We start from the raw sequence: 136,909 nt of genomic DNA on the forward strand, positions 1-136,909 counted from the left end.
AGTGTTAGGGCTTCCACTGTTGTTGGCGAAGTCATGGTCCAATCTTGGATCCGACAGGGTCATGGTAGGGTTATTACTCCTGTGGTGCAAAGAAGGAGCTGATGACGTCACTGGACTCTCTACCCACCAAGGATTCGCCATTGTTTTACTCTTTTTTTTTTCTCTTCTTCTCTACAAGTGAAAATAAATATAAAAAACTTTATTTATTTTTTCCTGCTACGCTCCGACAAGAAACTATTACTAGAGAGGGAAAAAATCCGAAAACCTTATCCTAAACTCTAGATTAAATGTTTTGTAACCAAATCCAAACCAACATGTTGCATGAAGCAGACAGAGAAGACATGGAACATCATCTGTTTTCTAATAGATACCTGAAGGAAAAAAAAAAGACAAGGAAAATAATCAGATCTAGCAAGAAAATCTAAAACATAAAATAATCTAAACTTTTATTTACCAATCAAAATAAAAATCTAAACTTTTATGCGATTTGATTAAAAGGAAGACCGTACCCAGAGAGAGAGAGAGAGAGAGAGCCAAAGATTTGTTTCAGGGGGCAAAGCTTTGTACTTGTAGGATTTGTAAGAACTCTCTCCTACGGTCTCTCTCTATCTGTCTATCTTGCCACTAGAGCCGTCCTTTTGGACCATTGAACTTTTAGGTGTTGGTGCAAAAGTTTGAGCGAGCTTCTCTAGACACGCCTTGTCTCTTCTACACACTATCCCTGGTTGTGGACCCATTTCAAAATTACTATAATTACCCTTGGCCTCAATTGTCAATTCAAAGATCCATATTTGGTAACGAGTCTTCTGGTTTGACAGTGAAAAATCATCTGTAGAAAAGGAGAAAAAGTTGACTTGACCTTGAACTATACTATATTTTAAGTTTTTGATGATTTTTATTTGATTTTCTTCTTTTTTTGTCAAACTTTTTCTCAGTCTAAAAGGTAATAAGCTTACAAAATTAGAGCCGAAATATTTGCTTTTATAGTTTATTCTCTCTATAATTTGGGGTTCTTATGTAATTTTGTCAGATAGAACTTAGAAATTTGAATAAGAACCAAGTAAGATGTGTAGTGAGAATATAAATATAGCGATCGTAAGATGAAAGTATGAAACTTCCACGTGACTACGTGAGGTCTGATATATATATTGACTTTCGCTTAAGTTTGGAAATAATGCAGACGAGGGTGTGTACTGTATTTGACTCTATATTAAATGCTAAAGGATAAACCAGTTACCAGAAAAATGTAAATGCTAAAGGATTTAGAGACATTGATCTGAGAAAGGATGATGACTATTTGTTTTAAATTCATATACCACGGTTCGGAAAAAAAAATTTAACAGACCACGGTTCAGGAACTAGAATTTGAATTCCTTGAATATCTTGTTTGACCCACATATTAGAGTTTTTTTTTATTTTTTTTTGCCATCTAAAGTTTATTAAAGGACAAGATCCAAAGAACTAAGCCCAAAACGTAAACAAGGATACAACCATGAAGTTCAAACACACTAGGGCTAACCAAACCGTATACCTATTGGGCCCTAAGCCCATCGTCCTAACCCAGAAAGGCGTCTCTTCCTTCCCGCGAGATGCGTGAACATGACACGTGTCGTAATCCTCGTTGCGAGAGACACGCGTCACCAGGCCGCCACGTCTTGACCGAAACACCATCAGAGGGGCACGTGTCCTAAGATCAAAGCCCCACCCCTTCATCGGCATGCAAACTCCGTCGCCGCAATAATCAGACCTCCACCGGAAGAGTACAACAGCTTCCGCCGGGGTCAGAGCAGAAGCGCGACCCAACTCCACCTTGGAGCCCAAAACCGATGAAAACCTGTAGATCTCAAACACCATCGATCCACGCTTTGAAGAACAACAATCATCTTCGATCGATCCAAAAAATCCATACAGATTTTCAGATCGAGAGTCGATTGAACAGAGGAAGAGCAAGAGCGTAGATCGAGAACTTGATTTCAGATCAAACCGGAGAAGGAGCCGGCAAAAGAACGGTGCTATCAGAGCCACCGCTTTCCTGGAGACGAAAGCCGGCGAAATCGGTGCTGTCAGAGCCACCGTTCCCCGGAAAGAGAAGCTGGCGATAGCGGTATAAAGAGAAACACCGCTTCCCAGAAACAAGCTTACTAACCGGAGATGAGACTATTGGAAACCTCGGTAGAGGTCTCCTCTCAATCCTTCCTCTGTGTCAGATTTAGAGAGATGACAGAGCAAAAGGAGAGAGAAATTCTTTATTTTGGATATACGAGTCTTTACCCACATATTCGAGTATATATCCAACAAAAATAAATAAACTAGGTCTCATGTCAAAAAGAAAAATAAAAATTATAAAAGTTTTTGTTTGATCCTATATTTTTATACATTGATATTTATTTTTCATAATTAATGTTATATATTTTACATGTGTCGTAATATAACTAATTGTATTCAAAAGATTTGAACCGAATCGGGTAATATGATTATTTTTCGTACAAATATCCGAACTCGTTTTAAACACATTTATCATTTAGAAATTTTTAATTCAAAAGATCTGAACCGAATCGGGTAATATGATTATTTTTCGTACAAATATCCGAACTCGTTTTAAATACATTTATCATTTAGAAATTTTTAAGTTCTTATACATCAGACTCATCCAGACCCATAAGAAACCAACTCAAAATTCATACATAAATTTATAATATTCAAGCATGACTTAGTTTCAAAAAAAAACACGATACCCGAAAAGAATAATCCGTACCTAAATAGATAGCTAATGTTCATGTCTAACTGATTTTATAAACTAATAAAAAACAATTCTATGTGTTTGGCTAAATTTAGTGAAATAAATAGAGTTTATTAGTAAAATAATTATATGGAATGAAAATTAAGTGAAAATAAATGTAATATATTTTTATTATTTTGATTTAAGTTATTATTTTATTCACAAAAATATGTCTTTGAGTTATGTTTTTGGCTATGTAATTTTCTACCGATTGAAAGTAAAATAATTTTTTTTTAGTAAAACAAACTAAACCGAACGGTTAACCATATGCAAAACCCAGTTATTTTACATTTTTGATTTTATAATTGACACAAAGTTAATGTTGAAACCTAATAAATAAAAATCTGCACTATTATTATTGTGGTAATATAATGGAGAAATTTCATGTTTACCACTTTCATGGTATCAGTTTTCATCTTTACCACCACTAAATGGACATTTTCAAAAATATCTTTTTCGTTAAGTAGCAAAAGTCATTGTTATCTATATATATAATAAATCATTATTTAAATAAATGAAAAATAAGCTTTTTTATGTTTTCAAATTATACTTTTTCAAATTCGAACTTTTTTATAATTTTTTTTTCTTTTTTCGAAATTTTTTTTTATTTTTTTCAAAATTTATTTTTGAAAATCAAAAATTATGTTTGAAATTATTTTTAAAATTTTTTTATATATTTTTTAAGTATTTATTTATATATTTATTATAATCATAAATTTCACATTCCAAAAAACCTACCACACCCCTCAACTCTAAACTCTAAATCTAGATTAGTTAACCCTAGGAGGTATAAGTGTCTTTTACCCTTTATTAAAAGTTAGGGTAAAAGTGATTAATGTAAACATGAAAAGTAGTCATATGAATGTGGTATTTTTGGCATTAATTTTCCTAATATAATTAATTAATGATGTGATATATAGGTAAGGTAATATAATTAATGAAATTGTTAAATTGAATGAAATATAGAATAAAAATAATGTAATTATATTAATGAAATTACTAAAAGAACACGATACTTATTTTTGTATACTACTATCTATATTTTCAAACATTTCCATTTATACTGCTATTTATATTTTCAAATATTACTTTAATTTTAATAATATAAACTATATACACTTGAAATGATGAATTATGTTTTAATTTATAAACGAAGTGAATAAAATGGAGGCCACCATTGGCCTCAATGGGCAATGGCCACTGCTCACTAGAACTCAGAACGGAACGTTACGTTAAATAAATATACCTCCCATAATGTTTTTTTTTTTTTTGTTGACAATATTTCATTAAAACTAGCCCAATGGGCTCTTTTGCAAGGTTTGGCTTATTACAAACGGGTCAAATAACATAGAACCAGAGAAACCCTACATATGTAATCGGTTTGTGATTGTTGTCCTTCCACGTGCCGCCGGAAGAAGAAACTGAGGACACAGGTGATGCTACGTGTCCTTCATGCGAAGAGTCCATTGGGAATTTGGGACGCTTCAGAGTGATCCACGCTTGAACTCTCGTAATATCACCTTCTTGAATCAACTAAGAAAACAAAGAAGCATAACAAGATCTAATCATCCAAACATAGCTTTACAACCAAAGCTACCAGCTTTTAAAATTAAAAACGTTACCAGCTTTTCTCAAACTTCAACTCCAGACAGATACAAAAAATCATATTATCTCATAAAAAGATGAAATCATTTAAAATGTCACAAAAAGAGTTTTCCAAATCTACACAACTCTCTTGTGTCAGAAAGAACATAACATTAGATTTGTGGGTTACTAAGATGATGTTACTGATCAATCCAAAGAGATTTAAAATAACAGAATGAGAGTGTGATTATGCTTACACAATTAACACTATATGGTTGAAGATTAAGCCTATACATTTAATTGATATCGTAGAGCTACTTCTCATTCTCTTTCGAGCATTTAATTGATAAAGAGCATATCATTTAGAACAGCTTTTCTTCTCGATCTTGTTGAATTTGTGTTGTTCATGGGTGCAATATGTGTGATATTTATACTCGCAGCTTCAGTCTGTTGGCTTGGAATGCAAAGAGGTCGATTGAATGCTCCAGAGTGAGTGTAGTGGGTGTTGGATATGGGCCTCGCTAAGTACCAAGGCCCATGAGCTAACTCAGCCCGGTCCCAAAACTGAGCCCAAGACAGGAGCAACGCGACGAAGCCCAGAAAAGGAAGCAAGGCTCGCGCCGAATGCCATCATCACATCGAGGTAAGCGGTTCACCAACTCCCTGAGACGACCTGACAACACGCCACCAAACGACAGGAAGGAATAGGCCGAGACTCCTACCACAGCGCCGAACCTACTTACTGACAACCCGCCGATCACTGTAGCGGGTCAGAAAGTAATCATAACGGATCCACAAAACCACACAACTAAAGTCTATAAAAGGAGGAAAAAGGATTATGAAGAAGGGGCAGCGAAATAGAGAAGGAAAGACTAGAGAGATAAAGTAGAGAGAATCCCGAGTTTGTCTTTACGACTACGAGTTCTTCTTTTATCCTTCGCTTTGGCTTTTTGTAAACACTTCATTAAACGAAACCTTTGGCCCCATTAATCATACTTATATCTATGTTTAGTCTATAAATCCCTTGTTACTGGATTTATGATTCCACGGTGGGGTAATCACCTTAAAGATCAAATTTAAGGGAATTTTAATGGAAGATGGAGACGACTTTATGAGTTGATGAATGCTTTAGTTTTCTGAGTAAATCGGCAAAAGGAAGGTGAGAAGACGACTAAGAGAAAATCTAAAGTACTTAATTGGTTTAAACATGATAGCAAGATGAGAATGAGTAACGATAAAAGCCCATATAATTCTAGAATAAATGAAACGATGAGTTTTGCTCGTCTGGGACACGTATCATGCCCACAAAGCTCGACTTTCTCACTTGTCTGTTGAAGTGGCGCGTCTAGAAGAGAGATACCATCTTTTTATATATATAGATAAATAGAAGTTAGAATCTTGAAATAAAAAAAATGGGAGATTGATCAAAAAAAAAGAAAGAAATGGGAGAAAACATCAAATTTCACCGGTGGCATTTAATATTTATGTTAATTGTTTAGGTAATTTTTGGGGAACAATTACTTAGACCACCATTATCCATGGTTGTTTAAGGAGTGGTTAACAATTTTTTAATTAAAAAAAAGAAAGAGAAGAAGAATCAGAAGCAGCGGTGCTTCTGATGCTTCTTTAAGCGTCGTTGTTTTGTTCTGTTTGCGGGCTCTACCGACACGTGGCGGTCCGCGATTGGTTATTTTCTAATTCTTTTTTTATTAGTCAGAAAAGAAAAAAATTAAAAATAAAATAAAATTAAGCACCCCTAATGAGTTGCTAAGGTCAATGATGCTCTTAGTTCTTCCTGTCAAATCATAATGACATTTGTACAATTTAAACAGAAAATAAATACAAGTATCTTTTTGGAATAATTTTGGGATCTACAAGACCAGCAGACAAATATCAAAATTGACCAGAAACATCGAAAAATCTTATGTTAATTATTTGGTAACTTAGGACAAAAAATATTAGGTAATTAAAACATGATTAACTCGGGGTTTTAAGGATGTGGTTATTACCGGAAGTTAAGAAACAGTTTTTTAATTTCCGTTAAAAACCCCACTCTAAAAACTCCGGGTTAATCATGGTCAAACATCTGCTTCTAAGGCAAATATCTTATATTTATAAATTTGCTTCCTCTTTTTTTCTTGCAACAACTAACCCCCTCACCCCACCCCAGTCCCTAAAACAATGGTGAAGGCAAGCTTGTTTCTAGTTGCAATACTTTCTAGCTTCATGGTCATTGCATCTATTGCACGGCCAGACCCGACTCTTGATGCACAGGTTTTAATTTTATGGTGGAGTTAATTCTTAATAGACTTGGAAACTGATTTAACCTACCATGTAGACCATTTTACACGCTCTTTCCATTTTCTTTTAATTAACGTTTTAGAATCGTTGTTTCAATATATTTGACGTTTACAAAAAAACTATGCAAAAAATAATGACCAATGACTTTTATTTACCCTTCCGTCATTAACAAATTCAAGTTTCGAAGTGGAATACGAGAGATGATATTAAATTTATTAAGAATGGTAAAAATGATATTGTATTAATGCCTTAATCTGGGTAAAAATCATACAACGTCATGTAAAAGAAAACAGAGAGAGTGCCTATCTTTTGTATAAAAAGACTATATAAGTAGAATTCAGTTATGTATTTATATTATATCTTTTTATTAAAATTACTAATTTTATTTTAATTTTCAAATGTTTAAAAGGGATTAGAAATGAAGGGTACATGTGAAACAGGTGACTGTATAATAAATGCTTTGTGGTATGGTCATCTGGATTACAATGATCCACACCATAGGTCGCCAGTTCATTGGGGGAGACCACCACCAGTGATGGTAGATGGCATAGATACTCATGCGACTAGGCCAATTTTTTTCAAAATCAATTTGCTTCTAAACTTATGATGTGTTAATATAATAAATAAAATTTGATAAAGATCATGGTATTCATTTCTTATAACTAATACTAATTCATGCATAACAACAATTAATATATAACATAAATAATGCTTTCATAAGGCTGGTACAATATGTTCAAATGTTCAATCTTAAAACTTAAGTACCAAGTAACTGTGTTGTTCAAACAATGATATATAGCCTAGGTTCAGAATTAAGAGTATCGGCTCTAGTCCGTAAACAATGGTTTCTAAGTTCTTTTGCATTAGTGGGATGTGGTGGACTATGTTCAGCTTATTGAGCCTTTAGTTTTGTATGGCCTCAAACCCAAAATTAATGTTTATCCTGACGCTTGTTTTAACTGCTTCCATAATGGTATAAGAAACTCCTGATTTACATGTTTCTGTATTACTCAACATCATTTTTTGAATAACTAGGAAGTTTGAAGCCCGTACATCATTTATCGGTTACATAGCATAAACTTAGTAATTGACTAATTTCAAAACCTTGTGCAATAGCTCATTTTATATATTTCTTCAGTCTGTTGGCGATGACTTGTCTTGATAAAGCTTTGCATTGTGAGTTGAAATCCAAAGGAAAGCTCCTATAGCAAAGTCTCGCTTGTCTATGTAATCTGATAAATTTCTGTCCAGTTTCCACTCTGGCATGTCTAGGTAATCTTCTTTTAGAGTATCTTGGGTAGTGAAGAGGCATCCGAAACACACTTGCTTCATCGTTCTTGCGATTTCCAACATCCATTCTTTTCCTTTTTATGTTTTGCTTCTGATGTGCCAATATGCATGTGTTACGTTTATGTTCTTCTGAGGATTGTAACTATATAAGGATATTGGAAGTGGTTATTTACGTGTGAGTTTTTGTCGCACAGATTGGTTTGTTTCCCTTCTCATTGCCTTTGTTAAACGCATGAACATGTGAATAGACAGATTACTACTGGATTGCTCGGATGAGTCTTGGTCATTGGCATTTACTGAACAAGTTTGTTTAAAACAAAAATTGGATTGTCGATATATATTATACGTTCTTTCCAGATTCATTTTTTTTACTTTGTAATCAATATCTATAATATATTAAAGAATACACAATCTAATATCTCCTCTTATTCTGTTATTTATTAATTTTATCATAAAACTCCATGTCATACATGCATGGTATGTTTTCTAAAATCAAGTAGCTCCTGCGTCTTCAGGCTATGCCAAGATGATTGTGTACATCAATTAAAGAATGCATGAGCCACTTGAAGGTTAGGGTTAGAGTCTGTTTACTCAGATCATCCATCAAACACTTTTCTTATCTTTTTATCTGTTGTAAGCTGAACCGGCCGACCCCTTAAAAAGATCAAAGATCCAAATAAAAAAAAATAATTATTATTATTATTATCTGCCGAAGAGAAATCCAGCAAAGAATAAGCTGAAGAGTAATCCAGCCGGGGTGGTAAAGCAGTTTGGTGCCTAAAATTCTTGCAATCTTTCTATATGTACACTTTTGGGGTTAAGGTTGTAAGTCTTAGGTGATTGAACTTTGTCTTGAACTGAGCTTGTGGGAAGAGCAGGGACATTGGACGAGTAAAACTGAGTGAGAGAGAGATTTAATAAGCTAACTTGTGATAAGAACTTGTTGTAGGTACCATGGCTGACGCAAGAAGAGATGGGGAGAATGTAGACGAACCACCAGTGCAACGCATTGCTCTTGATCAAGTGCAATTTCAGGCCATGCTCGCGGATGTTACACGCCAATTAAGAGGACATGTCGAACAGATTTATGCGCAAGCTAACCCTCGTGAAGTTGATCCTGCATGTATAGCTGGAAAAGTTCGAGGAGCCTTGGCACGACAACCCATACGTGCTAGGAGAGGGGAACAAGCTGAGGAGGATGAGGAACGAGAAGAACTTGCTGATGAGGAAGACGGTAGAGGACCTCATAGGTTCAACAACAACAACAACAACAACAACAACAACAACAACAACCACAACCACAGACGTCAGCATGATGATAGCTTTGGCAATCTTAAGCTTAAGATTCCACCCTTCCAGGGAAAGGCTGATCCAGACGCATACATTGAGTGGGAACAGTAGATGGATGCTTTATTCAAGCTTCAAAGGTTCAGTGAGGAGAGGAAAGTCCGGCTAGCCGCAACGGAGTTCGAGGGATATGCTATTATGTGGTGGTAAAATCTCTCCAGCATCAGGAGACGCAATGATGAATCAATAACTTCATGGCATGAGATGAAGGAGGTTATGAGAAACAGATTTGCTCCCATCCACTATGGGCGCGATCTCCACAAGAAACTCAGGAAACTATCTCAAGGAACCATGAGCGTAGAAGAGTATCATCTTGAGATGGAAACCCTCATGATCAAGGCTAAAGTTGAGGAGAAAGTGAGAGCTATCAGGGAATGGCCGACGCCTAAGACCGTTGGAGAGGTCCGGAGCTTTCATGGATTGGCTGGTTTCTACTGAAGGTTTGTAAAAGACTTCATTACTATTGCTGCCCCACTCACTGAGGTTATAAAGAAGAGTGTGGGATTCTTATGGGGTCACGCCCAAGATAAGGCATTCCAATTGTTGAAAGAAAGATTATCTAATGCCCCATTACTTGTGTTACCTAACTTTCTTAAAAATTTTGAGATATAATGTGATGCCTCAGGAGTAGGTATTGGAGTTGTGTTGATGCAAGAGAAGAGACCTATAGCTTATTTCAGTGAAAAGCTAGGAGGTGCTGCTCTGAGCTGCCCTACCTATGACAAGGAGTTGTACGCACTGGTGAGAGCCCTTCAGACGTGGCAGCACTATCTTTGGCCTAAAGAATTTGTGATCCATACAGATCATGAATCTCTTAAACATCTCAAAGGACAACAGAAGCTGAACATGAGACATGCAAGGTGGGTAGAGTTCATAGAAACATTTCTTTATGTCATCAACTACAAACAAGGTAAGGAGAATGTAGTAGCAGATGCACTATATATGTAAGGCCTAAACTATGAGAAACAAAAAGTATATATAGAAGGCGAATGACACATAAGAATAATATAGTAATATATTGTACCTTTGATTAGATATGTTTCTGCTCTTGAATGATAAATTATAATTGATGATAACAAAAATTGTTATAATTATACTTTTCAACAGTAAATAACACTATACCTTTTTTTTTGCCATCTAATTTTATTTAATAAAGAGCCAAAAGCCCAAAAACCAAAAAACAATAAAAAAAAACACACACCAAAGCCCGAAACAAAGGGCAAACATAAAACCTGGGCCTAAAAGCCCAAACCCACACTCGTGTTCATCCACGCGTTGAATCCATCATCACGCGACACATGCGTCTGGTCAACTCGCATGGACGCCACGTATTGAACCCACCGAAAGCACGCAACACGCATCATACGATCACACTCCGTGATCCAAAGGCCGAGATTTTCGCCTAAGAAAAACGAAACGCCGAATGTTTCGCCGAATCACGCCGGAGACAAACCACCGCGCCCAACTTCGTCACCCACTCTTTCACCGGAGAGCTTCAGCAAGCCATCTCCGAGATCTCATCCTTCCCGTTCTCTTACATCCTCATCATCACAAACTCAACGCCAGAGAGCTTCCATCGGAATCATCACGAGATCTCATCCGCCGAGAGCAAAGTCAGAGAACGCTTCCAAATAAAACCGCCGTCGACTGCGAAGGATCAGACGACGCAGATCTTAAAGCCGACCGTTCACCTTAAAGCCATGTACAACACCAGAGTCAAAAAGCCAGCCGTCCACCGTGAGAAAGGTGCGACGCCGGAGTCAGAGCCGGCCACACCACGTCGAGGAGACCACCGTGTGCCAGAGTCAGTACCGTCGTGAGGAACCACCACGAAGACTCTCTCTCTCTTAATCTTAGAGAGAAGGTAGAGCTTCTACCATTCCTCTTTTTCCAACAAATAACACTGTACCTAAATCTTGAACCTGCGCAAATAATTCAAGAAGTTAAAGTTTGGCTTATCTCAAAACCAATTAGGAACTGGTTGATATATTTAGGTTATTATACTAGTGTCGATTTTCTAAGCTATCAATGTGAGGTTTTAACCAATTTTTTTTGAAACAATGACTTTATCATTCAACCGAATCACATCTATAGGACCGATAATCAAACTAATTCTGATTCTATTCTAAATTTGCTTTCATCCTCAATTTTCAACTTGGTTGGTTCATCTAAACAACCGACATAGGATGTAAGAAAAAAAAATTATTGACTTCTTGGCAAATTCTGTTCTATTTACAAAACAAAACAAATCATGATGCGACAAAAGCTGTGATAGCTAGCTCAGGTTCTTGTGTGCCCTACAAGATGAGTCACTTTGTCTCATGGCGTGCAACGTGTAATTATAAATCATTGAAGCAACCCTACTGGCTAATTTCGCCGACGTACCTATGGACCATAACTACACTTCTTTTGCTTCCAGAAACTTCTTCACAAACTCTTGGCTTAGGTTTCGTCAGAAAATTAGCGGTACATATTGCGCCACGTATAGGGCCACCACACGTGATTTATCCTACGTGGCTACTCTCGGTTTCCAAATAATGATATGTTCCCGCGTTTTTTGGAAAATTTCTACACAACCCCAAACTTATTGCTACTTTTGTATCTCGCCCCCTATTATTTCATCCACTTACTCTCCTTGCTAATCACTCGTCGGTGTAAACACGGTCGTGTCTAAAAACGCTTTCTAAAGGGAAATCTATATTGAGAAAGATTACAAAATTTCATTTCAAGTAAAAGTTTTGGTCCACATACTCCAAAATAAATGTTTACTTGGCTATCGTATCTCTACCGATCTAATCTATTAGTAGGAGTTATTGGTTGTTGTATTTTAATGGATTTGAAAATCTGAACTAAATCTAGTGTTATTGGTTATATGATTTTCAAATCTGTATTAAAATCATGTGTTATTGGTTTAATGATTCATAAATTCTATATCAAATCAAGTGTTATTCAATCGTACGGATTTACTAATATATTTGATTTAATAATGGATTTGAATGGATTTGTTTGGATTTTTTAGTTAAAAATACAAACACTCAAATCCGAGGGAAAACCTCCGGATTTACATATTTTACATGGATTTATAAATACTATATAGATTTCTAAATCAATCAAAACATATAAACCAATAACACATCAGTACAAAATTAGACTAACCCTTAGACTTACACAATATTTACAATAGAATGCCATTGGAATAATTAATAAATAAATTTAATTTTAAATAATTTTTGTTTTTTCCAAAATTGATATTTACTTCCTAAAAACATGGATACACAATAAATTCAGTTACTTTTTAAGACTTATGTCTATATCTATCCATTTATAAGTTATCTCGACCACTAGAACAACAAAATATAAATTGGTGACAAAAAAAACACAACAAAATATAAATCATTGAAGCTAAAACTTATATGGTGTTTTCTCACCAATAAAACGTATTTTAACATTAAAACTATCGTACTAGGTGAAATACCTTCTTCCTAACACCAACATACTATAAACCTTGCTTTTCAGAACATGCTTAACATAACTGTGTTCTTAGGAAAGGTCCATCCACGTAATTTTTCATCCTCACCCATATTGATTTTACCTGCACCAATATAAATGGGTCGTGTTAATTTGTATGTTAAGTTTTCATCATCTAATATCCACATTTTTCATATAATATACATAAATACTAAATCAAACCGATTAGAATTTGATTTTTTTGGTCAGCATTTGATTATCGTTTTTCATATAATATACATAAAATACAAATGTAAACCGGTTATCATTTGGTTATCATGTTTGATATAACATACATAAATACTAACACAAAACGAATTATGTCTTGATTTAAATCACAATATAATAAAATAAACTAATGATATTGAACACACACATTCTTTAAAAATATTCACTATTTATTAAAACCTCAAACAATAATTCAAAAATCGTTATATTTTCATTTTGGGTCCAAACTTCTTCCTATAATTTAGATAACCAATAAATCAATAAGAATATTCTATGTTTATATCAAAATCACATAAAAATAATTTAGAAATCGCAATCTTTCTTTTTTGACAAAAAAAACTTTCTAAATTTTAGATTACCAATAAATGATACTATTTGAATCCAACTTACTTATTAAATTATAGATTACCAATAAATAATATTCTCTATTTATTAAAATAATATCTATCTTATTAAAACTCAAGTACAAATTAGATTTTTTTTTGGAAACATGGATAACAATTTAAAAAAAAATTGTTTGGAAACATGGATTGCAGTTTTAAAAAAAAGTTTGTTTGAAAATATGGATTGCAATTTAAAAAAAGATGTTTGTTTGGAAACATAGATTGCAGTTTAAAAAAGATGTTTGTTTGGAAACATAGATTGCAGCATATTAAAAAAAAAAGTAATGGACTTATATTTTTAAGAAAAATTGAAAATCTATTATATTATAAAAACTATCTACCTGGTACCTAATCATGTTCGGTTCAGGTCCGTTTGGGTTTCGGGTTTCCGGGGTCAAAGATTTCAGCCTCATTGAAATATTTCTAAATTTCAGTTCGTGTTCACTTTGAATTTTTGCGGGTTCAGTTCGAGTTCGGATAACTCATTTAAATTATTTTTAAAATTTTAAAATTCATTATATTCTTTAAATTTCTCAAAAACTATAAACAAAATTATATAATAAATATAAATTTGAATAACATATGTCAGAATACCTAAACTTAACATATAAATTTGTTTAGTTCAAATATTTGGATAGAAAATCAATAATTATTTTAAATATTTTTGATATTTACAATTGATTATTTGTATATATTTTCAAGTATTTAAACAAGCTTTAAAGTTTAATATATATTCTAGATGTTTTTATATACATTACATCTAGAAATAATTAATATATAAGTATATAAATCTATTTCGGATACATTCGAGTATCCAAAATACTTCAGTTTGGATCGGATTCGGTTTCGGTTTCGGTTCTCCAAAAACTAAAATTTTGAATAATTCAGATATTTAATCAATTTTGGTTCAGGTTTAGTGCTATTTTTTCGGATCGAGATCGGTTCTTCAGATTCTGGTATTTTGCCCAGCCCAAATATTATTGACATGAAAAGCAAATAGAAACATATTTTTTTAAAAATACATCCGCGCGGGCGCGCGAATCAAAATCTAGTATATATTATATTCTCAAGAGATATTTACTTGGCGCACATATTTCTCAAGATATTCCATATGTTTCTCTATCAAAACCCAGCAACTCTGTGATAATTGCATTAAAAGTAATCAAGATAGACAAGTCTTTTTTGGTAAATCTTACCTTTCATTTTAATTGTTACTCATGAACAAAAGTAACCATCATGAACAAGATAGACATATCTTCCCTTTCATTTTAATCGTTACTTAAGAACAAAAGTAACCATCATACCTTATCTTATGATCATTATAATTATGCGTAAACCCTCAATCTTATTATGTTAAACTTAAATTGTAGTTTACAATACATATTTATCTTGACCGTGAACTAATTTTTGCCAAATCTATATGCTTATGAAGTTACAAGTTATGACATGAGTATTTTTGGGATCAATTTTTATGTTTCTTACATGTCCTATCGACTGATCAGGTCACCATCAGAAAAAATACACTTAATACTACCGAACGAATTAGATACCACACTGTCTAATTCAAATATAAATATCTTCCCACTAATGTTAGTGGTAGCCAAATCGTCTGTTAATGTACAGCTTTGTAAAATACTTGGAACTAATCCCAAACTGACTAAACAATATCAACTTAATAATATAATATCAAAGCAGCAACCTAGTGTATGTTAATGCTAAATGAAACACATTTAAGCATAGTGAGTAACTATTAAAGACAGTTTAATATATGAAAAAAGTCATGAAAGTTAATCAAACCCTCTTCGATCACATGTGTAGGTGTCATTGATCTTCAAAATCTATTTTTCTTTACTGACGGAGGGGTCATTTATTTGAACAAAAGAAATATAGGGGCTAAATCAGAATATTCTCAAATTATAAAGGTTTACTTTAAAATAAAAAGGCCCATCAGCTTCTCCCGTCTATACATATACACGTCAACCTCTCTGAAAACTCCTTTAATTATTTTCCAATTCCTTACTTCCTCAAACTGAAATGAACGGCGACGGAAAATCGGAGACCGGACCTAGCGCCGCCGCAGCGGAGGAAGACGAGGAGCTAGTGAGTCGGAAAATGGTGTATATGTGGGGTTACCTCCCCGGAGCCTCGCCGCAGCGCTCGCCTCTGCTGTCACCGGCCGTGGTGAAGATTTCGCCGGCTGTCGAAAGCTCCTGGAAAGACGTCTCCGGCGGAGGATGCGGCTTCGCAATGGCTACCTCAGGTTCGCTCTCAGTCTATCGGGGATTCGTAAATTCGGAAACTGTGTGCTCTCACTCAGCTCTCGCAATGTATTTATCTGATTGTAGAATAGTTCAATCGAGAATCATAGGTTTTTGTGTATTTGATTACTTTGAGTTGTTTTTGTTTGGTTTGTGTTGATCAGAGTCAGGGAAGCTGATTACGTGGGGCTCGACTGATGATCTAGGTCAAAGCTATGTCACATCAGGGAAGCACGGGGTGAGCAAGCTTCACTAAACTGAGACGACGAAACTAATATTACATGATGTGCTATTGGGCCTGGGGGATTAGGGCTTCGGCCCCGAACCTCCTGGTATTCAAAAAAAGAAAAAAAGAAAAAAACATTTCTTCTTATCATTGTGTTTGAAATTGATTGTTCCCTCTTTTATAGGAGACTCCGGAGCCTTTTCCTCTGCCTCCTGAGGTTTGTGTAGAGAAAGCTGAAGCTGGATGGGCTCACTGTGTGGCGGTAACAGGTGACTTTCTTGATGTTTAGTTAGTTTGACCACATTTGTGTAATAATTGTTTGCTTTGGATTGGATATAGAGAGCCATGAAGTTTATACATGGGGATGGAAGGAATGTATACCCACAGGGAGAGTGTTTGGACAGGTAGAAGGAGATTCCTGTGAAATGAACATTTCCTTCTCTGCAGAGCAAGGTGAATAATCTACATTGCCTGTTTTTCTTTTCATTGCGAAAGCTCTAGATTTGAAGGATGGTGCGTCTTTTTATAGTGAGCCCTAGTTCTCAAGGAAGAAAAGCTGGCGGTGGAACGTCTTCTCAAACTGAGGTTAGAGGTAGACCGGAACCCACAAAGAAAAGGAGGATTTCACCGGGCAAGCAAGCTGCTGAAAACTCATCGCAGTCCGAGAACAACGACCTCTCGGCATTGCCTTGTCTTGTATCGTTGGCTCCAGGAGTTCGGATTGTCAGTGTTGCTGCTGGTGGACGTCATACGTTAGCATTATCAGGTGAAATTTTCTAGCTTCTCATGCCAGTTGGTTACTGTATTTACAGTAAGCTGTAAGAGCTTCTGGTATGCTATGATAAACACTCGGATGTATCCTAATTTTTCTGTGAAGTCCAGATATTGGACAGGTGTGGGGTTGGGGTTATGGAGGAGAAGGACAGCTTGGATCGGGCTCCCGTGTACGATTAGTCTCCTCTCCTCATCCTATTCCGTGCATTGAGCCTTCTTCTTATGGACAAGTCAGCTCATCTATGAGTTCAGAAGTACAATGCGGCCGTGTTCTTGGAAGTTACGTAAAGAAAATTGCATGTGGAGGGCGACACAGTGCTGTGATCACAGGTATTCTTCTCACTATATTGCTTTCTGACTAGATAGGTATATGATAAGTGAATATAAGTGTTTAATCCATCACTGAAAACAATACGCGTCAACCTTAAATGAATCTGTAACCAGGATTTTGAAATTTGATCTCCTTTCTTCACTATGCCTTAGTAAAGGCTCACTTCGGACCCTTAGACCTGGAAAATATTTGAGGTTTTTTTTTTCCAGGAGAAGAATAATTATATTGCCTTAAAAATGAATGAGTTGTAACTAATCTTTTGTGGACAGATACTGGAGCGCTCCTTACCTTTGGTTGGGGGCTTTATGGACAGGTGACCACCGACAGATCCTTGGCTTTCTGTACTGAACATATTAATATTATGCTTAAAATTTTGAATAAGTTTGAGATTCTTGCTTTAAGCTCTGTATGTGCTTTTATGCTTTGGCAACAATAAGGTAAGGAAAGCTAATCATCGTTGTGCTGAACTAGTCAAGAAAGATATAAAACGATGAAAACGTTGACTCGTACTAGATTTGTGTTTGATAATTCATTTAGTTAGAAAAATTCCACTCTGCATTGATGATAAGGCTGCGAACGATAACTCGACAATCTCTCTTGCTTGACTTCTGCAGCTAAGTTCTGCACTTTGTTTTGCTATATGTGCCTGTGGAATTAACTAAATATTATTCTTCGTACTTTTTTGCTCTGTGAAGTGTGGTCAAGGGAGCACAGATGATGAACTAAGTCCTACATGCGTATCATCTTTGTTGGGAATCCGGATAGAAGGAGTAGCCGCAGGTCTATGGCACACAGTCTGCGTTTCATCTGATGGTGATGTGTATTCATTTGGCGGAAACCAATTTGGCCAGTTAGGTACTGGTTGTGATCAAGCTGAGGTATCATAATCTTCAACTACATTGTTTCCCTCAGCTCTAGTAAAGCAACGCTAGCTTTGATTGATTGTGTGAAGAAGCCTTCCATTAAACTTGAAAGCCGTTTGTTGTTTCAGACTCTTCCTAAATTATTGGAGGCTCCAAATCTGGAAAACGTGAACGTCAAAACCGTCTCATGCGGCGCTCGTCACACCGCTGTAATCGCAGGTACTCATTTATGATAACCAAGTTAATAAACCTTTTAGCTGAGAAAGACGTTCATCTTAGCACTAAGAACTGCTCTGCGTTTTTGTTTGGTTGCAGATGAAGGGAAAGTATTTTGCTGGGGATGGAACAAGTATGGTCAGGTAAAAAAAAGCAAACTGTTGTTTTTGTTAAATTTCTATACGTGTGTTACTTATTGAAACAGAGTGTTCTGTTGGGTCTGAAACAGTTGGGACTAGGAGATGTGATTGATAGGAATGCACCTTCAGAGGTTAGAATAAAAGATTGCGTCCCCAAAAACATTGCGTGTGGTTGGTGGCATACTCTGCTTCTTGGCCAGTCCTCTCTCTGAATGTGTCACACACAACAAAAACACAAAGCACACGCCAATTTTGTTAGGGTTTTAGAGCAAAGTTCTGAGTTCCATAGACAGTATTTGTACATACACGAGCAGCATATTATATACAATGCAATGATGTGTTTGTTCTGATTAGCTTAACTTTTCAAACATTTGTTTAGTTTTCAGGTGAAGTTTCTTTGTTTTAACTTTAAAACTTGTGCTAATAAATAAAACCTTTTCATCTCCAATCCACTCAGAGAAAAATTGGGTTCCTGATTCAAAATGATTTTGTGCTTGAATTGGGAGAATGTAACTTAAGCTAATAATTAAACAACAAATTTACTCAAATGTAACAAAACTAGACACTAATAAGTAAATACGTACAAGTTAATCGAGTCTCTCTCTGCCTCCGCCAATCATCATCCGGTTCTTTTGTTTTATTTTTTGCTTACAAAGATATATAGAAAGTAAAAAACAGCTTATTTATGAATTTTGCTTCGAGTAACAATTATAGGAATTGACTAATATTCGATAGGTTTTTGGTTTCAGTTTGGTTTTATTTTTCGCTTAGTTTCAAACAATTCAGATAAAAGTCAGAATTTTCAGTTTTTAGAGTAAATATCGGGTAATTCGAATAAATTTAAGCATTTCAGATAAAAAAATATTTGGGTATTTTGGTTTATAATTAGTATTTAAAAAAAAAATTAGTTTAGAACTACATTATGTATTTAAGATATGTGAGTACCGATTCGATTTTTTATTCGGTTTCAGTTTTTCGGTATTTTTAGAACTGTTTGGTTATTTTGGAACTTTGATTCGGTTTCGAGTTTAATTTTTTTCATTTTAGTTTGGGTTCAGCTGTTGGTTCTGAGTTTATATATGCATGCCTAAATCTCAGACATCACACTCTGCTGAAGTGCCTTGTCTGACATCGGGCAAAAAATTCTATCATTAAAGATGGTGAAAATGTCAGGCCTTGCATTAGCCCGCCAGCAATCTTCTTTTTTTTTTGTTTTTCAGTCTTCGTGGAAAAGGTTATACGACAGCTTGTTGTTCTTTTTTTGGTTTAGTCGATTGGTTTGGCTTATCAAACCAAACTTAAAAGCCAATAACCGGTGTTTTTAGTTTACTAGATCGAGTTCGAGAGTTCATTGGTGTTTTGACGAAACATTCATAAAAAAATCCCTTCTCCGACGATCTTCTGAACAAAAGGTCTGAGCTTTATCCTTTTGAGATTTCTTGAAATCAGATCACTCGATTCGATTCGAGACTTTTTTGGATTGATTTGGTTGGATCCGAACGAATGTGTGCAGGTATCATTCTGATGATGGGAATGAGCAAAACAGAGATCAATCTGCGGAGATTGCTTTCCGCTGCACCGAACCAGCAAAATCAGTCGAAGCTTATGCATGTACGTCTCTCTCTCTTAAGTATTTTTTTTTTTTTTTTTTTTTTTTGGTAATGAAGATGATGTTGATGTAATGTATAGTATGTAGCTACTCTGAGGGAGCAATTGGAACAACTCTCTGAAGAGAAGACCCCTGATGGTCTTCCCAGGTATTCTTCTTTCACAAGATTGTTTTGTTGATGAATCAATTTTTTTTTCCTTTTTGCTCAAAAGATTTCTTGGAATTAGAATGTTGTTAAGAAGAAGACAAAGAGATTTTCTATGATCTCAAGGGTTTTAGATTCCGAATTGAATTGCTTTGGTTGTTTATAAGAGTTTCCAAGTACATGTTTATTGGCTAAAAGCCTAAAGCTTTTTTTTTTTTTTATGAAATATGCTCAATTGATATGGAGGATGGGGTTTGGTTTCTTGAGTTTGTTTTTTTTACATTGCGAGGATGCATGCGCTTATCCTCTCTTCTCTTTTCCAGAGTTACAAAGGCAAAGGTGAATGAGTACTACGAGAAGATTGAAGCTGTTGCTTCTAAGATAGCTGCTCATGTGGTAATTTCACCTGAAACTAGTTTGGGACTCTTCTTTTTTTCTATTCATTTGTAATAATCCTAGCGTAGCTAGATGCCTTCCTGTTTACCTCCTTCGTCTGATGAATTTTGTTTTGACTTTCTTTCTTTTCTTACTTCCTTTTCCATGGGTTTAGTTTCAGGAATCCACATTTTAACCTCTGTTCTGTCATCTTACTCCGGTAGAACCCGTTTATAGTTAGAAGATTTGGAAGCTTTACTTGTGTAACTAATACCAAGTTATTGAACTTTTTCCCCCAAATTTACAGCCTGACACAGAGGTATCTGATGAAACTTATCCAAAGGATTCTTCTACCAGCGGAAGCGGAAGCTCTCCTAAAATAGAAGACGAGCCTCGAAGCCCCACTTCTCCACAGCTGAGAAGAAGAATTGTGTAAGTTTGAATCACTTGATTGCCATGCTTCTCTACTTGTACTTATTTTGTTCTTACAAGCTTCCTTATACAGGTCTACAAGCTCCAAGGAGCAAAATGTTGATGCTGGTCCGTCAAAGGCAGTAAAACTAGACACTGCAGCTAAAGAACACATTGATAAGCACAGGTACTTTCTTACAACTCACTGAGAAAAACTTTTATAATTTTTTTGTAGCAATGAGTAAAACATGAGTTGAATATTTCTGTTTCGATGACAGAAAGCTTCAGGAGGATCTCACTGATGAAATGGTGGGACTTGCGAGACAACTCAAGGAGCGTAGTCTGATGATAAGCCAATCTGTGGAAAATACTGATAAGGTTAGATGCTAACCTTTTTTTTAACCCTTCCCTTGTTACTGCTAACAATGGGAGATAAGAGAAGAATCTATGTAGGTTCTGTCATATATTGGTTTTCATGGCTTCACTGTTCTTAGCTTGTTTTCTTTGTTTTGTTGTGGGATTCATCAAATAAAGATACTTGGCTCTACGGAGGAGGCTATTGAGCAGAGCTTAGCGAGTACTGGACACGCAAATGTAAGGGCGTCAAAGATATATTCAGAGAGTTCAAAGACGAGTTGCTTCCAGTGGCTCTTGATCTTGGCCATGATCTGTGTCTTCATTATGGTTGTCTTGTTGATCCGTGTCACATAGGACATATGCTTCCGAGTGTAAACCAAGATTTCACATAACATTTTGAGTCTCTTTATTTTAATATAGTATAGAACTTAGGTTCACCCCCTAGACTGAACTTTTAAATTCACTAGTACCAATCAAAATAACACATAGATTATTAATTAAAAAATATTAAATTAAATAGAAAATAGTTACAAAAAATAAAACGCTAATTTTAACAACGCTAATGCTTCCAGCTAAACTCTAAACCCTAAATCTTTCTTAAATTCTAAACCCTAAATCTTTCTTAAATTCTAAACCATATACCCTAAATTCTAAACCTAAATGCAAATTCCTAAATTCAAACCCTATACCCTAAACCCCAAACCCAAATTATATACTCTAAACCCAAAAACTAGACTATAAACCTAAACTTTATATCTTAAACCCAAATTCTAGACCCTAAACTAAAACTGTAAACTTTAAACCCAAATTATATACCGTAAACCCAAAATCTTAACCATAAATCCAAACGGTAAATCCTAAACCCAAACCTTAAATCTTAAACCCAAAACCTATACCCTAAACCCAAATCCTAGATCCAAAACCTAAACGGTAAACCCTAAACCCAAACCCCAAACTTAGATACTATAGGGTTTGGGTTAAGATTTACGGTTTGGATTTAAGGTTTAGGGTTTAAGACTTGGGTTTAGGGTATAGAGTTTAGGTTTATAGTCAATTTTTTGGGTTTAAGGTATATAATTTGGGTTTAGGATCTAGGATTAGGGTTTAGGGTATATGGTTTGGATTTATGGGTTTGGATTTGAGTTTAGAATTTAGGGTATATGGTTTAAAATTTAAGATTTAGGGTTTCACTAGCGTCGTTAGCGTCGTTAAAATTAACATTTTTATTTTTTAGCTATTTTTATTTAATTTAATATTTTTTTAATTAATAATCTATGTGACATTTTAATTGGTTTTTAAGAATGAGGTGAATTTAAAGGTTCATCCTATGGGGTGTACCTAAGTTTTGTTCTTGGTAGAAACTATAAAGTAATATTAGTTTATTAGTTATGGTCATCCAAATTTTAAATTACATGTAAATTTTTTTTTGGGTCAAAAAATTACGTGTATGTATAGTTAGTTATTTTATATGTTCAACGATTAGTTTACTCAAAACTGATTAAGCACGTTTGATGTCTAGGCACTGGCCAGTAGATATTAGAACACCACCACACTATTGTCGAGAATTTTAAAACATTTATAAACAAGAAATATCAATATAAACAATGGATTGATCTTTCTAGCAAAAATTTATCGAGACCAATAAGATACGACTAAGACCAATGTTTAAATTCAAAGCTTTTAAAAATAAGAAATATGCATATAGACAACCAAGACCAAGGTGTAAAATTATACTCGGTGTCATTTCAGCATATTACTCGTACGTAGCTCACGTTAAGGTAAGAGTGAGAAACTAGAAAGACACTGATCCATAGACAAAGGTTAAAACATAGAAGTCCAATCGAGGGAAGAAGTTCACGTGCCTGGTTACTCAAAGCACATATAAATGAGTGACACAGTCGGTAGATATCTATATAACCCTAGAATTCAACCGTTTTCACAACAACATAAAAACCTTTTGATATAAATAAATCGAAAGCATCATTCAAGCTTGATGTCCAACAAGAAGATAGAAACATTCACAATTGTATTCTATCTTCTCCAGAACTCACATCACTGTTCTTGGTTCACATATCCTCAGAATCGTTCCAGTTTTCATTTAGTGAAGTCACTGTATATATACAAGAAAAAAACAAAGATACAAATAATAAATTATTCTAGTCTCGTAGAAATAACCGGAAGCATACGTAAATAGAAAAATGTAGGGGTAGAAGGAGACAATGGTATTTTCAAATCTCTGCATATGAATAAATTACATCGTCCCTTCTTCCATATTTGTTGGTCCACCGAAATCTTTTTGCACCTAAACAACAACATCAAATTCAATGCCATTATTCTGTTTCTTTTTTCGATGTTTATTTAATTTGATTTCCTTACATTTTGATTTGCTCTTTTCGTGTTTTCCACAAACTAAGTACCTTTTTGTATTGATGTTTCATTATACCGGGGAGAAAAATGATTGTAGTAACGAAATAATAATAACGATATGCATATTGTATGTACGATATGCGTATCCATGCTTGAAGGTCAACCATGGAACCATAATGATGTTCGGACTTTCTTTAGAAGAAAAATAATTCCTTACTTTGAAGTTTCAGTTATTACCAAATGTTGAGTTTATTAATATGGTTCAATGCTTATTTTCGTTTTCTTTGGATTCGTCGTTTATTACATTTATTTATTCTTCAATTTGAAATTCTATTAAGTTGTGGTAAGAGTTCAAATGGTCGTCAAAATATATATGTCCTTTTGTGAACAACTTCTTCCATCATTATATTACATGTATTCCTCTAATCCAAGTCCTGTGTAATGACAAATTTAATGGGAACCAACGACTTTGGGACTTGGGGTTTCAAACTAGTAAGCATGAGTACAAAGTGTCCTCGAATGGATATAAAGTTATACCATATGGTTTGGTAAATAGTTGATATGAAAGATGCACTAACATATATACACCAATAAACACCAATATATATGCACTATATATAAACATACACATATAATAGAAAGAAAGAAAAAACTAAAGATTTCAGAAATGGCAATGGAGGTATTTTCAGGGAAATTTTAACCAATTAAAAGTAATGGATTCCGAGTGACGTCTTTCATAGATATCTAGTAATCCTAATATATTTCATAACTAATCGAGTAACCTTTTCCCCTAAGTTGGAGATTCAATAGCAAAATTTCGTTAATAAGAAAACAAAAAGAAGAGAGTTCATATATATTTGTTGGCTTGACCTCGCTTGGTCAAGAGTCTTTGAAACTTACTTGTAAGAAGAGAGTTTATATATATATGTTGTTGGCTCGAGACCAAAGCGTCGGAGAATCAATAAGCCAACAAGATTTTCGTTGAAGAATCTGGTCGAAGAGGGAAGCTACCGAAGGATGAATTCAAAGGGATAGCATGATCCAAAATTAACCAATAATTTTGTTGGTATTTCTTTTGCCAATAACCAAGAAAATAATCGGGAAAATTCACCTTAATTAGGATCAATGCGATCCCTTTGGATCCTTCCTCTAGTTGCTATGAAGAATTTTGTTATCTCTCTCTCTAGAAGTTTGAGAGCAATATATATTTTTTTTTTTTAGTTTGAGAGCAATGTGTTTCTTCAATGCTTTGTTATCCTTTTATCTTTACTAGGGGTTTGTCCGCGCTTCGCGCGGAAATATTATTAATTTGTTAATTTAAAATTGAGCTTTTTTTTAAGTTGTGTGTCAAACATTTTGGTTACTTTTAAATTATTTGATCTTAATTGTTTAGATGCGGTTATTGAGCGTGAATACGTGATGAACATAACCATTATAATGATTGCATTCATCTAATACTTATTTTAAAGCATAATTTCATTTTGCTTTTCTTGTTTTGTCTTATTATGTATTACATTTGATATCATGTATTTATTTTTATGTTACTATTTTTCTTTAAAAAATCAGTGGTCAAATACATGAATTGTTTGATTACGATGTAATTAGCTAATGTTTAAAAGATAACTTATGTTTTTTATTTTTTATTTCTTTTTATTTTGTTTTTCAAACTGGTTTTTAAAACCTCTTGATAAAATATTTTTATGTGGTTGTTCATTTCGTCAAATCTTCTAAGCTTGATGACTAAGAAATTCAGAAATTTAAAGATTCACTTATTTTTATTCTTGGTTGACATTATTTGATGAAACATGAGTAATATCGTGAATAGAGTATAATATTTTATATTATCACAAATCTTCAATATGTTTGTTTTAATTTTCTGTTTTGTGAGTTATATTACTATATTTTCAATTTATATTTACGGGAATATAGATATTTAAATTTTGATTTAGTTTGAAATGCACTACTATTAAAAATAGCTATGAAATATAGAATATTATTTTAATAGATTTGATTCAAATATAAGAATATGAAAAAATATATATGATTCTATAAATATTAAAAATGTGCTGATACTGGTCCTATCATTCCTCGGTTGCTGGCGTGGCACAAAAGAAAAAAAATCTTATTTTTGTTTACATTTGCTGCATATAATTTTGTTATTGGTTTATTTATTTTTTCTGAAATGCCGATGGTGAAAATTTTGAATTATTTGATTAAGTTGTAAATAGTTCATGGTTAAATAAAAATATGTGTATTCTTATGTTGTTATATTTTTTTTTCAAACTGACTTTTAAGATTATATATAATTCGTTACTGTGGTTGTTCTTCATTTCTTGTAAATATTTTGATTTGAGTCTGATTACCAAAAAATGGGAATTTGTGCACACTAACTCTTTTTTTTTAAGTGTTTCAAAAAAAAAAGTAAATCTTTTTTTTTATTTCTATGGTAACAAAAAAAAATTACATTGTTTAGCAAAAACAGAGGAATAAAACAAAAAGTTATACTATCAGAGTATTAGTGAGCAAATTAAATGTAAATATAACGATCAATTGTGAGGAACAATGATTGTCATTCGGTTTAGAATCGGCCACCAACTCTACAAATGAAATATGAACATGCTACACACACTTATACACACATATATATATATACTTGATTTATGTAGAAGACCCATTACGTAGGTGTTTGTAACCAACCTTAGGCTACAATAAAAGATCAAGCACAATATTCTATGCATTAAGTATGCATACTGGAGGCCACATTTTTCTCCATTTGCCTGTCCAATTCGAAATGGATTAGTTTTTTTTCGTCAGCATGAATTGAATTTGAAGTGCCTTTATATCGTTTCTAGTAGCTGAAACCTCAAATGAACTATTTCCTTCATGAAATTTTCAAGTTTACAATAGCAAAATTACACACACTTCTCCCTCCTTCCTTTGCAACAGACCTGCTTCCGTTCTGGTTTGCATTCAAAGACAGACGCCGGTTTGGTGTTCCATTGGCTCCTCCGTTGCTAGCTCGTGCCCCCACCGGTTTCTTTGCACTCACCGGTCTCGCAGGGCTTGGCCTGGTGCTGAAGGCAGTGTCTTGCTCCACGTGTGGCTGTTCTTGAACCTTCTTTTGTTCCTGTTTGTTAAGACAAAACATGGGTTTATTGCATGTCATGTTCACTTTATATAGAGTAGAAGTGATGAACTTTACCCTCAGCCTCCGTTTCTCATCTTCTCGTTCTTGACTAAGCAGTAAGCGTACCGTACTCATCTAACATAGCTAGCAGAGGAACCATCGTATGCAAAAGACATGTTGTGTTCCTCTTCCCAAGCTCTGGTCTTAGCAACCAATGTGTCCACCATGGCTTTTCCACAAACACAAAAGATCCGTTAGGACAAAAAAGAATCTTCAAGTGTAATCTTTAACTTCTTCTACGCTTACCAGTAATCTTGCTAACCAGAACACGTGCTTTCTCAGCTCACTTGAGATTCAAATGAGCTCCTCTACTTGCACTGTACCTGTTCTGATCCTGTTTCACTAAGTAATGAACATTACGGCCAGAGAAAATAGAATTATGATTCTAAGCTCAATTAATCTGACAAAAAAAAAAAAAAATTACTATTCCTCACAAGGTCTAAGAGGAGAATAAATATGCAACAAAAATAGGAGCCTCACCCCCACATCGTTAAACCAAACCCAGCAAAGACTTACATAACCTCAACCCTTACCAGGAAGCTAGGCTGCAAGAAAAGTGCTCCCAAAATCAACCCCTGGTGTGGAAAAAATAAGAGAAAACCAAATCAGAATTGATGAAGCATAAAATCAGTGGAAGCCATCGCAAGAGCAATAGCAAACAATGGCTTCTGCGATCAACATAGCAGTTTAATTGAAACTGGCACTATTTTGGTTAATTGAATAACAAACAAAGCACAGTAAGAGATACTTTTTAATATCACTTAAGGATTACCATCTAAAAGCACATATAAACATAAACGTAAATCTAACTAATACTGTCCCTAATTGTTCTTTAACAAAAATATTTCCTTGAGGCTATTTTCTGTTAACATATATGATTGGAACTATTTTAGCAAATTTAAGTATGAGAATTGAGAAATGTTATGTTTTGTAAGTCCCCTAGCAACAAATTATAAACGGACGGTGGTTTTTGGTGGTGTAGTGATGTATACCAAAAAAATCAGAGTTGGTGGAGTGAGGATTTCTTTGGCAGAAGGAAGCAACCATGCTGCAGTAAGTTAAGTCTATGGTAAGTTTTTAAAATTTGGGATTGATTGTTAGAGACTGTTACGTTGGTCAAGGGTTTTCATTATAATATTTTGACTGCAAATATCTAACTATAGATGTATAAATGTGACTCTTAAGAAAGTTAAAATCACATATTATTGCCTTAAGGAAAAAACATATCAAAAAAAAAAAATTGGCTTTAACATTTTTAAAATTCTCTTAGATTAATTTGTGAAATATTTTAGCTGATTGGATAAAATCATAAAAGAATCACTTTTAACGTTTTTAACCCAAAAAAAAAAACAATGAAACAACTAAAATCTTTAAAAATTTATATCCAGAATATGTGCTTTTGGTGAAACAAAGTAAGAGATTTACCTGAGAAATTAACTACCCAAACAAAGAATCACTTTAACGTTTTAAACCCAAAAAAATAATAAAGCTACTAAAATCTTTAAAATTTTATATCCAAAAATATGTGCTTTTGGTGAAACAAATCAAGAGATTTACTTGAGAAATTAACTACCCAAACAAAGAATAACTTTAACGTTTTAAACCCAAAAAATAATGAAGCTACTAAAATCTTCAAAATTTTATATCCAAAAATATGTGATTTTGGTGACACAAAACACGGTCGGAGGTTATCGTTCGTGTATAATGTGCTCGTAGACACAGACATGCAGATAAGGCATGCAAATTGGTAGGGTAAATTGGGCATGCGTGGTCTGTCGATATGTATAACTGAAAATGAGATGGGATAGAATAAAGAATCAGAAACAAAAGTGAGTCATTTGGAAATATGTTAGTGTACTGCGGAGGACATACTTATAAATGTCGGCTCTTCATAGGACAAAAACTCCAGTTTCACTGTACTGCTCTTGCCGCTCACTACCTCTATTTCCACCTTAAGAAGGGTACCACATCACGTATAGTTCAACTTTTTTATTTACGTCGGTATTCAAGTCTTTTCCGACGTATGAACAAACTCCACTCCTTCACTAGCTTGAAAAACATATGTATGTCAAGTAATATGTGATAAACTCATATTATTTCTTATTGTATTTGTGGTCCAGAAGATTTTGAATTTTTCTCTATGTTAATGGTTTTATAGATCTGTTACCTTACAACAAAAATGTGACCTTGAAATTGATAAAAGTAATTTGGTGGTTTACGACATGGCTGAGTCAGCTTGTCCTTTGGACTAATTAAGCCTGCCAGGTTAATGTTCAAAGCATAGTATGGTTCACAAGCAGGTCAGATCATTTCTATAATTTTTATTGACACTAGCTTGTCACACGTTTCTAGAATTTATTACACAATCCAAAAAACTCATTATCTTTTCTCTATGGGTTTCATTCACTTACAAACTAAATAAAACTATATTGCTAAACCACTTTTATAAGTGATGGCTGAATACAAGACTCATCACATTTTTCTTATACCTAGTAGACTAGTAGTTTATTTCCGCTAACCCTGGCCAACTATCCAAATGAAGATATTGGTAGATATATATTTTCAAATCTCTTCCAATAATATATATTTTTTTAATATACTTTTAAAATCTAGTAAACGTTTAATTTCTTGTTGAATACATTTTTTCTAATTTAGTATCTCTTCTCTAAAGTGAATATTATGATTCTCGGCAATTAGGCCTGCGATTTTGACCCGGTACCGAATACCCGAAGCCGGATCCGACCCGAAATAAACCGGTTCGGTTCGGTTTCGGTCATAGGCTAATTATCCGATGGGTATTGGAGTTGATTATCCACGGGTATCGGTTCGGTTATTACCCGAAACCGATCGGATACCCGTTTAAACCGAATTCTATACTTAAAAATATAAAATTGTATCCGCCAAAGATCGAATCCAGGTCGTATGAGTGATACTTCAAGGACAATATCACTAGACTAGCTCAACTTCACTGTACTTAAATACATATTACTAATATATATGATTTCAATTTATTTTTCATTAAAAATAATAAATAAAATAATCAAATAAAAAAATTTCGGGTATCGAGTATGGTTTCGGCTAAAATTTAACCGAACCGAATGTTACCGAATTGTTTCGGGTTATATATGGTTACTTTCATCAAAAATCTGAACCGACCCGGAACCGGTCGGAACCGATCCGAAACCAAACTGTAAGTCCACCAAGTACTATTTGGATACAGCTTTCAAATAACCTAACTACCCGGAACCGAATGGATCTTATCCGAAACAGAACCGAATACCTGAAATCCCAGCCCTATCAGCAATCTTCACACGACATCCAACAAATCCCTATCTCATATCTCGAGTTCAGCACTCCAAACTCCAATTTGGATCTCGTTGCAGTACTTCTGTAGCACTTTGGTAAAAGCTGGACATCATGATACTATTTCTTCAAACTCCCCCTTTTTAGATTTGTGTAATTCCCAAGCATTGTAAGAGTCAATCAACCAATACACACAAAAACAAACACCGTACGACTCCAGCAAGCAATGCACACCCATTATGCAATAATGTCTGAAAACAAGAAGACATGGAGTTAGAGAGAACAATACAAAAAAAAATCTTAAAATCCAAAACACTTTCCCATTATCCCAGAAATCTAGTCATAGTAAACCGAATGACAAACAAAAGCAGATACCCTATTATCAATCACTCTCGTCATTAATGTCGGGCAAAATATTTGTAAATTTTAATTCGATTCGTTATATGTTTCGATTCGAACCAAAAAATCTGGATATTCATAACTTTACGAAGCAAATCAAATACAAATATGCAATATCCGTAAGAAACGAAACAAACCACAAATACTAATATTTTAGGAACGGATATTTGTTTTGATCTGTTATATGCATATATATACATATATTTAAAAAATTACATATAAGTTATTTAAATGTTATATTTTATATAAATTTTATTGTATTTTTTATTTGCTAAATTTATTATATTAGTTATTAGAATTTTAAAATTAAATAAATTTTTATTCTTGTAATAAAATATTATTAGTTTATCTTATTTTTTTAAAAAATATGTATTTTTACGGATCTAATCGGATATCCGGTAAAAATCTAAAATTTTCCGGATATCCAGGACACTGAATATCCGTGTGGCTACGGATTGAATCGAATCAGATAATTGATTATTTGGACAAAACATATTGAATCACGAATATCTCCAAAAACTCGGATATATGATTCTTGCCCACCACTATTCATCATGATGCTCTTATTCTCCTCTTACTCCGGATCAAAGGAAAAGTTTTCTTTTATCTCAAGCGGTTATTCTACTACTAAAAGTAATTTGAATAACTAAATCGGAAATAACATAACATATATCCACCAAATTTTAGCAAAAAAAAAAAAAAAACATATATCCTTACGAGGAAAGATCTACCACTCTTAGCTAAAAGAAATTATGTTGTAGAATTTTGTGCACAAGTTAAAAACAAAAATAGAGTCCGCTATATTACTAGTATTATCTGCCGGGGCATACCAAGAAAATAAATTAGCATGTGGTACAATATATATTAATTACAAAATTTTAAATATAATTTAACGAATAAATTGTATAATAGTTTTAAAATAAATGACATTAATCATTAATTTTTACATTTTATTTAATGAAGTACTTAAAATAAATAAAAAGATAAGCATTTTATAATATTAAGTATTTATTTTGAGTAATATTAAGATAAATATATATATTATGCATATAGTTTCATTATAAACACTTATTCAATACAATTGTTATTTTAATCAAAGTATTATCATTAATGAATGCTAAATTAATACAAATAAATAACAAAACAAAGTGAAAAATTTTGTATTTAAAAAAAAAATTAGATACTAAAGAAAAGAAAATCAATCATAAATAAAATTAGCAATACAATACAAATTTTTTTTTATGAAAAGTGATTAAAATAAAATAAAATGTATAAAAAAAATTATTTTGTTAACATCAGCTTTGCTCTTGGTTTGGCCTTGAGAATTGAGTTAAACTAAAACACTACATTATTTATCAATTATTTATCTTTAACCTAATTATAAAAAAAAAACTGAAAAATATTGGCCAAGGTTCGAGCTCGTGAAGCGTGGGGCATTATTGTGAGTATTATAATAAGAAGAGCTAATAACATCAATCTGTTAAATGTATGTACAAAAAATATATATTATTAGGGATTTAGGGCGTGACACGTGCAACACCCCAATCTGTCCTGGATCCGCTCCTGATCCCTGGTGCTACGCACCTACAATTTTTATGTTTTCTAAACTATATGATCATAAAATTGTAATGACTATCAAAACAAATTATTATTTTATTTATATATTTTCTTAACCTAGATAATACATCTCTATAATATTAGTTGAAAAGTCTGAGTTCTATGTGTCGCTCTCACGTTAACTCTCACGATGGTTGATTACACTGATACCTTTAATGAATTAAAAATATTACATTTAAAATATTATTATATTGTTATTTTTTAGTTTCCTTTTTAAAATTTTCCAAAAAAACATATACATATAATAAAAAAAGGAAATTTTTTATAACGCTAGAAAAAAAATGAATTGAAAAACGAAAATATATATATGTCTATATAATATGATTTCATAAAAAAAGAAAATTCACAAAATTGTAATATTAAATTCAAAAATATTTTTAAATAACATAAAATATAATTTTGAAGTAATAAAATACTTTCTTTATATCTATATTTTCTTAGATGAAAAATATAAATTTGTATATAGTGTGATTTCATTAAAAACAATTTACACAGATAATCTTGATATTAGAAAAATAAATATTATTTCTTTTAAAACATAATTTTAAACAATACAAAAAAAATTCAAAGTAATAGAAATATTTTTATATATCTATCTATTTTCTTAGATGATTACATAAAATAATTAAGTAACATAAACTGATATATTTTAAATTGACTAAAAATAGTTTTTAATTAGTATTATTTAGATGTTTTATTTATTTTTCATATATTTAGTTGACTATAATATCTTTCAATTACAGCAAAAGAATATCGATAAATTATATTTTACTTATGTATAAACACAGTTTTGTTTACTACTTATTTTTAAGAAATACTAAAAAAAAACTAAAAATAAATTTTAAAAATAACATCGTTTGATCAAATAGTTACAAAATAGTTTAATTAGGTAGAAATATTATACTTTATCATTATTAAAGTTATTTATTTTCTTAATATTAAATTTACTTTTAAATTTCATGTTTTTATGTTTGTGGAACTTAATATAACCATAATAAAATACCAGAGAAAATCTGAATTCTTACTTGTAAGATTATTTAAAATAAATTTCAGTTTTCAATCAATAAAAAAAGGCATAAAGTTATTTAGAATTTGTAATTATTTTAATTATTTTAAATATTGATATGTATTGATGAGCTTCTAAAAATGTATCAGCTACTTATGCATGTAAATTCCTATTGAACATCACTTTGTTTTCTAATATTGTTTTAAAAAACATCAACATATAATTTGATAAATATTATGAAAATACATGCACATTTAAATGATAAATAAAACTGATTTGATTTGATTTAATTATAATAAAAAAATAATTATACTTCATTTTGAATTTGAAAGAATATATGTAACTCGACAAATCCAATTTATATCTAAAATCATAGATTTAACTACGATAAGAATATATAATTTTATAAGAATAGTAATTAATTTATTTTATAAATATAAATCATAGGACAACTCAAAACATATTAAAATGAAAATAAAATATTAACCAACTGTTACAATTTAGTTCTTTTGTAAAATTTATATGCATGAGACTTCAAAATATTATCGTTATATTAATTTATATAATTTGGAATTAGACATTTTTAGTTTTTTTTTCATTTTAAGCACAATATATCTTAAGTTATACATAATCTTCATAAAATATATTACATATCTAAGACAACAACCACCTAAATGAAAATAAACAATTAATCAAAATTTTAATATATAGAATAAAAAATATTACAGTTGAATTTAAAGATGCAATCCAATTTACCCAAATGATAATTAAATAAACTGTAAAAATAACAAAACCAATTAGATATAACATATATAAAATTATATGTATAGTTAAAGTAATATAATATTATTAATATAAATGATGCATACAAATTATAAATTAATTTAAAATTAAAAGAAATATCAATCAATTATTATAATACATTTACTTTAGAAATATTTATACTCGTGCATGAGCCCAGGAAAATCACCTAGTTAATACATAAATTAGAAATACTGAACCAATTTCTATGATGTTAGTTTTGAGAAATATATACACCACATGTTTTTGTAATCCAATTGAATTTTAAGATGCAATCCAATTTACCCAAATGATAATTAAATAAACTGTAAAAATAACAAAACCAATTAGATATAACATATATAAAATCATATGTATAGTTAAAGTAATATAATATTATTAATATAAATGATGTATACAAATTATAAATTAATTTAAAATTAAAAGAAATAACAATCAATTATTATAATACATTTACTTTAGAAATATTTATACTCGTGCATGAGCCCGGGAAAATCACCTAGTTAATACATAAATTTAGAAATACTGAACCAATTTCTATGATGTTAGTTTTGAGAAATATATACACCACATGTTTTTGAAAGCTTGTTTCTATACAAAAATTAAGATATATTCTAACACATAAAAGTATACATTTTGCTACGTATGGGCATTATTATATAAAAGAAGACTACTAAACATACTTAAACATAGCTAAGTTTGGTTTATTTAAACAGATTTTTAGATATGATAACTAAAAATGTAGATGTGTTTATCTTTGTCCATAAGAAAGCTTTCCATACTTAGAATAATTTCATGCTTCTGATAGTAATATTTTGTGAAACAAAACTTAGATTTTTCATCATTTGTGAAAGTTTAAGCTACAAAATAGAAGAATAAAATCTTCAACATTGAATCATGCAGAAAAATATAGGGGTAATATAAATGTGTTTAGGAAAAGAGAATAAATGATTTAAATAATCAATTTTTGCCACATTCAAAACTAAAATAAAACCCTAAAAAGATGATTGTCCAGGAGGGCAAGAAAAAGAAAGATTCTCATTTCTTCTTAATATTCTTTTTACACCAAACAAAGAGTAAGAAATATATAGTTTTTTTTAAAAAAATGGAGAGATGAAGCAGTTTACATATTGAAAGAGTTACTAAAGTCATTTTTGTACGTGTGTGAGAGAAAAATAAGAATTTTTGTGGTTAACCAAATATTTGAAGTCAATAGAACGTGGTATGATTTTGATTTACTTGAATTTTGTAAAACAATTACACATGTCAAAATTTTATTGCTGTGATTTGTGCTTTGGAATATAATATAAAGAGTTATTTTTGGGTTCACTTCATACAGTGAACATGTAAGTTCACCAACAAATAGGAATTGGTTATTTTATATTCTGTATCTTTTAAAAAAAATAAACAAAATATTATTAATTTATATCATGATTTTAAAATTAAAAATAAATAAAAATTAGTACTAGTCTCAAAAAAAAATTAAAATATTTTTAACGCCGTCAGCAAAACCCTAAATCTTAAACCGTAAACCCTTAGCTAAATCTTAAATCATTGGGTAAACCATAAACCGTTGGATAAACTCTAAACTCTAAATCAAAAACACTAAACACTAAATCTTAAAAACATTAAACCCCTAAACCTTTGGATTTAGTATTTTTAAGATTTAGTGTTTTTGATTTAGAGTTTAGTATTTATCCAACAGTTTATGATTTACCCAAGGGTTTCGGATTTATGATTTAGGATTTAGGGTTTACTGTTTTGCTGACGGCGTTAAAAGTATTTTTTAAATTTTTTTTTTGCGACTAGTACTATTTTTTTTTGCCTATTTTTATTTTAAAATCATGATATAAATTAATAGTATTTTGTTTCCTTCTTAAAAAATACTGAATATGAAATAACTAATTTCTTAGTTATTTAAGAGTTGATTCTTAGTTTTTTTAGTTAAAAGTTAAGAGACGATTTCTTATATTTCGCTAAGAACCTCAACCTAAGAACCCCCATTAATCATGTTCTTAGACCATGTTTAACGCGGAACCTTAAGAGGGTTTTTAAAGATAAAAACTGATTTAATTAATGAAAATAGACAATTACCGATCTTGAGAGGTTTTTGGTAACCGTTTTTAACGAGGTTTTTCGAACACTTGTATGCACATGGAATTTTCTTCTTTTTTTTCCTCTTTTCTTTTCTCTCTTTTCTTTTCTCTATGTTCTTTCTTTCTTGACTTCTCATCATTCGGAGATTGAAACAGTTATTTGTTTTCAATGAAGTTGAATTTTTTCGACAAAAGAAAGATGCTCTCGGAAGGCTTAGTCTCTCTCCACTTCAAAAGTGTACAGCAACCATTAGTGTCTTGGCATATGGTAATGCGGCTGATGCTGTTGACGAATACCTCCGACTCGGTGCAACTACTACTTGGTCATGTGTGGAAAGTTTTGTGGAGGGAATAATATATTTATTTGGCGATGAGTACCTAAGAAGACCAACACCGGATTATCTTCAACGTCTACTTGATATTGGTGAGCATAGTGGATTTTCTGGGATAATAGGAACCATCGATTGTATGCATTGGGAGTCGAAGAATTGTCCCACCGCTTGGAAAGGTCAATATTCACGTGGTTCGGGAAAACCCACAATCGTTTTAGAGGCGGTTGCTTCGTATGATCTATGGATATGACATACGTTTTTTGGACCTCCAGGTACCTTAAATGATATCAATGTTCTTGATCGCTCACCTATTTTTGATAACATAATAAAAGGTCAAGCTCCGCAAGTCACTTTCTCTGTCAATGGGAGAGAGTATCATTTGGCTTACTATCTTACCGACGATATTTATCCGAAATGGACAAATTTTATCCAATCTATTCCAATACCACAAGGGCCAAACGCGGTTTCATTTGCTCAACATCAAGAAGCTGTCCGAAAATATGTCGAGCGTGTTTTTGGAGTCTTTCAAGCACGCTTTGCCATTGTTAAAAACCTTGCACTTTTTTGGGATAAAGCCAAAATTGGGAAGATTATGAGAGCATGTATCATATTCCATAATATAATAATAGAAGACGAACGAGATGGATATACTCAATTTGAATGTTTCAGAGTTCCAACAAGGAGAAGACACCGGAAGTTCACATGTCGATCTCGATTTTTCTACAGATATGCCTACAAATATCGCCAATATGATGGGTGTTCGAACTAGAATTCGTGATATACAAATGCATCAACAACTCAAAGCTGATTTGGTCGAACATTTATGGAGTAAATTTGGACGTGATGAAGACAACAACTGAACTCGGATGTTTGTTTCCAATTTTTTTTCATTTATTTTATTAGTCCTTGTTTTTATGTTTTAATTTTAGAATCTATGTTTAAAATTTTATATTTATTATGTTTTATTTAATAAAAAAAATTTATATTTAATAAAAAAATTAATTTTTTTTAAGAAACTCAAATTAAGAAACTACCATTATAGCACAAAAATTAGATGAATTAAAATTTATTACTTAAATATTCATTAAAGCGTACTTAAAAAACCTCATTGGTTTTTAGGGATAATCATGCTCTTAGTGCCATACGACACAGAACCGTTGAGTAGCGAGAAGGGTAAGACCGTAAATTCCAATTACGAAAAACGAACCCCACTCAGACACCTTTGCAGTTAGGCTGGTACACCTCTTTTTTCTTTTTTGAAATATCAATTTATTTTTCCGGCGAACAAAAAAAAATATCTGTTTAGCTTCCGATGAACTCCAAAATAGTTGACCAGATGCCGTCGGCGACTCCATCCACGCCTTTCGATGACTCCTCGGAGGACGCAATAAACGCCGCAGTTGACTTAGAGCTCGCGGCGGCAGTAGGAGGAGTAAGAGGTGACTCAAACGGCGGCAGAAGGAGCAAAGCGAAGGGACCTTGGTCGACGAAGCAGGACGCTGTTCTGACGAGGCTTGTGAACAAGCTGGGGCCGATGAACTGGAATCTGATAGCCCGCGGAATCAGTGGCGTATCTAGAAACTATATGTATTAGGGGCAGAAATAAAAAAACTACTAGATAAAATATATAAAAAACATTGTCATAAAACCGTACAAATCCTTACAAATGTATCCTACGCTCTCTCATGGATTGAAATCGGTTCATCACTGTTTCGTTTGTAACAGGTTCAAACAACTCATTTTCAATATAACATACTAAACAATCACTTAGAAACTCGTCTCCAATTCGGTTGCGTGTGGCTGTCTTCACTAATTTCATTGCAGAAAAGCACCTTTCAACACTTGCAGTAGCAACATGCAATGTTAAAACCAACTTCAAGAGCCTATAAACTAAATGATGTACAAGGTGCTTTTTTGTTTCCACCATCAGACGAGAAAGATCTCCAAGATTCTTCAAATTTTTAAACCGTTCATCGTTTCTTATATTGTCAATATAGATTCCAAGTTGGTGTTCCATAGATAGACGCTCTCCAAAGCTAAAATCATCTGGATAGAACTTAACCAATCTCAACAGCTTTGACTTATCAAACTCACCGAAGGAACTGGCAGGACTTAAAGAAGCCATGCAAATAAGCAAATCAGTGTTTACCTCAGTAAATCGATCATTAAGCTCTTGAAGTTGCAAATCCATAACAGTGTAGAATCAATTAACCTTGTAATGATGCAGATTAGTTACACCTGTTTTTTTTTCCTTGGCCTCCTTAAATCCACAAATTCTTCATCCATCACAAGAATATTAGTATTATTCTTTTCGCAGAATGATGAAACTTTACCCATTAGCAAATCTCATCCATCTTCTCGAAAGTTTTGCAGCTCCCGTTTAGTTGAATCTACAAGTGACATGGCATTTGAAATATCTTGATTCTTCATTTGCAAAGCCATTGACAGATTCTCAGTTACTCCCAAAATAAACAGCATCAACTGCAAATAGAACACACAATCGAATGTGTGAAAATACTTGAGAAGACCATATGCGTGACATCAATTTGAGTCATCAGCGCCTTCGTCTTGAACACTTTCAAGGATTTCAATGACTGAAGGAAACAACTCAACCAGACGCAGCAAAGTTATATAGTGAGAACCCCAACGAGTATTTCCAGGCCTTGGAAGAGAAATCTCTTGATTTTGTCTCGTTCCAGTGTTAATGTCACCACTGTCAATCCCTTCCTCCACCCTCTTTCGATTCATATCAAGAAGCATATCTTTCCTCTTGAAATAAGCCACAACCACATTCAGCAAAGTCGAAACCATGTCAAAAAAATTACTAACTTCAAAGCTCTTTTTCGCAACTGCCATCACAACTAGCTGAAGTTGATGAGCAAAACAATGTACATAATAGGCTGAACTATTTTCTCTAGCAACCAATGCTCTCAGCCCATTAAACTGTCCCTTCATATTGCTTGCTCCATCATAACCTTGTCCTCTCAATTGTTTCAGGCTCAACCAATGTTTTGCAAACAAGTCATCAACTGCAGATTTCAGAGATAAAGAAGACGTTTCTTTTACATGAGTAACTCCCACAAATCTCTCTTTTACTAATCCACTTTTATCAACAAACCGAAAGACAACAGCCATTTGCTCTTTGTTAGAAACATCTGCAGACTCATCGACCATCAAACCGAGCACTCCATGATCGATTTCTTCCATGATAGATTTCAGTACTTCTTGAGCAAAAGAATGTACAATATCTTTCTTAATCACTTGAGAAACCATCTGATTATTTTTTGGAGCGTTCTCCAAAATAACCTTACTTACAGCGTCATTTTGTTCTCTGGTATACTTCAAAGAGCTCTACAAAATTTCCTTTATTAGCATAATCTTTTCCTTCCTCATGACCGCGAAAAGGTAATCATGTCGTGACAAGTACCTAGAAGCATCAACTGAAGCATTTAACCGGATGCGATATTCATTTTTCACCACATAGCCTTGCTTATAAAAAGCATGCACAATTGACTGACCTTGATTCATCAAATCATCACATCTCTTAACAGCAATATTATGAAAGCTATTAATTCCACCTACATGCTCAGATAAAGCCTCGGGTTTTTTTCCAACAAGAAAAACCTTTAATCACAAAAACATAATTTCCACCTTGTTTTGGTATGTCATCTCTGAACAAATAGCAACACACACAGAATGCTTTATCTTTGTAGTTGTTCCAAACTTTTTTTTTTGAAAAACATGACCATATGGTTGACATGACCTCTAGTTAAATATTTCCGCCTTACTTCGTCTTTTTGATTCGAAAGATATTGCGATATCTTTTTTTCTTTTAGCCGGATCCCATGGCAAAGAATCCAAATCATCAGAGTTATCGAATTTATCCCATGGAAGCACTCGTTTTGTTATAATATCGCTCCATTTATCTGCAAATCAGTAGAAATAGTAAATTAATATAAAATCAATTCCATTTAGAATTTTAACATGTTACTAAACCAAACACAATTCATCATATTAGCTAATAAGTTTTTCATTAAACTCAAAATCATATATAATAATATTGGCTCGGTCTAAAATTATTGTACATTAACATTGTGTTAACATCAGAGGTCACAACCTTAAAGCATATCATGAGACAATTTTGGAACAGAAAGTAATAAAAAGAGAATCAAACAAACATTTAAAATAGATATAATCATATAAACTAATTAACTAAATAGAAAAGAAACTTACATGGACTGGAGATTTCGTGAGTGATTCTAGCCGGTGGAAAAAAAATGGCAGGAGAAGTTGAGAAAACAATAACAAACTGGACTTTTGTTTTATATTTATATGAATTAGAATATTTTTAGTTTTGGTAATTATTTAGAGTATATGGGGCAAAAAAACAATATAACAACAGGGGCATAACTTCAATTTGTTAAAAAACTAAACTAATTTTAATATTTGTTGGATTTCCCTCCTTAAGCCCAAAACTAATCAAATCATAATCAAGCCTTAGTCCAAGAAAAAGAAACATCTAGAGAAAAGTGGAGAAGTATAGAAGAAGAATTGTGTAGAAGAAGAGAGAAAGTTATGGAGTTAGATATTTTGAAATAAATAATAATTTAGAGAAATCTAGAACTTGTTGGAGTGTACTCCTTCACTTGTATAAATAGGGGTGCTTAGCACCATTTGTAATCAATCCAAGAATCAAGAAAACAAAGAGAAAAAACATTTGTAAGATAGAGTTTCCAAAAACAAAATCTTTGTAAACCCTTTCCAAAATTATAAAGAGTCTTCTTCTTAAATCTTTTAGTTGTCTAATCCCATCTTCGTCTCATCGATATTGAGTAATTTTCCCAACAATATTTTTATGGTAGGCAATTGCGCCCCTCAAGAGTTGTAGAAGCAAGCAAGTGGAACAAACTTTCCGGAGAGACAGACCGGTGGTTTGGTACCGACACGTAGCCGGCGAACCATGGATCAATCTCACCGTTTCCAGAAAATTCGAAGCTCCTGCATATGCTACACGTGTTTTGCATTAAGTTAATATTATCTTTTTAGCTTGGGCTTCGTATTGGGCTTAATTTCAATTTTGTAAGGGAATGGTTTGTCTACTTGTAATGGGTTTTCGTTTAATAAAACGAAATGGTTGACAAAAAAAAAAAAAAAGGCAATTGCGCCCCTCAACGTACCTCGGAATCCCAGGCCGGTCTAGGAAATCGTGCCGGTTAGGGTGGTGCAATCAGCTCGATCCTTGCCTCAAACGCAAACCGTTCACTGGTAAGCTAAACTCTTCTCCTCTCGATCATCTCTTGATTCCAGATTACGGTTAAGGTTTTGAGCTATAGCCTTATCTGCTTTTAATTGATTGTATTGTTGATTCAGGATCGTTGTTGTTTGATACGAATCAAGAATCAGATTCGTTTTAGGGTTTAGCGTTCACTCTCTTGTGGATTAAAAACTGTTGATGCTATTGATTGAAGATAGACAACTGATGATGGGAATGAGCAAAACAGAGATCAATCTGCGGAGATTGCTTTCCGCTGCACCGAACCAGCAAAATCAGTCGAAGCTTATGCATGTACGTCTCTCTCTCTTAAGTATTTTTTTTTTTTTTTTTTTTTTTGGTAATGAAGATGATGTTGATGTAATGTATAGTATGTAGCTACTCTGAGGGAGCAATTGGAACAACTCTCTGAAGAGAAGACCCCTGATGGTCTTCCCAGGTATTCTTCTTTCACAAGATTGTTTTGTTGATGAATCAATTTTTTTTTCCTTTTTGCTCAAAAGATTTCTTGGAATTAGAATGTTGTTAAGAAGAAGACAAAGAGATTTTCTATGATCTCAAGGGTTTTAGATTCCGAATTGAATTGCTTTGGTTGTTTATAAGAGTTTCCAAGTACATGTTTATTGGCTAAAAGCCTAAAGCTTTTTTTTTTTTTTTATGAAATATGCTCAATTGATATGGAGGATGGGGTTTGGTTTCTTGAGTTTGTTTTTTTTACATTGCGAGGATGCATGCGCTTATCCTCTCTTCTCTTTTCCAGAGTTACAAAGGCAAAGGTGAATGAGTACTACGAGAAGATTGAAGCTGTTGCTTCTAAGATAGCTGCTCATGTGGTAATTTCACCTGAAACTAGTTTGGGACTCTTCTTTTTTTCTATTCATTTGTAATAATCCTAGCGTAGCTAGATGCCTTCCTGTTTACCTCCTTCGTCTGATGAATTTTGTTTTGACTTTCTTTCTTTTCTTACTTCCTTTTCCATGGGTTTAGTTTCAGGAATCCACATTTTAACCTCTGTTCTGTCATCTTACTCCGGTAGAACCCGTTTATAGTTAGAAGATTTGGAAGCTTTACTTGTGTAACTAATACCAAGTTATTGAACTTTTTCCCCCAAATTTACAGCCTGACACAGAGGTATCTGATGAAACTTATCCAAAGGATTCTTCTACCAGCGGAAGCGGAAGCTCTCCTAAAATAGAAGACGAGCCTCGAAGCCCCACTTCTCCACAGCTGAGAAGAAGAATTGTGTAAGTTTGAATCACTTGATTGCCATGCTTCTCTACTTGTACTTATTTTGTTCTTACAAGCTTCCTTATACAGGTCTACAAGCTCCAAGGAGCAAAATGTTGATGCTGGTCCGTCAAAGGCAGTAAAACTAGACACTGCAGCTAAAGAACACATTGATAAGCACAGGTACTTTCTTACAACTCACTGAGAAAAACTTTTATAATTTTTTTGTAGCAATGAGTAAAACATGAGTTGAATATTTCTGTTTCGATGACAGAAAGCTTCAGGAGGATCTCACTGATGAAATGGTGGGACTTGCGAGACAACTCAAGGAGCGTAGTCTGATGATAAGCCAATCTGTGGAAAATACTGATAAGGTTAGATGCTAACCTTTTTTAACCCTTCCCTTGTTATTGCTATTGTCATCAACAATGGGAGATAAGAGAAGAATCTATGTAGGTTCTGTCATATATTGGTTTTCATGGCTTCACTGTTCTTAACTTGTTTTCTTTGTTTTGTTGTGGGATTCATCAAATAAAGATACTTGACTCTACGGAGGAGGCTATTGAGCAGAGCTTAGCGAGTACTGGACACGCAAATGTAAGGGCGTCAAAGATATATTCAGAGAGTTCAAAAACGAGTTGCTTCCAGTGGCTCTTGATCTTGGCCATGATCTGTGTCTTCATTATGGTTGTCTTGTTGATCCGTGTTACATAGGACATATGCTTCCGAGTGTAAACCAAGATTTCACATAACATTTTGAGTCTCTTTATTTTAATATATAAGTCTTTTAAGTTAAAAGAAACGTACATCAATTTAAGACCAAACCCCTAAGCCCTTGAAGCACAAATTAATGAACGAAACATAATGTTATAAAAAGTTAAAATAAGATCATTCTCTAACATTGACTAGCGAGTACAATGGAGTGCAGATTAGTGTAGAAGCATTCAACTTCTTGTCATTATCCCTGATGAGATTGTCATTGATGATTTGTCTGTGAACCATCCAGAGAGTTCTTCAGAAAAGCAGTTGGCATATGATGGGAATGATTTTCAGTAAAGCTAAAATTTTCACCTCAAACTGCTTTCAGAATGAATGAAGATGGAAGACACACTAAGAAGAGTAGTTTTCATTGTTTTAGTCAACATCTTTTGCGTAGAGAATGAGAGAAATAGAAAGGTTACATTGGCTTATAACGAGTTTCTTTTTGACATGAAGAAATACACACTTTACTATTATCAAAAGACCACTTATTGCAAATCCACAACACTATATCCTAGTAAACGGAAGAAAAAAAACTTCAATCATAAGAAAGAGTAAAATATAATATGACATTAGCATAGAACTAATGCCCGTTCTCCACTGCCTTTGTCCTTTCTAAGACAGGAATGTCCTTATGAGTGTAAGCGACTCCATTGTCTCCATCCACCACTTGTCCTTTTCCTCTCATTATCCTGCCATTCACCATTACAATTTACAACCAATTCAAAACCTCACATATATTTTAACAAACCAAAGAACAGAGGAAGGGCAAAAGAAATTGAATAGTACCATCTCGTTGTCAGTAATCCTTCTACTCCAACTGGACCACGGGCATGGATCCTGCTTGTGCTTATTCCCACCTATACATAAGAACAAGCTCCACATTAGCCAATTCATTCATTCAATGACACTTTTCTCTTCATAAATGTCTCTCTGTCGTACCTCAGCACCAAGTCCAAATCGAAAACCATCACAGAATCTTGTGCTTGCATTGTGGATAACAGCAGCACTGTCGTCAAAATGTTTAAGAGTTTAGTTTCCAATATATTCTATGGACTTTAGAATTCTTTTTTTTAGAATTCAACACCACAAAATGTTCAAGTACGTGTTCTATTATCACCTGTCCACTTGGCGGAGGAAGATCTCTGCCACTTCACTATCTTCTGTCACTATGCAATCAGTGTGTGCACTGCTTTCACAAAACAAGACAAGACAAGACAAGACGAAAAAAAGTTAGTGACCACACTTATTTTTACAGCACATGCAAAGAATACAGAGTACAGAGAGGTAGGCCCTCTGAAGAGTTTCTGAATGTTATAAGTTTGGATTCAGCAAATAATAATTTTACCTCCCATGTTGGTGAATATGATCTATAGCACCATGTACGTCTTCTACAATTTCAACGGTGCAGGCCTTGGAACTGTACTCGTGATGAAATGATTTTGCTTCCGGAATGTTCAGTTTACCACTTGCTTTTGGCCCACCATACAAAGTGACACCTGCCAGTTTGATGCGTACACTTTAAAGTTTAAAACAAATGTTCTAATGAAGCCAGTCAACAAACTAAATCTTGTTTTATATTTATGGTATGAAACTACACATATTTCATGATTATGAACAATAAAAAAAAAACACTTTAATGGATATGAAATATCTTATATCAAACACATCCATATTATGATATATTCACAAACTACAATTCTTACCATTGGCTTGCAGGGCATATATGAGCTCGTTTAGCACACCATTCTGCTCTAGATCCTTATGTACAAGAAGGGTTTCCTGTTAGGAAATATTAACAGAGAAGATGAAGTGAGACAAGACGTACTAAGTGAACCGAAAACAAAGTCACTATATGCATAAGTGAACATTATAAAAAAAAAAGGGTAATAGTCTCTAACCATGGCGTTACAGGCTGCTGGGTAGTCTAACTTTGCATCTGAAACTACGCGCTTTGCCATGTCCACTTTACAAGACTTGTCAACATACACATGACAGATACCATCTGGAAACACCGAAAATGTAAGTTGTAATCTCTCTAGGGCCAATCTATGAACTTAATGGAAGTGAAACGTACCAGCATGCCCTAGCACTGGGATTTTCGTTGAGTTCTTTATCTGAGAAACAAGCTTGTTGCTGCCTCTTGGGATCACAAGATCAATAACATCATCAAGCTGTAGCAGAAACGTAAAACGGTGGGTTTCAGTTGAAGTAAAAAAAAAAGAGCTAATCACTTCTTGTGACTTGACATTCACATATCTACATACCTTGAGCAAATCAGGAATCTCATCTCTCGAAGTCACAAGTCCTATGAGTTTACCTCCAACAGTCTTCGGAATTGCATCGGTGATCACCTATAGTTTTTCCATGATTTTTTCACAAAATTAGCCAAACATATTTTGGGAACCAAGATGATGATGACAACAATGGAGATCGATGTAACCTTGTGTAAGATAGCATTTGATCGACGAGCCTCTTTTCCACCCTTCAGCAGAAGACCATTTCCACTCCTGATTGCAAGTGAAGCTATCTGTTTGGTTCATTGATAGAGCACATGGTGTTTAGCAATCAGAATTTACATTTAAGAGCATAAAAGGACAATGACTAGTGACATACCTGAACAAGTGCATCAGGACGGGATTCAAAAACAATCAGAAGAACACCTAATGGTGATGATGTCTTCTCCAAAATAAGACCATCTGCAACCTGTTACACAAGAAATTAATCATCAAGAATATATAAATTAGGCAAATTTGAATCCTAGTTTGAATAAGTATTGTACTCGGATTACCTCAGTTTTCTTTAAAACACGGCCAAGTGGATCTTCCATTTCAGCTAGCTGGCGAATAGAAGCTGCAAGGCTTGAGATCTATCAAGCACAAAAACAAATAATGTAAAAGTAGAAATTAAAAGACCACAGGAAGACAAAAATAATAGGTGAATAGATTTAATCACACAGTGAATAATGTGTTACCTTCCCAGGCTTCATAACTAAGCGAGCTACCAAAGACTCTTCATATCCAGCTTCTAATGCTGCAGCAACATCTAAATCATTCTCAGCTTTGATTATTTTCTCATTTGCTTCAAGGGCTGTGGCTATATCGAGTAGAATGTTTTTCCTATCTTCAGAAGACAAAGCCTGTAAGCAAATTGCAGACAAGTTTAAGTACACTTGCAAAAACGAGAAACAATCTCTGATATAACAATGCATCAAAAGCCCTGACATTACCTGAAGCTTTCTAGAACTTTCCCTTGCAGCAACTGCCATGTCACGAGAAGTAGTATCTACGACTCGAGCCCACAGATGTGCATCTTGGTGGAAAAGGGTACCAACACGCAGTCCTTTAAGAACTTTAGCTATATTCTCAGCTGCATACCCACTTCAAAAGACATAAAATAGCAACTAAAAAGAGTCAGCTTCTTGATCACCTTCTAGAAGATTCTGAAATTCAGAGAAGGGCCTTTTTACCTGGTTATGATAACAGGAATGCCACCATAAGCTGCATTAACAGCAGCTTTAACTTTTGCAGTCATACCACCTCGTCCTAATCTGGACTTTTCGCCAAAGGTAATCTCTTCCTGGTGCTTTTCTTTAACGTATGTGTGGATTAACTTTGACTTAGGATCGCTTGGAGGACCAGTATAGAGACCCTCAACATCACTTAGAAGAATCAAAAGATCAGCTTGAAGCTCCAGCGCCAGTAGAGCAGCTAAGCTGTCATTATCCCAAAATATACCAGTAGAATCCTGCATAGGTAATAAAGCTTATAAGAATCTACGAAAGCAACACGAAAAGAAAGGCAATCAACAAACAAACCTTATAAGGGGCTTTTCGAGTGCTTATAGCATCGTTCTCGTTGAAAACTGGAATAACTCTCATTTTCAGCATCGCTTTGACCGTCTCGCTAAGCTGCTTCCTGAAATCCTTATCTCTGAAACTGCTATCAGTCACCAGCATTTGAGCCACCGTCACATCCATCTAACAAACAAAAAAAGACACATAAGTACTTGAAATGAGAACCTACCAATAATCAAGAAAAAGAAGAAAGTGGGATCACCTACCTGGTCAAACATAGTCTCATAGTAAGCCATGAGACTGCTCTGCCCAACACCAGCACAAGCCTTCCCATCAAGTTCAGTTTGTGGCTTCTGAAGGTCTGCAAAGCTGAAGAATAAGTAACAAAAGGCATAACGTTATATCCTCAAATGCCCCTGAGACACACAACACACATGAAGAAAACTTGAGATATGTTTCCATCACAAAAACCTGCTGTTGACTAGTTGTCTGTATCTAAGCCTCTGACGACCAAGACCAACCGCACCAGAAGACACCAAAATGACCTCAAAACCATCCGAGTTCAATTCAGCAAGCTGCCATTACATTGTTTAAAGTTTAAACAAGTTAAAGAGACACAGAAGGTCCTTCAAAACCACCTTATAGCTTAGATCAAGAAGGAAGGTATAATGATGTTAAATTCAAACCTGCTCGCAGATAGCACCTAAGCGGCCAAGAGCCAATCTTCCACCTTTCCCTGTAACAACTGCTGTCCCAACCTGTCAACAAACAAACTCATCAATATAAAGTCTATTTAAGGAATTTTTTTTTTTTTTTTTTTTTTTGCAGATTTAGAAAAAAAGTTTCAATTTTTATATTAAAAAAAAGGGAACAAATTTGTTAATATTTTTTCCACATTTCCCCAGATTTCTCCGCCGCCATTAACAACATCAAAGCAGAGTTCGAAGAAATATAATGAAGTGAAATGATCAAAAGAATTGGAACCTTGACAACGATACGCTTAACGTCCTTGGCGAAAGCGCGGGAACGATCTATCTCCTCCTCCATAGCTAGCTTCTTATCAAAAACAAGAGAGAGAGAGAGAGAGAGTCAACTCGATCGGACAGAGTCACCACCACGAAGAAGACGAGAGAAGAGGAAGATAATCGGGTGATGGGAGATATCAAGTGAGAAGATGCGAGCAGAGGGGGTTTTAAATAAGAGCGTTTACAGAAGGATCTGTAAATTGCACAACGAAACCCTTATAATTTGTCACATTTGAAGTAATACCACCCCCAAATTTTTATAATAGATTTTGAAACCTATTATTGAAGTCAGTTTCTTCTTTATTTCTATTTATTGGGGTAAAAATGTTTAAGTTAATTCTTCATTGTTTCTACACTTTTTGATTAGGCAGTCATTTTGAGTATCGTTTGGTCGTCTTCCAGTTGAACTAGAAATTGTGTGCTATGATTAGGTTGTTGTTGACTAAAATTTATAGTCTTTAATTTTTAGTTAGGTAATGGTACCCAAAGTTTTAGAAAAAGGTTGAAACCCAATTTTTTATATTTTTCAGTAAAATTCTTTATTGTTTCCATAATTTTGATTAGTCATTTGGTCTTCCAGTAGAATTAAAATTTGTGTGCTATGATTAGGTTGTTGTTCACTAAAAAATGTATTCATTAAATTTTTAATTAAGTAATGGTACCCAAAGTTTTAGAAAAAGCTGAAACATATTTTTTTGTATTTTTAGCCAAATTCTTCATTGTTTCCATAATTTTAATTAGTTTGCAGAGATATTTCATGTTTGATATTATTTGGTTTTCCGGTAGAATTAGAAATTGATGAATCATTGGTTTGTTGTGGATTCCCGATAGCAAATGATCCATAACCACCATGCAATTTTGTTCAAATTACTCATTAATAAACACAAAGATCATACTATAGTAGTAATGCTATATGTGTCGCATATTTGTTGTGATTATTTATTTGAGAAATCTTTAGTGGTAAATATATTTTTTTTTGGTAAAAATGTAAAGATATTATTACCAATTTTTTCAATTTTTGACAGAAATACAGGAGTTAACAAGAAGCAAAAAAAAACAAAACAAAAATCTAAACAGAAACTCGATCTAGCCTAAACCGGGCAGACACTACAAACCAAAACAACTATCCTGAGGCGAGACTTGAATGGCACCTACACTTGCCGCAAAAGGCTAAACCAAGTTAAACCGAGAGACGGAATCCGATAATTTTGGCCTCCCCGATGATCCGCTCTTAAAGATATCAGCTCAGCCGAGAACAGCTCGTGGAGTACCTCCTATCCCATGCCCACACGAACAGACATAAATGGAAGAGGTCAAGCGTACCTGCATCAGCTAGACCGAGCAATTATTCAACTCGGAGACGACCTGTACACAATGCCGAACCAAGCAAAACAGGCTGACACCTCCCCCCCACTCCCTGACCATTAGCCCCAAATCTGCATTAAAATGAATCGCATACCACCACCAAAGCTCAAGCGAACCACAGTGATGCTGGGATGTGTGCCAAGACCAGGCACACGAGAAGCGGTCAATGACAAGAACCGCTGGCACGCCTGAAGCCGTTGAGAACCAACGAGCTAATTCCAGAGCTGCTGGAATCCGTCGCTTGCACCTGCAAGGACAACAAGAAGAACCAGGGCAGACACCTAACCAAGGAACCGTGAAGAGAAGATTCGAAGTGAAGAGGTAGAGCAGGAGGCCACTGAGGAGGCATAGACGACCACCCTTTAAACCGCAAGCAAAGACCTACGCGAACCTTGACTGTGCTCGAGCACCAACCCACATGCGAACTCAAAGCACAAGGCACACTACCGTGGTAAAGAGACCCACCGGTACACACTCATGCTAGGGAAAGGAGAACCAGCGCCCGACGACACCGACGAGAACCGAGAAGCACCAACCCGAGCCAAATGACACCCAAGACCGGAAGCAGAGACCCACCATAGTCTTAGAAGAGGCAAACCGAACCTCCTCCTCACGAGCAGACGAATCGGACTAGATCTGAGGAGAAAACGATCTAAATCCAAACCCAAAAAGCCGACTGCAGCACACATCCTTTGCTCAATCTTCTCGCCGAAGAGCCAGAGGAATAGAGAAACCGCCGGAGACGCAACCCTCTGCAGCGGAGTAATCACCATATCCAAACTAAAACCCATAACCTCACGCATATCGAAGGGAACCAAAAGGGATGGAACGACAGCAAACAAAGAGACACAGACGTGAAGATGGAGCATCCGGCGTCGGCACGCGCGCGCACGCGCCACCGAACGCCGGGGGAAAGTTAGATCTGAGTAGACGGCAACTTCTTGCGAGAAAGAAGATAGGGTTTCGAATTTTTTTTTGTCTTTTTTTTTACTTCTCTGCGCTAATCATATAATCATATAGTTTTAGTTCTCTGCGCTAATCATATAATTTCTTTGATGTAAATTGCAAATATGGTAGCAATCTGTGAACTAATTCTTTGAGATTCATTGTAAATAAATATATCAATATTTACATATTATTTTTTCTGACTTGTAACAAAAATATATTGTCACATTGTAAAATTATAATAGTATTACTAGCCTTTGACCCGCCCGACCGGACGGGTATTTATTTTATGATTTTAGTTTTTCTTTAAATATATTAAATGATGTATTCGCAATATTTAAAAATAAATTTATATCATAAATTAATCTTTACAATTCTAATAAAAATAAAAATTAAAATTTTAATAAAATATTCTGATATAAATTTTAAATTTCTAATTAAAATAATAAAGAGATGGGTCATAATTTTTCTAATTCCAAAATCTTAGCATCCCTTAAAAAAAAAGAAAATAAATTTATAATACATAAAATATATAAATATATTTGCAACTATAAATTCTACTGAAATAAATTTGTTAAAGATATATAATCTTGCGTTGTTGTTGTTTATTTCTAGAGCTTGATCCATGACCGTATAAATATTTGTTTTCACTTTAGTTTTTTTCTTTGTACTATTGGTATGATATATATATTTGTAAATTAAAATGTATTATATAATTGTTAATATAACATTTTGAAAACATAACAATTTTATTTATTACTTTCAGTAATTATATGTTGTGATTTTAATCATCTATTATATCACAGTGTAACATATAAACAAATCTAATATTTATAACAATTGGACTTATATTATGAAAGTATTATACTAATAATATACGAATAAATTATTTTCATTTTATTTATATGTTATATAAATTGATTATGATGTGTGATTTTTTATTTTATTATTTATTACTAATAAGTATTTAATATATTAATACGAAATATATCAAGAAATCTATTTTGGTTAAGATTTGAATAAGAAAATATATTATTTAAATTAGGAAAAGAAATAAAATGTTTAAATCTATTATTTAAATTAAGAAAAGGCAAGCATATGTCAATATAGGTTCAATAAATATTTTTATGGCATTTCAATGTAAATAAATGGTAAAACTAAGAGGTATTTTTATTTTCTAATTCAATTTTAATAAGACACTTTTAATAAGATAGATATTACACAAAATAGTTAACAGATGGTTAGGTGCTTCTTATAGTATTAAACAAAACAATTACTCCCTCCGTTCCCGAAAGTAAGATATTTTAGATTTTTTTACTTATTCCACAAAGATAAATTTTCTATATGTTTAAGATATTTTTTTATACTTTTAAAAAACATTAAATGGGAATATTTCAATTGATTAAATTTTATTAGTGAAAAGATATTGAAAAGTGTATAATAAAGTAAAAAAAATAAATTATAAACGTTTATTGAATTCTTAATAAGCGTGAACACTTTAGAAAATTTTACTCCGAGGAACAGAGTACAGAGGGAGTAATATATATGAGACATGAAGTAGTTTAACGTGATTCAGTTTCTTCTGCAAATATGCATTCAAGAGATTCTCCTCCATAACTTATGAATTGTTTTATCAAAAAACACTTTTGTTGGTCGCCATCTAGTCTTTTTTTTTTCGTTTTCTCTGTGACTATTAGATGGAGATAGACACTATACATATAGATATATATATATATATATAAACGTGATCAACAGAATATAAAAATAGTAAATAGTTAATAGTTAATAGTTAATAGTTAAATATGGTGCTTGATTGTAGGGTTGTTATTGATGGAAATATTTCTTTTTGATAGAACAAATTGATTTCACTAAAGCAGGTTAGTTAGGATTGAATCATGCCTAATATATACGCAAATTATGATGTTGACTTCGCTTAGAATATTCCGATTGTAAAATTTTAAAATTGACTGGACTATCTCCAAAATCTTCCTAATAAGAACAAGTGAATCACGCCGGATATCTTTACAAAACGTGAAAAATAAGTTTAAAATTTATATCCATATTTTATGTTGTTGTCATAGTGAGTGCATATTGTGGAACATTTTTTTCACAATTTGCTAAAAAAAATTCCAAACACAATTTGTTAAATATACGACCACTAATTGTTTCGTGTATATTTTTTTGTTTGGTAAGAAAAAAGTAAAGAAAAGAAAAGAAAAAGAAAAAGTATTAGTTATGTGCATCATACTGATGACATTAAAATTTGATACTAATAGCGATTTTATAATGAATTTCTAAAACATATTGTATAAAGTATATGATTTTTGATGTAATTTTAATGAAGTCCTAAATAGTTCAGAATGTGGTTACTATATTATGTAAAAAACATGTATCCGTAGTGTATATGGGGGAGATGGTTATGAACGATATGGTGGATATATATGTATACTTCATTTAGCTACAATGATGACAATAAAAATTGTACGTTATTATACGATGAAGCACAATATGAAAATATTAAACAGAAATTAATTGTAAGTTCCAATCGGTTGATTTCTTAAATGGAAAAATAGATAACTATGTTAAATCAAGAAATATTAATTCAGTGGCATTATGCTGTAATTATTTAGGAAAAATCAGGGTCAAATCTTATTTGTACTCCAGTTTTAATAGATTAGATAAAAAAACTCAAGTTTCTGCAACCATCATTCATGTTTTGTTTAGCTAAATTCCCAACCACATGGCGCCACGTGATGAGTGAGAGGGTTCCCACATAGGATCTGATGACATGGTATGGTGCTCGTGCAGAGTTGAAGAGATAGAGTGTGGCGCAGTGGATCAGCTCTCGGGTGGTGGGGGTATTTTAGGTAATGTAAAATTTGGCGGCTGAGAGAGCACCGTGAACGTGAACAACACAAAGAGAGGACAGCAAAGCCAGCCCAACGTTTCTTTATCAATATCTCACAAAACAATATCTCACAAAACAATTTAAATTTTCATAATATATTATACGCGGCGCCACAACGTTTCTTTATCATAATTCTATGATTTTGTCATCGTTTACGTCCAAAACTCAAGTGATTTTGACATAGTATGTGACACTTCATATCATTTTTCGAGGGAAATAAAAGTAATAATTGAAAGCCTTTTCAAAAATAAAATAAAAAAAAATAATAATAAATCATAACAATCATTCGTTACAATAATTAAGAACAACAGTATAACAAGGTCTTAAGCAAATGGTGGTGAAATGAATAGTAAGTTAAACATCTGGGGACATGGGGTTAACTCAAGGGGATGAAATATACCTCACGCATGCAGTGCTTGCACACATGAAATAGAACCCGGAACTATTACAGATTACGTCTTTATTCCTAAATCCATCACTGTTGTGAATTTGTGATACCACATGCACACGGTGGAGATATATATGTATACCCTCTTAACATTTGCTTAATATAGTAAAGTGTCTTAGTGACCTCGTGAGTTCATGCGGACTGACCATCTATCTCTAGCTAGTATAGCAGTGACGGTAGTAATTATTTTACGTGTAGTAGTGCACCACACATTTTATGTTATTTTGGACATGTGTATTTGACGAGATATATTAAAGACACATGAGAAAATATGCAACACATGTCCTTCCTCTATGATTGCTGTAGCTCAGATGATCTCGCATGGGAAACTAAGATCACCCACAACCACAAGGGTGTTGCTAGTATAGGAATAAAAATAACATAAAGAAAAAGAAAAAGAGATAAACAGAAATCATATCTCGAATGCGAGAGCTTGTAATTGTATATGTACTATGTATGATACTAGCCATAAAACTCTCTTACCATGTATTTATTTTAAAATGATTCTTAAATTGAAATTTAATCATTAACAAAATATAAGAAATAATATTATTTTATAATTGAAAAACTCAAAAGAGAATTCTTATCGCGGCAGATGCTCTAAGTAAGAGCCAAACATCAACTATATGGTTTATATAACAATTGTTTATGTAGTCAATTATCAAAACGTATGTCTTCCAAGCTTCAATTTCTTTCCACAATGACTCCAACCTTTTATCACCTCTACCATATATAGAGATCACTGTAATTGGTGATCTCCAAATCTGCTACGATTCTTTTTTTTTTTGTTGGCTAGCAACCAGACTAATAACAAGAATATGCACTGAACGAAATCGAGAAAACATTTCTGTGGTGACCCGTGACCCCTATAATGTTTAAAAGGGTTCAAAAAAAGAAAAAAAACTGTAAAAAATAACAACATTTATACTTAAGCCGTGTTCGTTTGTTAACCGCAAGACGCTCCCGCTGCGGCAAGAAAAAGCACGGTGGTGATGATCAAAATAATAGAATCTGAAGCTAAAGTAACCGCCAACGATTTTCGGAGACACAAAAAACTTGACGCCGGTGCCACTAAAATTTTCAGCGTCCCTTCTACTGCCCCAGCGTCATCGGTGTTGCGTGTTGTTAATCGCCGCTGCGGTCATGGGTGTTGTGTGTTGACGTGATTCCCGTTTAATTTTTGGTCGTTGCCGCTGCGTCTTGCGGCTAAGAAACGAACACGGCTTTAGGCAAAACAAAAAATTTATTTTGCATGTAGGAGTTGTTATTAAATAGTATTCCCTCTATTTCATAAAATAATAATATGTATGTTTGTTTTTGGGCAAAATCTCCAAAATATCACATTTTTAAGTTTATATCACAAAAATAGCACTCAAAAACTAAAATGACCAAAATAGCATTTTATCTTTTGAAAATTTTAATTTTTTTATTTTTCAAAATTTGAAATCTTATCCCCAAAACCTCATTTCTCAACTCTAAACCCTAAACCCTAAACTTTAAACCCTAAACCCTAAATCCTAAACCCTAAACCCTAAACCCTAAATCCTAAACTCCACCATTTAACTCTAAACCCTAAGTTTGTGACTTTTGATAAAACATTAAGTGTTATTTTTGTGACTTTTGACTTTGAATGCTAGTTTGGGAACAAAAATTTGATTTAGTGCTATTTTTGTCTTTTTCTCTTTGTTTTTTTTTCTATTTCTAAGATATTTTATAACTATCTATGCAAAATTAAATATATTTGATTAGAGGTCGGAGAGGGTAGTGTCATAGTCCGGCACGTATGTTATTCTTTACATCGTGCAACATAATTCGGCCGACGCGTTGAAAAAAAAAAAGAAGAAAACGAACGATTATTTATGTACTAGGTATTTGTGAAACTTAACATTATCGTAGATGGTCATTGTGGGGTCAATTTGTGTCGTGTTCTATCAATACTACAGTTTAGTTTATGATATATATGAATTCAGTAGAATGGCCGACATCCTCGTATTGTACGTCTGATAACATCTTATTGGGGTTCGTTCATTTGCGGATGATTTTCTGTATGTGACAATATTAATGGGAAAGATTAGTGACTACGATTCACAAAAGTTAACGTTCTCGTAAGAAAGCTTAGAGGAAAATAAAAGAGGGAGGAATAGAGAGAATTGCTCTCCCTTTCTCTCTACAAAACAACGGTTCGCCCAAATTCGCCGCCACCTCTATCTCCATGCGTCTCCGACTTATAATGTGTAGATAAAAGAAGAAAAGTCCACGATGAGCTTCAGTTCCAAATGTGGAAAAGTCGAATGCCATCACGTTCGGGCACTATATTTTTAGGCAAACAAGTTTTTCTTCATATCTTTTTTTTGTGGAAACATCAATCGAGAAAATTTGTCGATTCCTAAAAAAAAAAATTGTCGATTCTTGGAGCATTCTTATTAAACGATATTCTGATCTCAGCTATACTAATCCCTTGTATATTAATTGAGAAACATTATAACATTTTTTTTTGTAGCCACGTATCATCATGAGAATGAAACTAAGAATTCTTAGAAAATAGGTTGGTTCATCTTAACATATATTATAACTAACTATCAAATAGATTATTAGTGTACAAAAGTATATTCTCGCACTTTTCTTAAATAAAAACTGTGGAATTACCTAATATGATTAACATATATATGACAATTAATGATTGTGAATAATAAATATATGATAACAATTTTTGTATCTTACCTCTTTTTAAAAAAGTTTATATTATTAAAATATATTAAACAATCACATTAACCTTATAATAAAAAAATTAAAATTTTTCTTATATATTATATTTTGAATTTTTAAAATAACTATAAATTATTAAAAATATTAAATGTCACACACTAAAATTTTGTGATCAATAATTTAATTTTTTTTGTAATAACAAAATACAAATGATCATAAAATCGTATGAATATAAAGTCTCATTTAATAGACACTAGATTTTGACCCGCGCGGTTGCGCGGAGTATTTATATTTCTAGTTTATGTTTTTAAATAATTTTTTTATGATCTGATGATACTTTATAAAATTCGGTTCGTGTTAAAATTATTTGTTTTATTTTTTGATTTGGCACCGGTTCGGTTGTGGATTTTGATTTTTGGTTCAAGAAATATAGTAATTGTTCAGTTATTTATGAATTTAGGTTTGGTTTAGGTTTAGGTTTTGTTATTTTGGTTTTGTATCATTTTGGACTTTTTTGTACACACTTTTCGTGTCAAATGTTTTTTTTATCAGACAAATTTATATGTAATATGTATAAGTTAATGCTATACATGTTTTTGAAAATATTTTTACATATTTGTTTAATAGTTTAAAATGTTTTATCATAGAAACAATCGTTTTCATATATATAATTTAATAATATTTTGAATACATACATATTAGTTTTTTATAAAATTTTGAAGATAAACTCACGTTTTACACTTGTAAATTTTGTTGATCCGTAGTTAAAAGAGCTTAAAGAAAAAAAAAACAGAAAATGCTAGAATATCAAAAGAATATTACAACCTCGTATAAATTTACATTTTGAAACTTTTGGAAAATTTTACAAACAAATAGCAATCAAGAAGTGTGAATTGTTGTGAGATCTTCCCACTGATGAACAGTGGGGTCCTGTAACTCACCTATACATCTGTTATTAACAAATGATTTACAATTACTTTAATCTTTTTGAGGCTACTGATATGTTGCATGCATGACTTCATGTGGATCCTTTTTGTTGTAAAAACTTTCCATATGAAACAATCTGCAAGAAACTTTTAAGCAGTAGACCGTTGCATCTGGAACTGCATATATATGTTTTTGCGAGCTTGCTCAAACAGAGCATGCTTGTCAATCTTTGAGGAGCTCATGTCTAGCTTTGGGCAATAACCCACTACAAAGCTGTATATAAGAGTTCAAACAAAATTGATTTTCATTTTTTTTAAGTTTTCCATACTGATATAGACTCCTAACTATCCTAAAATTTTAAATACTAATAGCCATCATGAACCTTTCTTGAACAGTACCTTTACTCATTTTTTTCACCAAATCTTCTAGAGAGCCAAATTTTTTTCACTCATTTTTTACACGAACTTGCTGTAATATATTACAACACACACCATTAAGCACAAAACAATAATTGGAAAGATTGGAAAGATATATAAAGACACTACAAACTCACATTGACAGCAGCAAGGTTCTTCCAAAAATAAGCGGTGCAGATGACTGTACATTAGTAATAAAGTCAATGACTTTCATTCTCTAGCACACAAAAAACACTCATTCTCTATTGCTTCTTAGGAAAACATCAAGAACAAAGAAAAAACCCAAAACTTTAGCTCGATTTTTTCTTGGGTTTCCCTAAACTATCAATCATATATATTTGTTCTGAGCTCAAGACTCAACAGCCTTAAGCACCTCCTAAACCATCTTTCATCACTAATCAAACTTCAAATCCACTCTAAAGGAGATTCCTTCTGGTAATCTCACCACAACTGATTATCAAAACCATATTTCTCTACTAACTCGACTAGCTCAACAACTAAACTTCTTTATGTCAACTTGATTGATCAGAAAACTGTAACTTTTCTATTTACCTATTATGAGATCCAACCAAACACAAACCAACGAACCGAACACAACAGAGCCAAGATAAAAAAAATCAAAACACCTCCACCGTTTAACTTTATTGCATTCTGCAACTTGACGACAGTGGAAGCATCTCCTTGTTCACAGTCTGATCCAGCTACTCAAGGGAATTGTTGTAATTAGTGGATGATGCTTCTAGTGATGAATATGTATGATCTCGACGCTATCGATGACTCCAACCTGTTGCAATCATAGTTAAGATCAGGAAGAGTAAGGTCTGGATTCTTAGGAAACCCAGAAACTCAGAAGACATCTCCAAGCTGTCTAGGGTTTTTCTACTCTACAGAACAAATCGCGATTGTTGATAGATGATGATGATATGCACAAACACTGTGGTGGCCTACAATGAATTGTTGTTTTACTGTAGAAGAATGAATTGGAAATTGATTTCAAAAAAATCGTGTATGAATTAGGTTAAATCATAGAATTGTCAATATGAGGTATGTTGACATTAATCCAGTCTAATAGTCTAAGAATTAGATGATAATTGTATTTTTAATGAAAGTCATATACATCTAATCTATTAAAGAGATATGGAGTATGTTTTTAATACGTAGTCACAACATGTTCAATAGGTTCAAAAAAAATGTGCCACAGTAATTTCAAATAGGACTCTGTTTTAATAGATTAGATTCATATTATATATTAATATAGTTTAAATATAACATATAAAAATATATAAATATGTTTATTTCAAAAAAATTATTGAAAAAGTATTGAAACCTTAATATTTTAATTTTTGAAATTTGCATTGAAAAATTAGAAATTTTGTATTTATCATATGAGTACGAATTCTCAATAATAAATATTTATTAAAATAGATCATATATCTATGTCCATATCATCGAGATTTAGTTATATACCATATAAAATAAATAAAATGATTGTTTTGATTTATTTACCAAAAAAATATCGTAAATAAACGAGAGATGTTGTTTTGATTTATGTGCTTACTCTAATTTAATTATATACATAATACGTAAATGAGCACAAATCATTAATCTATATATATAAAGTTAGTTTTTTCTCTTCTTATGACAAGTGGCAAGCGGGTTTGATGACATGTGTACCCATGTATTTTTATTTTTATATTTTTGGTCATTCTTCTTTTACACTATTGCAATTTGGCTTAGTACTTTCTAATTGTGCACTATTATTTTTCTCATACTAACCATTATTATGTGAAATTTTATAATATATTTTATTAGTCAATAAAATTGGAGATGAATAAAGAAAAAATAAAAAAATAAAAATAGATTTTAAATATTTTATTTATTCACAACTAAAAATAACATAAATTTTTACTATTTTATTATTTTTTTATTAATTTTCTATTAGTTTATTTACAAATTATAATTTATTTTACTATTAAAAATCTGAAAATAATTAAACTAAAAAAAACTAGAATAAGACACATAATCTAAACGTAAATCTACACAATCACAAAGAAGAAATAGAATATTATAGTAACACTTACTCAATAAAAGTCTGAAACACAAATGAACGCGATCAATCACCAATCCAAAACACCAAAAAAAAGATTGAGAAAGAATATTCACCGGACCAAAGTCACCACGAAGCAGGAAAACACATGCATAATGCACAACCACCAGCTAAAAGGTATGAATCACCTCACAAACAAAACAACCACATACAAGGAGCTCATGCCAACGAAGAACCACAAAACTCTGAATAGAAGAGACCAAAGCACCAAAAGACTAACTCCACACACATATACCAAAGGAAGCAGGAGAAGAAGAAAAGCAACATAAGAGAGGGAGAATGGAAGCCAACCACAGAGAAATCAGAGCTCAAGTTTGAGACAAAAAATAATCTTCTAAGCCCACAAAACATACACGAAGGAAAACACTATCCAAACCTTGAGTGACATATATGTGAAATGGAGAGCCACCAGAGACACAACCAGCGATGAAAAGTGCAACGAGATGAGAGAACAAAGAAAGAAAAAGAGACTATACAAAATCAGCAACAAAATCAGCAAACTGTGGAGCCATCCTCGAGCTATGAAGAGAACATAAAAATCAGATCACCAAAAACCAGATCTTGAAAACCAAGACTAGCAGGGACTATCAACGGCAAGCCAACTACGAGGAAGACAACTAAACTCTGATCCAACCCAAGGAGATGTAGTTCCAAACGTTAGCCAAATCTAAGGAAGAAGATGAAAAATATTGACAAGAACAGCGTACAACATAATGAGAAACAACCGCACAACTGGGAACTCATAAACCTGATCTACAATAAATATCAGATAATCTCACAAGAGAAGAAGAAAAGGAAAAACAAGAGCAACAAAGGTGAGCCTTTTCCGGTGGTGGTAAGAAACACCGCATACCAGAAATGTAAATAAATACATAGATGGTGACGGCTCAAGTCAAAATATGCGGAGACGAAAAAAACATCTTATTAGAATAATGTTCAATGTTGTTAAAAAAAGAATAATGTTCAAAAATGTGAAAATATGAAATACAATTTTGACGCTAAAACCGTTAATGTTAGAATCAACAAATACATAAATTCAAAGTGATTGAAATTCAATATGCTTTACATTAGAAGCTCAATTCACCACTAACAAATACTACTATACATACAACAACACATTATTGAAAAGACGAACACATAATATATTAATCTATAAACTAATACTACATAACACAATAAAATATTAAAGCATGCTCTTCACAAATAAATACTGACCACATGATTACATCATCCAAAAATATCATATTTAACCATAACAAAATAATATTCCGCGCGAAGCGCGGACAACCCCTTAGTAATGTATAAAAATTAGTTTTATATATAACATTCATCCCGCGCGATTGCGCGGTTCTAAACCTAGTATTTCAGTATACTTTAGTTATTTTATTAAGTTTTAGTGTAATCAAGTAAAAGTTGCAAACTAACATGTCTTGAGCGCTTTAGTTATTGACCAAAAAAAGTATTCCGACACTCATTATCATCAATTTCATTTATTTTATGATGTTTGTGAAATAAAACTACAGAAAACTAATATATATCTCTTCTTATTTTATTTTTTGGTCTTTCCGTGTGTTCTAAAATGTAAAAACAGATTTAGCATCAGACAAGTAAACTACTATAGAAGATAAATAAAATATGGATTTACCGACATGATTACAACTTACAAGCATTGGGCAATAGTTGAATGTGACTTTGCTCATCATACATTCCATGTGTATATTTGAAATCGAGAAGTTTTCTGACGTTCTAAGAAAATTGAATAGATATGGGCTTAGCTTCTCACTTTTCTCAGTAATAATGGGCTTAGACCTTATTCAATGGGCTTAGCACTTCTAAATCTTCACTAGAGATCAAAGTTTTTTCAGGCTCAAGACCACAAGTCATAACAGATAATAACCATAATTTTTTATAAAATAAAAGTACTCCAATTGAATTTTGTTAAGTTCTTTAATACCTATTTTTTTATTATTTAATTTGATAGATCAGCTAATTAATCTATTTAATACATCTAATCTATTAATTTAGATTCCTATTTTTATCTACCATTAACAAGTCATAGTAGGACCACTTAAAGAATTAGTTAATATGACATATTTGATTATTTACATTAATAATAAACTAACTATAAATTTTTATTTTTTAAATTATAACAAAATTTGTTGAGAAACAAAACTAAAATTTTTTAATATTTCAAAACTTAGATTTTTTAATATTTTTATAAAATAACATATATTTTTTTTGTAATTAGTAATATAATGTTGTTATAAATAAATATTAACTAAAATTTTATTATAAAGAAAGAAAATAAAAATTATGTACTATTTTTTTTTATAAATTCTATAATTATATTCTGTATTATATAACAATAGAAGTGCTATATGAATTAAATATGATAAAATTATATTAAATAGGTAAATTGACAAAAAAATTAAAATTGTTTCATTTAAATAAATTATCACTCATCATTAAAATGAGTTAAAATTCGTAAACTATACAATTTTTTTATACAAAAATAAATTTATTAACATATGTGAAACTTTTATATCTACAACTATATATTATCTTCTTTTTCTTTTTGAAACTCTCAACAATATATTGTTTAAAATGTATATATACAAAAATATAATATTATACAATAATATTTAGTTCATATACTATTTAAAATATATGTTATTAGAAAACTATGAAATCTTAGTAATTCATTTAAAATATGAATGACAACCCAAATTTTAATTATAATTTTTTCTTAACTATAAAAAAATTTGTTGAGAAAAAATTAGAAAATATTACCAAAAATTCAAATATTTTTTATAAGATAATGTATTAATGCAGTTACAAAAAATATTCAAAATTCATGTAGTTTTTCAAAGTTTTCTTGACAATATAAAGTTTGAAAAATAAATATTGAAACTCAAAATGATAATATTTCAAATTTTACAAAAGATAAAATTATAGATAATAAAAATAACTTTTTGAAATGCAACACGAAAAACTAAACTATATATGCTGTAAAAATTAAAACAATCTAATATTTTGAAATCTTAGTTAAAAATAAAATGAAAACTTAATATCATAACATCCAAAAATATCATATATCAATAAATTTTATTAAAATAATATGATAGATGCTGCTATGTATAAAATTATTAAAATAATGAGGTTATATTATTTAAACAAAAAACTATTTTTACTTATAAATTCCGTAAAATACTAAAATAATACATGTTAAAGTATATTTTTAAACACAACATGTAAATATAAATTATCTTACACGTATTTGTTTTCTATAATATAAATAAATAAATTTTAAAAATGTATTATAGGAAAATGTATAAATTAAAGAAAAAAACATATTTTGAATTAAATTATTTATTTGATTATTTCATATTGTTACTTTATTGTACCTAATTTGAAAATATATTAGTAAGTAATAAAAATTAATAACAAAGTAAAATGTATTAAACGAATCACTATATATTAATAATGATGAATAAGAAATATAAACAATAATATTATAGAATTACATAATATACAATACTAAAAACTGAAATTATATATTTAAAACATTTGTAATAATATCAAATGAATTTATAAAATGAAAAAATATATGCACGGACGTACGAGTTAAAATCTAATTAACTTTTGAAGTTGTGTTCATTTCAATACATAATTATGCTTATTTTAATCAAACATATTAATAAGTTTCAAAGGATTTAAAAATTTCCTGAATTCAAAACAAATTTGTAGAAATAAAATAACTAAATTTTGTGAAAATTTTAAAAATTTAGAAAACGCAATTTTGAATGAAAATTAAATATATTTATTTTAACTTACAAAAAAAATTAATTTGATATAGAAAAGGTTATCCACAATTTAGTTATTTTTATTCCTAAAACTTAAAACAAAATTAAAAAATTTTAAGTTTTGTTTTTAAGTTTTTGAGTTTTAAATTTTGTTTGAAATTTATTAATATATTTTATTGAAATAAGCATAGTTTGAGTACTAAAGTGAACATAATTTTAAAATTTAGTGTATTATAATAATTAATTGAGATATTGAACTAGGTAAGGAAAAAATCGAGAATTATTATTTTTTTTTTAAAATTACACTCATATTCGCATTACCTTTTTGACTTAATTATCTATACTATTAAAACTAAAGTACAATTTGGAATTAACCCTTAACTCGCCTTTATAATTACAAGTGAATGCCACTCATTTTTTTTTTACTTTTAACCATAAATAATTTTAATAAATGAAATTACAATACATAATAAATATCAGTTTCCTTAAAAGAATCATATGTGCTACACCAGATTACCTAAAATTTAGCTAACATAAAAGATTGGAATCTTTCATTTCTTAAACAAATATAAAACATAAAATCAAAAATCTGTGATAAAGTTATGTTGTAGTACAGTATAACCTCTTTAAATTAACCTCTATAAATTAATATACACTAAATATTTCTATAAAATAATATAATTTTATAGTCCCAAATCGAGTTTTTGGTTCAATTAGTATATCGATAAATTAATATTTCTATAAATTAATAAAAAAATTTATAATTTTGGTGTAGTCCCAACATTATTAATTTATAGAGATTTCACTGTATATGTTTTCCAAGCTATTGATTTTTTGGTCAGTCGTACTTTCATTTTTTGGGTGATTTTTTATCTTATTTTTATACCCTGAGTCGGTTTTGAAATATATGTTTTCTAAAATATTGATTCGAATATGAATTAAAGATGTTAAACGTTTATCAAAAGATTTAGAAGTACGTCTATAGTCCTTATGTTGTCACCTACTTCCAACAATATAATATCTAAGTTTCAAAAGCAAACAAACAATATAAGGTTTTTGCACACCGATTAAAAAATTACAAAATTTTATTCAATCTTTCTCGTTTATATTAAAAAAACAATAAGTACAAATAATTCAACCAATAAAAAATCATACTACAGAATACAAATAATCAAAAGCATAAAATTGCATTTACTTTTCACATGGAAACTTGAAAACATCGTTTAAAATGAAATAGATTTTTTTCATAAAACATCACTTAAAGTTATACGGAGGAGGATGTCAAAAAAAAAAGTGATACGGAGGGAGTAATATCTATGAAAAAAATTAAATTCGCATCCAAGTCATACTTATTTTTTCTTATACTCTTTCCTACTTTCTATCATTTCAAAACTTTGTTATATAAGTTTTTGCATTTTTTGATATAAAATTTAAAATGCAACTGCAGCTGGTAAAAAGTGGTTACTTTATTATTGGATTAAAGAGAGTTTAAGGTTGTCTGTTGAGAATTTTATAGTTTTAGTTAAGCCTTTTAGAAAAAAAATTATATTTTTTTTGTTCAAAATAAAAATATAAATATAAAACAAGCAGTTTATGATATTTTAATTTAAAATATTTTCTGAACTGAGTAGTTTAGATATGTAAACATGGTAGAAGAATCGAAAGTATTTATGATATTTTAATTTAAAATATTTTCTGAACTGAGTAGTTTAGATATGTAAACATGGTAGAAGAATCGAAAGTAAATTTAGAAATCGCAGTGAAGTTGGAGTATTCTCCAAACTCACTAACGCCTATTGCTTAGTCGCTATTGGAGGCTCTGAGAACTTTTACAGGTTTTGCTTTGCACACGTCTCTCTCTCTCTCTCTCTCTCTCTCTCTCTCTTTTTGTAGCTTTACATCAGTTTTGGTGTTTATGTTTGAGAATAGTGCTTTTGAGTCGGAGTTAGCTGATGTTATCCCTATCGTTAAGACCTCTCTTGGTGGAACACGGATTATTGGCCGTCTTTGTGCTGGTTAGCCTTCTACTCTTCACCTTTGTTTTTTTTTCTAATCTTTCTTCAATTAAAGATGGTTTCTTTTTTTTTCTTTCTCGGTGTATATAGGAAACAAGAATGGCCTTCTTGTGCCCCACACAACTACTGACCAAGGTATAGTCTTGCTACAACAGTCCGTTTCTTGGCGCAATTAAGAACTGCTCTTTAGATTCCTGATAAAAGCATGACCCTGTTAACAAATATTTAGAGATTTTTCTGAATGTCTTGGCTGAGGCATTTGCATTGCCTATCACTGTTTAAACTGATGAGGTGGCTCTTATATCTAAATATTCTTTTGGTGAAGATTATATTCTCTCGTCCATTTACTATTTCATTGAGGAATCTGTAACGTTGTATTATATGCGAGTCTTTTGTTGTTTTGATATGGAGATATTATATATTGTTTATGTAGTCTTTTGTATGGTTGCATCTCCTGAATTTTAACTTATGTTTTTTTTGTTCCCTTCTGACAGAGCTTCAGCACTTGAGGAACAGTTTACCTGATTCAGTTGTGGTCCAGCGAATCGAGGAACGTCTGTCTGCTCTTGGAAATTGCATTGCCTGCAATGACCATGTTGCTCTTGCTCACACCGATCTTGACAAGGTGAAGATCAGTCTCCTGCTATATTACTCTTGTAAAACTGCTTGGCCGTACATATCTGCTGACTGTCAATAAATGATGAAAAACTAACTAATTACTGCATATGCGGTTTCAATGAATTTACATCTTGGCATGTTATTGGAGTTGTTGTACTTATTCCAGTTGGTTTGGTTTGACAGGAAACTGAGGAGATAATAGCAGATGTTCTTGGTGTTGAAGTTTTCCGTCAGACAATTGCTGGCAACATCCTTGTTGGCAGTAACTGTGCCTTGTCCAACAGAGGTGGCATTGTAAGAGAACAACAATACTTAGACCATCCCTTAGAACACTAATGAATTTAACATTCGTATCTCACCACTGATGTCTTTCTTCTCAAATAGGTCCATCCTCACACCTCAGTGGAAGACTTGGACGAACTATCAACACTTCTTCAAGTCCCTCTAGTTGCAGGAACCGTGAACCGTGGTAGTGAAGTCATAGGTGCTGGTATGACGGTTAATGACTGGACTGCTTTCTGCGGGTCAGACACAACCGCTACAGAGCTCTCTGTTATAGACAGCATCTTCAAGCTAAGAGAAGCCCAACCCAGCTCCATTGTCGATGAGATGAGGAAGTCTCTGATCGATACCTACGTTTAAAATTTGCTTTGTTTGGATGACATACACAACAACATTCCCCAAGTGTTACAATGTCTGAAAATTTTAATCTTTTGTGGTATTTCAAGGCTTTGACTGAACATCTCTTACGTTTCGTTGAATCTTATCCATAAAATCTCTTGAAAATGCAAACTAGGACTAGACATATTTATCTGGAATCGAATTACTGAACTAAGAAAATTAAACCAAATTGAATTTCATAAATAACAAAACAGATTTTATAAATAATCGAATAGATCTTATATCAAAAAATTGCAACCAAACCGAGAATCGAATGGGTATCCGAATTTTTAAAATACAAATTATATACTTAAAAATATTAATTATATTTAATTTCTTAATAATTAAATATTCTAAAAATATTATTTATAAACCAAATTACAAAAAAAATGAATCACCTGAATATTTTTATCCAATAAATAAAAATTATTTGAATTATATTTTTTTAACTCAACAATTTGAATTATCGATGTTTTTTTCCATATTATCCGAAATTACTTGAAAAATTGGACCCAAATTGGATTTGAAATGTCTTTTATATATTAGCCAGTATTTAACATTACTATCAGAACCAAACCAAAATAACCTAACTGAATTTTGTGAATACCCAAATGGTTTCTAATTTCTAGAACCGAAAAACTGAAACCAAAACCGAACCAAAGACCGAATGGACCAAGCCTAATTGCAAACTATTGTGTAACTGGGGTCCACATTTGGTTCATATTTTAGTGGAAATGAATCCATTAAGGAATGGATAACGGTTTTGTTCGGTATATATGTATATGTAGAGATAAAAAAGCCAACACCTTTATCGCTTAGATTGAATTGAAAGTTGAGACCTCTCATTACCAACCCCAATAAGATCACAAATCGCTTTTGGATTCGTTCTATGGCAAGTGGTAAGTCATCTGTTTCGATATGTTCTGTAATAAGATTTTGCTTGAACGTTAGTTTTTCTTTCTTTATATATTCATCTGTGTTCTGTTTTACTTTACTGAAAAAGAAGAAGATGAAGATGAATCATCAGCTCGTTACCAGAACGCATTGGATGCATTGTCGTCTCTAATCACAAAACGAAGCCTCTTTGTTAATAAAAACCAATCTCACCGGTTTCATCTCCTCTTCCATTATCTCAAGGTTCCAAAAATCACCTTCACTTTTAGTGTGTTATGAACTTCTTTGTAATGGTTTCATGAATCTCTTAGGCTCTTGAGCTTGAAGAAGCAGTCTCACAGTTGAAAATCATTCATGTGGCTGGAACTAAAGGAAAGGTAAAGGCTCATCAGTTCCTTGAGATTATATACAATGAACGTTAAAAGTTTAGTGTGTATTTGTTTGAAGGGATCAACATGCACATTTTCAGAATCTATTCTTCGTGGTTACGGTCTTCGAACTGGTTTATTCACATCTCCTCACTTAATCGATGTACGAGAGAGGTTCCGTCTGAACGGGTGAGTTTCTGAAAGCATACATAAACATCATCATGCTTTCATCTAAAGAAAATGTTCAAAACACACACAATTTGCTTTTGCTTCAGCATTGAGATAAGCCAGGAGAAGTTTGTGGACTACTTCTGGTGTTGCTTCCATAAACTCAAGGTGGTGCTTTTTAGAAACAGAACATTCATAAAGGCTTTAAGGGTTCTCTCTGTTTCTTTTATTTCGTTAATACCAGTGTTCAAGAGATAACTAGACGGTGGTTAGGTGCCTTATAGAGGACTAATGTTTAGGCGGACGCCTAGACCGATATTTTGAACGCTTAGACTAATTTGTTTAAAAAGATCGTTTCGTTTAGACCTGATGTCTAAGCGCGGCTATACCAATTTTAAGAACACTGGTTAATACCATGGCAAACTAAAGCGCAGGAGAAAAGCAGCAATGAGATCCCAATGCCTACTTACTTCTGCTTCCTTGCTTTGTTAGCTTTCAAGATTTTCTCAACAGAACAGGTTCTTCTGACAAAATCTCTTTTTCTAACTCATGTAGTTTAAGTCATATAAGGTTTATTGATGTTTACACGCAGGTGGATGTTGTTATACTAGAAGTTGGCTTAGGTGGGAGATACGATGCGACTAACGTGGTAGGACAAAGCATTATTAAGATTCTATTCACTATGTTTTTCATCTCTAACAAAGCATTATGTTAATCATAGATTCAGAAGCCTGTTGTCTGTGGTATTACTTCTCTTGGTTATGATCATATGGAGATTCTTGGTTAGTCTTTTTTTTCTCGCCATTGCTCTGGATACAATGCTTTTTTTCTCTCTCTTCTGATCAGTTATTTTTATTTAGGACACACACTTGCTGAAATAGCTGCAGAGAAAGCTGGTATCTTCAAGGTGCTGACAAGAAGTTCTGTATTCGAGTTTCAGTTTCATTCTTAATGATCTGTCTCTGTTGCAGAGTGGAGTTCCTGCTTTTACGGTGACTCAACCTGATGAAGCAATGCGTGTACTTAATGAGAAAGCTTCAAAATTAGAGGTATAAGGGGCTATACAAAACAACCAAATCATTAGATATGTAAGGTTAGACCTGGTATTTTGAACCGAACCGAAATTTCCGTTAGTTTGGTGAGAATTTCGATTCAATTTGGTACGTTTTCTGAAAACTTTGGTTTTCGGTTCTGTTTGGTTCGGCAATCGGTTACTTTGGCTTTTTTCTTAAGAAAAAAACTATCCAAACTATACCAAAACCCGAACCTAAGTAACCAAATTAACGGAATTTATCCAAAATTTTAACAAAATTAATCTAAAATAACCGAAATTAAAAACTTTCGTAGGATTTCCTAAAATTGAATACCGAACCAAACTTTATTTCAGATTAATTCGGTAAGACTTATGTTGAATCGAACCCGCAGGCCTATGTAAGGTTATTAATTAGTACTTGTTTCAGGTGAAGCTTCAAGTGGTGGAACCATTGGACTCTAGTCAAAGACTAGGGCTACAAGGAGAACATCAATTTCTAAACGCTAGTCTTGCGGTTGCGTTGTGCTCTACATTTCTTCAGAAGATTGGTATTGAGGACAAGAATGATGATACAGTACGTTGAAACAATGAATAAAACATTCTTGAGTAAGAGTGACTAACTATTACTTTTTGAATACAGAACGGTTTACCTGAAAGATTCATCTCTGGATTGTCAAATGCTTATTTGATGGGACGAGCTATGATTGTGCCTGATTCAGAACTACCTGAAGAGATTGTGTTTTACCTTGATGGAGCTCATAGTCCTGAAAGCATGGAAGCTTGCGCTACTTGGTTTTCACAACAGGTCAAAGAAAGAAACAAGAAAAGATCAGAGCAGGTAGAGTTTGTCTTCAATCTCAAAAATTTCTGGTTTGATCTAATAATGTTGGCATTACAATATATGCAGATACTCTTGTTCAATTGTATGTCTGTTCGTGATCCATGTTTGCTTCTTCCAAGATTAAGGACTAAATGCACTGATCAAGGTTTGTTTTATGTTATTAGATTAGGCTTTCAGAAGAAACCTCTTAATAAGATGTTGTTTTATTTTCCTTTAAAAAAAATGATGTTGTTTAATTCAAATGATATGTAGGAGTTGAATTCAGGAAAGCAGTTTTCGTGCCAAACATGTCTGTATACAACCAAGTGGGATCTCGGTCAAAGATTGAGCAACGTGTTGATGACTCCGCAACGTGGCAGTTCGGTCTTAAGAGGCTTTGGGATAATTTAGCACGTGGTGAAGCAAAAACTAAGTCAAGAAGTGATTCCAAAGAAGAAGAGAGGAGTTTGGTATTTTCTTCACTTCCTTTGGCCGTTGACTGGCTCAGGGACAGTGCTCGCCGGAGTCAACAAGTTCGTTTTCAGGTAAACAAAAAGGAAAACGTGTTAGGTATTATGCATTTTTCTCCTTGGTCTAATTGAGATTTTTATTGTGTATTTTTGTTGGTGTGTGTTAGGTGTTGGTGACTGGTTCGTTACATTTAGTCGGTGATCTCTTGCGATTAATTAAGAAATGAATGCGTAAACCTTTTTATTTATTTTTTCAACTTCATGATCTGTACTCTTTAAGAACACCACTGATTCTAATCAGAACAGGTCCTAAGATTTTGAAGGCCTTAAATGATTTAGTAAAGATTTTAATAAAAAAAATTCAAAATTTTCGGGGATTTAAAGCGAATGTTTTATATTTGGTCCATGACCGGCTGTGATCCTAATTCTACGTTTAGAGGGAAAGGAAAACTCATAACCAAGAAAGATGTTTTCTATAAACAAGAAACACGTGCTGGTCTAGTAGGAGAGGTGACGATAAATATCTTCTTCTTACAACGTTTTCAAATTCGTACCACCTAACCGGCTTTCAGATCGAGTGGATGTGGAAAAGCAACTGTAAATCATTACAGAGCAACCATATTCCGACAAAAGGTAAAAAGTAAAAAACAATTGAAGAAGAAAGAGGTAACGATCACGTGGCGGCAAACCGCTCGTTGCATCAAAAACGCAGTCGTTTTAATGTTGCCGTGAGGGTGGGTGTGGCGTTGGAAACAAGCGTACAAGCTGAGAAAAGTAACCGAATAGAAAGAAAAAGAAATTGGAGAAAAGAGGCATACAAAAAGAAGAGATTACAGACCAAAGCAAACACCATTTCAAACATCTCTCGACCGATTCTTCTTCATCAAAGTTTGAATCTTTTTCAAGTGGGTATTGTATAATCTCTCCGGCGGCGAAAATGGTGATGCGGACGGAAGCTAGGGTCAGTGTAAGCTCAGGTCAAAGCGTCGTCGGCAACAAAGCCTCCTCTCATCGTCTAACGCAAGATCAGAGATCTCACATTGAATCGGCTTCTCAGCTCTTAGCCGGAGGAATCGCCGGAGCTTTTAGCAAAACTTGCACCGCCCCTCTCTCTCGCCTCACCATCCTCTTCCAGGTTCGGAGAGGGGAACGATAAAAAAAAAAAAAGAAGAAAAATCAAACCTTTCAATTTTTATCTTAATTAGCTGCACTGTTTGTGTGTGGACAGCTTCTTGATTAAGACACTGTGTTGTTGTTGTTGTTGTTGTGTGTTTTTAGGTACAAGGAATGCACACAAATGCAGCAGCTTTAAAAAAGCCGAGCATATTACACGAGGCTTCACGGATATTGAACGAAGAAGGGCTCAAGGCTTTCTGGAAAGGGAACCTTGTTACCATCGCTCATCGCCTTCCTTATTCCTCTGTCAATTTCTACACTTATGAACACTACAAGAAGGTCTGTAGAGTTTGTATCTATCTATCTATCTACAAGTTTTATTCGGTGCTGATAGTTTTTTTTCTTTTTCAGTTCCTGTATATGGTAACTGGGATGGAAAACCACAGGGAGAGTATAAGCTCAAACGTGTTTGTGCATTTTGTAGCCGGTGGTTTGGCTGGTATCACTGCTGCTTCTGCTACTTATCCTCTTGATCTCGTTAGAACTCGTCTTGCCGCTCAGGTTTGCAGTTTCTTCATCGCTGAAGCATTGTTGCATGCATTAGCTGTGTATTGACTCTTTGAATGGATGGCAGACAAAAGTAATCTACTATACCGGTATCTGGCATACGCTCCGCACTATCAGCACTGATGAAGGTATCTTGGGGCTCTACAAGGGACTTGGAACAACGCTTGTGGTATTTTCCCACAACAAAACAATGATGAACAAATGATCATAAACGTTATATCCTTCCTTATATTTCGTTTTGGTTTTATACAGGGTGTTGGGCCTAGTATTGCCATTAGCTTTTCTGCGTATGAATCTTTGAGATCTTATTGGATGTCAAACAGGTAATAACTCCATCTCGAAGTTTTTCAGTTCTGCTTTTTTTAAACTATGATGTCTCCTAATATTTTTGTTTTTCCCTTTAAGGCCTCATGATTCTCCTGTAGTGGTCAGTCTAGCTTGTGGAAGTCTTTCAGGCATGGCATCTTCAACAGGTGAGTTGTTTCTGCTATTCTTTGACCCTTTTTATCTCTCTTGGTCGCCATGGGGACTTGATTGTAACTTATCTATCTATGCCTTTCTCTTAAATGCTAATTATATTAACAGTAGCATCAGTTTCATCACATCAATTGTCTCAACTCAGTATTCTATGGTTTCTATGTTGTTGATGCTTAATAGGTGGACATGGTTAACTTGTACCGTGGCCACATAATGAAAAACTATTGTCTGCTTCTCGTATGAATGCTTCTGTCACTAGCATATTGATATGATCAACTATGACCTTCTCTAGAACTCTTCAAGCATTCTAGTGTTTTTTAGTGTGAGGAGTTTACTTCTTTGGGCATGCTTCTCGTTTAGTCTCACAGTTGCTTGATCAAACACAACTGATCTCACTTCTGTTACAGATTGTTCAGTTTACTACAGATTTTGTGTGTTTATCCTAATGAGACTGCCTCATGTTGCATTCATAAGCAGTAGTAGAAACTTCATAGAATCAATGCATATGTGATATAACGTGTTGTGTTTCTGAACCAAAACCGCAGCTACGTTTCCATTGGATCTGGTGAGGAGAAGGAAGCAGCTAGAAGGCATTGGTGGGAGAGCGGTTGTTTACAAGACGGGTTTGTTCGGGACATTGAAGCGTATTATCAAGACAGAAGGAGTGAGAGGTTTGTACAGAGGGATTCTTCCGGAGTACTACAAAGTGGTTCCTGGTGTTGGGATTTGCTTCATGACATACGAGACGCTCAAGCTTTACTTCATGGATCTTTCCTCAAAGCTCTAGACAGGTTTTTATGTTGTAGAATTCTTAGGTCTATTTTTCGTGAAAAGTCAAAACTGTAAAAGCAGAGGATGGAGGATAATATACGAAACTATAGTAGAAAATTTATATGTATTTTTGGTTATATCCAGTGAGTTCTTTTTAACATGTTACAGTCCTAGTTAATAGTCCATGTCATCAACAAACACAGTGCTTTTTGTTGAACTTTTTGCAAAGGATATGATGTTTTTTTTTTTACCAGAAGGGATAAAGTATATGATATGAGTTGTTTGATCTTTGTTCGTAGTATCTCAATGGAATTTGATTGATTGATGAAATGAAAGTATGATGCAAATGATCCACAACTGGTGAACATGAAAATTTCCTCTGCTCAGAGGCTATTAGTTAGATCCATTGATCTGAACTAATAAAACGAAATTGAAAACCATTTGCCAAAAACGTTCAAAAATGTTAACTTGCTGTGAGACGAGACAAGAGTTTGTAACTAGGAGTTATGTTGGGTTCCACACAAAGGCAGAAACCCTCCAAAAATAAGCGTATGCCACTTAAGAATGGAGAACACACGGTATTCTTTAGTAAAAGGCGAAAGAATAGTTCGCTTTGTGTTCACCACATGGCTGCGTGAGTGTTCCACGAAAGCTTGCTCCTCTATTTATATCAAGATTTACAGTACCAAACTTTCTCTCCTCTCCGATGTGGGTGCTCTTAAGCGTCATTACTAATTTCCTCACTGATAACAGCCCGTTAGTAATCTCCTTACTGATAAGGGCCCGTCACTAGTTTCCTTATCGATAACAGCCCATTCACCAGATGTATGGAGGATCTAAGATTGGGTTACTGTAATTTAAAGTAATTATCCAGAATTGATCAAAAGAATAGCATCCAATAGTTGAGTAACGTGTAAGAAAATGAATGCAATGTCAACCAAGATTTTTTTTTTTTTTAATAAAACAACCAAGATCACTGATTCGTATTGGCAGTTTGGTCCCAACTTTCGAACTATAGGAGCAGAGAGAATATATGTTCAGCTATGCCTTTTTGATTTCTTATATACGAGAAGTGTGGCTATGCTTCTTTCTTTAGCATTCTCCATGTCAATATATAGTTATGGTCTCCTTTTTATGAACAAGTCATCTTGTTATACAGTTGCAGTATTTGTATTCAGGATGTAGTTCGCAATACTAAAAAAGAAACATATAATATTAAAAAAGAATCATTATAACATTTAAACTATGATACGTGTCATCATGAGAATCAATTTCAAAATCCTTAGAAAAAAATAAATTGGTCCATCTAATCATATAATATGATTTTCATTAAACTAATCATATAATTAATTATTAATATAAAAATATTATTTATTATTTCTTTAAATAGAACAAACGTAATTAATCAAAATATATATGATAATTAATGATTTCAAATAATAAATATTTGATAATAATTTATACATCCTCAATCATTTTTGTTTTATATTAATATTATTAAAATAAATTAGACAATCAAATTAACCAAATAATAAAAATTTTGATTTTTCTATATATGTTATATTTTGAATTTTTAAAAACAAATATAAATTAGTAAACTCTTAAAAAATCTTACTTTGAAAATTTGTGATCAATGATTTAATTTCTATATATAAAAAGATACAAACGTTCATAAAATTATATGAGTAAGATGTCTTATTTAATAAATATTAGATTAAATATATATATAATCCCTATATATTAAAAGAGAAACATTACAACATTTGAACCATGACACACGTCATCACGAGAATCAGTTTCAAAATATTAAAAAAAATAAGTTGGTCCATCTAAACATATAATGTACTTTTCATTAACCTAAACATATAATTAATTATTAACATAAATATATTCTTCATTATTTCCTTAAATCGAACATATGGAATTACCTAATCTAATCAAAATATATATGATAATTAATGATTTTAAATAATAAAGATTTGATAATAATTTATACATCCTCTATATTTTGTTATATTATTATGATTTAAATAAATTAGACAATAAATTAACCAAATAATAAAATTTGATTTTTCTATATATATTATATTTTGAATTTTTAAAAACGAATATAAATTAATAAATTTTTAAAAAATCTCACTTTGAAAATTTGTGATCAATGGTTTAATTTTTGTTTATAACAAGATAGAAATATTCATTAAATTATAACAAGATATATATATATGTTTATTTATATTAATATCGTTTAAATTAAATTATATATTATATAAAATGTATAAATATTTAAATTTCAAAATTTTTATTGAACAAATACTAAGAATTTACTATTTTATTGAATTTGTAAAAATGATTATAAATTAGTAAAAAATATTAAAAGTTTCATATTAAAAATTTTGTTATCAATGTTTCAGTTTTTTGTTATAAAAATACAAATGATCATAAAACCATGTGAATAGAAACTTTTTATTTAATAAATAGTCATATTAATAAAATATACAATACATTGATGTTGATATCAATTTAATTTTAATTTTAAACAATATAAAAGATAAAAATTATTATTTTGATTTATTTAACATAAAATAATTTTAAACAACGATGATTATTTTGATTTATATGTCTGGACCAATTTAGTTTTATATATAATAGTCACTGACCTCTTACTATTTTAATATAAGTATAAAAACACAAATAAATAATAATAATAATACATAAAATAGTATCTATATACAACATTCATTCCGCGCAAGACACATATCTTAATCTAGTAATTATATACTAGGTGTCTTCCTGCACCATGTGCAGTTAAAATATTTATTGACAAATAAATATAAATTATATTTTAAAATAAAATTTTGTTAATATTGTAAATTTTCTTTTTCGTATCAATATTTTAATATAAATTTGATTTAATGAAACATAAAAATTATATTTAAGAATATGCATGTATATATTTAAAATTATAATCTTAGATAGATTTTCTATCTATTTGTTTTAATTAAATATATTAAATAAATTTGTAAAAGTTGCATAATTACCAAAAATTAAAATTAAACAATATTTACAAAATTTGTAGACATATAGGAAAATAATGATTTTACAATTAATTTTTTATAGTTTTCTAAAAAAATTGTATACATTTTTGAAAATTTTAGCAATAAAATTTTTTAATTAAAAAATATATAATTAAATTATATTTTGAAATTTATAATGCCACATTTGAATATATATATTTTAATGATGATTTATGAGTTATTCTCATATTCTAAAAAACTTTCCAAAAATATAAATTGACATTAAATGTAATATATGAGTTATTACCATATTTTAAAAGGTTTACCAAAAATATAAATTAACATTAAATGCAATTGTCTATGTCATATTAAGTTATAAGACATGTCATCAATTTCAGTAATCAAGTCATATTTATTTTGTGAAATTGATTGTAGAAATTACATGTGATAAAATCACTTCGCAAATATAGTCTAGGAAATTGTGGAACCACGCATAATAATCGGGCTGGGCCATGTTTACTTCAGCATAACAATCGCACCACTGCATGAACTAAATATAAACATCGTATTGTGGACGTAACCACCATTTTTTTCTCCTGTCTATACTTACAGGTTTTCGTCATCTTCTATTTGGTACCTAGTTACAGTAGAACCTCTATAAATTAATACTCGATAAATAATATATTACAAATTATGTTTTTCAAACACTTTTCAAAAAATTTGTTTGGTTTTGGTACATATTAGATTTAATATTGGTTTTCGGATATAATATTTTAAGAACCGTTCGAGTATATAGGCTAGATCTATAGAGTACGAGACTTTGATTTTAGGGTCGATTCCGAGTTGAGTTTTTTAGATATGAATATTATTGACTAATTATGTTAAGTAACTACTAAAAAAATATAATATGTTGCACACTTTAGGAATAAAGTTTAAAAATAATTTCTGAAATTCATATGGCATAAGTGTATAATTATGTAACTTGACATATTTAATATAGTTACCAAAAATTATATTAAATTAAATTAATATTAGAAATTCTCACAAATACCATATTCATAGTACCACTTTTCATGTTTATACTAACCATTTTTACCTTCACTTTTAATGAAAGGTAAAAGACACTTATGAGGGGTATGATTTTTGGAATGTGAAATTTAGGATTCTAACAAATATATAAATAAATACTTAAAAAATATAATTTTTTTAAAAAAATAGTTTCAAACGTAATTTTCGATTTTTAAAAAGAAATTTTGAAAAAATTTCAAAAAAAAATTATAAAAAAGTTTGAATTTGAAAAATTATAATTCGAAAACATATATTTTTTAATAATGATTTATCATATATATAGAAAACAAGGATATAAGAGTCTTTTGCCATTTAATGAAGAATGTATTTTTGAAAATGTCTCTTTAATGGTAGTAAATATGAAAAGTGGTACCATGAAATTCTCCCAATATAATTACAAAAAATAACACAAATATAAAAATTAAATTTCTCAAAAAAATTAAAAAAATATATATACCTGCCTTTTCAAGGGCGAGTCAGAATCTAGTATCGTGTTTAAAATGCTATATTATAAACTTTAGAGCATTTTCAAAAAAATATCTATTTTAGAGTTTTCAAAACTCTATATTTGAAGTTTCAATGTGTTCTTCTCCAAAAGAAAAACTTCAAATTTAACTTCAAAATCATTTGTAGTTTACACTATGGTTTTTATATTTGTCTTAATTAATATAAATCCATAAAACTTTTATAAATAATAAGCACATATAAAAAAGATACTAAAGTAATATTAATTAATAAAATCTTACACTAAACTATAAAATTATAAATAAAAATAGAAAATTAAATATTAAACTACAAGCAAAATACCACATTATTCCATAAAATTATTTATGTAATGCTTCATCTTCGGTTACACAAAATTTGTTTGGACAATATTTTAGAGATTTTGGAGGTTCCAGAGCAAATTTACTAGACTATTAAAATTCTTGCAATATATAAATTTGTGTAATAATTATATCTTCATGTATTTTCTTAAAATATTTTTTATTAAGTTTCTTTTGTAATATTCTTGTTGTCTAATTCTAGTTTTAAAATACTATAAATCTTATTTAAAAAATTTCATTTAATTTTATGTGTAAAATTTGTATTTGTAAAAACAAAATTAAAATATTTATGATATACAAAGTTTTAAGGATTAAAAAAATAAATGAAAAATAATTAATAATCATAAATCTGATGTTCAATTAATTATAAGGACCAAAATGCAAATAAAAAGAAAAAACTTCAAAAGTATGAAGTTTCACTATTTAAAACTCCAAATTTGAAGTTTCTTTTTGGAGAGCAAAAAACTTTATATTTGAAGTTATATAGTTTCTTTTGGAGATGCTCTTGAACTGATAAAAATTCTTCCTTAACCTTATGGTATTTTGAATTTTTTTGTTTTTGCATGGTAATCTTTTTTTTTGCTAAAATTTGCATGGTAATCTTATAAAATAAAACTCCAGATGTGGTATTTTAAAAAATGCTCTTGTGTCTATCTATGTATATGGTAGCTATATATATATATATATATATATATATATATATCGAATACAATATTTGGTATCCTTTTTGTGTTGTGTTGATTCCAAGTTCCTTTTGTTTTGTATTATTGATATGTATCACAAGTTGCAAATTGCGAAGACAACAATAGAGTCAGCCCTTTGTTATTGATGAATCTTACATCACTTTTGCGAATCTAACTTGACCTTCATCTTGTTCTTTAGAGCATCAGCATTGGTGAAACTCCCCTTGGGATTCACATGATTTTTTTAATATTTTTTTGTGAATCCATAAATAGTTATGAACCTGTATTTGTCTTTTTCTGCATTGGTGAACCTGAAGAAAGAGTTCATAAGATTAAAATAATAATATTTAATTTTTTTTTAAATTCAAATTATTCAGAATACATGAATAAAATATTAAAAATATTATTAAATATGTGAAAACTATTTATTCAATACATTAAAAGAGTACATTACATAAATTGAGAAATTGAAAAATATACAAAGCTTATTCATCTTCATCACCAAACTTTTGCCAAATATTTTCCATTAAATCAGCTTTCAAACGAGCATGCTTCTCTTGATCTCGAACTTCTCTGCGCATGCCTAACATATCACCAGCTTGAATACTTTCTCTGCTTGTCACCTTTGAACTTCTGCTTGACTCTCCTGATTCGAACTCAGAAGCATTTATTTGAGCGTTACCGTGTAGTTCGTTCTCTACTATCATATTGTGAAATATGACACAAGTTCTCATTATCTTACATATCTTTTCCTTGTCCCATTGTAGAGCTGAGTTTTTAACAATTGCAAACCTCGACTGTAATACTCCAAAAGCCCGTTCGACATCTTTTCTGGCGGATTCTTGCTTTTGTGCAAATTTCTCGGCTTTAGGACCTTGAGGAAGTGGGATGGATTGGATAAATGTTGACCAGTTTGGATAAATTCCGCCAGTAAGATAGTAGGCCAAACGATAAGTGTGGTTGTTGACCTTGAACTTAACTTTAGGCGCTCGACCATGTAAGATGTCATCAAAAACAGGTGACCGATCAAGAACATTGATATCGTTGAGTGTACCTGGTAAGCCGAAAAATGCGTGCCATATCCAAAGATCTTGTGATGCCACGGCTTCTAAGACAATTGTCAGCTTTCCTGAACCCCGTGTGAACTGACCTTTCCAAGCCGTTGGGCAGTTTTTCCACTCCTAATGCATACAGTCGATGATGCCTATCATTCCCAGAAACCCCCGTACCTCTCCAACATCGAGTAATCGTTGAAGATCCTCGGCTGTAGGGCTTCGTAGATATTCATCTCCAAACAATAGTATTATTGCATCAGTGAAATTTGCTAAACATAAACGTGCTGTACTGTCACCAAGTCGGAGATATTCGTCATATGTATCTCCTGACTGACCATATGCGAGCATACGTATCGCTGCCGTACACTTTTGAAGTGGAGATAGCCCGTTCCTTCCGGCAGCATCTCTTCTTTGCTGAAAGTATGGAACTTCATTACTTATACGTTCCACAATGCGAAGGAACAATGATTTGTTCATTCGAAAACGCCTCCTAAACATTTCCGGTGGGTAAGTAGGATTATCATTGAAATAATCGTTCCACAGCTGATTGTGTCCTTGTTCCCGAGCTCTTTCGATATAAGCCCGTCTTTTGGACTTGTTGGGGTGACCATCAATTACTGTGTCGATGAAATTATCAACAACTTCATCGACGAATTCATCAAAAACTTCATCTGCTTCATCACTTGATGATGAGGACATTGTTGATGATATTTTTTGATTTTTTTATTCCTACAAAAAGCAATAGGGAGGGAGTTATAAATCAGTTTTTATTTTCATTAAACTTATAATTTCATTTTTTTCTCTCTTCTATATGGTATGTCTATCATTTTTAACCTTACAATTCTTTTTTTCTTAATTTTCTTTAATTTTTCCTTATCAATTTTTTTTTCTTCATTAGGGTTTCATATTTGACAAGATTATTTTTTTGTTCCGTCTAAAATGATATCTATATCATCTTTATAATTTTTAAAGTATTTTTAAACTTATTATTCTCTTTTTCTTAAGTTTTTTCATCTATTATTAAACATATAATTTTGTTTGTTACTTACCTCTATGGTTGATGAAAAGTATAGGTTGAGATGAATGGAACCAAGTATGGAGCTCGATGGTAAGATGAATGAATCAAGTGTGGTGATCCTGGTGAGATCAATCAACCAGCTGTGTTGATCGTTGTGGTGATTCTCGTGGTGATTGGTGATTGTTGTGCTGATTCTCGTGGTGATTGGCGTGGTGATTGGTGATTGTTGTGGTGAATCTCGTGGTGATTCTTGTGATGTGTGGTGATCCTAATAAGATTCTAGTGGTAATAGAAAGAAGATGGATATTGGTAACAGTTTTATCAAATGAAACTGATAAGAAGAATGCTTGAAACAACTTAAAGACATAGTTTTTATATATTGAGAGACATGAAGCAAGTAGCTCGGGTACATACCACCCGTGAGTAGAAAAGACAAGTCTTGGGTACATACACTCGTGACTATCATACATATCCGAAGGGTACATACACCCATAATATCCGAAGGTCCTAAACTGAGTGTAGAAACTGACAAAATACTACACTCTCCCGTGACATAACCTACTAGTACAAGCAACAACATTACCATCATACATAAAGCAAGCGAGACCTACAACCATTCACGTCCACACACATCCTCCTCCAGGAACCCGTGACCTGCAATGAAAAGCATATACACACTTTATCAGTTTACTTTATTAAAACATATACAAAGCAAGACAAAAGAAAGCATATACAAAGCAAGACAAAAGAAAGCATATCAAAAGCAGAATATCGATTTCTAACCCTAACTAGAAATCCCAAAATCGAACTGAAATCGTAGTTAATTGAACCCTAGAACGAACAAGCTTGTCGATTTTAACCAAGAAATCGAATCCCCCTTCTGGATTTGGAACCCTAATACGAAACCCCCAAATCGAATTAAAATCCTAGATAAATGAACCCTAAAACGAACAACCATGTCGATTTTAACCAAGAAATCAAAACCCCCTTTTCGATTTGTAACCCTAAGACGAAACCCCCAAATCGATTTCCCTTAACCTAGAAAGCTCTCGACCTCTCGACCCCAGATCGAATGAATCAAACCGTCGGAGTGGTGGAGACTCACCTCAGATCTTCTACGAGTGATTCCGGCGGTGATTTGATCGACAAAATCGACGGGTATCGAGTCGCACAGAAAATCGCCTCAGAGACAGAGAAACCCTAGGTAACGAAGAGAGAAGGGAAAATGAGATATCCAACGCGAAACCCTTTTTGTCTCACTCAACACGCGAGCTCGCGTAGCCTCTCCCTCGTCGACGCGTGTCATGAACCCGTATCATACGGGCTCACGCGGAAGAGCCGGTTCACGGGTTTAAACCCATTTTCTCTTTTATTTTAATACAACGGGCCTATGATCCCGAGCCCACAAACCGCGCAAGATCCGCCGCTGCGGATGTTCTTATATACTTATATTCCCCATCATATATACAGTTTTATTTTATTTTGCGCTCATCAGACTATAGCATTGATCAGTAACATTAGATTGATATACAACGTCGACCCCCCCCCCCCCCCCCCCCCCCCCCCCCCCCCCCCGTTCTTTTTAAACCTCCATAAACATCATTTTTGTCGTTGTTTCTTCAGTGTTTTGTTGTTTGTAAACTAAACACGTCAAAATTTTATTTTGTTTTACATCAATGATCCTACTTATATTTGTCAGTCTCTTAACAATGATTTTCAGCTGATACGACTTAAGAATTATATTGAAACATGAGACATGCATGGTGTCTACGAACGTGAGAAAACACGTACTGCCTAAATATAACGAACGTGACAAAAACAGAATAGACAACACATACATAACATTTAAATTATGATTTTTAAAAGTATAATCTCATTTTTGAACACAAAAAGTATAATCTCATATATGCAATATTCTGTTCTGATGGAACTATACCGAACTAAACATAACAAACTTCACAACGAGCAAAAGGTTATTCTCTACAATGTTCTAGAACGAAAAGTCATTTGCAAATACTTTGGAAAGCAAATTGCATATTATCTGCCGCGAAAATATTCATTGACTTTAGTGTGGGCACGCAATATGTCCCTCACGGGAATGATTTCGAGGATTCTACTTCAATTGATACGATTACCACTTTTGGCAGCGTACGTCCCGCGTAACCTTTTGGAGAGTATTCTCACTATTTTAGAAAAAAATCATAACTAGACACAAAACTAGTCCAACTTAACAGAAAGATAATTATATTCCCTCTTTGATGCCTGACTAGATCGAAAAGGCCCATCAAACAAGCAATGAATTCCACAAGCAGTTAGGCTAAGTTCGAAGTCAAAACGTACCTCGACAACCACACATAGTGTGGGTTCAACAGTATGACACTATCGGCATAGAGAGTTATTCTTGAGGTATAACCTCATAGAAAATGCATCACACACATTGATATTGAATACAAACCACTTTCTAACCAAGTCATAACTAAATAAAATATTGACATTCAACTATAAATTTTACAAAAGTTAATATACACATATTTTTAAAATTGTAAAACAAATTTGTTAATTTTTAAAATAAATTTATCTGTAGCTCCCAAAGTTTTAAAACGGATCCTGTTTCGAATCACATACTTTAATATTACGAGATTTCCGATCTACTACGTGTCTTTTTATTCTCGAGTTAAAATTTAGTAAACTATAAATTTCAACTTATATAAAAGACAGATCACAGATGTAGTCAAAGTTTTCAACTATAAATATGAAGACACGACTGTTAATAAGAGTCGCATAAAACAACTGTGAAATCTTCACGTGTCTTCTCCTATGTTTCATCACATGTTCTCTCCTTTCTTCGCCTCTCTCACAAAATTTAATCCTTTTTCTTTTTGGCATTCCTAGGCCCCTTTCGTAATCCATATTCCGAAAACAAACCCTTTAAATTTTGCATACATACATATCCATCTACACAACTTTAGCATGGACAAGAAGAAGATTGTTGCTGCTCCATCTTCCTCCTCTTCATCTTCTTCGTCCTTTGATCATATATTTGGTCCAAGAGTCTATTCTTCGCCTTCTTCATCAACCACTGGATTGTTCAGTTCCATCTTCCCACGACCCTCTGAGGTACTTATTCATTTCAGGCATACATGAATCATTCTGAACTTTATGCATGTTACATATTTTTACGGGCTCTAGATTAATATACAAAATCATGCTGATCTACTCTCTAATTAAACTTCTTTTGCTGTGGACTAGAAGGGGATGTTGGGGAGGCAAATGGACTTTGCAAGTCAAGGTGGACATGCGAAGTATCAATCTCCAAGTAATTTATCATTTCATGATTTTTTTTTTGGTAAAATATAATTACAACTAGCTAGGTTAGGTTCCTTTTTAGCTTTTTAAATTTCAAATCAAGGTTGTGTTCTCTATTACAATAATAGTTGGTTACTGTAAGCGATTCAAATAGTAAAAGTATTCAACTTATACACAGTTAAAATATTATTTTATGTATTTGTGATATATAGAATCATCTTGTTTTTGGAAAAACCTTAATGAGACAAGAGTCTATTACATATTTGACTAATTCTATTGACAGCCTAAGCTTAGCTTTTTCCCTCATACCGACAACTTTAATACGGTTGCGGTATTAACATGTAGTTGAACGAGGAGAAAGAAGCAACAAAAAGGATAAAAAGAGTTACCATAATGAGGAAACAGAACCACCATGCAACTTGAGCTCATCCATTTACTATGGAGGCCAAGAGAACTATTCCTCTACAACGACTACCACCAAAGATACTGTAAGTCGTATTAACATTTACCTCACCTGCGTGAATGACAAAACTTATACGCTTTACATGTGTACGCTCTATACGTATTAATTTCAAGATTTTGCTTTTCTCCTTTTTATTTAACTAATTATGCAGTACAAGAAAGATAGAGATGAAGGCGATTCCAAAAGCGCATCAAGAGGAAACTGGTGGGAAGGTATCGTTTCATTCCTATCCATATCTAAAGATTTAGATAATAATTTTTTTTGGTAATCGATTTATATAATAATTACTGACAAGGTTCGTTTTACATTCTCTTGCACAATTTATCAGTTTTATTTATGAAAAATAATTTATTTTAGTGCATGCAGGGTCGCTTTATTACTAACATGCACTGCATGTGATGCAATCCTGATTTCGAGCAACTGCTAAGGTACCCGTATACTATATACTAAAGGAAATAGATGCGCCAAAAGCATTACGTAAGAATGCAAGATCTTATGCTTTTCGTAATTTCTCTACCTAATAAAAAAAAGAAAAGAAAATCCACATATAGTGGATACAAATATCAGCTTGTCAAATAACCCAATGTTTTTCGGGGGTAAAATGTTAAGTTAATAAATAACCTGATGTAAATACGTACTGATATATCTATGATCCAATCTTTGTTACCATTTTGCAGGGGATTAAGAGACATCATGGTTTATCTTAATATGAAATGTAATAACAAGTAAAAAGCATATAGAAACTATATATAACTCTGTTACAAAAAAAACTATATATAACAAAATTAAAGAGTGTAGTATATATATTTTAAAAAGAAGAGTGACTTGTTCTCGTCGTGTTGCTTTGTTTTGTTTACGGAAACCACAGCACTAAGACAAGCATCTTTCTGATATATATATATATATATATATATAAATGGTTGTAATATTTTCTATATGATGTGATGCTTTATGAATAATTGTAATAGTACTTTATGTTTATATGGTAATGAATAAGCATATTTTATTACCAGTATAAACAAGCACATGATCAATATATTTCTTGAAAAGGTCTGATAATCATTGTTTTGTTCCTATCCAATGTGTGATATTGTCCATACATAATACACATATTCTCATCAAAGCTTGAGGGGTAATGTTTGCGCATAATTAACAAGAAATATAAGATATCATAGATATAGTTGCGTCTTTAACGAGAAGAGCAACTGAAGATACTCAACAAGTTCCTTCTTGAAGTTTCTGATGTTCTCGCTAGACCATTGTTTCCTTTTCAATTTCAACATCCTACAAGCAATATGGGTCTCATCCTAAAAGGAATATTAAAATCGGACTAACTTAATATCTTAGGGTTGAGAGAGCTAAGTTAATGAGACAATATAAAGCTCCTCTGTTTTTGTATTCTGTTTCACTTATAGATATCAAAAAGTATATGCCACCCACACTAGACTTGATCCAGTGGCTGAGAAGCAACAACTACAGAATAAACGATGACAACAACATAAAGTGCATGTAGTAGATCAAATATATCGTCATACAGACATACAAGCGAATTGCTTTTTATATAGAAACAAAATAATAAAATATGTTAAACTCAATAATATAACATAATAAAATCAAATAAACACTCCGATTCTTCGGATTCAACCCCGGAGATAATTAGCCAACGCTTTCTTTGGACCAAACCCACAACGTTCTCTAATGTTTCTCCTAGAGAGAAACGGAGCTCTCTCTCCTCCTCCTCCACTAATGGGGCTTATCAATGGCATTGGTGAATAAGTTGGAGTCGATGCAGAGAATGATGGAGTTCTGTAAGGAGTTGATGTGCCTGAGAATGACACAGAGAACAACGATGGAACCGAAAGTCTCTTCCTTAGTGAACCTGCTGACCTACTTGATGCATCTTCTTTAGACAACAACCTCAACTTGTCTGAACAAGAATCATCATGATCTTCTTTGCTGATGTCATCCATGTACAACACTTCCTCTATGCGTACACCAATACTATAAGCTAAACTCTCAAGCACCCTTGAGTAGCTCTCAAGTATAGACTTTCCTACATCCTGCAAAAAAGTTCAAGGTTTAAAACTTACTATTGTTATGTTTTGAAGTAAAGCTCTCAAATATTATTTATATTTATATCAACTTTGTATACGTTAAATATTAATTTATGTTATATTGGAACCATATATTTGCATAGGTTTTTCAAAAAAATATTATCTTATTACTTAATCGAATTGTGTCATATTTTACACTATCTCAACTCAAAACGAATGAGATTTATTAATTTATCGTATTTATTAATTTACTAATATTAATTTATCGAGTTTTTACTATATGATGTGAAAAACAAACCTTGTTGAACTGGATCTTGCTTGTGTCCAAAGCTGTTTGTCTAAGTCCAGGGAAACGTTGCTTGAGGCTGATCAATAAGCTTTCAGCTCTTCCTGCAAATATCTGCCTCTTGTCACCATCGTTTTGATTCATCATCATCTCCCTCACTATCATCCCCCAAGTGGGTTTTGCACCCGTGGATCGATACAGTGAAATCAAATGCCTTGAATGAGCTCTTCTCCTCCAGATATACATTGATGCTTCTACTCGATTCGCCATCTCCACAACCGCATGCTCAGATGAAAGATCTATTGACTCAAGCAAGTAATCCGCTGAGAAGTTATCTGATGTGATGTTTCTATAAAGAAAATCACCAAGACATGATCTCCCGTTCTGCAGACAAAACAATATGATTCATTCAGACACAAGTTCAGAAACTTGGCTATGAGATTCTAAAAGTTTATTAATATACCTTTGGAAGAGCTTCAATGTATGCTTGTGGAACTTCCATATCAGCTAAAGCAATGCTGTTGATTGACATACAAGCTTTTAAGATTTGGTTAGTGAAATCTCGAGTGTGGTCTAGCTTCTTCCTGGTTTGCTCGGAGAGTCCATCTGATGGTACACGTGGCAGAGGGAGCCACCATTTGTCTCCATCTTCACGGAAAGAGTTGGACCTTGCGGATTCAGAAGCTACAACTCCTTGATCAACGTACCAGAACTCTGTTCCTTCAAAGCTATCTAATATCTCCTAAAGACATCAAAAAAGAAAACTCTTTTAAGCTGGAGTTTCAAATTATTATTAGACCATGTTCAAAATAATATTAACTGTATATCTAAAGATGCAATGAAATAGTTTTAAAAGTTAATAATTCTATATATGTTAAAACACTTTTTAAAAAATTATAAGCTCTAAATTTAGCAGTATATCTAAAAATTTAAAGTTTAGACCATAATACATATATATATATATATTTATTTTGTTAAAATTCTTATTTTTATTTTAGATTCAGGCCCTGTTAGACCGCACCATTGCACATACTATTAGATGCACAAGGAGAAAGAGATGAGGTTTCTTACAATAAGCATATTGTCTAGCTTCCTTAGAGCGGGGAGACAAGTAGATAGATCTGATCTTGGTCTGCAGTTCATCACCTTAAACCCACCAAATGAAGAAACAGAACACACTTGCTCAGTTACAACTATCCACAACCTTAACCCAACAGACATGGACTTATTCTTACAGAACATACCTCAATCTTGCTTCCATTGGGGATGTTTTGAAAGGAAGGCACCAATTCAACAATGTGATCACTAACAGAGAGAAGAACTTCGACTTCTCTTCTCCACATTGTTTTCTTCTCACTAGGTAATGGCTCTAGCCTCCATTGTTGCCCCAGAATCGCAGCTTTGTATTGAAAGTTAAAAAAGTCAGAATCATGTTAATAATAATCATATAAAACTTCAAAGCTTCAAAGTTAAGTACCGTAGAGATTGGTAATAGCGTTTGAGATGGCTAAAGCAGGACAAACTCCTTCACCAGATCCTGACATGTCTTCACCAAGCAGAAGCTTCGCCATCCTCTCTTTCAACAACTCAACTTCTACAAAATTCAAAAAATGTCAAAACTCTGTCGTTTTATGAAACAGAGTGAAACAGAGTGAAACAGAGTGAAACAGAGAGATTGATTTTAAATCTAACGAACCAGAAGTCTCGGTTCCGATTCTCTTGAACCCAAAGGTGTCGACTTTGGTCGGAGTTTTCTTCGTCATCTTCTTCCCTGAACTCTTCCTCCACGAGCCTTGCCCTAACGGCCATCCAAGGAGCTGCGATTTCGTCGGAGGAGAAGACTGCGAAGATACAGATCTCCCGGAGCTCGATCCAGCACCGCAGCTAGAGCTGCTAAGGCTCGAATCAGTTGTTGACTCGGTCACTGAGTCAGCAACGATTCGTTTGCTCTCACCGTATCGTTTAGATCCTTCAGACCCAATACAGCTACTCTCCATTTTTTGCTAACAAAGATCGAAACTTTTTTAGAAACCCAGAAAATGTATAAGGAAGGAGAGAGATCAAACTAGTAGTTATTGTTGTGGTCCATCGAGATCTATGGTTATTACAATTGTTTCTGTTGTTTTTTTTGTTCTGTCTTATTAATATGTTTTTGAATTTTGCAAAGAGGGTGGTCACACTCACATGCAAATCTCAACGTCTCTCTGCTGAGTTTTTATAATTTTATTTTTTTAACTTTTTTATTTGTGTGTGTCTTCAAAGTAGCCGTTATACTGCCACGTCAGATTTCAGACAAAGGGGGTTCGGTTCCGTGAGCTTCCCGCAGTCTCAAGTCCAAAAATAATAACCTAACCAAGAACCCTTTCGAATCTCTACCATTTTATTGGTTTTGAGTTAATTAATTACTTTATAGGAATGTTTCCGTTAACAATTCTTGGTTACTTAGCTTTAATTTGGATTGTAATTTAAATATTATAAATATTTTTTGGATTGAAATTTAAATATTTATAAATAAGATTATACATGTCTTTGGACTTCGAATTTTTTGGAAGGGATGCTTCAAAATTTTCTTGATAGATCTATTGGTTTAAATGGTTTTATGAAGTGTAAAAATTAATTAAGATGTTAAGTTCAATGATTGGATAAGAACTTGTCAATGTTAATCCATGTAACCAGGCCCGGCCCGACCCATGGCACAAGCAGAGTAAGCGACCACTTAGGCTCAAAAAATTTGTTGTCTTTCTTTGGTTTAGATTTTTTTTAATAGAATATTCAATTTTTTTTTAAAAAAAAATGGCACATTTTGTAAATTAAAGTAGAGCTTTACCGGGTATGGGTGGTCAACTTAGTGTTGATGGTTAGTGTTAATCCATGGAGTTATGAGTTATCTTTTTTGTACGTGAAGATTTGTTTTCGTTTTAATGAATAGTAAAATGAAAGTTTGTGTGTTTAATCTTACAAAAAAAAATTGTGTGTTTAAGTTATTTTGGAGCTCATTGTTAAGATATGTCCTTAGTTCAGGAAGCCCTAGCCGCCTCGTTCAACTTTTCAGATCTTCCACCTTCCTCGGTGGTTTGGCTTTGCCACCGCCCGAGAGAGGATCTTTGTCCTCTTTCCTCGTTGTTCTTAAGGCATTTCTTGTTTATCTATTATCTATGAAAGGTCTCGCTTTGCACTACAAGAAAACATATTTTTTACTAGGACAGTATTCGTTGTAAATTCGTCGTAAACAGGGTGTTACGACGAATTAACGTCGAAAGACGTTTCGTTGTTAAACGTCCGTCGTAACGGAGGTTTCGTTGTAAACGACTCGTTACGTTTACGACGAAATATATTCCTCGTAAAGCGCAGGGAAAGGATTCGTCGTAAACGACACGTAAATATTCGTCGTAAAGCCCACGTAATTATTTCGATGTAAAGCACACGTAAATACTTTCGTTGTAAATCACTCGTAAACATTTCGATGTAAAACCCTCGTAAATATTTCGATGTTAATCACTCGTAAACATTCGATGTAAACTCCATGTAATGTTTACGAGGAGTTTACATCGTTTCTTATTATATTATTATTAATTAGTATATAATAGATTTTAATTTATATTTAATATTCAGAATTTAAAATAATTTAAATTTTAAAACGAAATATGAAATTGGAAAACATATTTTAAAAAGTCATACAATAATATTTAAATTCATAATACAAACAGAAAAATAAAATAAAACTACATATTCTCGAAGTAGTTGGTGGAGTTGCTCGGCTGTTGACGGGTTGGGTCGGACTCTTGGGGATCTCGTGGTGGCATTCCAAGAGCGGCTCGTCTCTCACTCAACATTCTCTGCATAACCGGGTTTCCCACGGCCATCACGTCTAGCAAATCCTCAAGAGAGTCTAAACGAACCTGCTGGCTATCCATTCGAGCCTTCATCTGAGCAGTCTCTTCATCCCGTCTCGAAGTGTATGACGAAGTTGCCCTTGCAACTTCGTTAACAGAGCCTATACCGACTATCCGTCCCTTCTTTTTAGGAGCCACCTATAAAATCAAAACATATATTAATATAGTTAATTAGGTTAAAATATTTAAAATAATGTAAACAAAAATTTTAAGTTACCTCTTTGAAGATTCTGTCGACCTCTTCGGTGGACAATGTGACTGGTAATCCATCGGGAGACTCCTGGGTTAGTTGCGTCTCCCATTCTTCAATCCGACCAGCCACTGTTCGGAAGAGTTTCTCAGATGCAGGATCCACAAAAACTCCGTCGGATGTGGCGTGAGTCATCTTGAATACGTCAGACAGAGAAGGTAAGACTCCCGTCTTCTCGAACTACAAAAAAAAATTAAATTAAATATTATAAATTATATTAATTGAATATTTTAAAATATATATTTAAAACAAAACTTTCAGCTTCTAGACGGACTCCTGCATGAGGTTTTTGTCCGGTTCTGTGAAGCATGGGCAAATGACCATCTTTATCCTTCGTCCTTCGAGAAGCCGAGCACGAATTGGCCTTTTTGATCGAAGAGGGGTGCTCCCAATAGGCGATGAGGCCATCCCACACATCCGTCGTGAGCTCAGTGGGCTTTTCCTCATACCCGTAGATCTCCCACTTGTCCTTCCAATCAGAGACTGTGTTGCAGAGGCGTATCTTTGCATTTGAAACGAATTCCGCCTTCACCCTCTCGGTGATTCCCAAAGACCAATGCCACTTTTGCTGAAACATAAAAATTTTGAAAAAATTACAATTAATAATAAATATTAAAAATATATATATATATATATATATATATATATATATTTAAAAGTGAAAATTTAATTAAATTTAAAAATCTTACCGCAAAACATTTAAACCACGTGATCTTAACGTGATTTGGTGTCTTGCTCCAGTTCGGGTATGCCCCGTCGTAGTAACCCTTAATCGTCGCCGAAACACTCCGGCTAACACGGTTGTTAGCCCCAAACCTGAAAAAAAAAAACAATTTAACCATTAGAAAATAAAAATTAATTAAATTTTAAAGTAATAAAAATTAATAACTTACCAATAAGTTCCTCGGGGTCTATCGGGGTCTAGAACATCCAAACCCTCCCGTCCAGGCTGGGCAAGCAAATCCTCCACCGTATATCTCGCGAAGGGAGCATATGAAGGCACACGCAAATCCGGATGAACTGCACCTTCTGGGACAGGCTCAGGTGCAGCCGCTGGAGAAGGAGGTGGAGGCATCTGCGGTGGAAGAGGAGGATTCAAAAAAACTCTCTGAGAAGTCTGAGAGTCTGGAACTGCATCGGAAGACGATGGACCGGAAGAAGATGTACCGGAACCATCGCCAAACAACTGGGCATAAGTAGGTGCTGTTGGTTTCCTTCTAGGAGCCATCTAAAAAAATTTTAAATAAATTTAATCAATTATGACGACATAATTAAAAAATTATTCCGTTACCTAACTAATCACCTAAACTATAGTATTCCGTCATCTAACTAATCACCTAAACTAATTATCTAAATAATCACCTAAACTAATTACTTAACTAATTAATAACCTAAACTAACTTAAAAAAAAAAGGAGGAAAGAGAATGTACCTTAGAGGGAGAGGAGAGGAGTTTGGGAGGAATGAACGAGGCAGCCTCGTCTCGGCGTCCCAATATATAGAAAAGGTTTCGTCGTAAACGCGACGTAATATTACGACGAAGTTACCAGGCCCGCGTTTTTTCATTTACGACGAAGTTACCAGGCCCGCGTTTTTCGATTTACGACGAAATTAAGTCGAAACATCGGTTTACGACGAATTTACCAAGCCCACGTTTACGACGAAGTTACCAGGCCCGCGTTTTTCCATTTACGACGAAATTACGTGGAATAGATAGCCATTTACGACGATTTTACAACGCTTAACCCTAAACACCGAGAATGAAATCCCTAAACCCCAAAGTCACATATCATCTAACATCATATCTCTTCTCTACTACTTTGTGCTCTTTCTCCAACTTAAACTCTAAAACCCTAAAACTCCAAATAATCTTTTTAAAACTAACACAAATACATATTATATAAAACAACATTTGTTACACATACATTAGGATGGTAAAAAAACAATATTTCTTTAAACATACGTTACAATAGAGAAATACAACATTAGAGACATATATTACATCACTCTAAATCGTTTTCGTTCTCATCAATATTACATCACTCTAAATCGTTTTCGTTCTCATCACTATCATTACAATCATCATCGTCGCTTCTCTCGAACTCGTCTTCACGTGCTTCATCCCGTAAAAGTCCGTTTCACCTTTCACACATATTCCGTAGTTACTCGTTGCCCGATGTCTCCCATACTCGTATGTGTGAAAGGTAAATCCTCGTGTGAAATACATAGGTGATGTGGTGACCTTTGCAACTGGACCTTGAACCAATTCGTGAAACCATACGGGATAATAAGGATCGTCATAATCAACCTGCAAAAAGCAGTTATTCTTAATTAATATTGAAGTATCAAAACACTTACTTAATTAATCAATGTATGAGATATATTACGTACCTGTGATTTTAACCACTTGACAAAGTGCTTATCTTTACGTGTGTCCACATCAGTTGTAGATATTCCTGGTATTGCTTCTTCAACTTGAGATACAAACATGCTGCAAATTAAACAAATAATCAAGTCATACATAATTAACTGCAATTCATATAATTAACATTCACAAAAATATTTACCTTTCAAAGTAACGGGTCACTGCATCCTCGCAGTTGAGCAAAATATAAGTGTGGGCACTATGTTTATCCTCTTCACATGACCACCATACTTCTTTCGTTTTACCACCAAACCGTGCAATTTCGCAGAAAATGTCAGGAACACCATCAATTGGATATGATGTCGGTACTCCACCATCATCATATCTTCTAGGAACTCTTTTCCTCGTACGAACAGTTGGAGCAAAGTAGTATGATGTGAAGTTAGATGTTTCGGCTGTCAAACTTCCCGCAACTATTGAACCTTCCACCTTTGCAAGATTTCTTGCTTTCCCCTTCAAATGTTTCATCTGTCGCTCATACGGATACATCCATCCGTTGTGAACAGGTCCACGAAGCAATGCTTCATACGGTAGGTGGACAACTCTTTGCTCCATGACGTCAAAAAATGAAGGAGGAAATATCTTCTCCAGGTTGCACAATATGATCGGAATGTTATGATGAAGTTGTTCGATGACTTCTTCCTTGAACGTACGTGTGCTGAGATCTCTGAAAAAAGCGCCGATTGCTGTATATTGCAAAAGTAATCAAATTAATAACATTTCATAACATATGTATATATATTAACGTTTTATAATTACCTGCAAGTGCTTCATGGACATTTGCTGGAAGGAGCTCGGCAAAAGCAAATGGAAGTAGTCGTTGCATAAACACATGACAATCATGACTCTTCATTCCGGAGAACTTTTGACCTCGTTCAACACATCTTGACAGATTTGAAACATAACCATCAGGAAACTTAACTTCTGATGCAACCCAGTCAAACAAGGTTGTTTTGGCTTTTGATGACAACCGGAAGATGGGAACAGAAACGTTTCCATTGCTCTTGATATGTAACTCACTTCTTGAGCAAATATCAGGTAAGTCCATCCTTGACTTTTTGTTATCTTTTGTCTTCCCAGTGACGTAAAGTAATGTATTTATGATGTTCTCAAAAAAGTTCTTCTCAATATGCATGACATCCAGATTGTGGCGTAAGAGAAGATCCTTCCAATAGGGTAGCTCCCAAAATATACTCTTCTTATGCCAATTGTGAGACACACCATACCCATCAGACATATTTCCAGGAACATGCCAATTTCCTCCAACTTTAACTGTTTCCTGAGTTCCGTAATAATCAATGTCTGCTTCGATCTGCTGGCCGGTGAGATATGGAGGAGGACCGTCTCTGACAATTTTTTTTGTGCCAAAACAATGTCTTATTTCTTCTGTACGGATGGGCAAGTGGAAGAAAGCGACGATGACAGTCAAACCAACAACTCTTCCTACCATTCTTCAGTTGAAAAGCATCCGTCGATCCAAGACAATATGGACAAGATAATCTTCCATGTGTTGTCCAGCCATACAACATCCCATAAGCAGGGAAATCACTTATCGTCCACAGCAGAACTGCTCGCATCGTAAAATTGTTTTTCAAGGAACAATCGTACGTCATCACCCCTTCTGACCACAATTGCTTTAGCTCTTCTATCAACGGTTGAAGAAAAACATCAAGAGACCGTTTTGGATGCTTCGGCCCAGGGATTAATATGGTCAAAAATAGAAATTCTTGTTCCATGCACATATCCGACGGTAAATTGTACGGCGTAAGAATGACTGGCCACAAAGAATATTGTCTACCAGACATTCCAAATGGACTAAATCCATCGGTGCATAACCCAAGATAGACATTCCGAATATTTGTAGCAAAATCTGCGTGTACCTTGTTGAAATGTTTCCACGCTCTTGCGTCTGATGGATGTGCAACCTCACCATCTCTCTGGACATGTTCCGCATGCCACCTCATCAACGCAGCAGTCCTCTCAGATTGATATAATCTTTTCAATCTGTCTGTAATTGGTAGGTACCACATCCTTTGGTACCACATCCTTTGGTACGGTACCCTATTCCTCCCACGGCCTTGCGGTTTGAATCGTGATTTTTTGCAGAATCGACACTCTTCTAACTTGTCATCTTCTTTCCAGTAGATCATGCAGTTGTCGATGCAAACATCAATCATCTCCGAAGGCAACCCAAGACTATAAACCAATTTCTGAATCTCATAATAAGATTCAGCAGACACGTTGTCTTCTGGCAAATACTCTTTAAACAACTCCGCCCATGCATCCATGCAATTCTCAGGTAAATTATGATCCGTTTTAATATTCATCATCCTAGCTGCTAGAGACAATTTAGAGAGACCTTCTCTACAACCAGTGTAGATTGGTTGATTTGCAGCATCTAGCATTTCATAAAACCTTTTTGCATCCAAATTAGGTTCTTCTACATTTCCAGTTCCATCAGCTATTGTTGTAGTTGTTTCTAAAAATGCATCACTAATCATATCTTGAACCCTATCATGATCTACCATCTGCTCATGATCTTGATGATAATTATATTCATTATGCAAATGATTCGGTTCTTCACTATGATGACCATCCTCAAAATTATTATTACTACTACTAGCTTCATTTCCCCATAACCCTCTCCATGTTTCGAGTTGGGTAGTTGAAATATAACAACGATTTTACAAGGAATGTTTTACATGGATTTTACGACGAAATTAGGTAAGTTAAAGCACATTGAATACACGTTTTCACCTAAGTTAATGTCGATGTAATGATTACGACGTATTTCTCATTCCACGTACATTCGTCGTAAACTTACATGGAGTTTACGACGAAATCTATTCGTCGTAAATTTACATGGCGTTTACGACGAAAGTTGGATTCCTCGTAATTGCGTTGTAAACACCATGTAAATTTACGACGAAATATTTTCGTCGTAAATGTTCGTTGTTATGGGCACGTTTTCTTATAGTGTTGTCGGGATAGGAGTCGTAGGTGGTCTTGGTGAGGCTTTGGGTGGTGTTTACTCTGTGGAAGTTTGGCATCGTCTAGAGCGTTGTAGCAGGTTGTTGGTGCTCTTGAGCACATGCCTCAGAGCTGAATCTTCCAGCTTTGCGATTTTGGTGTTTAGATTTGCTGTGATGCGACAAATTGTGATGTGGCGTTTGCGAGACCTCTCTCCATGTCTGGTTTCCGTGTTTGAGGTTATGTTTGCGCCCTTGCCTCGGTTTCACCGACTCGGGTGTGTATGTGCTTGGTTTTATGTTTTATCAAGTAGTTCTTGGTTGATTAAGCTAGTTATGGTTCTGCTTCATGGTGCTTTTGGAAGTTTCTAGTGGTGGTGAAACTTTGTTTTGGATAACACTTTTCTCTCCGTTTTCCACTGAGCAAGTGTTTTGGTTTCTTCAACTTTGGATTTCAACAGCAGAGGAAAGAGAAGACTATCCTCATTGAATTAAGACATGTTTCTGACAGAGTTTTCTTCATATCAAGCTGAGCTCTACTCAAGCTACTAGTGTAGATAAAAGCAGAGCATCCAGTTGTGAAGTAAAATGAACTTTGCACAGTGCAGTCTCATTTGTATCTTAAGAAACATTTGTTTGGGATAGTTTGAATGCTTGGTCGCTGGAGTATGCGCAAGCAAGTAAGAATGTGATAGCTTTGAAAATGGCAGTGTTACCATTGACCAAATGTACCAATCTACATCGCCAACAATGGCCCTCACTGGCTCTTCCCTTTAATCTCTGCAGAAGATGTATCACTGCATACATGATCTGGAAAAGGTACACCACCGGATTCCACCTATTGGGGGTGTGAACGGTTTGTCTTCGTGTACTATTGCTTGGCTAAATAGCCTCTATATACTGGCTATTTTCTTATGATGCCTATTGGTGTGTTTTGAGTTTTTGTAGCAACATTATGCAATTTTTGCCTTGGTGGCTTTATAACATTCATCGTTAAAAAAAGATAAGTCAATTTGGGAAAATTGTATATCTTATTCCATTGGAGAAGGTTTCTTTATGTACATACGTACATGACTCGAGATTTTCTCAACAATATTGATACTTATCTACAATACTTGCATCATTATCAAGATGTTATTCTCCACAAACTTAGGACTTATCTAGACATCTATATATATGAAGGTAGCTTTTTCTGACAAGAGGCAATGGGGTTTGATAAGACGTGTTTTCCATATATATATTTTTTTTACATTTTAAATTATTCTTCTTATAGATTATTTCAATTTAGCCAAATACTTTCTAATTATGTACTATTTACTCTTTTCGCACTAACCATTGTTGTATAAAATTTGATAATTTATTTTATTGGTCACTAAAAATTCAAGATGAATAAAAAAATAAATAAATAAAATAAAAATATATATATATATATATATATTTTAAATATTAAATTTATTTTTTGACTGAAAATAACATAATTTTTTATTATTATTTTTACCATTTTCTATTATTTTATTTATAAATTATATATTTATTTTACTATTAAAAATTATTAAATAACCAAATTAATAAGAAAAAACTAGAATACAATACATAATCTAAACATACAACTTCCACAACAATTAAAGAGAAAAAGTAAAATACTATGGTAACACTAACTCAGTAAAAATTTAGAGCTGGAAAAAAATCAACAAAGAAAACTAACTTACCTCATCTTACCAATAATGTCTTGGATAGAACAACTAGATGTTAGAAAAATATAAAAAATATATTATTTCTGTTCCAAAATCTTTGATGTTTTGAGTGTATGCACAAGAATTAAGGTATACACTTTTTCTAAAAAATAACATTAATAATATAAACCAAAATTAATTCATCCAATCCTTAAAAATAAGTATAAAACATCATTGGTCAACACAGTTTTCAATAAAATTAAAATTAATATAAAAATATCAAAACATTATTTATTTTGAAACATCAAAACCTTTCTAAAACATCATCTATTTTGGAACAGATAGAGTAAAATATAAGACAAAGCATTCCTCTGAGCTCAAAGAGCGCGATTAAGCACCAACCAAAAAAATAAAAAAAGTCAGAGAAAGAATAATCATCAGGAGACCAGAGTCACCACGAAATAAGAAAACACATGCCTAAAGCATTAGAGTCACGACCACCAGATAAAAGGTAAGAATCACCTCACAAACTAAACAAGCACATACAAGGCGTCCATGCCAGCGAAGAACCACAAAGCTCATAATAGAAGAGACCAAAGCTCCAAAGACTAACTCCGCACACCTACACAAAGAGAAGCAGGAGAAGAAGAGAAACAACTTGAGGGATGGAGAATGGAAGCCTACCACCGAGAAACAAGAGCACAAGCTTTAGAGTAGAAACAACATTCCAAGCCCACAGAGCATACACAGAAGAAAACACTATCCAAACCTGGAGTAGCAAATATGGCAAAAAAAAGCCACCAGCAATGCGGACAGCAATGAAATGTGCAACATGATGAGAGAAAAAATATAGAAAAGGAGACGAAACAAAATCAACAAACCGTGGAGTCCTCCTCGAGCTATGAAAAAGAGCATAGAAGTCAGATCATCAAAAACCAGATCTTGAAAACCAAGACGAGCATAGACTATCGACGACAAGTCAGCGAGAGAAAGAAAACATCAAAGACAATTGAACTCTGACCTAACCCAAGGAGATGTAGTTTCTAACATTAGTTAAAATCTAACAAAGAAGAGGACCAATATTGACCAAAACAACCTACAACATAATGAGAAACAACCGCACAACAGGGAACTCATAAGTATGATCTATAACAAATACCAGATAATCTCACATGAGATGAATGTCAGGAAAAACAAGAACACGAATGTGAGTCTTTTCTCTGTGATGGCGAGAAGCACCACACACCAGAAATGTAAGCGAATTACATAGATTGTGACAGCTCAAAGTCAAAATATGGAGAGCGGACAAAAAACATCTTAAAAGAGTAATGTTCAAAAATGTGAAAAATTAAAATACAATTCTGACGCTAAAACTATCAATCTTAAAATCAATAAATGCCTAAGTGCAAAGTTATTAACATTTAAAATAATTTACATTAGAAGCTAATTTCACCACTAACAAGTACTATTATACACACACCATCACATTGTTGAAAAATACACTTAATACATTAACATATTACCTACTACTACATAACACAATAAAACAGCAAATAATGATCTTCGCAAATAAGACTGACCACATAATTACATCATCCAAAAAATCATATCCAACAACAATAAACCAATATCCCGCGCGGAGCGCAGACACCCCTCTAATATCTCTAACACTTGTTTCTGGTTTCGTTTTAAGCTACTTTCTTTATATACATATCCAAGTCTTAGAGCATGATTATCCGGGATCCTTAGCGGGTTTCTTAGTGCGTGGGCCCCCACAAAACCCTTAAGGATCGGTTACAAAAACTACTAATTAAGAACCGATTTTAGTGAGTTTCTTACACTGTTCGCGGGCCCCACTGACTCGTGGCGGCCCGCGATTGGTTTGCTTTTAATTTTTTTTTTTTTTTTAAATTGGGTTTCTTAGGGATAATCATGGTCTTAGTTTATATAACGATTACAAAATATATAGAGTCCGTATTACAACATAACCTTTTTACGTAAATTTTTCTTCTTCGAATTAAACCTACAGAATAAGGATTTAAAATCTTTAATTTTACTAGGGTGGGTGAGCAATTTTAAAAACAACCAAAAATATTTCAAATTTAGTATATATTTATTTGAATATAGTTTTTCATATATAGGTGTTTTGTAATATTTTGCATTAATCTTTAATGCCGCAAAAGATTGTAATAATTAGATATAATGTTTTACATTGTGAAAAAGATACAAATGAATATTTGATAGTGATATCTCATTTAATTCATTACACACTTTTCAGTTTTGAAAAGTGATTTTGTTTTGTTCCTTTGAATCTTTAAATAGATAATAAATCAAATGATTATCAAAAAATATAATTAAACTAAGTGAGGGTTTATAACTCAAATTTTTATTAATAATTAAATTTGATTTCTCAAAATTATCAATATCTAATGAATTACATAATTTTTGTGTTTGTCAAACATAATTTTAACCTACTTTATTTATATTTAAAAACATTCATTTGAAAAGTGTAAATGTAACTATCATAATTACCATAGTCTAAGAATAAGAATGAAAGGTTAAACTCAGCGAAACACCAGTTCATTAGAGCTTAATGGAGAAAATAACACTATATTCATGTTTTACTAATAAATTGTATTTGATAAATATACAAATGTGATAAATTTCTTCACTTGATGATGTATTTTCTTGAAAGAAAACAAAATTTTACTTTATTAATGGAGATTTTTTTTTAAATTATGTTTTGATTATGTAATAATCACTGTTGTGTTTTTCTTTCAGTTTTCATGTGAATATTTGTAAGAATGAGCTTGGTAACCACAAAAACAAAATATCCACGATATTTCTTTCGTTTTTTATTTCGATTGGTCTAGTTTTGATGAAACGTCAAAAAAATATCGTAAATGGATTATTTTTTCCGTTCTTATAACTATTTTCTAGTTTTTATGCAGTTTTATATTTTGGATTAGATCATGTAAAATTTTAAATAAACTATTATTTGTTAATTACTTTCACCAAATTCAAGTTATACAATGTTTTTTTGCAAAAGAATATTGTTTTATTTATTTTATCTTATTAATTTTTCAAACTGATTTTATAAGATATTTGTTTTGATTATTTGCTAAAGCCTCATATTTTCTCGCCTAGTTACTCATGCGACTAAAAAACATATATTTTTCCTACAATATTTTTTGTGCAGGGAAATAAACCAATCATTTACAAAGATTGAAGGAGGAAGTGAAGACACCCGAGGATGTTCAACGCCTCTTTGATCTGATTAAAGATAAGGATGGAAGGATAAAACTTCCATTTTACGCAGCCTTGGAAAACTTCCATTCTTCACTCCTGTTAGGTTAGCTTCCACTGCTTCTGAGTTTGTTATTTCTATTTTCTTTTCAGACTCTAAGCTTCTATCTCATTATCAATCAAACTCTATCACCTCTATCAAACCCGAATTAAGCTTCTTCAACCTAAATTTTATTCTTTGTTCTTATCCATTACCCTTTTGTTCAAAACATCGGTTACGTTCTCTTCTGCTAACTCGGTCTCCCTGAAAGATTTTTTTGATTTAACTGTATTTTTTTGTTCGTTAGCGCTTAGTATCTGTAATGTTCTGTATATTCTCATCTTGGTAGCTTGTCTTTTCTACTCCAACCGCAGATTGCAATTGACATATCTCTTGCCTCAGAAGTTTCGTTTTTCTTCCATAGTTTCCACTGCCGCTGATAATATGTATCTTTCGTTTGCTCTTTTTTTCCTCGAGTTATCTAACAAGTTTCTCTAAGTATTTAAAGCTCTGTAGCTCAGACAGAGTCTCAAACCCCACACGTTTCTTATGTATAGAACAGCCACATTGCCAATGTGGTCGTGTGTATAATCTAACTTCAACCTCTTTCAAATTCTCAGTCCAGGAGCAAATAAAAATGTGAGAAATTACAAAACTTTAAGATACAAACTTGCCTGATACGATAGAGATAAGTGTGTCACTGAGATTTAAACGTGTATAGTAATGGAGAGAACGAAGCTAAGGCATGGGTAAATCAACTCCATGTGGTACATATGTAAAACCATGAGAAAGAAACACAAAGTACATAGTTGCATTTCAGAGTTAGATTGTTTGTGATATGGTGTAGTAATTCTACTTTTCCAAGTCATCCCTCGGTATTTGTATGTCCTGCACCGAGAAAATGTAAACTCATGTTGTAATGCTTGTTTGATATGATTGTTTGAGATCAACTTCTTGATCTGTGTAGATGTAATTTTTTTAATAATCATACGGATTCAGAAGTGGTGAGATAGCTGTCTGGCAGTTTCACACTTATAAGATGATAAAGGCAGTGATCATAGCCTACTTGTCTTACGAAGAGAAAAACCAACCCTTACTTGCAGCTGTACTGGTGGTTTTTGTACGATGATGGGTGGAGGATTTCACCTTGATTGGCACCAGTACCCACCATTTTTGCTGTTTAGAAAGCTAAATGGAAACAAATCAAGAAAAAAGATATGATTGAAAAGGATAAATGTTAGAGAGAACAATTGACATAAGAGTTAGACTTATAGTGTTGAGCACTATAAGCGACCAAATAATTAAAGTCTATTACTGGTCACTTGACTCACTTGCCCTTCCATGACATGAATAGGCTGCGAGAGAACTTATCCTATTTAGTACCAAAAGGTTATTGGTGCAGCATGAACAGTCATAACCATCGTTGCACAGTTCTGTTGGATATAAAGAGAACATAACATGTTAGCATTTCTATTTCTTTGTTTGACAGTAAAGGTATATTAATCGTAAGTGCAAGACAAAACATATAAGTTTGTGGTGGTTTAATAACTTCCATCAAAGAGAATATCGAACCAGCATGCAAGACCATGCACTCGGGTACACACAGACACTGTGAACTTCAACGGAACATAAATATCGTAAAATTGTGCTTTCTGCGAAAATAAATTGAAAGGTAAATAAGTTTGGACCATGTTGGGGTAATGGTGTGAGACCAATGTTGGGAGAAGGGTTTTATAGCTATGTTTTTGATATCTGGAAATAATAAAAATATAATATTACCATTTCGTATATTCTCTTATTTTAATTGGCAAGTTTACTTATTCAACTTTTTTTGTAAAACTAAATGTAAAAATGTAATATTATTATTTTCTTATGTTGTATATTTTCTTATTCTAATTTTCAAGTTTCTTTATTTAATATTTTATATATGAAATAGTAATACTACATTATGGATAATGTCACATTGCTTCTTTTTAAGCTTATTTTGTATCGTAGATATTTTTTGGATCTTCAAATAGTTTATTTTATTAGTATAGTTTTTTTTTATGGCTGAGTAATTTTATTAAAGTGTTCAAGTCAACCGACTTGTGATAGAAAAACAAACTAGTTCAAAACAGAGTAGAGTACATAACGATAAAAACATCAGTAGATGCCTTATGATAAAAGAAAAATCATCCTAATGAGGATAAAAAGAAGGGTCTGCCCCAACCTCCTTACACCATGAGCCTGCATGGGATAGAGATGTATATTAAGCCTGGAAATTTCTCGAGATGACGAAAGCCACATAGTACCACCACTTGCTAGATAAGACTGATAATAGCAATCCCTCTGGAAACCAAAAACACTTAACATAGATCAAATTGTTCATTGATCGCAAGATTCTTGAATACCAAGTGAAAGGTTGGAAAACCAGAGACTCGGGAAGAGCTTCCCACATAGTGGCAGATGATATTCAATGATCACTCTTTAAACCCGGAAGCCGTGAAGCGCCTCCTACAAATCGATTTATTAGTATAGGTTAAAAAGTCAAAAGTCTTTAGTCATGAGTCATGACCAAAACAAATTATTCCTTCCCAAAATTATAAATCATAATATATTATCTTACCAAAAATTGACAATTCATATTTTTAAAATAAGTAAATGTGTAGCTTCAAAAGAAAACAATAAAAACTTATATGGACTAAAAACATACATTCCTTTACACAAAGATATTTGTTTTTTTTGTTAATATCTATAACTAGGGAACCAATATGAACTTGTCTAAAAAATCCAGTCCACATGATTTACACAACAATGGCTTTCTCTAATAAGCTTCATTGCATATCGATGTTCATGATCATCTCCTATCTTACTCTTATTCTTTTTGCATCAGGGTTAGATGTCTCAAACACTGTGTCGGACACAAACACAAGGATCGGGCCTCGGCTGCCTGTTTCCTCTATCACCTAAGCATGTTGTAATCCACAACACTTTAGCGAACGGGGGAGTTCTGAATGTACATTGCAATTCTATTAATGATGATTTGGGGTTGATCCATATCCCTTGGGATAAGGACTGGAGTTTCAGATTTCGTGTTAACATTTGGAAAAGTACGAAGTTTCGTTGCCATTTTACGTGGTGTGGAGGCAGATCTCATTATTTTAATATATTTACAGTAGCAAGAGATGATAGTCCATTGGGAGAGACTCCAGATTGTAGAGAATGCATTTGGGAGGTGGGAAAAGTGTCCACAGACGAGAAAACTCCTATGTGTCGTGTAGATGGTGATGGAGTAAAACGTTACTGTTTCGGATGGGACGATGATGAGTCTTCAGAACAATAAAATAATATATTGTTAAAAATAATAATCTATTGTTATTGATATACCTCATTTAATAGATTTATCACAAATGATTGATTTTCTAAATTACTCTCACTTTTTTTATTTGAGTAAAATAATACCATTTTAATAATTTTCGAATGTTTTAAATTTTTCTTAGAATCTTTTATGTTTCCACGTAAACGAACTAAGACCATCTTTATCGGTGGTTTCCAACCGGGGTTTTAGAGAAAAAGTTAGTGGCGGACCCCGCATATCACCATAAAACCGATGCCAAAAGTGATCTAATAAGGATCGACTATTGTTGGTTTCAAGTACTGTTCGCGGTCCCCACTGATACGTGGCGGCCCGCGATTGGTTTTTTTTTGCGATAATCGCATGATACCGATATGGGGTCCTTAAATTTTTTTTTCGCTTTTTTTTTCCTTTAAAAAAAATTGAACCAATCGCGGGCCGCCACGTGTCGGTGGTGCCCGCAAACAGTACAAAAACTGGCCCAAAACCGATCCTTCACTCGCGACTTTGGGGACCGTTTTTTAAATAACAAGTGGGGCCCACACACTAAAATCATGCAGAAACCTCTTTTGGAAACCGCGATAATGGTGAGCATGATTATTGGGGGTTCTTAAGGTGAGATTTTTAGTGGAATATAAGAACCCGTCTCTTAATTTTTAAATAAAAAAAATAAAAACCGGTTCTTAAAACTCTTATTTAAGAGCCGGTTCTTAACTTTTTTAATTAAAAGTTAGAGACAGATTCTTATATTCCGATAAGAATCCCACCTTAAGAACCCCAATAATCATGCTCTTAAGGTTCTAATTCATTTGCATTTTTGCACTGCGCTATTCCAATTTAATGGAACTGATTCAGAATAAGAGCTCACATGACTATCTACAGAAACTTGATGAGCCAACAAATGTCACCCAAATTTCTCAAAAAAAAAATGATAGAGAACATCAGAACAAGCACTTTCGAAGCCTATATATTAAGAGACAAAAAGTAATATATTTCATGACTATATATACCTGCCTAGAGAGCTTCAGTTGAGTCTAATGTGACTTATGTTTTTTCTTTAAATTTCATTTGATCTCAGATTCAAAATGATTTTGTTCAATCTATTGTTTTCTGAAGCAGATTCTTGGCTATTCCTAGCAACAAATCTTTCTCGCTTCAAATCTGCTCTTGCAATCCCCCCTGTTTACACAAGAGGATATGTCATAGTGAAGTCTCTCTTCTCAAATTTTTATTATTTAGGCATTTCAATCCTGGGCTGAACCACTTTCTTGCTTCTTCCAAACGTAAGGAATTAGCTTGCACAGGGCCTAAATTTGTGCAAGAGGATATGTCACAGAACTCTCTGCCTGAAGCTTTTATGGAAACTATTTTTGAATACTGATTCACTTTGGGCAGATTGGACTCGGGAATACAGACTGAAGGGTGAAAATCTATGGGCTGTTGATGAAAACAACGCTTCCTCCTCAACATGGAAATCTGGGAAATGGCAGAGTCATAAGCTTCTGGCATGATTGTTGGACACCGCTAGGACCGCTCTTTCACAGGTTTGGGGATCTTGGCCCCAAGGGAACTTCAAATCCCAAACACAGCAACAGTCTCTGACGCTTGCAACAGAGCTGGTTGGATATTCCCTGGTGCTCGATCAGAGGCGGCTGAGGAACTCCTTATATATTTGACTTATCTGCAACTACCCTCTCTATCAACAATTGAGGACACCTATGTCTGGGTGGTTGACAATGAAGAGCTCACAGATTTCTCCTCTAGAAAGACATGGAACGTGTTGAGAAACAGAGGACAAACGCAACTTTGGACAAAAAATATTTGGTTCAAGGGTCATGTCCCCAAGCATGCTTTCACAGCTTGGATAGCACACCAGGTCTCGTCTCTCTAGATGGGGTATGAACGTCTCGCCCCTATGCTGTCTATGCAACTCAACTGATGAAACAAGAGACCATCTTCTCCTACGTTGTGAAATCAGTGAGTCAATATGGGATTTAGTTCTCGGATGTCACTTTCAAGCTTTCCACACGTGGACAGCTTTCTCGGAATGGTTATCTATACGCGATGCAGTCGCAAGCAGAACACTTAAGAGACTTGCTGCGCAAGCAACGATCTCAAGCATCTGGAATGAAAAAGGAACAAACGTCTACATGATGGTGAAGCTCGTACTCCAGCAGCTATCTTCAATACTATCGATCATAAGAGACACGATCTTGGGGAAAAGGAAATTGAAAGCCTTCACCTCTCTTATGCAGCTATGGCTTCCGAACGGATAACATCACGGTTCTTCTAAAACCTCTTGTTAGCTCAGCTTTTTTTTTATTTTTTTGCCTAAGCTGACTTAACTCCCTATTCAAAACATTTTGTAATCAGTTACAAACTCTTCTCATATTTATATGAAATTCACATTTGGGCAAAAAAAAAAGGATATGTCACAGTGAATTCTCTCTTCTTCTGTGAACCTTAAATATGGTTTAAAAGAAATGAGCTTGCACAGGGCTTATATTTACTTTGAGTCAGACGGGCCTGTATATATATATATATATATCACAAAAGAAAAATCTACGCCAACCGTTATGGACCTAGACTCACTCTTTGGCATTCAATAGCATAGTCTTGTCTACAAATTGCATTGTTATCTTCTTTATTTCCTTTTCATCTTGAGGATGTTTAGTTACTTGGAGCATCTCCAACCCCACTCCATAATTTACTGCAAAATGGAGTGGGAAATTGACTGATGAACAAGTAAAAAGTTGATTACTGTTATGTCATCCCGATGTGATGGTTTTCTAACATACACGTGTTAACAAAGGACAGTCACATGCATTAAACTAAGCAGCTGTCTAAAAGGACCACCATGCAAATTTTGAAAAAGTCCAAAAACGTACGAACGTTTCACTATCATGGTTACCGTCGAATTTTCACCGGCTTTTGTTCCAACTTTTTACACAGATGGCAAACTAATATTCACAGTAATCATAATATTATACTAGTGTTTCGTAGTATATTAGTCTCTAGTCGTAGTGAGAGCTTACACAACAACATATCAAATACATCTTGAAAACCTAAAGTTAAAGAAGAAAAAATATGGAAGAAAGAAAAGGAAGGAGAATAATCATGTTTCCTGTACCGTTTCCGGGACACTTCAACCCAATGATCCAACTGGCCGGAATATTCCACCACCGTGGCTTCTCCGTCTCGATCCTCCACACTTCCCACAACTTCCCCGATCCTTCTAGACACCCACACTTCACATTTCGAGCCATCTCTCACAAGAAAGAGGGAGAAGGAGAAGACCCTCCCTCTCGGTCGGAAACTTCGGGTCTGGACCTCGTTTCATTCATACGTGTACTGAAACAGAAGTACGCTGAACCGTTTCGTGAGACTCTTGCGGCGGAAGTAGGTGGAGGAGAGACGGTTTGTTGTTTGGTCTCCGACGCTATATGGGGGAGGAGCACAGAGGATGCGGCCAAAGAGGTTGGACTACGTCGAGTGGTGTTGAGGACAGGTGGCGCTGCGTCGTTTCGTGCTTTTGCCGCTTTCCCTCTTCTTAGAGATAAGGGTTACTTCTCTATCCTAGGTAAAATACCATTATCTATCAATTTAAATTTAATGAAATTTGGAATGAAGAGGAAAAACAAATGAAATAAACGAGGAATTGATAATAGAGAAAATTGAATGAAGACTTAGAAAAATGAAGATATAAGTGAAGAAAATAAAAAATTGTAAACATTTTTATCTCCAAACTGAGCAATCAATCTATGAGTTTATTTTTATTTAATGTATGGTGGGTAAAAAAGAATGAAACGAGGGTAGATATTTCTTTCAGTTTTATTTTTATTATGGCTCTAATTGGTGACCCGGTTGAATTAAAAAAATTATGGTGAATTCTTTGTTCCTCCGATTTTGTACCAGTTGTGATGAATTTTTTGTCAAATTATTGAAATGCGGGTTCCACTCTTTTCCTCTAAATTCTTGAATGGAATTATAAAGAAAAATTTTCCTCTTCAATTCTGGTGAGGAACAAAATGAAAAAAAATCATATTTTCTTATTTTCCAATTCCTCAAATGGACTTTTATTCATTATTTCGTTCATTTTTTTTCCATTCATCTAGTGGTCACCACTCCGAGCCCTAGTGGTCACCAATCCGAGCCTATAAGAAAATTGTAATTTCCTATTTCACATTTTACTCTCTCTTTAGGTAGTAATTCGCGCCTTACGCAAAGTGAAATAATTTATTAGATTATTTATTATATTTTGTATTAAAAGATTTGTTATATAATATTTTTAGGGATGAGCATTCATATATCCATTCGGATTATTCGGATTTCAGATTTTAGAGTTAGAAATTTAAATCGTATTTCGATATTTACAAATTTTGGTTTGGATTTGGTTCGAATCATTGCGGGTTCGGTTTGGATTCGAGTCCGGGTACCCATCTTAATTATGTATTTTTTTTAGCAAAAATCCAAATATACTTAAATCCTCAAAATCCAAAAATAAAATAATATAAAACATAAAAATTTGAATAATATGACTAAATATTTAAATTTACATAAAAATTAGTTCAATTTAAATATTTGGATGTAGAACAAATAAATATTTTCAATATTTTGAACATTTTCTCTTAGTTTTAGATATATACTTGTGACTATGTTGATAATTTTTAGATATTTTCATATTTTTGAATATCTAATTGATATAAAGTTTACAATAATTAACATATTTAAGTATATAATTGTGATTTAGATATTTTTGGTATCCAAAATATTTTAGTTTGGATCAGATTCGGATTTGGTTATCTGGATATTAAACTTTTAGACCCATCTGGGTACTTAATCAGTTTTAGCTAGTGTTTAGTATTACTATCAAATCTACTTCGGTTCGGTTCTTCAGATCCAGATATTTTACCCAGACTTATTTTCTTCTAATAATATAAAGTAAAATAAAATAAATGTAAAACAAATATTCTGAGCTTATTTAACATATATGATTATTGAACCATACTTTATGAATTCCAATAAACTGGTTGGGCATTGTGTCAATATTGTTGGGCATGTTGCAAACTGACGTAGTCTATAACCAATAACATGTATTTTCTTATAAAAATTATTGGTAAATATAATAAAAAACATAATACAATCGAATGAAAAGTGTTAGAGTTGTGTGGAAAATAATGGGATATCTCAGTCGGCACCTGAATTATGTTTTACAATCGATGTCATGAACTTTTTTTCTTTTAAAGCTTTTATGTTTAATGATTTTTACTACCAATCTGATTATGTTTCTAATTCTTGGTATGATATAAAAACTTCGTAAAGAAAAGCAATATTTGGCTAAACTAAAGATTTGACTTTGTATGTGGTGTTTTTACCTCAATTTTCTTAATTCATAATTAATCACAATTATTTATTGCATTCGTGTACATAAACCTCAACCAAGGCTAAGTTCGACAAGATACGAAATTTTCAGTTTTTAAATATATTCTCATTCCAACATTTTAGTTGATGTGAATCTTAATATTTTGTAATTTCTTTCTTTCTTTCAAAATGATATTATTCAGTTGTTTGTACAAAGAGAATTTCAGTTCACTAATACAAATGTTAAAAATGCAGAAACAAAAAATGAACTTATTAGAAAAATTAATGTGAACACATTAAATTGTTACCGGTGGAATTAGAAAAATTAGTGTGTGAACGTATTAATTGTTAAATGATTGTGAAACCGACACGTCATCGTGTTCAAATTAAAATCGATGCGAGGTTACCACGTGTACAGTATAGTATAAAAGCATTAAATAACAATGCTTTTCTTTTAATATATAAGTGATTGTATCAGTATCAATCAAGTTGGTTAGATTCTGCTTGTAAGCAAAAATAACAAGCAAGTATTTGATGTAAAATCTGATTAAGCCCAGAATTGTAATATATATATATATATATATATAACTATTGAAGTAAAATTAATTATCTTACTGTTACTATTGAAGTAAATTAATTAATTATCTATATTGATTTTTTAGTCCAAATTTTATAAACCATGCTTATCGGATCACAGAATCTAAAATTTTCTTTCTTAGACACTTTTAGCAGTACTAGGGATTAACCCGGGCTACGCCCGGGATTTTTTTTTTTTTTTAATTTAAGTTGTTAAATTACTTATATTTAGGTTATGATATATATTTATATAAATGTTAAGATGCATGTCATAATTAAAATTTATTTTTAAATTTTAACACGTTAAATTAACATATTTTTTACTATTTAAATATTTTTTGTAATTTTGTTGGCTATCTAGTTATCATATTTAGCAAAACTATCTGTTGAGTGTTGGAATAAATGTTTTAGATATTTAATTAAACTTCAGAGTATTTTCGGATCGACCACATGCTCAACAATCGATCGATCCGTAAAAAGATGGTCGATCTTCTTGGCCTGGTAAGTACAATTTTAGCAAAAATATCTCTGATTTTCAAATATTAAGTATATAACTATTCTTTTGAATTTTTTTTTTAATTGTATTTTTTGATTAAATTATTGTATTATAATGTTTATGTAAATATTTTTTGTGATGTTTGAATTTGTGATGTTAGTATACTTAACCTAGATGATATTGATGTTTAACAATTTATTTTTTTTCTGAAAATAGAAAATAATGATATATCAAAACGTATTTAATACTTGTTAAATGATAGTATAATGTAAATTACATCCATTATTTGAAAATAACCATTTGTTGTTTTTTTTTTAAATCAGAAATTCTTTTTATTTAAAAACATTATTCATATATAATATAATAGTTTAAGTTTGGAAGATTAATCTATATATATAAATTATGTATATTTTTTAAAAAAATAATTTAAGATATTATATATTGAGTAACTGAATAAAGCTGAATTTCTTATCTTGAAAATGAAATATTTATATTTTTGTCTTCATGTTATACTCACCAATCCAGCATTGATATTTATAACTCAGTATGTTATTTTAAAAAATTAGTTTTAAGTAATAAACGAATTTAATAAATTAAATTCATCACCTATAATGTTCTGTAAACTATATTTGAAAATTCTTTAAAATTATATTTTAAACATAATATTACTATTATTTAATTTAAGTTATTTTAAGCATAATATATGCTAAACCAACTTAAATTATATTTACAATAGGACCATCCTAAACCGGTTAATAAACCAAAAACAGTACTAAACCAACATGAACTAATACCTGATTCGGCGAGAAAAGAAGTGTTTCGGGATAAACGCTTGAATGGTTATTAACTGTAATGGTTTGATCATGAAAGAGTAATATGAATATTAACAATAAAATTATGGATTAGATTAATTTAAATTTGTAAGAATACCTTTGAGTTTATGAAAAACAATTCAATTCCCATGAATAAGTTTGGCTTTTGGAAGTTGCGGGTTTCCCAACAATGAATCCACCTAACAAAAAGTTCTTTGTTATAAAAAATCTCCTTCAAGGTCATTAAAGGTTTTTGGGACGGCAAGAGTTGATGGTGAAACCATTTTTTTGCTCGAGTGCTTTGAAGTTTTCCTTAATAGTGTGAGGTTGATGTTAATGGAATAATGAATTTTATAGGGACTTTCTTGATGTAAAACTATACATTTTTTTTTAATGTGGTATTTCCATTTTTATATAATTTACTACCATTTTAAGATAGATGTACATTTTAAGATAGATGTTTAAATCTTAATGTACTTTTTCCATTTTTTAAAATTTTTATTTCCATTTCTTATATTTTTTATTTACGTAATACCTATATTTATATTTTATATTTTAAAATAGATATTTAAATCTTAATGTACTTTTTCCATTTTTTTAAATTGTGTATTTACTTATATTATACATTTTAAGATAGATGTTTAATGCTTAATGAACTTTTTCCATTTTTTTAAAAAAAATGTGTATTTACTTATTATTATATATATAATTCATATATTATATATTTACATTACTTACTTATTATTTATTTTCCGGTATATGTATTTCCATTTCTTGTACTTTTTATTTACTTAATATCTCTATTTTACATTTTAAGATAGATGTTTAAATCTTAATGTACATTTTCCATTTTCTTTAAATTGTATATTTCCATTTGTTATACTTTCTATTTACGTAATATCTATATTTTAAATTTTAAGATATATTTTTAAATCTTAATGTAATTTTCCATTTTTAAATTGCGTATTTACTTATATTATATATTTACTTATTTTTTATTTTTCTTTATATTGTGTATTTCTATTTCTTATACTTTCTATTTACTAATAATTTTATATTTTAAGATAGATTTACATTTTAAGATAGATGTTTAAATACTAATGTATTTTTTCCATTTTTTTAAATTGTGTATTTCTTTTTCTTATACTTTATATTTGCGTAATATCTATATTTTTCATTTTAAGATAGATGTTTAAATATTAATATATTTTTTCCATTGTTTTTAAGTTGTGTATTTCTTTTTCTTATATTTTCTATTTACTTAATATATATATTTTACATTTTGAGATAGATGTTTAATATTTAATGTACTCTTTCCATATTTTAAAAATTGTGCATTTACTTATTATTGTATATATTTATTTATAATATTTACTTATTATTTATTTTTCTATATATTGAGTATTTTTCTTTCTTAAACATTATATTTAGTTAATATTTATATTTTATATTTTAAGATAGATGTTTAAATCTTAATGTTTTTTTTTCCATTTTTAATGTAAAACAACAATGTTTAATAGAAGAACTTGGACAAATAGTCAAATAGTTATATTTATGTTTTTTTTTCTTTTTTTTTATAAAATGGTAATGTTACATTATGGAGATAAGCCATTTTTTTAGTGAAAAAAAGTAATCTTACATATGTTTAATGTAGTTTTTCCATTTTTTATGTTGTATGTTTACATATTTTTGTTATTTATAAATGTAAAATGGTAATCTTACATATGTTTAATGTAGTATTTCCATTTTTTATGTTGTATGTTTACATATTATTTTTTAAAATAAAAATGTAAAATGGTAATCTTACATATGTTTAATGTAGTATTTCCATTTTTTATGTTGTATGTTTACATATATTTATTATTTTCGAAATTATATATAATGTTTTTTGTTTTTTTTTTATAAAACGGTAATGTTACATTATGGAGATAAGCCGTCTTTTTTTTAAGTGAAAAATGGTAATTTTACATATGTTTAATGTAGTTTTTCCATTTTTTATGCTGTATGTTTACATATTATTTATAATTTTCGAAAATTAGTAATATTAAAATGTAAAACTATATTTTATGCCACGTGTCATCTTTCGATAGAAGTTTCTTTGCTGATGTGGACGCTTTATGGAGCCTCAAAAGGTCCCTTTTATTAGTAAGGATGTTTAATGTAGTTTTTCCATTTTTTATGCTGTATGTTTACATATTATTTATAATTTTCGAAAATTAGTAATATTAAAATGTAAAACTATATTTTATGCTATGTGTCATCTTTCGGGAGAAGTTTTTTTGCTGATGTGGACGCTCTATGGAGCCTCAAAAGGTCCCTTTTATTAGTAAGTTATTTTCGAAATTATATATAATGTTTTTTGTTTTTTTTTTATAAAACGGTAATGTTACATTATGGAGATAAACCGTCTTTTTTTAAGTGAAAATGGTAATTTTACATATGTTTAATGTAGTTTTTCCATTTTTTATGCTGTATGTTTACATATTATTTATAATTTTCGAAAATTAGTAATATTAAAATGTAAAACTATATTTTATGCCACGTGTCATCTTTCGGAAGAAGTTTTTTTGCTGATGTGGACGCTCTATGAAGCCTCAAAAGGTCCCTTTTATTAGTAAGGATGAAAGATTATTATTTGTTTATTCAGATTCTAGACTAGATGATCCAGTGATAGAGCTTCCACCACTGAAAGTGAAGGATCTTCCGGTAATAGAAACGAACGATCCAGATGAACTATACCGCATAATTACCGACATGGTGGAAGGAGTCAAGTCTTCATCAGGAGTCATATGGAATACATTCGAAGATCTTGAAAGAGACCAACTCATAGATATGAGCAGCAACTTCCATGTTCCCTTCTTCCCCATCGGACCATTTCACAAACATAACAATGATCTCCCACCGAAAACAAAGAAAAAAGATAATGAAACAATCAATTGGCTCGACAAGCAAGAACCAAAGTCAGTGGTCTACGCGAGTTTTGGAAGCCTTGCAGATGTAGAAGAGAAAGAGTTTCTCGAGATTGCTTGGGGTCTAAGAAACAGTAAACAGTCTTTCTTGTGGGTGGTTAGGCCAGGGTTGGTCCGAGGGACCGAGTGGCTAGATTCATTGCCTTGTGGTTTTATGGAAAACGTTGGAGATAAGGGAAAAATTGTGAAGTGGGCGAATCAGTTAGATGTATTGGCTCATCCAGCGGTTGGCGTGTTTTGGACGCATTGTGGATGGAACTCAACGGTAGAGAGCATATGTGAAGGTGTTCCAATGATATGTACGCCTTGTTTCACGGACCAGCTTGTGAACGCAAGGTACATTGCTGATGTATGGCGAGTCGGGAAGGTGTTAGAGAGAAGTATGATGAATAAGGGAGAGATTGAGAAGGTAGTAAAAAGTGCAATGATAGTTGAAGGAGATGGGATGAGAGACAGGTGCTTGGCCTTTAAAGAGATGGCTGACAAAAGCTTGGGGAAAAATGGATCTTCGTCCAACTATTTAGACAAACTTGTGAGGCATGCCTTGTCTTTTGATTCCTAAGGTTTTACAAGTTTGAAAAATTTACCGGGGAAGCAATGTTTTTAAGCACTCGTATCAAACTTTCGGATGTTATATTTCCATCCTTTCTCTTAAAATAATAATGTTAGTTGTGTGAGTTTTATATGATCGTTCATCCTAGTGAAAAAATGAGTTATTACATTTATGGATGGCGAAGATAATCAAACCAAAGACAATTTGAATGTCAAGCCAATTTTGTCTGGTAGAACTGTTTCTTACTAAACTGAATCTGGTCCTAAAAACTGAAATTGGAATCCTAAAGTTTGAATCCAACCTTACTTAAGTCTTAAACCATCATCTATACGTCTTTTTTGTCGGGATCCACTGGCCCATATAGTTCCACTATCGAAGTTTGAGTCGTGCTTGAGTGGCCTGCGAAGGTGACACAGCTACTTACATATTAAACCAAACAACCAACATTACTATTTGATGTTCTGTTTTTTTTTCTTCTTAAAATAGTAATGTTGGTTGTTTGGTTTCATATGACTATTCATCCTTATGAACTAGTAAAAGAACATGGATAGTTGGACCATTATATGTAGGGATGGGAAAATTATCAAACTAAACCGAAACCAAAATCGATTTGAATGTTAAACCAAATTTATCCGAATTTATGCATATTTCTAAACAGAATTCGAAAAATCAAATGTAGTTGAAGTTGAGAATAGTGGTGATTTCTGGATTATACGAAAGCGAATTTGGCGCCGAACAAGCACGTGAGAAAAAGACAAAACCCACGTGCGGAAGAAGGCAAACCTTGTTATGGGCGATCGATCATGGTTGATGGGAACACGTCAGTTGCTACCCTCGTGTCAGCTTCATGAACTGTCCGCAATCAGCGACACGATGGTCGGAACCTTGATTTTGATTTTTCATTCTTTTTCCTAGTGAGTTTATTTTCTCACACTGCTAATAACATCACTTTTATAAATGGTTTATCTCTAATATATTATTTTAGGCCTTTTCAGATTTTTGATATGGAGTTCTTAACAATGATTCGCAATAATCTCATATATGCACAGCTATTTTCATTAAGCAAATTAGCCCAACTTTTATTTGGTGGTTGAACATGCTAATAATGCATTTCTTCAATCCAAAAGATAATACATAAATTCCAAAACAAAACATTTTATTATTTTTCTTTCTGATCTAGGGATCTAGACTTGTTTAGTTGACAGGTACTATGCAATCGAACTTGGTTAAAATCTTATTGAACATGGTTCAAAGAAAAGAACCTGGTTCAAAAATCAAAATTGGAGATATCTAAAGCACATATTTTTTTGTTCACCAATTTTTTCATTACTAGGTTAAGCGATTACAATAGTAGAAGCCACATCGTACATAACAGCAATATGAAAACCAAAAGGCAAGATCCTTAACACATAAATCAAAGTAGTATAAAGATAGAGACACAAACTAATCAAAATTTGATAAAACGTTATACAAAAAATTAAAGTTGCCACTTGCGATCACGTTACACCGCATTTCAATCTCCGCAAGTAACGAATGATTAGTCACAGTAGAATGTGACATCGCAACATCATCCCAAACCTTGATTCTCATCGTTGTATCTACCGGCCCGAAGTGGACAATCACATAAGTTAACAAACGGTTAGGAAATTGGTAATTTTTTTTTCCGGTTTTGATTTTTGGAAAGTGGCAATCGCTTAGAGCATCTCCAAAAAAAATATATAACTTCAAAACTTCAAATTTTAAGTTTCATCTTTTTATTTGCATTTTGATCCTTACCATTACAAATTACATTTATAATTCTTAAATATTTTCTTATTTATCGTATAATCTTTAAAAAACTTATATTTCATAAATATTTCAAATTAGTTTTTATAAATTAAAGTTTTACACATAAAAATTAAATAAAATTTAAAATAAAATTTAAAATATTTTAAAACAAGAAGAATATTACAAAAGAAACTTATTTGCTTGTAGTTTAATATTTTTAAAATTTTAAAACTATAATTAGACAACAATAATGTGGTATTTTGTTTGTAGTTTAATATTTAATTATGTAATTGTATTTATAATAGTTTTTAGTGTAAGATTTTGTTAATTAGTATTGTTGTAATATTTTTATATATGTGTTTGTTATTTATAAAAGTTATATGAATTTAAATTAACTATAACAAATATAAAGACCATAATGGGAAATACAAATAATTTTGAAGTTAAGTTTAAAGTTTTACTTTTCGATTAGAACACTTTGAAACTTCAAATATAAAATTTTAAAAATTAAATAATATTTTTGTAGATGCTCTTACGGATAGAGAGATTCTTATTGAACATGTTTCAAAGAAAAGAACTTGGTTCAAAAATCAAAATTGGAGATATCTAAAGCACATCACATGCCAAATTTAAGCTTGAAATATATGGCGGCACTGATACAAAGAATACAAAAAACTAGAAGCTATTATTCAACTCGATCAATCGTACGTGCATGGACTATATAAGACTTACAACTTTCATATAAAGAATAACCACCTTTTGATACTCAAATATCAATCTTTGTTTTTTCCGTATGCCTAAGTTTTAGTATAAGTTTTTGGAAATAATATCATGGTCTCCTCCCGAGTTTTGTACGAAATATGTCTATGTGATTTTTGAACTTTCAAATTATGAATTGTGTTGTTTGCTAGTTTATATCAAGAACTATAGGTCGTTTTAAACTGTTCTGAACTATTGATAGCACATCTACATTACAAATCTTCAAATAGGCAGCTTTTAACAGATCAAACCAATATTTTGAAAACCGACTAGTGTCAGGGAGAAAGTACGACCAACAATCCTCAAAGCTCTTAATGTGCCAATTAGAAAATAAATCAATTGGATTTTGTTATCTCCCTTCCTTAGTTTGGTAGTTTGATTGAATTGATAGATTTGGTAAATTCAATTGTAACTTATACAGGCCTCGGCATTCGGGGTCCCAATCGGGTTTCGGTTTTGTCCAATCGGATCTCGGCTTTTCGAGTTTATCAAAATCAGCCCCATTCAGATTATATGAAAGTTTGGTTCGGATTCTATCGGGTTCGGGTAGAAGTTAGTAAATTTTCAAAGAATTGGTATAGCCCGATGTACTTTCGGGCTCAAGTCCCATTCGATTATTCGGTTTGAAATTACATGATTTGTACCTACTTTGTAATCAAATTTTTTTCTTCGGTTTTAAAGTACTTGATTTGTACATATTTTGTAACTAAGACATAAGTAAAATCGATTCAAAAATAAATAAAAAAAGGACATCAAACTTGATCATTCAAAATCAAACGAAAGGTAAACATAGTTATTGATAGAAAGAAAACCAAATAAATGGAAGCATAAAACGAAAACCAAGTTCTCTTGAAATGAGAAACATTACTGAATGAAAACAAAACCACAATTTAAAAGCTTCAACCTTCAACGGCCACCTTCAACCATCAACCTTCATGTAATGGATAATTGATTTTAATATCTTAGTGTATTTTGGATACATATTAGGAATTAAGATCATGTTTGGTTCAAGTTCTTTTTGGAGTTTTGAATGTTTCGGGTTCTATCGGATTCATTTATGTTCGGGTTCGGATAATACCCATAACCCAAAATACCATAAAACAAGACACATTCAGTATTTATGTCGGATTCAGATCGGTTCAAATTCACTTTCATCGCTGTAAGTTAAATTTATACATGAACCCTAAGATCTTTAAACATCTAGGTTAATCACATAATAGAATCATATGAATGTTTATAGAGTTATTTGGATTCATTGTGCCTGAGAGATCTTCATGAATGGATTGAATCCTGAATGGAAGATGAACAGCTCAATCTCTTCTTAGGAACTTTTAGGTTTCTCTCGCTTCGCCTACAACGTTAGTTGTTGCTTTTAGGATATATTTATGATGGTCTAAAGGTATGTATTTATAGGTGGAGAGATGACATAATTCCTCTTTAGGGTTTCCTTTAGATTAATCTCAACTGTCCATCAAAGTAGAGATAAATTAGGAATTTCTCTTTTATTTCCAATTTCATTGGTCACCAAATATATTAAGGAATATCAATATTCTAATAGAAAACGGATAACTATAAAACCATATAATAGGGAAAGAAAATATTTTTATTTGTCCAATCCTACCCATTCTCTTGCAACATAAATATATACTACTCTCCTGCAGTATTTGACGGGACTTTCCCCCCCAAAACAATAACAATATTTAACTATACATTGTAATGAAGTCGCATTGTTTACTTATAGATATTGAATTATTGTAACAACCTCACACGTAGAATCTTTAAGATATGATGAACAAGTCTAGATTTTGATTCCGATTTTCAATATTTGTTTGAATTATTCTGGTATCGAGAAGTGATATTTATTCTACCACTGAGTTGTGCAGACAAATTGCATATCTGCAGAAGATCCCAACAGAGTGCGTGTCATTATTAATCACTAATAATTCAATCTATAGTATACAATACATCGCTCTTGTGGAAAAGAATCAAAATATTGTTAAGACCATATTATATAGATTGAACTCAGTTGATGCATGATGAATGCAACTAATAGACACAAGTATTTATATATTCGTTATAAATTACTCCGTATAAATTATAAAAAGGTTTTGATTTGTTAATGTAACCGTAACGGCAAGCAAATCAAATTAAAGGGAAATATTAATAGTCGGTCTGATGCTACGCCGTCAGCCACGTTCGGCCGACAATTCATTTCCCAATCAAAGTGTCGTCTCTTCATTATCCATTTCTCATCGTTTTCTGCAAATACTATTTTTAGATTAATTCATACGAAAATTGTATGATTAATAATCTCATCTCTTACGAGTAAGAAGTCAGTCAGTCACGTCTCTTGTGTATCGCTTTATGATGATCACATCTCTCAGGGAACACAAATTAGGAACTTATAAAATATACAGATACTTCGCATCACGTTAGTTTTCGTTTGGTTTTTAACGTAATATATATTCATAAAATGAAGCAGACTATATTTTTTCAGGCACGTTTAAACATACATGGAAACCAAAAATCAATCATAACATCTCCAAAAAAGAACTCTATTTTGAAGTTTCCAAAACTCTATATTTAAAGTTTAAAAATGTTCTTCTGCAAAAGTAAAAGTTCAAACTTACTTCAAAATTGGTGACAAAGAGAATGAGAAGGAACATTCAATTTCTTATGGTTCCCTTAACGAATTAATTTTTCTTTATATTTCTTACTCCCACTGTTTTTAAATGTAGGTAGTTTTAGCAAAAACAGTTTGTTTCACAATATAAGTAGTTTACATATTTCAATGCACTTTTTTCATTTATTGGATATTGTGTGACCAATAAAATAATGTCAAGCTTTTTATAATTGGTTGAATTAATTGATTAAATTATATATTTTTTTAAATAACAACTTTCTAAATATTTGTGCTTTTAGGTAAAACTACTTATAATTAAAAACAGAGGGAGTATCATTCTTTTTTCTGTAGAGAATAACAAAGAAAAATTATTCCTCATTATTTTTTAGGAGGAACAATCATTCCCACTAATTTTTTTTAATTTTATTCCTCTTCATTCTTTTTTTATTTGTTCCTAGTGTTCTTCAAAATAGGAACACTAGGAACACGGACCGACTGGTGATCATTCTGAAAACAAGAGAAACGAATAGGAAAAGAACGTAGATGAATAAAATTGCAGAAATGGTTGTTCCATCCCATATTTAACAAGGAATAACCTTGTTCTTTATTTCTTTACAAAAAAAGGAATGGCAGGGAATGAAAAGAAAAAATTATCCTTATGAATGGTGAATTTTTTTAGAAATGTTAGAGAATGCATTATTCCTCGTCGTTCCTTTGTATTTTATAATATGGTTCTTATATTTGTCATAACTAATTTGAATTCATAAAACTTTTGTAAATAACTAGCACATATATAAAATATTACAACAATATTAATTAATAAAATAGTATATTAAAATATAAATTTTTAAACAAAATAACTTAATTAATATTAAACTTCAAACAAAATACCATATTATTCTATAAAGTGATTTTTGTAATGAATATATGATCTACTTGTGCATTTCGAAGTAAAAATAGCTCTCCTCATTTTTAATTTGTAGATTAGAGATAAAAATTGTTGAAATTAGGAGATATTAATACTTGTAAATACATTAGATCAGAACAAAAAAGTAAAAGAAAAACATAAAATATTGCTAAGAGACTAACTTTTATCGATGATATTAATACTCGTGAATATATTCAATATGAACAAGAAAGAATTATACGAAAAGACATCATCAACAACAACAACAACCATCTTCAATTACACAAAAAAAAAATTAGACAATATTTGGAAATTTTGAAGGTTCCAGATCAAACTTACCTGATTATTAGTGTTGTTGTAATATTTAAATCCGTGTGATAGTTATGTCTTCATGTAATTTTTTTTTAAAAAAAATTGTTAAGTTTCTTTAGTATATTTTTGTTATCTAAATCTAGTTTTAAATATTTTAAATCTTCTTTTAAAGTTCTATTTAATATTATGTGTAAACTTAAATTTTGTAAACAAAACTTAAAATATTTATGAGATATAATTTTTATAAGAATTAAAATAATAAACAAGAAAATATTTATGAATTATAAATGTGATGTGTAATTGTAAGGACCAAAATACAAATAAAAATATGAAACTTCAAATTTGAAGTTTTAAGAAGTGAAACTTCAAATATAGAGTTTCACTCCTCAAAACTTTAAATTTGAAGTTCCTTTTTGGAAAGCAAAATACTTCATATTTGAAGTTATAGAGTGTATTTTGGAGATGCTCTAAAAATGTTATTTTTGTGAACTAATTATTTTCTACCCTATATATACACATGTATATGTGTTAACAGTAAGATTATTTAAAGCTTAAGAACCATAAAATTATTGTTTTATAGAACTTTGCTTAATTAATTGACAACACTAACTAATACATATACAAAATCGATATTCAATGAATCTTATGAAGTACATAATGAGAAAACATTACACTTAGAAGTCAAAAGAAGAAGCAGATAAAAAGGAGACGCATGATCTTTGCCAAATCAACCATTCTTGGTTTGAATGGTTTCCACTCAAAAAAGTTAAATGGAGTATAAAAGTAAAGTCGTAGTTAGTTATATATATATATATATATATATGTATAATATGAAAACTGCGAGACTTCCAGATTCTTAGTCGATAATCAGTTTTTGAAATTTTCTAACTTAAAAATGATATTTATTTTTTTTGCTAAAAACTTAAAAATGATATTCTGTACAAATAATATTTAAATTCAAAGGATTGGAAACTAACACCCTTGTATTATTAACATAGCCCCGTTGACAAAAATATAGTATGAGCCAATTAAGCTAGACAATTAAAATGAATAAGATTTCACATTGACTTTTGTGATTAATAAAATCACAAAAGATTAGTCCCTTTTTGGCGAGATACCAAACATCAAAAGAAAATCAGAGCACTGGAAATACGGTTAATCAATCGTTGTACACAGGTTAGCTGTGATGTGATCGGAGCTGTGATGTGATCGGGATGTGATAGAACTGCACCAACTGGCAATTGACACTCATACCCACATTGCTACGTAACAATGTCAACGAAATTGCAGCAAAGGAAAGCAGTGGTTTAAAACTTTAAATACTTGTTGAAAATTTCAAAACTCTGAAAGAGAAAAAAAGTTGTTTCCACGCGTTTTTATCTCGATCTAATTATTTACAACTAAAGGAAAAAAACCGCTGATTATTTAATTTAGTTCTTATAATACTGTATGACTTAACCTTTCAATATGCGTTTACATCGGCGCCGTATATTGAACACGACTATATTAATAAAAACAAATAGACACATTAAATTGAAGTGCACCAAAGGACAAAGTCCTCTTTCACCAATTAAAAGCTTAACATAACACCAAAGTTAAAGCAACAAAAAAAAAAGAGCTTAACATAACTTTTAACCTAATTTTATAGTCAAGAATATATACATATAAGGCGGAAAAGACAAAGCTCAATGTATTTCTTCCTCCACGACAAAAAAAGAAAATGTATTTCTTACTTTAAGTGGAAATATATACTCCTTTGTTTCATAATACTTGATGTTTTGCCTTAATGCACAAAGATTAAAAAAAGTTAGATTTAAGTCAAAAAGCATTTTTAAAAATATAGTTTTTAAATCATTTAACCAATTATAAAAAAGACGATAAAATCTAATTGGTTGAACAGTTTCCAATAAAGTTAAAGTTAACCTCAAAACTTCATGTAAATTGGAACAAAATATTTTTCTAAAATATCATCTATATTGAAACGGAGAGACTATTACTTTTATTAATTTATCTTAAATATTAAATTGTCACAGAGAGCAAAGGGAGACATGAAGCGTGCGAACACGACAATATACAAATAGCATCAGATCGGCTTCGGTCGGTTGGTCATCTTTATTTCTCTAATAATATTTTCACATATATAACCCCCACCCATGAGCTTATACCATTCAATCTCTTATAACATATTAAACCTTCTCTTTTCTCTTCGTTTATTCCAAGATTTGTTGTAAGAGTGGAAACATGAGAACGCTTTGTCCTAACTTCGACAGAGAAGATGGTTTAGAGACGGTGTTGGAAGTTCCCATGCCTGAGGAGTTGTTTTGTTCTGAGAACAACAAGACCGGCGCTTGGCGAAGTGTCAAGTCTAGTTTGCTCCGGTCACCGCCGGATAACAATAGCAGCCTCGCCACTCTGTTCGGTGGCCGTGACGCTCAGATTCAGATGCTTCTTGGAATCGTTGGAGCTCCGTTGATCCCTCTTCCTGTCTCCTCTGATCACGACGTTCTTGATCATCCCATCTCCAAACTCATCAAGAACCAATCTATTGTAAGTAAATAAATATATTCATTTAAACAGAACAAAATATTTAGACGTCGATTGGTTGTTTTTTTTTTCTTTATATAACAAGATTTTTATTAGAGGAATGGTCTTATATATCACTAAACACACATTTTTGTTTCAAAATAGCATACAATGAATTTTTTTCTTAAAATATCATAATTTTTTTAAAAGATACTCATATGTAGGTTTCATATTTGGATTCAAGCTTAGCAATATAAGTTTAGGATTTATTATTTAAAAAGTAATATTACTTAAAGATTTAAGGCTTGAAGTAATTTATTCATTTTACCGTTTAATTAATATTACTTAGAGATTTTTTTGTTTCTTTTTTGCTATTTTAATAATTATTTTTGTTATCTAAGAGATTTTCCTCTTTATTATAAGAAAAATTATTTTTCATAGATGTAAATGCATAAATTAGTGTTATTAACTTGAGCAACAAGTTTTCTCATATTACCTTTGCTCTGTTTTTGGGTTATAATAGGAAGCAGCCATGGCTAAGTACATAGTGAAGCAATACACCGCAGCAGCTGGAGGAGAGACGGCATTGGCTGGAGTAGAGAGCATGTACGCGATGGGGAAAGTTAAAATGGGAGTCACAGAGTTTTGTGCAGCGAAAACCCTAATTGGAAAGAGGAAGAAGAAGATGTTAAAGATCAGAAACGTCAACAACGTAAACGGAGGAGAGGTGGGTGGTTTCGTGTTATGGAAGAAAGGCTCGAGTCAATGGAGTCTAGAGCTTGTGGTTTCCGGTTGTAAAGTCAGTGCTGGTTGTGATGGTAACGTGGCGTGGAAGCAAAGTCCTTGGCTCGAACATTCTCAAGCTTCTAATGAGTGTTCTGGTCCACTTAGAAGGTTCCTCCAAGGGCTTGATCCAAAAACCACAGCGAATATGTTTTCTGGATCGGTTTGCGTGGGGGAGAAAGGGGTTAACGAGGAAGAATGCTTCGTGCTTAAGCTCGAAACACAGCCTTCAGAGCTTAAATCAAGAAGCAAGAGAGGCATGGAGACGGTGAAGCATACAGTGTGGGGTTGTTTTAGTCAAAGAACAGGACTCTTGGTTCAACTAGAAGACACTTATCTCGTAAGGATCAAGACTGGTCCTGAGGAAGAAGATGTAGTCTTGTGGGAAACCACCTCTGAGACAATGATCCAAGATTACAAGAGCGTTGATGGGATTCAGATAGCTCATAAAGGAAGAACACGCGTATCATTACTGAGGCTTGATGAGAGCTTAGAGAGTCATTCAAAGACAACAATGGAAGAGAGCTGGGAGATTGAAGAAGTGGGTTTTAATGTGAAGGGTTTGTCTTCTGATTTCTTCTTGCCTCCAGGTGACTTGTGTACCAAGGAAAATGAAGAAAGTGGGTTTAGCTTTGGAGACTATACTAGTCCCATGATGATTCCATTGAAGGTTAGCACAGATTCATGGAATCTCAAGTCCTCTAAAGTCACAGCTATTGAAGATTTTGGAGATTCTGAATGATTAAAAGGATGAAGACGTTTCAAGAATATTTTTTTGAAAAATTGTAAATTGATCTTCATATTATGTTTTGTAAATACTTATATGTAAAAAGAAAAAAAAACTAAGGAGAAAAGTGCTTGTAAATGACATTATCAAGAAATAATATATAGCAAGCCTTCTTCCTTCTTCTCTTTTGTGATCTCTCTTTCCATCAAATACGAATCAAAATGTCAGAAAAAAACATCTGAGTTTTAGCTTCTTGCACAGAAGAAATGTTGTCTAGGCATCATTCCAGAAAACCTGATTCGAGGATCATTGAAAGTGATTTGATCCATCTTCAAATTCTGTTCTGCTTCTCTGACAATGGCATTGTCAAGACCACTCTTTATCCACGCAATGTTGTTCAAATCAGTAGCTATAGATATCAGTTCTTGGTTGAAAACTGGACAAGGCTCCTCGTAATCCACAAACTCAGCCCCCAACACCGACTTACCGGGTTCAGCTGGATGAGTAGAGCAACCGTGACCACATTTTGAAGGTATGTTAGGTTCGCCGCAAAGAGATTGTAGAAATTTACCAGCTAATGAATCAGGTTTAGCCGCTTGAATCAACGGTCCTTCACACGGAACCACATTCTGATCCCTGTACCCATTTCTCTGGCTGTTTGGGTTATACACCCTGAACGCGCCAGCACGAGCCACCGGGCGAAACACAGGAATGCTACTCTTCTCTATAGGAGCCTGTTCTTGAGGTTCATTGGGCGATGCATCATCCATTGTAACATCATCAAGAACTTGTGTAGGCTCATCATACATTGGAACATCAACAACTTGTGGAACCTCTGGTGGTGAAACAATCTCTTCTTGAGGCAGTTGTTGTTCGACATTTTCGTTCTTGATGTAAGCAGTAGTAACTTGGTTACTGTTCTTCCAAAGATCTGCGTATTTACGTCTAAGAGTTGAGTTCCAGTGGTTCTTGATAGCGTTATCTGTTCTTCCTGGTAACATTTTCGCAATCACGGCCCATTTGTTACCGTGAATGGCGTGAGCAGAGATGATCATATGATCTTCCTCATCTGCAACAGAGATCAAAAAAAAGAAAAGCATCAATATTCAAGAAGCTAAACCTAAAGGAATATACAAACATGTTCTTGTTCATCTTTTGTATGCTTCATATTAACAAAGAAGAGACTTTTCAAGATTTATAGTTTTACAAGCCGGCCCTAAGATTTTGGGGACTATAGACGATTTAGTAAAAAATTCAATAATTTTATTTTTTTTTATAAATTTGGGAGTCTATAACCTATAGGTCAATGCTTCAGTGGCACGGGCCCTGCATTTACACTAAATTGCATCAGAATAACAAAACCTTCAACTAAATTCTCATTTACATCTCAATCTCTAACCTTCAGAAAACACACATGAAACAAAACATCATCATGGAATCAATACAATCAGAAATATGATTTTATAGATGGTTAACCGGTCAAAACCGAAGGTTTTTGAATTGAACTAACCGGAGAACGGTTTACGCTTAAGACAAGGGTCAAGCTGATTACACCAACGCAATCGACACGATTTGCCAGAGCGTCCAGGGATACCGCGAGCGATCAAACTCCAGTTCCTTGGACCTAACTTGCTCACAAGCTTCGTTAGCACCGCGTCTTCCTCCGTAGACCAAGGTCCTTTCACTTTGCTCTTAATCTCGTAACCACCACCGCTTGAGTCTCCGGCAGCGGCGGTGGTGACTTCATTGGAATCGGCGGATGATGGGAAAGGTAACGGCTCCGATCGATCCATTTTTCTTTAGAATTGAGTTTCGAAAAGAAAAGAATAATTGAATTTGGGGTCTGTACCTGCTCTCTCTCTCTCTCTCTCTCTCTCTCTGGGTCTTAACTGCTTTAGTGGGGAGGTTTTATTATTAATAAGGAGCAAGACTCTTGTTCGGTATTTTCTGCTGCTAAATTACCATTTTGCCCTTTTTCGATTTTTTCCGTAACGCCCAGTCTGTTATATGAGTCATCATTAGTCATAGACGACACAGAAAAAAACTCCACTTCCAAGAAAAGTTCTTTTTTTTTCTTTTGTCGACATTTGCTTTTTATTAAAGCAAGCCCAATGGGCAGATACAAACTCAGATACAACAGCCCATTCCATTTATATTTTTTTTATTTCCACGAAATGTTCACTTTTTCAATATTCTTCATTTCACGCCTTTTCGTTTATTTTATTCTTTGTTAATTTTAAAAGTAAATGATTAATTTTACGTTTATTTTTTTCATATAGGTCTAATCTTTTTTATTATTTTTTTTTTTTTGAAAAATTGTATGCTGTATAGGTTTAATCGTGTTAGATTCGGGTTTATTACGCACTTGTAACTTAAAATCAATCGATAGTAAATGGATTGACGTTAATTCTTTATATATTATTTAAAGTTTCATTGAGTTCCCGATGTATGATACTTATCTATAATACAAATCTTTGAGATGAAAGTTCTTATCGGTCAAAAATCTCAAAATTTGAAGACATTTATATTCGGTCGAACGAATTTAATACGACAACTATACCCCGTCGAGAGGGTTAAATAGGACTTTTAATTAAGGATTTATGCTATGATACCATGTTAAATTCAGAATTATTATGTGCTTCAAACTTAAAATCAACCGGTAGTAAATGGATTGGTTCTAACCATTTATATATTAGTTAAAGTTTCTTTGAATTTTCCACGTGGGTTATTCCTAATAAATCTTTATCTTTGGTAAGTGATAGTTATGTGTGAACCTAAAGCTGAAAACAAATTTATAGAAGATCTATGTTAAATTTAAAAGATATTCGTGTGGAGTTTTTTAAAAGATGATCAAACGTTTAAAATTTAAATTAGTAACTAAAGGCGCTATTTTCACTTGATTGAAAACGCAATTATTATTTTAAAAAATTGAATCTAGATGAAGATGATCTTTCTCATAGTGCATTTTTATGGAGCTATGATATTGGGATTGGGTTCGGCGGATCCCGGGACATGTAAGATGTGTAACTTCTTCAACGCCCATCTTAAAGTAAGGTAAATCGAATTAAGGCCCAATTGTAACTTTTGAGCTTTACTGATACGTTATTATTCCTCCGTTTCTGAAAGTAAAATTTTCTAGAATATGTACGTTTATTAAAAATTTAATAAATATTCATAACTTATTTTTTTTACTTTATTATACACTTTCCAATAACTTTCCACCAATGAAATTTAATCAATTTAAATATTTTCAATTAATATTTCTCAAAAGTATAAAAAGTATCTTAACAATATAGAAAATCTATCTTTGTGAAACAAGAAAAAAATCTAAAAAATCTTACTTTCGGGAACGGATGGAGTATTTGGTAGCAATTGAACCCAATGAGAGAGAACGACAATAATTTAATTGTGTTTTCAACAGCAATAATATTAGCTAATTTTATATACATTTGTTTTGTTATATTTTTTTCCAATAAAATCAATAATGTAAATATGCGTAAAAATACATATTTATAAATAAAAAATTTACATAATAATTTTCAAGTTGGTGATGTTAATAGATGATTTACATGTTTTTTAAACATTTTTAATTCTTAGGAATAAATAGTTCGGTATTGGATGATATTTTAAGACAAGACAAGAGCTTGACCCGCGCATCCGCGCGGATATTCGTTTTTGTTTTGCAAAAAAAATATATTTATCTTATATAAATGGTAATATATATATTTTAAATTTTATTTATATTAAATAATTATTTAATATATTTTTAAACATAATAATTTTACAATTTATAATGAATAATTTTATTTTATTTTTGGATCCGTCAACTGTAAAAACTATATTTTTAAAATATAACCCGTGTGTTCGTGAAAATGTATTTTTTATGGATAAAAAATTAAATGTAAAATAAAATTATTATCTGTTGTTATATTTGGTTTATACGATCAAATAATTCAATATATTATTTACAGTTTTTTGTTTTATATTATGTATTTTTATAACACTTTTATGTTGGTTTAGACATAGTTAATATACCAAAATAAAAAGATAACCAACCCGTAATAATAAAATCTTGTTACATTTTTGACATTGATTAAGTATAATTTATTGTTTAGCTAGATTATAGGAAATTTTTTAAATAAGTAATACATAATTGGTTGTACTTCATTTTAGGAAAATACATTAATTAAATTGTAAAAGACAAGAATACTAAAAAGTAGGTAAATTTATTACTTCAAAGGCATATGATTGTAAATAATTTGAAAAACTAAGGGATCATTTATATTTGTACTTCTTTTTTAATAGATTAGATATTAAACATTAATTTAAAACATTTTTAATTTATAAAATATTTTACGATAAAATGTTGCACATTAATTTAAAATATTTTAGAGTATATCATATTTGGTTAGTTACAATTTTATATTATGATTTTGTAATAGAACATCTAATTTTCTATTATAAAGTAGTTTTATAAAAGGAATATTAGTGTTTCAAATATTCTATTAACGATATTAATTGAAAATTTGACATTATTATATATATGTGATAATATATATATATATATATTAAAATAATCTTTTTGTATTTTAGGTTTTCTAATACTTAGTTGTTTAATTATCTACTATATGGTTAGTCAACAATATAGATTTTTTACGAAAGATTTTATTTATTTTTAGTTAATTTGATAGCAATACATTAGGGATGCCTTAATTTGGAACGTTCTTGATATTATGAATATTCCGTGGAGTTAAATTTAAGATTTAGACATTTTTCTATTTAAAATAGATTTAGGACATACATTTATTAATATGTAAAAGACAAAGGAAACTTAAAGATAGATTCATTAAATATATCAGTGGCTTTAAAGTGTAAATAACTTGCAAAACTAAAGAGTATTTTTATTTTGTACTCATATTTTAATAAATTAGATATATATATATATATATATATATATATATATATATTATTTAATCTTATAAAATAAAAGATAATGTAAAAGTTAAAGAAAATATCCGCATGGGCGTTCGGATCACAATCTAGTTGTCCTTTCGAACACGCGCAAATCCGTATAAGGGCATGACTGGTGTAACCGCAGCTGTTGCGGTTGCGGGAGTTTGCGGATGCGGGTGGTTGTGGTTTTAAGCGGTTTTAAGAAATTTGTACGACTGGTACTACGGTTAGAAATTGATGCTTTTGCGGGATACTTATGACTGATAAACCACCAAATACAACAGCAGTTAAATAATAAATTAACAATATTTACATTTTATATAATTATAAAAATATTAAACAACATAATATTATAATAAATATAAAAATTATATTTTTAAAATATTATAGAAAATATGTTTATTTAAAAAATTTATAATTAAAATTAAAATATAATAGATATATTTATATTGTCTTAAAAAAAAAAATTTACCTTCTCGCAACCGCAAACGCTAGTTGAAACCAATTTTTGAATTTAAGAGGGTTAAAACGGTTTGAACCGGTTTAGAGTGGTTTGAGTGATTGATACAAAAAGCCAGCACATTATTAGCCTTTGAATAGATCTCCACTAGGCTTCACCATCAAATTAAAAATCCTTAAATATAATCAAATTACTAAACCACGCACATTTAATTGATAGATGTAAGTTAGTTGTACCTCGTGGTTTAGCACGAGGAAGATGAACGCGACGTGTAATGGAGACTTCTAATCGACGCATTCACAACTGTGACGACAAAAGGGACAACGACTGTGTCGAAATTTATGCTTTATGTTCGGGAGTTTTCAGTTGACAAAAAAAAAATGTTCGGGAGTTTAAATTAATCATAAAATTTAAACTGTTTAAAATATATGTACTGAATAATCGAGATATATTTTTTGATTAGTAACATTTTTATTGTTTTATTATCCCGTTTCTTGTAAGTTTAGTTTATTGTTTTATTTGGAAAGTTACGTAACATACAAGTCAATGGTTTGAAATTATTTAGACAGAAGAGAAAACGACACGATCGAATCTTACATACTTTTTTTTTTTAAACTGGAATCTTACATACTTTTGCCCTAAATTTAGGACAACCGAATTTGGGAAGAAAATGACATTGTCTTCTTTTTATTAGACACTAAGTTAATGTTGCCATGTGGTATTAAGTCCTTATCAACTCTTGACACTTGCGTTTAGGTTCGAATCGTTTTGACTTTTGAAAAAAAAAAAGAGTACATGTTTACTCGATATATAACGCTAAGTTTTTTTTTTTTTTTTTTGTTAACCGAGGGTGCCAGGCCGGGGCCCAGACATCCCTCGAGGCCCGCAGCAGCCACGTCATTTCCACCCCATAAGTAGCAGGGTGGGCCCGGGTGACCCGGCGTAGGGGTATATCTAAGGGGGGGTTCGAACTCGCGGCCCTTAGGACCATTGCGAGCCGCCTCACACCACTCGACCACCAACGTCGGGTTATATATAACGCTAAGTTTCACAACCAAAGAGATTGATCATGCAAGTAAAACTGCACCTCCCTGTTAATTACAAAATATATATGTCCAATCTCAACAATAAGAATTTAAACCTTACTAGTGTTACGTGTTAGCAAATTTGTGGATTATTCGTCGCACATGTATTTCCATGTAACATATATTAAATTTTGTATATATTTATATATATAGTTGAAGAGTTGAATAAAGTTGATATCTATGTTAGAAATGGTCCCCGTCGAATTCATAGGTAGCTTTGAAGTTTGAATGATACATTTAATATCGTCATTCCGTTTCTGACCAAAATTTTTTCCTCATTTCTTTTCTAACAATCACACATCTATACATGCAGATATATATATATATATATATGTATTGCGTGTAGTATAAATATATGTATTATCGTTGCCAGTAAACAGTTCGATGATAGTCAGTAGTCACTAATACTCATCTTAACATGCATGTATTATAGATTTAACTTTTATTAAATCATAGGTCATTTCTAACCTAACCGTAAAACACTATTTTAGCGTAACTTCTACACTCAAAATCTCTCCAACCCAGCTGCTAAAATTACACTATGTTAGTGTTACACTATATAATTTTACACCAAATTTGGTGTGGTACTATTCATCACACTAAAACACTATTTACTCTATTAAAATATTATTCATTTATTTTATTAATAACATATATAATTAAATAAATAAAAACTTAAATACATATAATATTATAAAATAACTTTTAGTGTTGTGGGTGGAGAAGAACATTTTTTTAGTGCCGAGACTACATTAAAATAATATGATTTTAATATTAAAATAGTGTTATGGGTTAAAGATACCCGGCATATAACCTAATACTTCTTAACAAAACTGATACAAGATAACCCTAATAACGTTCGGAGTGGAGTTATATGCAATATCTACCTTGTAAGTTAACACGAGTTTTTGAAAGCCTTTAAGCAAAAAAAATTTTTTTAACACGAGCTGAGAATTGGAAGGTGGAAGAATTGATGTAGCAAGTAGGTCCATGAGAGTTGGTGCCGTCCTGTTCAGATTGTCCTTATTTCGTTTCTCTGCTAAATACTTTTCAACATAGATAACCAAGCGGTGGTGAGAGGAGAATTTGATATAAATCGTAAAATTTGTCCATCATGGGTTCCTGCCAAGAGTTAAGTTGTCATTTGCTTGGTCAAACGATATGAGATCATGTTTTAGATCTTTAAAAAATCCAGAATTGAGCTATTCATCGGTATCAAAATTGTGAAGAATTATTTGGGCATCGACCAAGACATGCACAATTATCAAAAAAAAAAAAAATTCAACATAGATGTGTTCACTGCTCAATTTTATTTTTAGCTGAAATGCATAAAGGAAACCAAAATTATGCACGGAACAGGAGGTGCATGGTCTATCAAGGAAGTCACCAGAAAAAAAAAACTTAGTTTTCTATCTGTTTAAACTATATATAATTGTTGACAAAAAAAACTATATATAATTAAATTAAAATTCATTTTGAATATGTTCATTCGATTTCTAACTATTCACTACCTGGAAACTAATTGAACATATTAGGTATGATAATAATCAGCATGTGGTCGATACTGTGGAGCAATCAAAAACGGAACTTACTGTTTCAACCTATACAAATTTTATAAGTACATTTCAGAAACTAATCTAAAATCCGACTTAAATCTCTGCTAGTTTAATTTTTGTATAGAATGAGCCAGCCGAGACTAACGTAACTCCTATTAATCCAAATTTGTTTTCCAACAAACAAATTCAAGCTTATAAACACCTATATATATTGCAAAGTTGAAATATATAAGACTTAATAAGTCGTGACATGGTAATCAGTAACCATGGGCATTCGGTTCTCGTTCGATTCTAGAGGTTTAGGATCTATTCTCGTTTATTTAGAAAATTCAGTTTGGTTTTCGTTCCATTGTTTTAGTTTTTGGTTCAGTCTGGGTGATAAAGTTGAGAAACGGCTAATTAGCTAATATATGAGGTGATTTTGGATTCTATCTTTTTGGTTAATTTAGTTTAAAAAGTCAGAAAATTCAAAATTTCTGATTAAATATCAGATTTTTCAGGTTTTCAGATAAATTTTAGATAATTCAGATAATTTTATATATTTCAGATAAAAAATATTCGGGTAATTTTTTTCTTTGGGTATTTCGATTTATAGATATTATTTTAAATTATTTTATTATTTAAAAACTAAATATATTTAGTATTTATAAGTATATAAATTATATTATAGAAATTCAGTTTTCGTTTTGATTATGGTTCAGTTTCGGTTTTTGGTTTTAGAGATATGAGATATGTTCGGGTAATTGATAAGATCCAACGTGAACTGAGCCTCATATTTTGGCATGTTTCGATTTGGTTTTTCCGTTCCCGATAAATGTGTTCATAGCTATCAATGCGCAATAAGGAAATGGAAAGAACGACAAAGAGGTGTGCAGAACTGGGGTTGGTGTCCAACAAAGAAGAGACATATAATATTATGTTCTCTACGTTGGGATCTTTTCAAAGTGACCCACTTTTGTTTTGCTGTCTTTTTGTATATCTCAATTCCATGATCCATCTACAACTAGAAACCATGCATCCACATTTTACCCTACCATATGCTATATACATCCATACGTGCATCTCCAAATACACACTATATAATATGGTTAAATGTATTTTTGTTTTGTTTCAAATGAGAGAAGTGATTTAAAGATCACTAGATTTTGATCCACACTTTTAAAGTGCGGATTTACTTTGGAAATTAATTCATAAATAATAAAGAAATCATATATTTATAGAATCGATAACCGAAACTGAACTGGAATCAAACCTTGAACCAAATGGATATCTAAAATTTTAAAATAAAAATTATATACCGACAAATATTTATTATATTTGACTTCTAAATAAACAATATACTAAAATATTATTATTAACTGAATTACTCGAATATTTTTTATCCGAAATTTTAAAAATTATCCTAATCATCCAATATTTTAATCAAGCTATATGATATTTAAATTGAAAAACTTGAATGTAAGTAATTTTTTAGTTATCCAATATTTTTATTCAAACAACCCTTTACTTTCTATAATATCAAACAAACTGATATTCAAACAGTCCGAACCAACTTTATATTTCTGCAAAACATGTAAGTAATTGTTAATTAGTTTTTAGAAATGGAACTGTATTTAGATTGTTAGATAAAGATGACTTATGTCAATTATCTTGTTATGACACTATGAATTATAGGGATGTTAGTAATTGCTAGTTATATGTACATGAACAGTTAGAAATGACAATATGAATATAAATGTTATTCATTGTTATTTATATGTACATGAATACAAAAGTTTCATATTGATATTATACATACCGAATGATATCGGGCATGAAGAAAACAAAGCTGCTAATAGATGAAAATGCTTGCTGTCAATGATTGTCATGAATAATGTGATTAATTAGAAGTAGTTGTTAAATACATTGTAGTCGATCTGTTGATGGTCAATTGGTCATATTCTTTCTTTGCTCAGATATATAATGTATATGTGAATTTTATCTATTTATAAATGAAAGTAATGGTCCTGATATTATAGGAAGTAAAGGAAAATTTATAAAACACTAAAGTCTTTAAATAGTGGCAGTTAGTTTATTTAAAAATAAGTCAGATGGCAGAAAAATAAATATTCCAAAGTTTTATAGGGGTAAAAGTTGACAGTAATCCTCTTTTAATAGAATAGATTCAGTTCTAT

At 32.3% G+C, this 136,909-nt stretch overlaps 14 protein-coding genes, 2 long non-coding RNA genes, 1 other non-coding gene and 2 pseudogenes across 29 annotated transcripts in view; 10 read left to right on the plus strand and 9 right to left on the minus strand.

Annotated features, from left to right (window-relative positions):
* Positions 1-675, minus strand: part of LOC106360777 (AT-hook motif nuclear-localized protein 15) — a 1,667-nt gene extending 992 nt beyond the window's left edge. The window contains exons 1-3 of one of the 5 annotated variants that reach the window (XM_048764672.1): positions 568-675; positions 266-371; positions 1-171 (exon numbers count right to left, since the gene is read on the minus strand). The exon at positions 1-171 is cut by the window's left edge and continues 992 nt beyond it. In XM_048764672.1, coding sequence (XP_048620629.1) covers positions 1-141 — 141 coding nt within the window. In that variant the 5' untranslated portion in view covers positions 142-171; positions 266-371; positions 568-675. Of the gene's footprint in view, positions 372-476 lie in introns of all 5 variants that reach the window. The other 4 variants (XM_048764671.1, XM_013800445.3, XM_048764673.1 and 1 more) reach the window with 4 other exon arrangements.
* Positions 676-15,408: 14,733 nt separating this feature from the next.
* Positions 15,409-18,675, plus strand: LOC106360779 (ultraviolet-B receptor UVR8). The gene is made up of 11 exons (XM_013800447.3): positions 15,409-15,679; positions 15,842-15,915; positions 16,088-16,172; positions 16,243-16,356; positions 16,433-16,669; positions 16,786-17,007; positions 17,278-17,321; positions 17,704-17,886; positions 18,000-18,090; positions 18,187-18,230; positions 18,317-18,675. The coding sequence occupies exons 1-11, from the start codon at positions 15,454-15,456 to the stop codon at positions 18,437-18,439; spliced, it is 1,443 nt and encodes a 480-aa protein (XP_013655901.2). The 5' UTR covers positions 15,409-15,453; the 3' UTR covers positions 18,440-18,675.
* A 907-nt stretch (positions 18,676-19,582) lies between these two features.
* BNAC08G26520D lies at positions 19,583-43,529 on the plus strand. 2 transcript variants are annotated; one of them, XM_013800451.3, is made up of 9 exons: positions 19,583-19,639; positions 19,741-19,838; positions 19,917-19,984; positions 20,305-20,377; positions 20,664-20,788; positions 20,862-20,954; positions 21,046-21,145; positions 21,302-21,501; positions 43,469-43,529. In XM_013800451.3, exons 2-8 carry the CDS (start codon positions 19,752-19,754, stop codon positions 21,476-21,478), a joined length of 723 nt encoding a protein of 240 aa, XP_013655905.2. In that variant the 5' UTR covers positions 19,583-19,639; positions 19,741-19,751; the 3' UTR covers positions 21,479-21,501; positions 43,469-43,529. The 2 variants fall into 2 exon arrangements, with proteins under 2 accessions (XP_013655905.2, XP_048620632.1); XM_048764675.1 differs by lacking the exon at positions 43,469-43,529 and having other exon boundaries at positions 19,586-19,638; positions 19,739-19,838; positions 21,302-21,568.
* On the minus strand, positions 26,264-26,991 carry LOC125591143. The gene is made up of 3 exons (XR_007327130.1): positions 26,925-26,991; positions 26,694-26,847; positions 26,264-26,618 (listed from the first exon to the last, which is right to left on the minus strand). It is a non-coding gene; the product is annotated as an uncharacterized LOC125591143 (long non-coding RNA).
* Positions 37,697-39,465, minus strand: LOC125591142. The gene is made up of 3 exons (XM_048764674.1): positions 39,193-39,465; positions 38,809-39,018; positions 37,697-38,404 (listed from the first exon to the last, which is right to left on the minus strand). Exons 1-3 carry the CDS (start codon positions 39,437-39,439, stop codon positions 37,893-37,895), a joined length of 969 nt encoding a protein of 322 aa, XP_048620631.1. The 5' UTR covers positions 39,440-39,465; the 3' UTR covers positions 37,697-37,892.
* Positions 41,372-43,529, plus strand: LOC106360782. Its single transcript, XM_013800449.3, has 8 exons — positions 41,372-41,497; positions 41,603-41,798; positions 41,876-41,943; positions 42,265-42,337; positions 42,624-42,748; positions 42,822-42,914; positions 43,006-43,105; positions 43,269-43,529. The coding sequence occupies exons 2-8, from the start codon at positions 41,685-41,687 to the stop codon at positions 43,443-43,445; spliced, it is 750 nt and encodes a 249-aa protein (XP_013655903.2). The 5' UTR covers positions 41,372-41,497; positions 41,603-41,684; the 3' UTR covers positions 43,446-43,529.
* Positions 43,530-43,891: 362 nt separating this feature from the next.
* LOC106360784 (delta-1-pyrroline-5-carboxylate synthase B) lies at positions 43,892-48,500 on the minus strand. The gene is made up of 20 exons (XM_013800452.3): positions 48,271-48,500; positions 47,973-48,044; positions 47,758-47,861; positions 47,553-47,655; positions 47,308-47,469; positions 46,960-47,237; positions 46,720-46,870; positions 46,465-46,629; positions 46,282-46,359; positions 46,107-46,196; positions 45,934-46,020; positions 45,758-45,844; positions 45,568-45,664; positions 45,392-45,495; positions 45,197-45,272; positions 44,839-44,989; positions 44,611-44,679; positions 44,433-44,499; positions 44,280-44,350; positions 43,892-44,182 (listed from the first exon to the last, which is right to left on the minus strand). Exons 1-20 carry the CDS (start codon positions 48,331-48,333, stop codon positions 44,074-44,076), a joined length of 2,184 nt encoding a protein of 727 aa, XP_013655906.2. The 5' UTR covers positions 48,334-48,500; the 3' UTR covers positions 43,892-44,073.
* Positions 48,501-57,017: 8,517 nt separating this feature from the next.
* On the minus strand, positions 57,018-59,217 carry LOC111209118. Its single transcript, XR_002660871.2, has 3 exons — positions 58,164-59,217; positions 58,009-58,078; positions 57,018-57,883 (listed from the first exon to the last, which is right to left on the minus strand). It is a non-coding gene; the product is annotated as an uncharacterized LOC111209118 (long non-coding RNA).
* Positions 59,218-65,582: 6,365 nt separating this feature from the next.
* On the plus strand, positions 65,583-67,311 carry LOC106360785 (eukaryotic translation initiation factor 6-2). The gene is made up of 7 exons (XM_048766972.1): positions 65,583-65,600; positions 65,650-65,771; positions 65,866-65,951; positions 66,042-66,086; positions 66,446-66,576; positions 66,753-66,863; positions 66,954-67,311. The coding sequence occupies exons 1-7, from the start codon at positions 65,583-65,585 to the stop codon at positions 67,209-67,211; spliced, it is 771 nt and encodes a 256-aa protein (XP_048622929.1). The 3' UTR covers positions 67,212-67,311.
* Positions 67,312-67,997: 686 nt separating this feature from the next.
* On the plus strand, positions 67,998-71,316 carry LOC106360786 (folylpolyglutamate synthase). 5 transcript variants are annotated; one of them, XM_013800454.3, is made up of 15 exons: positions 67,998-68,128; positions 68,233-68,366; positions 68,435-68,500; positions 68,571-68,680; positions 68,767-68,827; positions 69,094-69,177; positions 69,252-69,308; positions 69,381-69,441; positions 69,520-69,566; positions 69,631-69,708; positions 70,120-70,266; positions 70,333-70,530; positions 70,600-70,678; positions 70,786-71,057; positions 71,150-71,316. In XM_013800454.3, exons 1-15 carry the CDS (start codon positions 68,119-68,121, stop codon positions 71,207-71,209), a joined length of 1,464 nt encoding a protein of 487 aa, XP_013655908.2. In that variant the 5' UTR covers positions 67,998-68,118; the 3' UTR covers positions 71,210-71,316. The 5 variants fall into 5 exon arrangements, with proteins under 5 accessions (XP_013655908.2, XP_013655909.2, XP_022563974.2 ...); XM_013800455.3 differs by having other exon boundaries at positions 67,999-68,128; positions 68,236-68,366; XM_022708253.2 differs by lacking the exon at positions 67,998-68,128 and having other exon boundaries at positions 68,236-68,366; positions 68,593-68,680; positions 69,089-69,177.
* Positions 71,317-71,342: 26 nt separating this feature from the next.
* Positions 71,343-74,201, plus strand: LOC106360789 (mitochondrial substrate carrier family protein B-like). The gene is made up of 7 exons (XM_013800456.3): positions 71,343-72,117; positions 72,261-72,437; positions 72,510-72,659; positions 72,733-72,834; positions 72,918-72,988; positions 73,071-73,138; positions 73,688-74,201. The coding sequence occupies exons 1-7, from the start codon at positions 71,920-71,922 to the stop codon at positions 73,927-73,929; spliced, it is 1,008 nt and encodes a 335-aa protein (XP_013655910.2). The 5' UTR covers positions 71,343-71,919; the 3' UTR covers positions 73,930-74,201.
* A 225-nt stretch (positions 74,202-74,426) lies between these two features.
* On the minus strand, positions 74,427-74,545 carry LOC125592221. Its single transcript, XR_007328063.1, has one exon. It is a non-coding gene; the product is annotated as a U5 spliceosomal RNA (small nuclear RNA).
* Positions 74,546-79,775: 5,230 nt separating this feature from the next.
* Positions 79,776-81,256, minus strand: LOC125592005 (annotated as a pseudogene).
* A 2,882-nt stretch (positions 81,257-84,138) lies between these two features.
* LOC106360791 lies at positions 84,139-86,406 on the plus strand. 4 transcript variants are annotated; one of them, XM_048764678.1, is made up of 6 exons: positions 84,139-84,692; positions 84,828-84,891; positions 85,227-85,369; positions 85,496-85,556; positions 85,702-85,772; positions 86,022-86,406. In XM_048764678.1, exons 1-5 carry the CDS (start codon positions 84,546-84,548, stop codon positions 85,725-85,727), a joined length of 441 nt encoding a protein of 146 aa, XP_048620635.1. In that variant the 5' UTR covers positions 84,139-84,545; the 3' UTR covers positions 85,728-85,772; positions 86,022-86,406. The 4 variants fall into 4 exon arrangements, with proteins under 4 accessions (XP_048620635.1, XP_013655915.2, XP_048620634.1 ...); XM_013800461.3 differs by having other exon boundaries at positions 84,157-84,692; positions 85,711-85,772; XM_048764677.1 differs by having other exon boundaries at positions 84,192-84,692; positions 84,825-84,891.
* Positions 86,407-86,832: 426 nt separating this feature from the next.
* Positions 86,833-89,870, minus strand: LOC106360790 (rop guanine nucleotide exchange factor 6). Its single transcript, XM_013800457.3, has 7 exons — positions 89,381-89,870; positions 89,162-89,278; positions 88,929-89,083; positions 88,756-88,830; positions 88,148-88,426; positions 87,697-88,068; positions 86,833-87,404 (listed from the first exon to the last, which is right to left on the minus strand). Exons 1-7 carry the CDS (start codon positions 89,679-89,681, stop codon positions 86,985-86,987), a joined length of 1,719 nt encoding a protein of 572 aa, XP_013655911.2. The 5' UTR covers positions 89,682-89,870; the 3' UTR covers positions 86,833-86,984.
* Positions 89,871-100,769: 10,899 nt separating this feature from the next.
* Positions 100,770-105,879, plus strand: LOC125591144 (annotated as a pseudogene).
* Positions 105,880-108,401: 2,522 nt separating this feature from the next.
* On the plus strand, positions 108,402-116,410 carry LOC106360792 (UDP-glycosyltransferase 76F1). The gene is made up of 2 exons (XM_013800462.3): positions 108,402-109,093; positions 115,406-116,410. Exons 1-2 carry the CDS (start codon positions 108,601-108,603, stop codon positions 116,287-116,289), a joined length of 1,377 nt encoding a protein of 458 aa, XP_013655916.2. The 5' UTR covers positions 108,402-108,600; the 3' UTR covers positions 116,290-116,410.
* Positions 116,411-124,709: 8,299 nt separating this feature from the next.
* On the plus strand, positions 124,710-126,882 carry LOC106360793. Its single transcript, XM_013800463.2, has 2 exons — positions 124,710-125,195; positions 125,695-126,882. Exons 1-2 carry the CDS (start codon positions 124,890-124,892, stop codon positions 126,694-126,696), a joined length of 1,308 nt encoding a protein of 435 aa, XP_013655917.2. The 5' UTR covers positions 124,710-124,889; the 3' UTR covers positions 126,697-126,882.
* Positions 126,710-128,580, minus strand: BNAC08G26660D (transcription factor MYB25). The gene is made up of 2 exons (XM_013800464.3): positions 128,192-128,580; positions 126,710-127,750 (listed from the first exon to the last, which is right to left on the minus strand). The coding sequence occupies exons 1-2, from the start codon at positions 128,472-128,474 to the stop codon at positions 126,927-126,929; spliced, it is 1,107 nt and encodes a 368-aa protein (XP_013655918.1). The 5' UTR covers positions 128,475-128,580; the 3' UTR covers positions 126,710-126,926.
* Positions 128,581-136,909: the final 8,329 nt, after the last annotated feature.

The sequence above is a fragment of the Brassica napus genome, chromosome C8 (assembly GCF_020379485.1).
Source record: "Brassica napus cultivar Da-Ae chromosome C8, Da-Ae, whole genome shotgun sequence".
NCBI classification, from domain to species: Eukaryota; Viridiplantae; Streptophyta; class Magnoliopsida; order Brassicales; family Brassicaceae; genus Brassica; species Brassica napus.

Excerpts from the sequence above, each read along its gene's own strand:
- LOC106360789 (XM_013800456.3), top strand. The coding sequence starts at position 71,920 with ATGGTGATGCGGACGGAAGCTAGGGTCAGTGTAAGCTCAGGTCAAAGC. Across the intron at positions 72,118-72,260 it reads GCCTCACCATCCTCTTCCAG|GTACAAGGAATGCACACAAA; the intron begins GTTCGGAGAGGG and ends GTGTGTTTTTAG. Across the intron at positions 73,139-73,687 it reads AGGCATGGCATCTTCAACAG|CTACGTTTCCATTGGATCTG; the intron begins GTGAGTTGTTTC and ends CCAAAACCGCAG.
- LOC106360791 (XM_048764677.1), top strand. The coding sequence starts at position 84,546 with ATGGACAAGAAGAAGATTGTTGCTGCTCCATCTTCCTCCTCTTCATCT. Across the intron at positions 84,892-85,226 it reads TGCGAAGTATCAATCTCCAA|TTGAACGAGGAGAAAGAAGC; the intron begins GTAATTTATCAT and ends ATTAACATGTAG. Across the intron at positions 85,557-85,701 it reads AAGAGGAAACTGGTGGGAAG|TGCATGCAGGGTCGCTTTAT; the intron begins GTATCGTTTCAT and ends AATTTATTTTAG.
- BNAC08G26660D (XM_013800464.3), bottom strand. The coding sequence starts at position 128,474 with ATGGATCGATCGGAGCCGTTACCTTTCCCATCATCCGCCGATTCCAAT. Across the intron at positions 127,751-128,191 it reads TAAGCGTAAACCGTTCTCCG|ATGAGGAAGATCATATGATC; the intron begins GTTAGTTCAATT and ends TCTCTGTTGCAG.
- LOC106360786 (XM_013800454.3), top strand. Across the intron at positions 68,681-68,766 it reads GAGAGGTTCCGTCTGAACGG|CATTGAGATAAGCCAGGAGA; the intron begins GTGAGTTTCTGA and ends CTTTTGCTTCAG. Across the intron at positions 69,309-69,380 it reads GATACGATGCGACTAACGTG|ATTCAGAAGCCTGTTGTCTG; the intron begins GTAGGACAAAGC and ends TGTTAATCATAG.
- LOC106360779 (XM_013800447.3), top strand. The coding sequence starts at position 15,454 with ATGAACGGCGACGGAAAATCGGAGACCGGACCTAGCGCCGCCGCAGCG. Across the intron at positions 16,173-16,242 it reads TCACTGTGTGGCGGTAACAG|AGAGCCATGAAGTTTATACA; the intron begins GTGACTTTCTTG and ends GATTGGATATAG. Across the intron at positions 16,357-16,432 it reads TTCCTTCTCTGCAGAGCAAG|TGAGCCCTAGTTCTCAAGGA; the intron begins GTGAATAATCTA and ends GTCTTTTTATAG.
- LOC106360784 (XM_013800452.3), bottom strand. The coding sequence starts at position 48,333 with ATGGAGGAGGAGATAGATCGTTCCCGCGCTTTCGCCAAGGACGTTAAG. Across the intron at positions 45,665-45,757 it reads AGATTCCTGATTTGCTCAAG|CTTGATGATGTTATTGATCT; the intron begins GTATGTAGATAT and ends TTTCTGCTACAG. Across the intron at positions 44,990-45,196 it reads ATATGCCCTGCAAGCCAATG|GTGTCACTTTGTATGGTGGG; the intron begins GTAAGAATTGTA and ends TCAAACTGGCAG.
- LOC106360792 (XM_013800462.3), top strand. The coding sequence starts at position 108,601 with ATGGAAGAAAGAAAAGGAAGGAGAATAATCATGTTTCCTGTACCGTTT. Across the intron at positions 109,094-115,405 it reads GGGTTACTTCTCTATCCTAG|ATTCTAGACTAGATGATCCA; the intron begins GTAAAATACCAT and ends TTGTTTATTCAG.
- LOC106360793 (XM_013800463.2), top strand. The coding sequence starts at position 124,890 with ATGAGAACGCTTTGTCCTAACTTCGACAGAGAAGATGGTTTAGAGACG. Across the intron at positions 125,196-125,694 it reads TCATCAAGAACCAATCTATT|GAAGCAGCCATGGCTAAGTA; the intron begins GTAAGTAAATAA and ends GGGTTATAATAG.
- LOC106360785 (XM_048766972.1), top strand. Across the intron at positions 65,772-65,865 it reads GGCTCTGAGAACTTTTACAG|TGCTTTTGAGTCGGAGTTAG; the intron begins GTTTTGCTTTGC and ends GTTTGAGAATAG. Across the intron at positions 66,864-66,953 it reads TGTCCAACAGAGGTGGCATT|GTCCATCCTCACACCTCAGT; the intron begins GTAAGAGAACAA and ends CTTCTCAAATAG.
- BNAC08G26520D (XM_013800451.3), top strand. The coding sequence starts at position 19,752 with ATGATGGGAATGAGCAAAACAGAGATCAATCTGCGGAGATTGCTTTCC. Across the intron at positions 20,378-20,663 it reads CTAAGATAGCTGCTCATGTG|CCTGACACAGAGGTATCTGA; the intron begins GTAATTTCACCT and ends CCAAATTTACAG. Across the intron at positions 21,146-21,301 it reads CTGTGGAAAATACTGATAAG|ATACTTGGCTCTACGGAGGA; the intron begins GTTAGATGCTAA and ends CATCAAATAAAG.
- LOC106360790 (XM_013800457.3), bottom strand. The coding sequence starts at position 89,681 with ATGGAGAGTAGCTGTATTGGGTCTGAAGGATCTAAACGATACGGTGAG. Across the intron at positions 89,084-89,161 it reads CGCTATTACCAATCTCTACG|CTGCGATTCTGGGGCAACAA; the intron begins GTACTTAACTTT and ends TTCAATACAAAG. Across the intron at positions 88,427-88,755 it reads AGCTAGACAATATGCTTATT|GAGATATTAGATAGCTTTGA; the intron begins GTAAGAAACCTC and ends TGATGTCTTTAG.
- LOC106360782 (XM_013800449.3), top strand. The coding sequence starts at position 41,685 with ATGCTATTGATTGAAGATAGACAACTGATGATGGGAATGAGCAAAACA. Across the intron at positions 41,799-41,875 it reads ATCAGTCGAAGCTTATGCAT|TATGTAGCTACTCTGAGGGA; the intron begins GTACGTCTCTCT and ends TGTAATGTATAG. Across the intron at positions 42,338-42,623 it reads CTAAGATAGCTGCTCATGTG|CCTGACACAGAGGTATCTGA; the intron begins GTAATTTCACCT and ends CCAAATTTACAG.
- LOC125591142 (XM_048764674.1), bottom strand. The coding sequence starts at position 39,439 with ATGGAAGAAATCGATCATGGAGTGCTCGGTTTGATGGTCGATGAGTCT. Across the intron at positions 39,019-39,192 it reads ACAAGGTTATGATGGAGCAA|TTGTGGCTTATTTCAAGAGG; the intron begins GCAATATGAAGG and ends TGCTGAATGTGG. Across the intron at positions 38,405-38,808 it reads AGTCATTGAAATCCTTGAAA|AGCTTAATGATCGATTTACT; the intron begins GTGTTCAAGACG and ends TGCAACTTCAAG.